Source organism: Salvia miltiorrhiza, chromosome 4 (assembly GCF_028751815.1).
Source record: "Salvia miltiorrhiza cultivar Shanhuang (shh) chromosome 4, IMPLAD_Smil_shh, whole genome shotgun sequence".
NCBI lineage: Eukaryota > Viridiplantae > Streptophyta > Magnoliopsida > Lamiales > Lamiaceae > Salvia > Salvia miltiorrhiza.
Window position 1 is genome coordinate 549,488 of NC_080390.1, and position 132,832 is coordinate 682,319.

At 36.5% G+C, this 132,832-nt stretch overlaps 12 protein-coding genes and 1 long non-coding RNA gene across 35 annotated transcripts in view; 6 read left to right on the top strand and 7 right to left on the bottom strand.

Moving 5' to 3' along the window:
* The window catches only part of LOC131023660 (villin-3-like), a 3,086-nt gene extending 1,020 nt beyond the window's left edge, over nucleotides 1-2,066 (bottom strand). For 2 of the 12 annotated variants that reach the window (XR_009101456.1, XR_009101457.1), the window contains exons 1-2: nucleotides 1,026-2,066; nucleotides 193-325 (exon numbers count right to left, since the gene is read on the bottom strand). Coding sequence is in view for 4 of the 12 variants with exons in the window: in XM_057953204.1 (XP_057809187.1) it covers nucleotides 193-325; nucleotides 1,026-1,122 (230 nt within the window). In the remaining 8 variants the exon portion in view is untranslated. Of the gene's footprint in view, nucleotides 1-192; nucleotides 326-546; nucleotides 757-1,025 lie in introns of all 12 variants that reach the window. The other 10 variants (XR_009101462.1, XR_009101459.1, XR_009101458.1 and 7 more) reach the window with 10 other exon arrangements.
* A 762-nt stretch (nucleotides 2,067-2,828) lies between these two features.
* On the top strand, nucleotides 2,829-4,151 carry LOC131022786 (metalloendoproteinase 4-MMP-like). Its single transcript, XM_057952309.1, has one exon. It carries the CDS (start codon nucleotides 2,974-2,976, stop codon nucleotides 4,072-4,074), a length of 1,101 nt encoding a protein of 366 aa, XP_057808292.1. The 5' UTR covers nucleotides 2,829-2,973; the 3' UTR covers nucleotides 4,075-4,151.
* Nucleotides 4,152-13,584: 9,433 nt separating this feature from the next.
* Nucleotides 13,585-14,685, bottom strand: LOC131023662 (uncharacterized). Its single transcript, XM_057953206.1, has 2 exons — nucleotides 14,396-14,685; nucleotides 13,585-14,134 (listed from the first exon to the last, which is right to left on the bottom strand). Exons 1-2 carry the CDS (start codon nucleotides 14,491-14,493, stop codon nucleotides 13,840-13,842), a joined length of 393 nt encoding a protein of 130 aa, XP_057809189.1. The 5' UTR covers nucleotides 14,494-14,685; the 3' UTR covers nucleotides 13,585-13,839.
* A 7,661-nt stretch (nucleotides 14,686-22,346) lies between these two features.
* LOC131021992 (probable plastid-lipid-associated protein 11, chloroplastic) lies at nucleotides 22,347-26,510 on the bottom strand. 8 transcript variants are annotated; one of them, XR_009101120.1, is made up of 5 exons: nucleotides 25,962-26,495; nucleotides 25,395-25,460; nucleotides 24,375-24,514; nucleotides 23,299-23,397; nucleotides 22,347-22,548 (listed from the first exon to the last, which is right to left on the bottom strand). XR_009101120.1 is itself a non-coding variant. In XM_057951329.1 (4 exons), exons 1-3 carry the CDS (start codon nucleotides 26,438-26,440, stop codon nucleotides 24,415-24,417), a joined length of 645 nt encoding a protein of 214 aa, XP_057807312.1. In that variant the 5' UTR covers nucleotides 26,441-26,495; the 3' UTR covers nucleotides 22,347-23,397; nucleotides 24,375-24,414. The 8 variants fall into 8 exon arrangements, 6 of the variants coding, with proteins under 6 accessions (XP_057807312.1, XP_057807311.1, XP_057807310.1 ...); XR_009101119.1 differs by lacking the exon at nucleotides 22,347-22,548 and adding an exon at nucleotides 23,803-23,907 and having other exon boundaries at nucleotides 23,375-23,726; XM_057951329.1 differs by having other exon boundaries at nucleotides 22,347-23,397.
* A 473-nt stretch (nucleotides 26,511-26,983) lies between these two features.
* On the top strand, nucleotides 26,984-36,535 carry LOC131021991 (T-complex protein 1 subunit alpha). Of its 2 annotated transcripts, XM_057951325.1 has the most exons (17): nucleotides 26,984-27,244; nucleotides 27,373-27,437; nucleotides 29,336-29,425; nucleotides 29,522-29,608; nucleotides 29,686-29,745; nucleotides 29,840-29,890; nucleotides 30,349-30,444; nucleotides 30,779-30,844; nucleotides 31,160-31,377; nucleotides 31,699-31,795; nucleotides 32,134-32,220; nucleotides 33,870-34,004; nucleotides 34,244-34,348; nucleotides 34,708-34,836; nucleotides 34,935-35,038; nucleotides 35,983-36,073; nucleotides 36,197-36,535. In XM_057951325.1, exons 1-17 carry the CDS (start codon nucleotides 27,172-27,174, stop codon nucleotides 36,281-36,283), a joined length of 1,641 nt encoding a protein of 546 aa, XP_057807308.1. In that variant the 5' UTR covers nucleotides 26,984-27,171; the 3' UTR covers nucleotides 36,284-36,535. The 2 variants fall into 2 exon arrangements, with proteins under 2 accessions (XP_057807308.1, XP_057807309.1); XM_057951326.1 differs by lacking the exons at nucleotides 26,984-27,244; nucleotides 27,373-27,437 and adding an exon at nucleotides 28,093-28,761.
* Nucleotides 36,536-39,718: 3,183 nt separating this feature from the next.
* Nucleotides 39,719-41,053, top strand: LOC131021993 (GATA transcription factor 2-like). The gene is made up of 2 exons (XM_057951334.1): nucleotides 39,719-40,309; nucleotides 40,443-41,053. The coding sequence occupies exons 1-2, from the start codon at nucleotides 40,097-40,099 to the stop codon at nucleotides 40,917-40,919; spliced, it is 690 nt and encodes a 229-aa protein (XP_057807317.1). The 5' UTR covers nucleotides 39,719-40,096; the 3' UTR covers nucleotides 40,920-41,053.
* A 4,913-nt stretch (nucleotides 41,054-45,966) lies between these two features.
* Nucleotides 45,967-49,777, bottom strand: LOC131021994 (protein root UVB sensitive 3-like). 2 transcript variants are annotated; one of them, XM_057951336.1, is made up of 7 exons: nucleotides 49,197-49,776; nucleotides 47,070-47,129; nucleotides 46,947-46,985; nucleotides 46,808-46,870; nucleotides 46,647-46,703; nucleotides 46,453-46,516; nucleotides 45,967-46,225 (listed from the first exon to the last, which is right to left on the bottom strand). In XM_057951336.1, the coding sequence occupies exons 3-7, from the start codon at nucleotides 46,959-46,961 to the stop codon at nucleotides 46,194-46,196; spliced, it is 231 nt and encodes a 76-aa protein (XP_057807319.1). In that variant the 5' UTR covers nucleotides 46,962-46,985; nucleotides 47,070-47,129; nucleotides 49,197-49,776; the 3' UTR covers nucleotides 45,967-46,193. The 2 variants fall into 2 exon arrangements, with proteins under 2 accessions (XP_057807319.1, XP_057807318.1); XM_057951335.1 differs by having other exon boundaries at nucleotides 45,970-46,188; nucleotides 49,197-49,777.
* A 1,339-nt stretch (nucleotides 49,778-51,116) lies between these two features.
* LOC131021995 (uncharacterized) lies at nucleotides 51,117-70,382 on the top strand. 2 transcript variants are annotated; one of them, XM_057951337.1, is made up of 51 exons: nucleotides 51,117-51,353; nucleotides 53,326-53,623; nucleotides 53,782-54,010; nucleotides 54,100-54,439; nucleotides 54,535-54,648; nucleotides 54,772-54,900; nucleotides 55,023-55,211; nucleotides 55,295-55,489; nucleotides 55,599-55,736; nucleotides 55,948-56,067; nucleotides 56,146-56,396; nucleotides 56,859-56,962; nucleotides 57,991-58,085; nucleotides 58,162-58,401; nucleotides 58,651-58,860; nucleotides 58,972-59,047; nucleotides 59,195-59,262; nucleotides 60,264-60,409; nucleotides 60,557-60,665; nucleotides 60,741-60,887; nucleotides 61,030-61,077; nucleotides 61,145-61,273; nucleotides 61,370-61,609; nucleotides 61,680-61,811; nucleotides 61,902-61,987; nucleotides 62,079-62,184; nucleotides 62,286-62,384; nucleotides 62,526-62,678; nucleotides 63,387-63,569; nucleotides 63,677-63,915; nucleotides 64,028-64,151; nucleotides 64,225-64,350; nucleotides 64,487-64,531; nucleotides 64,633-64,710; nucleotides 64,785-64,901; nucleotides 64,999-65,125; nucleotides 65,200-65,300; nucleotides 65,374-65,508; nucleotides 65,634-65,729; nucleotides 66,850-66,996; nucleotides 67,080-67,208; nucleotides 67,310-67,357; nucleotides 67,437-67,583; nucleotides 67,779-67,840; nucleotides 68,572-68,725; nucleotides 68,812-69,003; nucleotides 69,083-69,187; nucleotides 69,285-69,419; nucleotides 69,561-69,791; nucleotides 69,868-69,969; nucleotides 70,045-70,382. In XM_057951337.1, the coding sequence occupies exons 1-51, from the start codon at nucleotides 51,255-51,257 to the stop codon at nucleotides 70,195-70,197; spliced, it is 7,266 nt and encodes a 2,421-aa protein (XP_057807320.1). In that variant the 5' UTR covers nucleotides 51,117-51,254; the 3' UTR covers nucleotides 70,198-70,382. The 2 variants fall into 2 exon arrangements, with proteins under 2 accessions (XP_057807320.1, XP_057807321.1); XM_057951338.1 differs by having other exon boundaries at nucleotides 51,130-51,353; nucleotides 62,289-62,384.
* Nucleotides 70,383-70,912: 530 nt separating this feature from the next.
* LOC131021997 (protein transport protein Sec61 subunit beta-like) lies at nucleotides 70,913-72,614 on the bottom strand. The gene is made up of 2 exons (XM_057951340.1): nucleotides 72,456-72,614; nucleotides 70,913-71,303 (listed from the first exon to the last, which is right to left on the bottom strand). The coding sequence occupies exon 2, from the start codon at nucleotides 71,299-71,301 to the stop codon at nucleotides 71,053-71,055; it is 249 nt and encodes an 82-aa protein (XP_057807323.1). The 5' UTR covers nucleotides 71,302-71,303; nucleotides 72,456-72,614; the 3' UTR covers nucleotides 70,913-71,052.
* Nucleotides 72,615-73,247: 633 nt separating this feature from the next.
* On the bottom strand, nucleotides 73,248-75,932 carry LOC131021996 (F-box protein At5g51380-like). Of its 2 annotated transcripts, XR_009101121.1 has the most exons (3): nucleotides 74,417-75,932; nucleotides 73,667-74,018; nucleotides 73,248-73,558 (listed from the first exon to the last, which is right to left on the bottom strand). XR_009101121.1 is itself a non-coding variant. In XM_057951339.1 (2 exons), the coding sequence occupies exons 1-2, from the start codon at nucleotides 75,649-75,651 to the stop codon at nucleotides 73,751-73,753; spliced, it is 1,503 nt and encodes a 500-aa protein (XP_057807322.1). In that variant the 5' UTR covers nucleotides 75,652-75,932; the 3' UTR covers nucleotides 73,248-73,750. The 2 variants fall into 2 exon arrangements, 1 of the variants encoding a protein (XP_057807322.1); XM_057951339.1 differs by having other exon boundaries at nucleotides 73,248-74,018.
* A 9,685-nt stretch (nucleotides 75,933-85,617) lies between these two features.
* On the top strand, nucleotides 85,618-90,818 carry LOC131021998 (transcription factor UNE10). Its single transcript, XM_057951341.1, has 6 exons — nucleotides 85,618-86,049; nucleotides 86,164-86,752; nucleotides 87,591-87,689; nucleotides 87,852-87,917; nucleotides 89,880-90,209; nucleotides 90,480-90,818. The coding sequence occupies exons 1-6, from the start codon at nucleotides 85,970-85,972 to the stop codon at nucleotides 90,564-90,566; spliced, it is 1,251 nt and encodes a 416-aa protein (XP_057807324.1). The 5' UTR covers nucleotides 85,618-85,969; the 3' UTR covers nucleotides 90,567-90,818.
* Nucleotides 90,819-113,235: 22,417 nt separating this feature from the next.
* On the bottom strand, nucleotides 113,236-116,893 carry LOC131021999 (uncharacterized). Its single transcript, XR_009101123.1, has 4 exons — nucleotides 116,663-116,893; nucleotides 116,520-116,575; nucleotides 114,313-114,377; nucleotides 113,236-113,727 (listed from the first exon to the last, which is right to left on the bottom strand). It is a non-coding gene; the product is annotated as an uncharacterized LOC131021999 (long non-coding RNA).
* A 3,671-nt stretch (nucleotides 116,894-120,564) lies between these two features.
* Nucleotides 120,565-121,455, top strand: LOC131021099 (uncharacterized). Its single transcript, XM_057950189.1, has one exon. The coding sequence runs from the start codon at nucleotides 120,565-120,567 to the stop codon at nucleotides 121,453-121,455; it is 891 nt and encodes a 296-aa protein (XP_057806172.1).
* Nucleotides 121,456-132,832: the final 11,377 nt, after the last annotated feature.

Consider the following 132,832-nt stretch of genomic DNA (forward strand, 5'->3'; position numbering starts at 1 on the left):
CATTAATTACAAGTAATTATATTTTCTCCTTCGCATCAGGTGTTAGCAATGCATTACATAACTTTCCTCTTCCATAACCTGTTACCAATTTTCAAAAGTGAAATAATCAACCAGCTTCGCACCTGTGTTACTTAAATGCAGCCAATAGTTCTTACTTGAAAATCACAGAAAATAAGAACTGAAACTAATTACCTAAAAAGCTTAGCAGGGGTCTTCTCTGGTATGATATCATCTTCAGTAGCAACCTTCTTACCAATTGGAGCAAACCCACCAAAGAGTACCCAGAATTCACCAGAAGCTGTCTCAGCTTGCAATTTCCCATCATCTGAAGTTTGTAATGGCATTTGCAAGCTATTAACAATTAAATAAAGAGAAAGCCGTAGAAAAACAACAGACTTACATACAGAGCAACAAGAAACAGAAGATACTAAATATTATGACGATCAAAGGAAACTCATACTAATCAAAATCAAGAACAGATGGAAAGATATATAAAATGAAACAAAGAATATGTAGAGAGAGAGAAAAACAAATTAAATGAATTACCAGTAAGGAGAGAGCGTCATGCATCGAAGTAGCTTCACAAATTAAATGAATTCCAACAGCTAAACTTTTCCCTTTTCTCACTTTTGTGTTTAAACTAGCTTCACTAATTTAATTTCTTTCTTGATTTATATAGAAGTAAGAAGCTGTCACCAAGCTGATTACTCAAAGGGACTGCACTACCTCATCCTCACAGAATTTACAAGTTCAAATCTGAAATATATGAAAAAATATGCCAGTTTTAGCCAAATATATCTGAGGTTGAGCAGTATATTATTAAGATGAATATGTTTAGAAATGAAGAGTCAAAGGAATCTGGACTTAATGACTATTCCAAGGACAGAGATAGTCGTTTCTGAAATAGTGACAAATCACTTAGCACCTCAGTTCCACAAACATAGTAAATAGTAAAAAAACACAAATACACATATAAATATATGCATATAGATAAAGAGATAGCAGATGAGAAATGAAGAATGAACCTTTCAACTGGAACTTGAATTTCAAGTTGCTCACCACCACTAGCAGCCTGAACAGTGCTGAATCCTCGAGCAACAAGTGAGGGTGAACCTCCAGCATCAGCCTAACAATACACGATCAGTTTCAAATTTAGGTCTTAGAGCACAGGAATACAAGACATGATTTCATTGTGAGCATCCACCATGCCTAATATTCAATTAAGTAAAGCTTACCACCTAAGAAAACTGTCATAACAATTTGGACCCGGAGCAATTAAGAATTCAGAATCCCCCCGCGAATTCAATAACTACAGTGCAAGAAGCAATTGAATTAAATCGGACTACAAGAATCAATCAACTGCAACACCCCGTTCTTCGAAGAAACGAACTAGAACTTACTAAGTATGCATAACTTACAAAATTGCTCGAGAATTTCAAAATTCGAACCCAGAGTAGAGAAGTGCAGAGTTCAGGACTTACTGGAGTTGGAGAGTAGAGAGAGATAGGGAGAGAACTGTCGTTACCGGTGCAATTTAGAACCCTAGAAAGATAAAGTTGTGCCCAATTTGTGCATATTATCTGAGAGAGAGAGGGTCGCCGCCATTAAAATCGGAGTATTTCACTGCGACGGAGGTGACTACCGGTGGAAGCGGTGGCGGTGGCGACAAACGACCTAGGGTTCTGGATTTGGGGAAAAAAGAGAGGAGCGCGAGATAGGTCGTGAGGGGAAAGTTGGCTTTCCTGAGAGGCTTCGATGACAGGCCACCTGCGACAACCTAGGGTTCGAAGCTGGGACTTGGTTCAATCCAGGTCGCCGAAGCGTGCGCCGCGCTGGAGTTGGTGAAGGAGGCGTCGATCCCGGTCGCCGAAGTGTGCGCTGCGCTGGAGCATCGGCATGGTTCGAAGTCGGGACTTGGTGAAGAATCGGGGCGAAGAGAGTTGGTATATGGAAGAGGGGTCGATTTGGGGAAGAAGAAGGCGGATGAGGGGGGGGGCGGGGGCGAAGAAGAAGGCGGATGGAGAAGAAGAATTGCAGAGGCACTGTTTTTCTTTTAAGTTTTTGGGGAAAGTGAAGGTGTCGAAGCCAATTTGGGGAAGAAGAAGCCAATTTTTTGATTTTTTTTTTATTTTCTTTTAATTTTTTAAATTCTATATTTTTAAATTTTTTATCTAATTTATGTGAATTTTGTGGAATTTAAAAACAAAAGTGTAAATATGTGAATTTTGAATTATATTTTTAATTTTTCAAAGTCTATATTTACAAATAGATTCAGTTTTTAAAATAATCAATTTCTTTTTTATTTTTAAATATAATATAATATAATATAAATTTAAAATATATATCTATATATATATATGTTTATACATAACAATTTTCAAAACGATGATACATAACGGTTTAATAAACCGTTATAAATGACAGTCATATATAACGTTTTTCGTAACATCGGAATAATCGTTATAAAAAGATGCTCATAGATAACGGTCGGCTTAACGGTTTTGTAATACCGTTATGTATGTATCTAATAGATAACACACAAATATAACGGAATAACTCAAACCGTTATCTAAGCGTATGGACAACACTACATAGATAACAGTTTTTTATCAAAACCGTTATCTATTCTAAAAATGCGCTCATACATAACGGTTTTTTGAAAAAACCGTTATGTATGAGGTGTTATGTATGTGCATTTTTGTAGTAGTGTCCACTAATCAACACCAATTTTCTTGAATTTGATGTGAAATTCGGAGCGTGTTGATTGCATAATCAACCTCTTAATGAAGCTAATTAAGAATCCCGAATTAATTTGATACTATCTTACCAAACTTCATTTCAAAGTCAAGATGAAGCCAATAAATCTTACACAAGAATGTTCTCATGAATCCATGCAAAAACCAATAATAATTTGAAAACTTATGCACCCATTTCTTTATATCAAAGCTTGCAAATACCTCCCTCGATCTCCATATGTTACATGACAAAAAAAAAATGTTATTATCATTTTTTTCTTGTTTTTTCCTTATCACTTTGGTCACTCTACAATCGAAAATCCATGCTAGAACACCAGCAATCGTCACCGTTAACCCCAAAAACACTTCCTCCGCGGGCGAAATCCGCAGCCACAGATGGCACGAATTCGAGAAGTTACGCGACGCGGCCAAGGGCAGCTCCGTCGACGGCATCTCGGAGCTGAAGAGATATTTCCATAGATTTGGATATTTAGAAGCAGAGGATATGAGAAATTCATCAACAGATTTATTTGATTCCAATCTGGAAATGGCGATCACCAAATATCAAGAGAAATTAGGGCTTTCTATCACCGGAGAGCTCGATTCCGCGACGGTTTCCGAGCTCATGTCGCCGCGGTGCGGCGTCCCCGACGTCGCCGGAAAGCTGCATGGCGCCGAGAGCTACGCCTACTTCGCCGGCCGGCCGCGGTGGGGGCGTAAGGCTCCGATGAGGCTGACGTACGCCTTCTCCGCGGCGAATCCGATCCATGCATCGTCGCTGAGCGAGGAGGAGGTGAGGGCGGCGTTCCGGCGGTCGTTCGCGCGCTGGGCGGCGGTGATCCCGGCGGCGTTCGCGGAGTCGGCGGACTACGAGTCCGCCGACATAAAGATAGGGTTCTACAGCGGCGAGCACGGCGACGGGGAGGCGTTCGACGGGGTGCTGGGGGTGCTGGCGCACGCGTTCTCGCCGGAGAGCGGGCGGTTCCACCTGGACGCGGCGGAGACGTGGGCGGTGGACTTCGGGAGGGAGGGGGCGGCGGCGGCGGTGGACCTGGAGTCGGTGGCGACGCACGAGATTGGGCACCTGCTGGGGCTGGGGCACACGGCGGTGAAGGAGGCGGTGATGTATCCGAGCCTGAGGCCGAGGGAGAGGAAGGTGGAGTTGAAGATGGATGATGTGAGAGGGGTGCAGGCGTTGTATGGATCCAACCCTAATTTCAGTTTTGGGGCTTTTTCGGAATCCGACATTTATTCCAATGGGAGTGTTGGAGAAGATGAAGTGATTAGGCTTAGTCTGTGTTTGCTGTTGCTATTCATAATGCTGTGCTTCTGCATATAGATTTTAGATTGTTTTTTTTTTTTTTATGGTGATTCAAATATCTGAGGTAGGTTCATAGTATTTTTATGCTTGTGATTATGATGGATATGTAGATATATGTGTTTGAGTGAATTTTTAAAATGGCCACTTTCATATTGTAAAATTAAAAATTGTCCACTAAGATAAAAATATTAAAAAATGGCCACTGTTACCAAAATACCCTTCCACATTAAAAATTAAAAAAATGTCCACTTTACATCACCCCTTTAAAAAATCCCGCAATTCACAACCAGTGTGAATTCACAACAAAAAATTTTTGGTTGTGAATTCACACTGCCAGAATTTTTTGTTTGTGAATTCACAGCCAAAATTTAATTCACAACCAAAATTTAATTCACTACTAGAATTTTTTGTTTGTGAATTCACAACAAACGAATTCACAACCAAAATTTAATTCACAACCACAATTTATTTTGGTTGTGAATTTGAGTTTTTAAAGTTTGAATTCACAACTAAAACTAGAATTTATTTTGGTTGTGAATTCGAGTTTTAGTTGGGAATTCATAAATCTGGTTGTGAATTCAAGAATATTAAATTGTGAATTTATAGATGTGGTCGTGAATTCAAAAACATTAAATTGTGAATTCATCAAATTAGTTGTGAATTGAAGAACATTAACAACTACTCAAACTCACCTCCATATTCATAGCTTCATAATTTGATATTTCCATGCCAAAAATTTACAAACGAGAAAAATAGAAATACAGAAATTTACAAAATCATTAAATATACAAACTTGATTAAATGCAAATTTTACAAGCTCGAACTTCACTGTGATTTTAAATGATTCAAAATTTAAAACCTCCATACCAGATGTTGCTGGTTTCTAATTCAAAATTCTAAACTCAAAATCAAACATTATACAGCAAATCTCTGAACCAGACGTTACTGATTTTTAATTCAAAATTTTAATCCTCAAAATCAAACATTGTGAAGCACACCTCCAAACCACACGGTGCTGGTTTCTAATTCAAAAGGTTAAACCTTAAAATCAAACATTGTGAAGCAATATGTGGTTTTAAATAGTTCAATATTTACAAGTTTTGTTTGCGGTTGGTGCGGAGCAGCAACAGCTCCGTCGGTGACCTCGCCGCGGGCGGAGGCTGAAGCCACAACGGTGTTGGCTGAAATCGAAGGAAGCTGGCGGCGACTGTTGCAGCGTAGAGGGAGAGAGAGTTCGAGCAGATCTATCGTCGGAGAAGGTGGCGCTACGGCGATTCGAAGTTGGAGGAGGCGGCGCAACAAAGAGAGAGAGAGGATTCGGAACTTGGCGCGGAGCCTGCCAAGACCATTTGCCGATCGTCCGACGCAAAATCGAGCTCCAAAATGTCCAGATCTGTCGATCATTGTCGACGAGATCTGCAGATCTGCACGGCATCTCACTGCCGGCATCATCCATCCTGCGGCGGAGGGGTGACGCGACGACGATCAGCGCCCAACCTGCCTTCCCCTAGATCTCTCTATCTCGTCTCCTTGCCGTAGATGCCACACCATCGCCATCTCCGCCGCCGCTTCCTCCCAGCCAATCGCCTCGCCCTCTCCGGCCGACGGCGGAATCCGCTCCCAATTCTCGGATCTGAAGCACGGGAAATTGCAGCAGCAGCCACCGCCAAGGTCAGCGTCGCCGACGACGCCATCTCCCGCCGAAGCCTGGGACCGCGAGCCGCTGTCAGCTCCGGCGCCGCCACCGCCGCGTAGCTACTCTCGATCGAGAGAGAGAGGGGAGCGTTTCTGATGGAGAGAAGTTTAGGGGTGAGAAGATTATGGGTGGCTAATTTTTTATATTTTAAAGTAAGGGGTAATTTTGTACTTTTACATAAAAACTGGCCAATTTTTATTGTTTTTATTTCATAGGCCAAATTTTAATTTTACTATATGAAAGTGGCCATATTTATATATTAACTCTATGTGTTTTTATTTAGTTTTTGATTGATTTACGTGAATGGGAACATTTTTTTAAAGGCCATATATCATCGATCGTCTATAGGCAAATTCATAACAAAATTTGTCTTGTCAATTTTGGATATGGGTATTGTTTAATGCTACTTTATAATATATGCTCATTTAAAGACAAGGTTGCTAGCATGCATGCATGCTTGATAGCAAAAATTTGACACATGCTTAATTTTATCGAGATATATGTAATTTCCCATGAATAATTGGAGAATCAGAAGTTCAGAAAAAATGTTGTCAATTAATTCTTAAAATTATACCTGTTCTGTCCCGCCTCAGTTGATCTAGTTCTTTTCGACACGATTATTTTAAAATGTAAAATTATAGTGTAAAAGCGTGTGAACCCATATTTATTATAATGAAAATTAATTACAAAAAAGAAAATTAAATGGGACAATTCAAAAGGCAAGCAGATTAAGTCAAATGGAACCATTGAAATAAATTTTTTATTTAAAAAAGAAGAGGATAATTATTTTAAAGATATATATAGGTGATTTCTGCATATTATTACTTCAATGACTTTTATTTGAGTTGGATTATTACTTCAATAAATTAGTGTTATGTTTTCTATACATGGTTATTATTTAGCAAATAATATTAAGATACTATTTTTATAAAATTCAACTTCTTAATCTTCTTCCTTTTGATTTGTCCGCGGGGCATAACTAGCCCCGTACGGACGGTGACTGTCGAAATCGGTTGTTAAGACATCAATTAAAATTATATTGATATTTTCTTATGCTTTGTAATTAAAATCAGCTATTGATAAGTATATGGTCGAACTCACAGAGAGTCAGTGTATCTTGGTACTCGATGTCACAATTGTTGATGTATTGCACTTTGGTCAAAGTATCAGGACTTGGTTTGAACATAATGTAAACTTTGACTGAAGGTAAAATATTGAAATAAAATAAGGAAAAATATCAATAATACAAGAAACCTGGTATGGGCATAGTCTAGCTAGGCATGAGGTGTATTTTTGGTCATTGGTTCAAGTTTATGTGTGTCATTGGTTATGGGTCGTTTGATCAACGAGTTGTGTCTCCATTGTCACGGTGTCAAGAACACAATCTCACCCAACTCTTATTTGCGCCCTTCGTATTGAATGAAAGTGGTTTGTTTCTTCTCTCTGCCCTGGTAGATTTCCACATCAAAATTTAAGTTGTGTGGGTATGCCCATAACCCATTAATGATTAGCAGACCCAAATGGTCACAGGCATGCCCAAAAGCACACTACCACCGTCCGCATCAGTCACACTATACGGAATGAGAGATATCCATACTTTTGCCCGCTTACTATTTGTAACTTAATCTTGCCCAAAATGTTATCGGCCTAATAATATTCCAAGTTTGATTAGGTTGTCTCTTCAAAAAAAAGTTTGATTAAGTTGTTTTGATTTAGACCTAATGTTTCGCGAACAAACATGCATATCTATTATGCCCAACTTAGACCTCACAAATTAATTATACACATACCCAATGTTGACTTAGTCCATACCGAGTATAAAAACTTACCTAAACATTAAAAATTAAATAAAGGCAAAAGAAAGAAAGAAAATAACATAGTTGATAATTAACGTTGAAGGTGTGAGCGGAAAGCAATCTCTGTCTGACACCAACAACGGGCAAAGCAAATGAAAAAATAAAACTGAAAGTAAATGTGTCTTCCAAACTTGTTTCTTCCTTACCACACTCAAAGAAATAGTAAAAAATAACATAATCTTTTTTTGCGGGTCGGTATACCTATTTGATCCTATGATTCTTCTTTTCAAGTTGATTTTCGAACAAGCTTTGAGTAATCCATGAGATTTTTTGGAGAAGTAAGCCTTCGATCTTCTTGGACTTTATGTTCAAACTTTATGACATTGATGCGGATGGTCTTTGTCTCGTTTTTGAATCTAACATTGGACTTGATTTGAGCTTTAGGCTTTACAACTTTGATACAAAGGGCCTTCGCCTTATTTCTTGATTGAACTTTGGCCTTAATTTCAGGTTTGGACTTTAATTATGACATTGATTTGGAAGGCCTTTGCCTTGTGTTTAGATCAAACGTTGGGCTTGATTTGAGCTTTGTGTTTGACTTTATTGTTGGGCTTTATAATGTAAATGCATATGGCTTTCGCCTTGTTTCTGGATCAAACGTTTGATTTAATTTGAGCTTTGGGTTGCTTCCACGAAGAACATCTTGAACCTCGATGGGACACTTGAATATTAAAGAGAAATTTGTTGTAGATAATTCTCATCCAATTATTAAGTTCTTTAATTATGATTTGGTGAGTTTAACTAAAATGGAGACCCATATTTATAATTGTAGGGAAAGTTGTGCTTTGAGCTTGAGCACATGATTATGGCCTAGGAGTGACGTGGCACAATTTAATTAGCTCTTGAAGATTGATACTCCCTCTGTCCCGTAAAAGTGTATCACATAAGGGATGCATGGTGCGAGTTTTAAGAAAAAAATTGGTAGATAAAGTGTTGAGTGGAAATGAATGGTTGTGGTTGAATTGATTGTGGGTTATCTGTTGGGAACCTTGTGGAATATCCTAACCCTTGTTTTGATGATACCAAAATTCATAGGACTTATATGTAATAGACTAGAATCGTTTTGAACTCAAGTGTTAGAGTTCGTTTCTAGTTTAGTTGCGGTGTCGAAGACTGAAGAACGAAGACTGAAGACTGAAGACTGCAGATACCAACTGAAGTATCAGTTGAAGAATCAATTGAAGACTGATTATTTAATGCGCGCAAAGGACTGATACTAAAGTCAAGTATCAGTTGAACATTCCTCCTAGGACTGATCTTCCAACGTTCAGAGGAAGCCACGTACGCATAAGTACAGCCGCATTAAATGCAGAGATCTCAGAATATCTTATCTCTGCAGAGGTCATTCCTATCTGGTGGTTACTTTTCAGAGATGTCACATCTCCTGTCCATCAAAGAGAGTCGTTTCCACACAGACAAGGAACCTCGAAGATTGAAGCCTCAGCCCAAATTCGAATTGCTCTCCAACGGAAGAAATCTTGAGGATGATTTACGCCAACGGATCTATTCAAGAGTTCTCCTACAAATAGCGCTCGAGGATCACTTCAACCTTCACCGATTCAACGACATAAGCTGAAGCTCTGCCAAAGTTGCTACTCAGCCTAAAGCTTAACCGCCCCAAAGCTTGAATCGAAGAAGAGAATTCCAAAGCCAAAATCAGTCACTGCTGATTACATACATTCTCTTAGACCCTAGGCATATATATGTTTAACCAGAAGCCAAAGGTCAAACTTGCTTCAAATAACTTGTTCTTTGTAAGTATAGTTGGCACTCGTTCAAACCTCCTCCCCATAAGAGTGTTTGAGTGGTTCGGAGTTCAGGAAGGTACTCTGAACTCTGAGTGAAAAGTCTGAGCACGAGGTGTGCTTAGCAGGGAAATCCTACGCGAGGTGTGTGGGTGCTGAAGAAGGGTTTTCTTCAGTTTACGGTTGTGTGCACCAGGCAAGCACACGGGTACGGTTTGCAGTGCACCAGTGAAGCACTTGCGGAGTAGATTGTTGGTCTGATCAACCAACCGTGGATGTAGGAAAGGGTTTTTCCGAACCACGTAAAAGTCTCTGTGTTGTTTACAGCTTTCAGTTTTACATTCTTACTTGTGCTATTTCAATTGGTAAAACTGAACACTGAATAACAGCAAAGAGAAACCTTAATCCAACAACCTGCTCCACCGAGGCTATTACGAAACTAAGTTTAATTTCCGCTGCGTATGATATCAATCTGAATGAACTATCCTCTGATAGTAAGGAAGAGTGATATCATCTCTATCTTTGCAAACACGACTGAAGCCCTTACTTGGATCAGCTAAGTTCCAGTAACTTAACTGATAACTCATTACTGAAGAGCTTTCAGTATCAGTCGTCAACCCTGTTGGTCAAAACTGATTTCAATAAAACAGGAGTCCTTGTTTGCGTGCAAAGTTTCGTTTTGATCTCTGACTGAGATCCCTCTGATTGAGGTCAGTAGATTAAGTCAAAAATAGCCTATAGGTGTATTTCCCCCCCCCCCATACACCTATTCGAGACCCTCAGGACCTAACATTATCTAGAAATGGGTGGTTGTGGTTAAAAGGAGAAAAGTAGGGTCATGTCCCAAAATGAAAGTGATACACTCTTATGGGACGAACGAAAATGAAAAATGTGATATACTCTTACGGGACAGATGGAGTATATATCAATATCAAGATTTGACATGTTGTCAAAGAAATTGATCTTTGTCTTTCAGATATGATAGTATCTTCAAAAGTATGACGTCTATAGTGAGAATTACATTTACTGTAAGAACGTGAGAACAATACATTTTCCTACAAAATTAGTGAATACAATATTGAATTTAATGCATCCGAGAAAAAAAATGAAATTTTCACTCCCTCCAAAATTTTAACCTGGATACTGCATTCGTCCATTAAAATGATGCATCGATCGTAGATTTTCACGATCGAAGGGATGAGAATGACTTTTTATTCTTAATTTATTTAAGGGTTCTCATTTGAACCACTCCCTCTATAGAATGTTTCGAATGAGTCCATGTATTTATCGTATAAAATAAAAATTATTCTAAGCTCTTGGATCTTGAAGATTTACACGATGCATTCAGGGTTTTTTTAAATAAAGGGTTAAGTACCACTTCACCGGCCCTCCTCCCCTCCAACCTCAACGTTGACACCACTATCGCCTCTAACACCCTAAGTCCTATCCCTCAACGTGTCAAAATTGAAGCAAATCTCCCCTCGTATTTTAACGGTACCTAACCCCGTTAGAATTTTTTTTAATTATGGTGGGTCCCAGTCCTGGCGATTGACAGCCATCACCACCTCCACCCCATCCATCCACCACCAAACCCCCAAAAAGATCAAATTTTGGAACTGAATCCGTTGTCGGGCTCGGACAAGCAAGCTCTCATCGCCGTCATCGGAAAATTCGAGGATTCCAGCCGAAAAAAGGTGTCTGAAACTCCCCCTTGCGGCGCCGTCATGATGGAGGAGAAGAGGCTGGAGAATTTCTTGAAGATTCTCGACGAGTTCGAGCGATTGTCGAGAAGAAGCAGCCACGCAACGCGAAATCTGATAAAGCCGTCGAAAAGCAGAAGTCATTGTTCGTCAATGAATCCGAGGCAGCAACATGTATTAACAAAAATAATAATAATAGAATTGGTTCGAAAATGGAAAAATCGCAATCTCATCACGAGCAGTCTCTCTCTAGCTATAGGTCGATGAGAAGAGAGAGAGAGTGGAAGAGGACGCTGGCGTGCAAGTTATTTGAGGAGAGGCACAACAACTGCGGCGACGGCGGCGGAGGAGAAGGGATGGACTCGCTGTGTGAGGCGTACGAGGTGGAGTCGAACAAGACAAGTAGGAAGAGAGAGAAGATAGAAGTGGAGATGGAGGAAGATGATGAGATTGGAGGGAACCTGTGCTGCTTGCAGGCGCTGAAGATGTCGGCGGGAAAGATGAATCTCGAAGTGGGGCCCGCCATAATTAAAAACAAAAAAATAAAATAAAAATTCTAATGGAGTTAAGCGCCGTTAAAACGCGGAAGCAATTTAGTTCAATTTTGGACACGTTGAGGTAGTAAACAGCGTCTACCCTGACGTTAGAATGTTAAAAGGAGAACACGTTGAGGTAGAAAACAGCGTCTATCCTGACGTTAGAATGTTAAAAGGAAAGGGGTGTCAACATTAACGGGAAAGTGGTACTTAACCCTTAAACAAGATCATGTCCAGACTTTAAATATGGTAGGTAACGAAATTTTGTTCTTTTGAATTTATAACTTTTTATATTAAAAATTTATAATATTTTATGGTGAATTTTAAAATAACTCATACTAGTATTAAAGAAGTACTGAACATCTGTATCAAGTTAGTACTTAATTCTGATACATGTCAACTTCATGCATTGACTATACATCGATAAGACTAAATTAATTTAATGTGATAGCCTTCATTTGTGACTAAAAGTATACATTAATTAAAATCGTGTTAAAGCTATACGTACGTGTTGCTTTCAACTTGGAAAAAGAAAAAAAAAAGTTGCAAGTGTACTGTAACAAGAAGCAAATTGATAAAAAAGCAATTTTGCATGTGGCCTCAGATCTCTAGCACTTTCGTTTGACAGTGAAATTGAACGAATTATTGTTAAAATTTATGAATTGAAACTTACAACTTAATCTTACTGTCCTCTTCAAACAGCTCCCAAACTGTTCTGTCTCAAGTTTTGACTTAGAATTTCATTTCGTAATAAATGTTAAAAAATATTTAAAAGAAAGTATATATTATTGTACTCTTAATTTCCGTGTGTGTGTTATTATTTATTAGTAACATCCCGACTATATTATTTAGATAAAATTTGAATTCGTTAAAGATACTTTGAATGTCAAATTAAGTAGTAGTAATAGAGTATATTTTTAAATATTAATTTTAACAGTTCTTAAAAATTTGTCCATTGCCAATGTTGTATGACGTAATCATCATAAACACAAAAGAATTGAGACTATACTAAAAAAAGGTAGCATCTACGCAACAATTAATATTAAGGATTGAGTCTAAACTCGAAAAGGTAGCATCTACGCAACAATTAATATTCATATATACTTACACATAAAGGGACTTAATTTACAGCCTTTGATAATTGACACTCCACCTTAGATATTGCAACTATTTCCTAGAAGAAGATTATATACAAATATACAATCACACTAATCTTTCCTTAAGAGTTCATAGTTTGATAGTTAAAATAAGAAATTAAATAAGTGAACGCAGGAATTAATGAATAATTACGGTACGAAACAGGATATATGTTTTTAATAATTTCTCAAAAAGGTAGAACCATAATGGATAGAGTCGAAGATACTTTCAATGAATCTGATAAAGGCAGCAGCTTTAGGTACTATGAATTTTGTTTTTGGGGAAAAAGCAAACGAAACCCAACCGCATTCAATTCCCCCACTCCTTAATATAACTCACAACACCAAAATTTACATCCCCACCTAGCTATGAACCCTACTATTCTCCAATTATTCATCAATATTTTTAAATTCCTTACATTATTTTTTGTTATTGGCATTGTGCATTAATTACTCCATTAGAGAATGGTGCATGAAACATGGAGGCTCCATCCACTACAAGGAAGAAAGAATGAATATTGAGCATATTTTAGTACTCCCTCCATCTACATAATAGAGTTTCGTTTGAGAGTGGACGCGAATTTTAATAAAAATTGTTAAAGTAGTTGTAAATAAAATAAAAGTACAATATGTAGAAGTAGTGCTAATACAAAGTAGAATAAAAATACAATTTATAGTTAAATATAAGAGAAAATGTATGATGTGATGATCCAGAAGGTCAGATGAGACTCTTTTTCGTAGATGGAGGGGATATAATTAAAGTTGTATTATAATTAAATCTGGATTATTGATTATTAATGAATGATTTACCATTATTATAAAAAGATTGAGTTTGCATACTTATAAACAAGAAGAGCACTATAACACAACATTAAGAGTTACATTTCCACATATATATAATAACAAAATATTATTAGAATATGAGAACATGGGCCTAGTAAAACTCATTTAAAGTCAAAAAAACACTGAAAACAACTTCCAACTATCACTACTAATACTAGTTTATAGAAATTATATATTTATATATATAGACAACTACGGCACAAGAGATTTTCTTTTTTCTTTTCTTTTTTCTTTTTCCTTTTTTCCTGTTTGGGTCCACTTGTTTTCACAATCAGCACATTACATCCTTGAGAAGCTTGTACCTGCGTGGGGAGGGGCGGGGCGAGGAGGTTTTTCCGGCGGCTTTCTCCGCGGCGGAGCCGCCTTCCTCGCTCCTTTGCTGCTTGATTTTGTCGCCGGAGTAAGCCGACCTCGCTTCATTTGCATGCTTGTTATTCCTAGCTGCCGTTGGCGTGGAATTCCCATGCCTCGACGATGATGACGACGACGGGTTCCTTTCCTCGCATTGGCACCAATCGCAAATCTCGATTGGCTCCGCGTATTCGCTGTAGTAGTTGCTGCAGTAGCTGCGGATTCCATTTCCCCGATTATTTCTCTAGTTTTTTTTGCGAGATTAATCTCGGCACAAAATCGCCCAAATTTCACGAAAACTAGGCTAAATTACACATGTAATTAAGGAAGAAATCTCGAATCGTGAGGTGTTAGTAGAATAATCACGATCGCCATCGCAAATTATGCATGCTAATGACATGAAGAAACACACACATGTTGAGATTGAGAGAGAGAGAGAGAGAGAGATGTGAATATGAATCTGATAATGAACGTACGAGTGCTGGAAGCGGTTGCGGCACTTGGAGCAGCGGAAGAGCTTGTCCGGGAACCCCACATCGCCGCACATACAACACACAGTCTGGAGATCCACCATTTTTTTTGTCGTTTCGATGGATTTGAACGAGAATCGAGGAAATCTGGGCACCACAGAGGAAATTAAAGAGGAACACACACAGAAAAAGATGCAGAGAGAAGGAGGAGAAGGAGAAGAAGAAAAAGGTACAAGTGGTGTGTGTTCAAGTCGGTTTGCGCATCTCTCATATATATGTGCAGCACACGCACACAAACAAATACATATATAATATTATATATATATATATATGTGTGTGTGTGTGAGAGAGAGAGAGAGAGAGAGATACAGGTAAACCACAGGTTGCTTGCAGTCGTTTTCAGTTAGAGAGAAATTTGTATGAATGTGGAAAATGACAGCTTTATCCCTACCACTGATGCCCAGCTTTCCTTCGTTTCCATCTCTACGGCCATCTTTATTTATTGTTGCCTTTTAGCCTCAGACTCCTCGGCGGCGCGTGAGATGCAATTCCTTGACTTTTTAAGAAAGACAGAGAGATCTTTCGTATTTGCAAAAATATTAGAAAAGGGGAAAAAACAGAAAGAGAGGTACAGATTAGGTGTTGTACTTGTACGCGGCTGCCATTATTTTGTATCGACTTATAGTAAATAAAGTACTTATCCCTCAAACATCTTCATCTTACTCTTTTTTATTTTTAATATACTATATATTTGGACAGAATTTATCCGGATAGAATATAGTTAAATACTTTATAAAATAAATTTATTCAAAATTTTGATTCAAAATAAAATAAGATTTAGCTAATTTTATTATTTTTTTATATTGTAATTTTTTGATAACTTTTTTTTTAATTATTATTTTTAAAGTACACAAACTACAAATAAAATAATATTATTTGGGGCGGGTTCGGGGTGGGGATCTATATACCTGGCCTCACCTCGATTCAAGTTTAATTCTCCATACCCATCCCCACCTCGACCCGCAAAATATTAGCCTTGTCCCCGCCACATTAGAGTTGGGTACTCGCGGGTATATTTGCCATCTCTACTTCCATCTTCAATGTTTGAATCGGCTCAACTACATGATGCGCCTGTTCGTAATTTCATTTATCTGTCTATGATTGATTACGCGACGCATCCTGGTTGGGAAAGCTATCCGATTGAGATTAAAGTTGTCCTTGAAACTATGTTTGAAATTGAGGTTGTCCCTAAATCGGAGCCGTTCCTTAATCGGAATCGCTCCTTGTCCGTGCCTCTTTGCACTGGCGATCACTCCGCACTTCGTCCCCGGGCGTCACAAGTTCGACACAGTAATTGTCGTGCCTGAATCTGTGATGGTGGAGTTCGACACACTTGATTTTGATTTTGCGCATGAATTTGGTGAGGATTCATCTTGTGCTGAGATTCGGCCTTGGTCTTATGGGAATAAATGACTTTTTGAATAAACGACTCTTTCCTCAAAACCCTACAGAGCTATCGGTCCCTAAAGACCATGTGAAATTATTGTGTGCATATGGATTTATGTATCATTTTACATGTGTGCTTTGAAATTTGTTGCTGAGGTGGATCTTTGTGTTCTGATGGAGTCTGTTTCTCATATTTGTGAATCTATATGCTCTGGTTCGTTGTTGTGATGTCGATTTGTTTTTTTTTGTTTTAATTTTGATATTTAGTTCAAATAAAATTATGTTGTATTAAGTGAACAAAAAAGAATCTTGGTGCAGTAGATAAGTAGTGCCTTGTATTTGTTGGAGACTCGTATTCGCATCCTCTAAGCAGTAGCCACGCGCCAGTTTTATTTTTTAAATGTGTGTTTGAATACTTAAATAACCGACTCGATTTGGATAACCACATCTATTTCAATTAGAGAACGGTTATTGAATTTGAGCATATTTCGATTTCGAGTAATCAAACTCGAATCAATCAATAGACATACATATGTTTTGATTACAACCGGCATATACACGATGTGTAGCTAGTTTATACCATATCAATGATAATATGATATTACTTCCGGAATGTTCAATGGTCCTCACTCTAAATAATTATCACCAAATTAAAGTGCAAGATATAAACGTTTATATCGAAATAAATGAACTCATCACTATTCCATTACATAAAATTATCATGCAATATTTGAGTTTTTTTTTTTTACAATAATTTTAACAAATTTATTAAAATTTGTGTTCACTCTCAAACATGACTCTATTTCGTAGACGGATTGAATAAGATCACAAATTCTAAGTTCATCAATATCTTCGTGGATCACAATTTAATTTTTATGAAAATGAATACTCTGCAAAGTCTACCTAATTTTCTTTTTGTCCATCAATTTGTTATTCACATTAAATTAAATATAATTAAAAACGGGCCCAGGCCCTTCGATAACAATAATAACATTGAAATAGGCATTTTGAAATTCTAAATTGGAATGCTAACTGCATTTATTATTATTATTAATTAATATCTAAAAATCACGTTTGTCAAATACGGAAGGTGTGCTAAACGCGCTAAACGTGGCGTTTTGAGAGCTTCGCCGCTAAACTAAGAGGTATGGAGGTAAAAACGTAATAACGATTTATCCTCGAAAGGGAAAAACCGTCAACTTCAGTCTCATCACATAGTTGGGAATCTTGGGATGTTTTTGTCATTTAATCATTTTTTTATGAGTGATTTTATTATATAATTATATCAAAATTTTATGAAAATCTCCTCGTCACTAGAAACCTTTTTAAGTATGGTGGTCGACAAAACCATCATTGTGACAAGAAATTAGGCATTTTTCAGTAACTCCATTAGGGAATTGAGCAGATTTTTTTAATTTAATTTTTTATTTTCGGTTTCATTGAATCAATATTTGTATTTTTCTTGGTTTAGGAGGGTTTCATTGGCATTCCCCCTCTTTTTTCAAAAACTAAAAGATATAAGGAGAGAACAATTCTATCTTCCAAAATATAAGATTAATTCTTTGTTTAGTTTGATGGATTGAAACTTTGAGATATCTCAAAGTCTTTGATTATTTTAATCATTTAAACTAGTTTTGCATGATTTGATTATTATGGGCGGAATTGAAAATTCATATTCTTGAGAATAAAAATATCCAATGATGCAAAATAAATGTCCCATTATAGTACTGTGAATGCTGTAAATGAGCCGTACTGAGCCGAATACTAGAAGGCTCGAACTTAGCTCGTTTAAATATTCAGATGTTCGAGCTCGGCCAGAGCTTGATTCGAGCTTCTATCTTGTTGATCAAGTTCGGCTTGTTACCCACTTACTGAGCTCAAGTTCGGTTCCAACTCGGCTCATGTGATACTGGAAAATATCGAATTCGAGCTTGAGCTCGAGCTCGACTCGTTTAAAGCTCATGCAAATCTCGATTGGAGGTTCGTGAACAGGCTCGAAAATATATTTACAAATAATTGAATCCGAACATGTTCGCGAGCTCAACGAGCCGAGTGCTATCATCTGACTTTGCCCGCGTCGATAAACAATTTGAAATACTCGTCAAGTAAATGATCTTTACATGAAAATGAGACCTAATTGCGATTCAAAGTTCACAATATAAATTCAATTAAAAAAAAGGCAGAGGCCAAATATAAGTTCGTGATATGATATCATCTCAAAATCAGATGTTGCCAACTTATTGAGAGATTTTAGATAATGACATGGATTATGCGCGTTAATAAAATATTTTCAGTCTATAAGTATGGTACTGAAAAAATCATGAAAGATTTGATACGACATATATAGGTGGATACGCATCTTTGGAAGAGCTCCTTATTTACCTTTAGAAAATATGATTTTCCAACTTTGAGATCTTCTTTCTTTCCTTTTTAATTGAATATTTAAAATAAATTTCGTTAGGGGCAAGCCTATATTTCCTCCTCAAATCAATCCATGTTTAGTTGGAAATCTTAATTAATAAGCATTATATATAACTTCACATAAGTTGACTCAACGCACCTAATGTGAATCTCTTGATGGCTACATCATTAGATGGATAATTAACAGTATCTAACTAAAGTGATTACGAATAAAATAATATCCACAATTGAGAGCCCTTAGAGACTAGAGCATTTATGCAGGCTCTAGCAGCCAGATCGATTTGGAGCGTTAGAGCTTGCGCCGCGCTGGGGTGTCGGGCGGTTCGAAGCGGGGTGAGGGGAAGAGCCGGGTGCTGGGGCGAAATGTTTGGCACATGTAGATGCAATGCACGTGTCCATTAAAAAAATCGATATGATCTCGATTTAAAAAAAAAAAAAAAAAAAAAAAAAGCGACGCTCAACAAAAAATTAATTTTTTTTTTTGATCAGTAAAGTAAAAATTTTATTAAAAGAAAAGGGATCAAGGCATCAGGAATGCCAATCAAAACAACAAAACAAGTTTGAAATCTTTGGAACACCAAGAAGTAAAAGTAATTCCTAACTCCACGATTTTGTACGCCTCGTTCCAACTCCAAAGTCTCCCCTTAATCTGTAAAACAAGTCTATCAATATCCCAAGCCTTGTCCCGAAAACGACTACCATTCCTGCTTTCCCAGAGCAACCACACTGTTCCCACCCACAAAGCTTTAAGCAGTCTTCTTTCTCTCTTCTTTTTTCCAGCCGCAATGAAAGAAATGAAGTGTTGAAAAATACCTCTCGGATTTGCCGTTTTGATGTCAAGCCATTGAAAGATCTGGTCCCACACCGCCGCTGCTTTCGGACAAAAGAGGAACAGGTGTTCCGTCGTTTCCTCACTAGAAACACAGGCATTGCACCATCTCTCCTCCACGCTGATCTGGACATTTCTTCTACTCAGATTATCACATGTTGCCAATCTGTTTCTAAGACACCTCCATGCCGTCACCTTGGCTTTATTTGGTGTTGGGGCCTTCCAAACCTTTGCCATCTCCAAAGGTAAAACTTGTTGCTCCTCTCTTATTTTTGCCACAATTTCATATGCCGACTTGATTGTGAAGCATCCATCTGGTGTCGCCTTCCAGTTCCATCCGTCTATTACATCAACACAAGGAACAAAATCAGCTATAACCAACTGGAGATCCTCCGCAAACCCTTTCTCCCTCTCCCTTAACTCCCTCCTCCACTCCACCCTCCACACCCACGACCCTCCCTCCCAAAATCCGCTTTCACCAACCAGCCTTTTCTTGTTCAGACTCAAATTATATAATCTCGGAAACACAAACTTAAGGGGTTTGTCAACCGCCCACACATCCTCCCAAAAGCTGGTATCAAGCCCATCCCCAATTCTTCGCCTCAAATTATTCAACAAAAAATTAATGATAGAGACAAAAGAGAGAGGTTTATTAAAAAATTAATGGTAGGGATAAAATTATTTTTTTATATAAAATTTATATTTTTGCTATATGAAATTGAATAATTTGCTGACTCTATTGATATTATCAACATCATCATTTTGATAAAGGAAAATACAACTCCATTACCATCATATTCATACTAGGAAGTTTTGTGGACAAAAGGCATACACAGGAAAGAGAGATTTTGCCATCGAATCGAGGGAACACTATAATAAATTTGTACTATTTTAATGATATTATCATCCCACGAAGATCCAATTGTGATATATAATAAATGGGCATAATGTTAACCACCTTTCACACTGAGAATCAGATTTTATTCTCATAAATATATTCTATTAATTACTGGAAAAGTCTGCGATAGCTAAGTATTCTTAAATTCTAAAGAATGGCCGACGAACTTCCTATGAAATTTGATTCTTAATTTAAATATAAATCAACATTGCATCTATTCTTAATTATATTTTATACGTGGCTATATAATTTCGTGAAAGTGCACCACCGTAGGACACCTTAAACTATTTAATTATAACGACAATTCATTATTATATATTTTTAAAAGTATCATTGTATCATTTGCTTTTAAGAAAATAAATAATGCATTACAAATTATACTTTTAATGAATCCAAATGACACACAACACACATACACTATTGTAGCTTTATCATGAATAAGGTTACGACAGTCACCGAGATTTATAATTCTTTTTCTTGGGTCAGTTCAGAAGAACACATCCCACTGTGTTCCTCAATATGTAGCAATCTACATGTTGCAACCTAAATAGATAATTCGTCCTCAAATTATCCCTATTATGATATAGTATTATTATTTGATAAAGGTTAACCTAATTGTATAATCTTCTATGATGTACAACATAACATATGATCTACTTATATACTGAGATTTTTCAGTATATAAATTCAACAAAATCCTTTATCAAAAAATTCATCTATATCACATCTTTCAATCCGACTTCAAAATAACACAACTCTATTTATTTATTTTGTATATGATAAACATATATTTCAAATGATCATATGAAGACGGACTCTTCCTAAAAAAATTTGATCACAAACATGAACTATTCTACCACTAAAACACCGTTCGCACACAAAATAATACACCTTTAGGAGTAAGAATTTCTTTTTTTCCCCCCCTCCCCCCTAAAAAAAGAATTTTCTTTCTCCTATAAGGCTGCGTTTACTTTGATGGATAAATTTATTCATGGAAAAGGATGGATAACAAGAATTTATGTCTTGAAATGTCTCATTTCTTTTCCAACATTTGACACAAGAGCATTTTGTCTTCCTTATTTTCACTTCAAGGATGAATAATATTATCACACAAAAAATGGAGGGATAATATTATCCACCCTTGAAGTGAAAATAAGGAAGAAAAAATGCTTTTGTGTCAAATGTTGAAAAAGAAAGGAGACATTTAAAGGCATAAATTTGGAGATTTCAGCAGGAGATTTCAAAGCTTGGCTCCTCAACAACCGCATTTTGGAGTAATCGAGTTTTACAAAACTTGTTAGGAGTGGAGTGAGGTTTCTTTTTTCTTTTGTTCTCCTTCTGTTTCCTTCTCAGTTTTTCAGATGTTCCCTCCTCTTGGTATCTCTGGTACCAAGTCTCTTTTTAATAAATTCCTTTTCCTGATAAAAATAAAATAAAATTAAAGGCATAAATTTTTGTTATTCATCATTTTTCCATGGATAAATTTATCCATCAAAGTAAACGCACCCTAATAGCAACATTAATTTCGGGAGCATTCAAACTGTGGGCCTTCCTAGATAAATATAGAGTCGTGGACATAATCAGCAATTCTTCCCCTCCCAAACTAATACTAATAAAAATACATTCTTGAATCGTAGAGAGGCAAAAAGGGTCGACAGCATCCTTTTATCAGTCAAGCAATTGACTCAAAACAGCTTTAAATTCTAGTAGTAAGCAAGTTGCAACTTGCAAGATAATAGATATTGGGGCCTGGGCAAAATGAATGCATTCAGCAATCAAAATAATGGTCATTTATTGGTAGAAAAAGCAATTCCTATCTCTCACAAGTGACAGCCAGCATTACTTAAATAAGTAGACAGCAGGATTGCACTAGAGAGAGACTGCAGCTGAGAAGAAAACCTCAGAAATCTGCTGCTGCATTAGCTATAGAGCCTTTCTCAGCCATTAACAGAAACATATAGATGGATCACTTCTCACTCTTAATGAGAAGCTTTGTTGGATATGCTGCTCACCTCCTCCACCATCTTATAAAGGATGATGATCAAACCAGAGACAGTGCATATAAAGTTTCATGCAACATCTAGTACTCCCTTCGTCCCACTCCAATAGGCTCATTTTTCTTTTTGGGTAAATAAGTTGTACTTAATTGGTGTGGACCACACCACTTTACTACCACTTTCCTGCTAAAAAATAAGTTTTCTTAATCTTCGTGCCCAAAAGAAGTGAGTTTATTGGAGTGGGACGGAGGGAGTACTATTTTCTATGATGGGTTTTACTTTGAACAATTGGTAAAATGCATGAATGGGTATTTTATACTCAAGAGTAGGATTTCTCTAATCTCACCACTTTAATGATATGAATCAAGCAAAACTATCTCAAATGATAGAAATAATCAAAGGCATTTAAATATCCCAAAGTTACATATATATCAAGCCTAGTTCTTAAAAGTAAAGGCTCCTTGAATGTTATGTCAAAGAGTTAAATCAGGAAATAGATACGCATGACCACATAGCTCTGCAACTGCTTTTGAGCTAGCTGTGTTTTAATTGATGTATATCCACTTTCCTAAAACCAAGGAACAAGAGCTGATGAATTAATGACTTTGTACAAATTAATTAAATGTAGAGTTAAGTATATTTTGTATCTTCAACTTTTAGTGTGTTTCAATAGTCTCAATTTTTATTTTCTCTTCAAAATCCCCAACTTTCACTTATTTTCAGCGTTTTTCAAAATATATCTCCAACTTTCGTTTTTTATCAAAATACCCCCAGTTTTTTTTCGTTTTCGAAAAAATATCTCACTATATAAAATGCGACAGCACACAACAGAATGATGAGTTATTTTGCCAAATTTGTAGGTGAGATATTTTTTTTCCACCTCACCCAATAAATCAATGTCGTTCCAACTAAAAATATGGTGGTGGCTCATCATTCCATCGTCGAATTTTTGTATCATGGGACATTTTTTAAAAACATTGAAAGTTAGGAATTAATGATTTAATATATAGAAAACGAAAAGTTTGGAACATTTTGTGCAAGATGCTGAAAGTTACGAGATTTTGAAGAGAAAATGAAAATTACGGGTATTTTGTAGAAAATGTTAAAAGTTGGGGATACAAAGCATGATTAACCCTGAAAAGTAAAACTACTGAAATGCTAACATTATTTCACAGGGTGGCATGATAGCAACCATGTGAGCCACACAAAATATTTAAATGTTATATGTAGTGGGAGCTTCCTGTAACTGCCTAGATATGCAATCATAGACCATATATAGCAGATAAGATTTTAGAAAGGCAAGTTTCAAAATTCAAACCATGCTTGGGCCTGTGCAACTGAGATGTAGGTCCAGCAATAGAGCGAATCCCAGGAGACCTTCCTTCTTTTCCATCTTAAAATAATTTGTGCATCTTCACTGCATTTTTTCCTTTATCAGAGAAAAGATTGCGCATAATGGTATTACAAAACTGTATTACTAAAAGTTTTGTCCTAACTTTACACAAACAGTAGAAGAAAAGGAAGAGAGAATCATAGGCAAACAGAAAGCAAAGGACTATAAAGATTTACAAGGCATGGCTAGATTCTGAGCCTAGTTCCACATCCAAGGACAATGGATCCATGAGAATCAAGTGGAGACAAATACTTGTCATAATCTATCACAGGGCTGCTTAAGAATAGAAAATCCGCTCTTCAACAATCCCTAACAGCTGTTGCAAACATAAAGCTTCCAAGCCAAGACAAATCCTGCTGCACAAATTAAAAATTTATCCCAGTTTGAATAACAGTTACTATAATTTGGAGGGGGCATCATATTTCCTACCTGATAGGTCCAACACATTGACCTCACCATGCATAAAAATATTCAATTATTTTTTTCTGCCAAACCCTTAGTTCTCACACTTATAGTTAAACTTGCATCACCATGCTGTGAAACCCAGGAGCTCATTAGTCCAAATAACCATAAAAAATGATAACTGTAATTGGGGTTTGTTATATTTTAGCAGCCATTCATGAATTACTTATCCATTCCTGTCCCATTTGGTGCAGGAAAGGTCGGGTCTCTGGGACTCAGTAAGGCTACTGAAGCAGCTTCCTGGTTCTGAAAGGTTAGCTTTCAGAATTTGGAAGTTGACAATGCATGCATGATTCAACAATAAAACATGTTTTTATGAAATCCTGATAAACCAAAATGCAATGTCGACTGGATCAGAAAAATCTCGAGTAGAATAAGTTCAAGAGAGCAGAGAATGAGATATCATGTGGCAGCCGGCAGGTACTGCTTATAATAAAGATATCATACCGAGGATAGAAGCATCCTGAAACATCTAAGAGAATATCATTACATGCTGTAAAATTCGATGTCATGATAATAAAAGAAATAGTAGAACTCACTAAGTTTGGAACTGGACAGAGATGTAGCAGTCTCTCACGATCATTCTTTCCAAGAATAGGGAGCACGCTCAACAACTAAATAATCTTTTCTGATGTCTTTCACCACCCGAATTTCATCATCAATGTATAATGATTCAAACCTACACGTGAAATATATGGTATATCCCAATTAAATACATACAGAGTAGAAAAAGAATATGACCAACATAGCAGGAATAGTATATTATACCCAATTTGGAGAAACTTGAGTATAGAAGATTTAAAACAGAAGATGGTGAGCAAGAACTGAAACAAAGTAACAGGCAGAGAAGTATTTGAGTTGCTTTCATGCCACAGTTAATAATTTTGAGTTTTTTCCATGTAAATCCACATACCATTTACGCCAAGTATACCTGCACTATAGTTAACTAAGGGGACTTCAGTTTCTCATACATTGTAAAATCAGAAGATGTAAAAGCTAAGAGAATCTATACTTAAACAGCATATGTTTTCAGATGCAAACCTCAAAACAAGGTTCAAATCCTCTCATGCTTCATGCAAAAGTAAACGGTTTGAGTGTTTTCTGTGTGGTGTTATCATCTGTGGATGTGTTGAAATTTTGTGTGGAAAATAAAGAATTAAACTAATTTTAAAAAAAAAAATCTCAGGAGCATTTTTTCCATGTAAAATCCAGACCATTTACACCAAGTATACCTGCACTATATAGTAAAGGGACTTGAGTTTCTCATACATCGAAAATCAGTTGTAAAAGCTAAAAGAATCTATACTTAAACAGCATATGTTTTCAAATGCAGAACTCTAAACAATGTTCAAATCCTCTCATGGTTCATGCAAAAGTAAACTGTTAGAGTGATATCTGTAGGTGTTATCATTTGTGGATGTGTTGAAATTTTGTGTGGAAAATGATGGATTAAACTAATTTAATTCTTTTCCCAGGAGCATATCATCTTTTTATGTATGGACATACCAAGTTGAGGTAATTAAACTCTTCCAATTTATCTAGAGGATAGACACACTTACCAACCCTGACCAAACGGAGGCAGAGGAAACTCCCAACCCTTACCCCGCAGAACTGCACTTGTAAATCTACAGAGCATCACAAAACAATAATGGATTCACTGTTCGATTATTGAAGCAATAACCACATCAGTATCTTCAGCAACTCAATGTTTTCCTTAATCTAACTTATGTTCAAAGCTCAACGAATACAAGAAAAAGCTTTTGTGAGCACAGGTAATTATAAATGTCTATAACCAATAGAGACGTTTGAAGCATCTAGTAGTCCATTCACACGATCACATCACAAAACTCATATGTGATCATATTGCTTAGACAAATGAATCTATTGTGTGACAGAAGAGGAAAAAATTCCACAACACAAGTGATCTTACACGATGACAGAAATTGGAAGCTTATAATGACCTCGACCTCGACCTCGGCTCCACTAGCTTAACCGTTTACTAGCTTAACAGTTTTAATTACAATTAAGCAAATATTAAAACACCAAACACGACCACACCATAATTAAGCAATGGAAGACATAATCAACGCGATCGAAACAATCTACGATGTAATGGAATTGCTTACTGGAAATTGACTCTTTGAGCCGAAGCAACCTGAATATCGGACCGAACGAAGAAGACTCCGTCGGGAGGAAACGTGATGACGTTGTTGAGAGTCTTCTTCTCCACATCGATCACCTGCAGCACATCGCCGGCGGCGCTGCCGAAAATCGGTGCGTTTTTAATAATGAAGAGCTGCTCCTTCTCTGTGGTCCAGAGCATGCGCCACGTGGCCGACAACGATTCGTCTGTGGTGACGCTACCGAGCCCGACGGCGGCCAGGGAGTCGATGGCGTCGACTATTTGGGAAAGCATCTGGGGATTGGATTGCGTCTTGAGGCCGCGCTCTTGGCCGGAGATGAGGCTGAGGAGGCGACGCTTGGCCGCGGCGGCGGGGGACTGGGACTGGTCTGTGAGGGACGAGCGGGTCACGGCGGAGGTGCTCCTGCTTGAGGAATGGGAGAAGTTGGGAGTGGAGGGAAGGAAAATGCAGGTGGTCGCCATGCTTCTTAGAAGAAAAAATATCTCAATTATCCAAAATAATAAATACTAGATATATTTTTGCGCATAACCGCAACCATTTAATTTTTGCGAATAAATAGGAGTATGTTTTTTGGATTTCCCCATATCCGAAAATATATATGCATCGCCTCAAAAAGTCATGAAAATAGGCTTCTCATAACTTTTATAGATAATTAGCATTTGCACCTCGTACAATACATAAAAAAATATTTTTATATTTATATAAAATTAATAATAGTAACTTAATTATCATATTCATAGATTTAATAAAAAAATTAAATTTAACTGAATATATTTGAGTTTAATATTGAAAAAATTAAAAATCTCAATAATAAAAATTGATATTATATAAAAAAAAAAAAAGTTAAAAGCGAGATCTGATTTGGGCTTTGTATGGGTCGTTGTATAATGATTATTTAAGCGAGGGGTATCTGATTTGGGCCTTGTATGGGTCGTCAAATAAAAACAAAAGCCCAGCCCAAGTTACCAATTCCCTATAGAACCGCCCAAGAAGCGCACGACGTCGTATTATTTCAAAAATATTCCCTGAAACCCTCCCAAACGAACTGAGGTTTCTCCACATTTGGAGTGTTGAACTCGAACTCTCCAGAGAGGAGCTCGAGCAGCTCAGCCCTACTCTCGCTAATTCAACTATCTCTCCTCTCATCCGATCCGATCTAGGGTTTGCTCATTGTTTATGTTAATTATTTTTCATGGCTATTTCGTCATCGACTCCTGATATTTCCGGTGACCGGCAATCTGGCCAGGATGTTCGCACCCAAAATGGTAGGGAGCCTTCAGTCAAGTATAACTGTGCAAATTGTTTTTGCGTGTAAATTTGCATTTGAACATAGTGTGCGGGGTAGTAGCGCCTTCATTTCTGTTCATTTTTCTTTTGGTTGGAAAACGTGCAGTTATGGCGTGCCAAGCAATTGCGAATATTGTCAAGTCATCGCTTGGTCCTGTTGGCCTCGACAAGGTACGGGGTGTTCCTAATATTTGAAGTGGTTCGTTTTGGTGTGAAATTGGACGTGCTTGTTTGATGAGAATATACGGTTTCACTGTGGAGATTACTTAGGATTATGCTTGAATCTGTACGGATACGACGGATTTGTAGCTTAAATGCTGAACCAAGTGTCAATGATAGTGTACTATATATTCCAATAAATAGATTACGTTTAAAATGGGAAAAAAGCACGCAGTTGAATTCATTTGGGAATGACCCTTTTTTAAATTCAAACTTCAGTTTGTATGTAATTCATACACCAAGTAATTCTTGTAGGTTTGTGAAATAATGTTCTGCATGTTCAAAATTTGGGGATTTTAGCAATTAGTTTCTAGAGTAAAAACCTACCAGTTGATTATTCTGCCATTTTCTAGAGGGCTCTGGTAGTATTGGGCCGAGTCTAAGCTAAATCCACAATTTAACGCGTATTTGCTGGCTGAAAGTTACAGATAATGTCTATGGTTTTGCCTAATGTTATCTGCCTTCACTCTTTATGGTTATTGTAAGCAATGTTCCACTGTAAACAAGTAAAAATTTCATTTATGGAGAGACTAATCAATCCCCATATCTAGACGCAGTATAATAATTACTATAACAGAAGTAACTTCGGCTTGGAGTTTCAGGTCTTGCAGGTTTCCATCACCTTGTCTGTCCAACTAGCTGTCTCATGAGGCATGACCCGTGTTTGAAAACCATGCTACCTAACTTCTCTAAGTGATTGTGATCAATATCCTGTAAAGCTGCTTAAAGTTTATGTTTCAGCTGCTCCCCAGATTAACAGTAGATTAAGAGGATACATCATATATGTATATGGTAATCAACATAATTTTTTGGGATGCAGAAGGTGAAACTCTTTGTAGATATTTTTCTCAATACCTAGGTACTTCCGCCGAGCACATTAGACATTTAATATTCTGTATCTTGGAGTTAACACTATACTTACTTTATTCAGTTACCATAGTTAGTTTATTATTTCTGAATGTCGTGCAGACTAGGGTTGTCAAGAATTTATTTGTTGTGGGCTATTAACAACAAATTTCTTATTGCAAATGTTTGTGCTCAGTTTGACAAGTTTTTTGATTTGTACCAACATTGGTGCTTGTTCTCACACTAAGCATGTTCCTATACCAAGTACGCCTATCCTTGGTTCATCAGAGTGACCACTAAGTTGTGGGATGCAAGATTAATGAGAAATGGTGCATGGAATTGATTATTGATTAGTGATTGCTGGACTGTGGAAACTCTTCAAATGTCATTGAGAATGTGTGCAACTATGTTCCCAGTATTATAAAGAAAAGTAAGTATATTGCTTATATGTAGCTATAGCAATATATTGTAACATACATAGGCTAAAACTGTGCATACATCGTGTGGGAAAATGTCTTACTTCTACAAGATACTTAACCTTGGGTGGAGTTTTAAGTATCTTAGGACCACCCCCAAAAAATAACTTGAACTTTCTAGTACCGGAGACGTGTTTCTATAAGATGTACTTCTCTTACTGCCAAGTTTTTTTTTTCTATTTTTTTTTTCTTTTACTGTGAAATGGGAAATGTGGAGAGTCAGTGGTAGCTTATAAGTAGAGTAACCCCTAAATTTTGAATGCTATTCTTCTTGCTCCAATGCTGTGATTTTGTTTGTGCATGTGACAGAAGTGGGAATGCTGTCGTATACTAACTTATGCTTCTCGTTAGCCCTTTGCTTGATTTTCATTAATTTTATTTGCCTCTTAGTATGGAGGTCATAATGGTGCTTTTACTTTCAGCTCTTGCTTGTTGGACCAAAATCAGGAAGTTATTTGAAAATACTAGTTGAGTTGGGCTTTGGGATCTTATGGGTTTTGTCTCCCCTCCTCTGTATTTGGTTTCCAGATGCTTGTAGATGATATCGGTGACGTAACGATCACTAATGATGGTGCCACAATCCTAAAGATGCTTGAAGTTGAGCATCCTGCTGCCAAGGTGAATGCCAAGCTTTTGTTTGTTTTTATTGTATTTTCATTATTTTTATGTAATCAATTAGGTCTTACATGTCATGTCATGCCTTCAAACTTGTAGGTGCTTGTTGAGTTGGCAGAATTACAAGACAGAGAAGTTGGAGATGGGACAACGTCGGTGGTCATCATAGCTTCAGAATTGCTTAAGGTAGTATTGAAGATATTATTACTTTTTTAGTTTTTTCACTATGACTATTGTACTTATCTAACATTTTTTTTCCACAGAAAGCCAATGATTTAGTGAGAAATAAGATTCATCCAACATCAATAATTAGTGGTTTCAGGGTGCGCTTCTCATTTTTCTTATTTTGTCCCCTGTATTTCTTTTTATAAACTTGTTCTACAGTCTTTTATGCTTCTATGGATTTGATTTTGTCAGCTGGCTATGAGGGAAGCATGCAAATATGTTGATGATAAACTGGCTGTAAAGGTAAAATCTTTAGTCATTTTATTCCTACTGAAGCAAAGCAAGCGCTCTTTTTCTTTTCTATATATCAGTATAACTTCTTATTTTACTTATTTTTATCTATGAATAACTATGAAAAGGTTGTATCTTTCTGGAGTTTACTGTGATATGGTTCTGATGTCATCTTGAGATGGTACACATTTCCTTAGAAATTTTTCTCTAGGATCTTAATTTCCATCCTCTTCAAAAAGAGTGTTTTCAGCTATTATTTTTCACAACTACAAATTAATGCTTTTGAAGGAAATACTCCCAAAAGCTTTTGTGCGTAGATGAATTGATTATACAAATATATAGGTTGAGAATTGAATTATATGCATGTTCGAATCTAGGTTTCTCAATGTTATGAAGTGCTGCTATTCCATGCAGTTGATGGGATGTAATCTGTTGATACTTTAAACTGATACTTTCTTCTAAATGTATAGGTTGAAAAACTTGGTAAAGATTCTCTTGTAAACTGTGCCAAAACCAGCATGTCCTCAAAGTTGATTGGTGGTGATAGCGACTTCTTTGCAAGTCTGGTAAGCTGATGGCTGAATGAAACGTTGCTTCATATCATTGCCCCTGTCAATTGTCATGCTGCATATTATTAGTTGCTAGTTTCTTGTAAAGTAACTTGGTTGTTCTCCCACTGTAACCATCGGGTGCTCCCCTTTCTTTGCTTAATATGTATGTCTCCTTTTGGAAGATGATTTCACCTTAAACCTTACATGATTAGTATGTTGTCTCACCAGGATATTCATTGTATTATCCTGATTGCCATCTATGTTTGATACTTGTGGATGTTTTGAGTTTCTTCTTTCCCTTGTCTCAAGACATAACTTTTTCTTTAACCTTGACACTACTGATGTGTAGGTTGTGGATGCTGTACAATTGGTAAAGATGACAAATGCAAGAGGAGAAGTTAGATACCCAATCAAGGTTGGTTGTGTATAGTTGAGCATTCATTGTTTGTTATTTGTGTGTCATTCTCTCCTATAGATGGCTTATTGATTAACTTATTCCTGTTTCCATTGAGGTTTATCTTGGATGTGCGCTTCTTGCATGAATTTTTTGTTCTGGGAAGTGTTGTCTATCGTTTGTTTTTGTAATGCTATCTTCAGCAAGTCAAAAATTGGGCAGAGACACCTCGTAGACTTCATTTCATTCATTAAGATCCCAAGCTAAAGATTTCGCCAGAAACTTTCCATCTTTCATCTAGAAAATGGGAGTTCTAATGATCTCTATGTCGATCAGGGAATCAATATTCTTAAAGCCCATGGGAAAAGTGCCAGAGATAGTTATCTACTAAAAGGATATGCTCTCAACACAGGGCGTGCTGCACAGGGGATGCCCCTGAGGGTTGCCCCTGCCAAAATTGCTTGCCTTGATCTTAATCTTCAAAAGACAAAAATGCAAATGGGAGTCCAAGTTTTAGTCACTGACCCCCGGGAGTTGGAAAGGATTCGTCAGAGGTGAGTATATTTGTTGTACCTATCAGCTCTCAGAAAAGTCATGTTGGTGGATCGTGTATGCATACTTAATTGCTTATTAAATGTGCATTGGACATCGAAGTAAAACAGCATCAGTTATTCGGCTTAAGTAGATGGTTTTTAAGAGCTCTTTGAAAATATGATTTCTTGAATGGATAGAACAGGCTTGCTCCTATTATTACTTAAATGTTCTACTGATAATTTTAGAGGCTGCATCTCACTTTGATGCGTAATCATCAAAGTAGCAATCTTATTGAGCTTTGCCATGCAATAGTTACAATAAATGCATCTTTTATCTTGCAGAGAAGCTGATATGACAAAAGAACGCATTGAGAAGCTTCTTAAGGCAGGAGCAAATGTTGTTTTGACTACCAAAGGCATCGATGACATGGCACTTAAGGCAAGCTATTCCTCGAAGCTTGACTTAGAATTTTTTAAACCTGCCTGAAGTGATGGAATTACTAATCAGTAGCTTAATTAATTTGTCTCTTTCAATGGTTTGTGTTCCTTTTGCTCATGTTTACTCTCCAATATGCAACATAATGGATATGGATAGTGCATATATTAATTGGTGGTCATTGTCACTTCCTTTTTAGTAACCCAATACAATGACATTTGTTAAGCAGACTGGAAAAATATTGTTACACTTTTGAATTGATCTTTTATGAATGTTTGCTAGTGATGTTATTGTAATTATTGATCCCGTAAGCATTACTGAAATTTTCCCTGCTAATGCAGTACTTTGTGGAGGCTGGTGCCATAGCTGTCAGACGTGTTCGCAAGGAGGACCTGCGCCATGTTGCTAAGGCAACTGGTGCTACTGCGGTACATTCTTTCTCATTCCTACTTGCATTAGGACTTGAAGATGGTTATGAAAATTCAGTCTAGATATGAAATAAGTGTAGCCATGCTTAGATTCCGCCCTGGAAAATTCAGTATTTGGTGCGTTAATGATGGACTAGAGAAAGATAAACCAATCAAGTAATGGTTATTTTTGGGCATCTAGAGAATAATTTAGTTATTTAAAGCAGTTTCACGCACATTGCTCTCCTTTTCCCAAATATAGTCATCTTTGCTTCTTATCGTACTTGTGTGCTCAAGTATGGAATACTTCTCATGGCTTATTGTCTCTAGGTTTGACTGTTGCTTTCTTATGTAAAGCATTTAGTCCAGTAACTTGTTCATGCTGCATATGGCAAGCTTTTTCCAGATACTGAGAACTTTGTTTGCAAATACATTGGGAAGTTTTAAAGTGATGAAATATATGTTTCTTTTTTTAGTTTTCAGCCATCTGCTATTTGAGAATTGTCTGAAAAGACTTGTAATCTGTTTTAGCTGAAAAAAAAAACAAAATGATGTATTTTCATTGCGGACAATAATCTAAAACTTTGTTCTATGGATCCTTTACATGGTGGGGTATATAGATCAATGTTTTAAAGTACGTTTTGTGAGGCGAAACGTTTTTCGTCTGCCTCACGAGGCGTAAGTTTCGAAACGGGGTGAGGCGGAAAAAAAAAAAAACGGAATTCATACACACACATAAATCATACCTAATATCATAAAACACATAAAAACATAGCAAATATTCCAAAACACTTAAAAACATAACAATTATTCCAAAACACAAAAGTTCTTAACTACTAATAAGTTTTTTAAATCTTAAATTAAAGTCGAAAATCTTAACTGCTGCTCTCAGCTTTGTTCTGCTATCTTAACTACTAATAAGTTCTGCTATTAAAGTCGAAAGTCTTTGTTCTGCTATCTTAACTACTAATAAATCTTTAAAATCTTAACTGCTGCTATATGCTTTGTTCTGTTGTTGCCGTCTGTCTGCTCCTCAACTGAGAATCTGAGATGGCGAAGGGCAAGGCCAAGAGATGGAGAGGACAGGAGAGGAGGAGATGGAGAGCTTGGGTGGGTGCATGCGTGCGTGAGCGTAGAGAATCCTAGGTTTTTTTTTATTTTTATAACTTTTTTCTCTGATTAAAATACTAATTACTCCTAAATTGTAAAAGCCCATTCAATTTAGGGCTAAATTTCATGAAGCCCATGAATTTTCGCAGCCCATACATACTCAATTAGGTAAGAAAACTCATAAATTTGACAAAGTGTAGAGGCGCACGCCTCGCGGTGTGAGGCGCCGCCTCACCGCCTCGGACTGCCTCGGCGAGATGGAGGCGCACGTTCAGGGGGGAGGGGGATAAACGGCGCTTGAGGAACGGGATTCTGCCGAACCGCTTTGAAACGGCGTTTAAGCGGCGTTTTTTTTCGTTTTTTAAAACATTGATATAGATTTTATCATTTTCAGTTTTCTGCTAGTTAAAATGTGTGAAAAGATCACTAATCTGTTTTCGGCAGAAAAAAAAAAAAAAATTGAATTGCAGGATTGTCACTACAGTCTGTAGTATGTGACAGAATGATGATCGTCTTAATCGGAGGAGTGTACTCCAGTCCTAACTGCTGCTTCTATTCAGGTCTCAACTTTTGCAGATATGGAAGGGGAAGAAACATTCGATTCATCACTTCTAGGCTATGCAGATGAAGTAGTGGAGGAACGTATTGCTGATGATGATGTAATTATGATAAAAGGGACCAAAACCTCAAGTGCGGTATGTTAGTCAGTTCCATGATGCCTAATGTTTCTTTTATATGCAAGCATTACCAAATTGTTTCACCCTTTTTCTTATTGAAGGAACACTGGCTTTGCTTTTCTTTCCTTCTGATCTTTCGAGTTTCTTTTCTTATTTTAAATGAACAATGCTACTTTTGAAGGATGAAGACTGATTACAACCATTGTAGTCACCAAGGAGTTAACATATAAACTTTCTTCAATATTTACTCTGTTTAGGTTTCTTTGATACTTAGAGGTGCCAACGACTTCATGCTTGATGAGATGGACAGGGCGTTGCATGATGCTATATGCATTGTGAAGAGAACTCTGGAATCTAATACAGTGAGTACCTACTTCATTTTGACAGAAGATTGGGCCTGATTTCTTATCTGAATACTATCAAATTAAATTTTAATTCGTTGTATATCAATGTGCAAGATAATCTTAGTTTTACCTACATTTATTTGGATAGATGTAAGGAACTAGGTAAAAAAAATTAACTTAGATTGGATGTAACATCCTGAAGATGTGAGGCAGGTGCAAGAATCTTGCTCATTTTTATGTGGTTCTTCGGATGAGATCTTGTTAACTTGTCCAGGGTGTATTACTTCTCTACATCTTTGTGCACAAGTTTGGTGGATTGTTATCTTCATTACATCAGAAACCAATTCTGATGGTATTCTTGTGATTGTAATGTGTAGGTGGTTGCTGGTGGAGGTGCTGTTGAGGCCGCTCTATCTGTATATTTAGAGAATCTGGCAACGACCTTAGGATCCAGGGAGCAGTTGGCCATTGCAGAGTTTGCTGAATCGCTATTGATTATACCAAAGGTTCAACTAATATACATGACTTGTCCAGTACTGGACATTTATTGGGGTTTTATCTTTTCACTCCTGAACTGGCTATTGGCTTACTTCTTCCCGTTCAGGTTCTCGCCGTCAATGCTGCTAAAGATGCAACTGAATTGGTTGCTAAACTACGAGCTTACCACCATACAGCACAAACTAAGGCGGATAAAAAACATTTATCAAGGTACTAAAACTTTGTTATTCTACATTACTATATCAAACCCTTTTCAGACACTTCTGAGATAACACAGATTCATTCATATCCTTTTCTCTTCTCTCGCCAGAGAGAGCAATGTTTCTGCAGTACTGAGTCTTGATCATAGTAACTGGTGTGCGTTTTGACTTTTAGTAGTGCGCACATGTATACTTTACTCTGTTTCTGGTGAAGCTGCATGTTGGGTATCGTTAGGAATGCCAATCAAGCTTTTTGGTCCGTGCTAGTTTGGGCAAAGAATCTTGGGCTAGGCTGTCTTGATGGAAAAAAAGTTTATTTCTTTTTTTACATGTATACATTGTCTATTGATAACTTCCTCCCTTTAAACTTCTAATTATGTTCAAAGTCTCTAAATTAAACTACATCAAACATGATTTTTCAGCCACAAGTGTTGTAGCTTCGTGTTATTCCTCCCCTTTGTAAGGGTGAGAGACCTAGAACGAATCCCAATAGTTCCATCTCCCAAGACACCAACAAATTATATTTTAAATAAGATCTACTAGTAAGCTCAATAAGCATCTGATAAGTACGAGTAATTCACTTAATAAGCAATTAACCAAATACCCTTATAGTCTGACTTGGGTCCTGCTCCCAAAGCCTGGTCTGATGTATTTGCTATTCTGTACTATATTATATTATTTCCATCTTTGTAAATCCTATTTGCTTTAGGGTTCTCTAACTTTTAATGCTTTTAGTAAGCTGTGTATAGTTATTTACTGTTTCAGCTTGTTGGGTGTGGGAGCTACATGTACCCAACCTTTCTCTGTTCTTTTTTTCTTTTTTTTGAGGCAAAACCTGTCTCTGTTGAGACCATTAGAAAGTGTTGGCTTAAAAATAACTTTTTGCACTGGCACTTTATTTATACGTTAATAGTTATGAATATCTCTGATTGGTTTTGTATTCTGATTGCTCAGCATGGGTCTAGACTTGGTGAAGGGTGCCGTCCGCAACAATTTTGATGCAGGAGTCATTGAACCTGCCATGAGCAAAGTAAAAATAATTCAGGTACAGTCAAATGCGATGCTTGAATCAACCTTTTAAGACATTGATGTTAACTCAAACTATAATTAGTGTCATTAGCTTGTTACTGCAATAAATTGTTACTGAAACTACTCCACTTTTGGTCAGTTTGCTACTGAAGCTGCTATTACTATCCTTCGGATTGATGACATGATCAAGCTTTTCAAAGACGAAAGTCAGAATGGGGAGGATTGAATTGGGTTCTAGGTGATGTTTGTATGGCGTTTCAGTCGACCACCTATCATCTCTTCACAGGGAGGTTGTGTTTTTTCATTACCTATTGAGATGATTTTGAACCTCCCCCTCACATAAAGTTGGGGGAAAAGTTTTGTGGCTTGTGGAACAATTGAGACATCACATTTTGAACTAGTGAAACTAGGGTCAGTTGGCAACTTTTTTTATTTTGTTTTCTTCTACTATTTTGATATGTTATTAATCTTTTCCTTAGGATGTGTTCTTTTTATGGAAAATGGTGGGAAACATATATTTTCATCATTTTTCAATTATTTTGACATTTTAAGTTGGGGGAGTATTGTTTTTTGGTAGTCTACCTACTTCCCCTCTTTTTCATTTTAATTTATGATAATATTTTTTTTGATCTAAAACGTGAGGGAGATAGTGGGACAATTTTTTTCACACTAAAAAATATGAGATAAAATCGCAATAAAAAATAACGTGCCCTTATGGTAAAACTTGTATTTTATGTGAATATAATCCAAATTTGTATCGGTGGTATCAAGATTTGATGTGCTACATATAAGATGGAATAACTAAAAACGTCATTATTTTTATATAATAACAGTAGATTTCATCTTTTTTCACTTTTTTTTTTTTGACTTGGGGGAGTTGGGGAGGGGGGCAGTGGGGTTTGAACGCGGGACCTCACTGTTCACACACAAGAGGTCGCACCACTTGGTGTCCCCTTGGGGACAAAATAATTTTCATCTTTTTTCACTTCAGAAGTATAATTGCTGTTTTCGGTGGGTATCAGACATCAGAAAAACTCGTCGTAGGTGTGAAAAATACACGAAAATATTGATTTGTCTACAACTAAAAAAGCTTAAAATAAAGTGGAGAAGTTATTAAAGCTTAAAATAACAATCCCCATGAAACCGGTAGAGTGGCTTAGTATGTAATTAATGAGGAGCACGTGAAGACGCACATGCACGTGCTGGTGTATTGTGTTTGGGGATCAGAAACCCCACTCTCCCCTCACATGCTTCAATAAATACTTGTTCACTTTTTCCACTCCCACTTCACTCACTCCCATCTCTCTCTCGGCCTACTTATTAATCTCTATATATTTCTTTTTCCTTTTTACTCACTCCGTTCCCGCGAAGCTTCTGCAGTATTCCTTTCCGAGTTATCCCATGAAGCTTGAGCATTTTTTTATATATTTTTTTACTTACTACATTTAACACACAAAATACTACTTCCGCCGTCTCATTACAAATGTCTCATTACTTTTGAGCACGAAGATTAAGAAATACTATGTAGAAAATAGATAAAGTGAGTCAGTGTAATTTTTTTAAATATTAGATACAGAGAGAGAATATATTGCCAAAAAAAGAATATACATTTATAATGGGACGGAGATAGTAACTCCTTAACATCTGTGTAAAAGGGAGTATGATCCAACTTCAAGGGCATAAAAGAAAATGACGTGTAGATCTTTAAGCTGGAATTAAAAGCTAGTATTCTTATAAGAATGCATCTATCTAAATTAGTGGTTTATGGAAAATAATGATGAAGAAAGTAGGGTAGAAAAATCTAAAGTTGGGTCATTTGATTTGAGGTTTGATCAACGTTGGTGGAAGAAAATGGAAAGGAAGCGAGCGATCCAAGCAGCAACTGTACGGACCGTACCATTTCCTACTTGACTGAAAATGCTTGTGCATTTCTCCCTAACCCCCGGCGCCACATCTCCATCCATGTGCATCACCCTCGCACCACGCACGCACATAAACAAACAAAACAAGTGTGTGTGTGTGTGTGCGGAAGGTACGGTGTGGGCGGTTAGCCCCCCCTTCTTTAATGCATGGCTTCTTCCACGGAATTACAGCCCGTTCCAGCTGTCGCCACGTGACCCCTTGCATCCATCCTTGTGATTTTCCTATCCTTCATTTTTCTATTATTGGCTCATCTACGTCTCTATATCTACGATGCGTTTACTATGATGGAAATTTTTTCTTCGAGCATGGTGGAATATTTTCTCGGATAACTTTTTTTTCATTTTTTTTTAATTTAATGGTGGATAATATTATCCTAGAATAGGAGTGTAAAAATATTTTTTCAATATTTTTCAATATTTTCTCATTTTTCCGTCTCTAGTAAGCATATGATTAAAAAAATGAGGAAAAGATAATGTTTTCTCATCTTTTCTTATCCATGATTTTTCCAATGAAAATTTTACAATCAGGTGCGTTTACTTTGATGGATAAATTTATCATGGGAAAAATGATAGATAACAAAAATTTATGCCTTTAAGGGTGCGTTCTCTTTGGTTGTAAAATTATCATGGGGAAATGAGGGATAACCAAAATTTCACCATTTAAATCCTTCATTTCTTTTCATTTCCTACTTAATCCTTACTCATTCATCATTTACCCATGATAATATTATCCCTCTTTTGTAGTGAAAATGATGAATGAGTAAGGGTCAAGTAGGAAATGAGGGAGGATTTAAAGGGTAAAATTTTGTTTATTCTTTATTTTCTCATGATAAATTTACAACCAAGGAGAATGCACCCTAAATGTTTCCTTTCTTTTTCAATAATAAGGAAGGAAAAATGACGAATTTCTATTTTGTGACAAATATTGAAAAGGAAATAAGATATTTAAAGACATAAATTTTGTTATTCTTTTTTTTTTCATTGATAAATTTATTCATCAAAGTAAATGCATTACGAGAGTAAAACGATATGAATTATTATTTGCATTAGCATGTAGCACTTGTTACATGATGAGGTAAAGTGCCACTTTTGCGAAATCCAAATGTCGAGATTGTCTACACTTGGTTTTATGAAAGTGTAAGATCCAATAAAGTGCTACATATATGTATTTTGAGAGATGTAGAAAAATATTCATTTTTTTTTTGTAAACATTCAATGTGAGGCTTAACGCATATATTGAATATAGGCCAACAAGTTCAAATTATTCAGTACGTCAAAATATTAGATTAGCACACATATATTATTTTTATTTAATCATTCACCCAAGAATGACATACCGAATTGTGATATTTCGTGATAATCACACACATATGATTACTGATTCTTATTTCATTCGCATGTATAACCATTAATTACAAATATTTCTCTAATCACATTGAGTGTGATTTTAAAATGATCTCACATTTTGTCAATTATGGCTGGTAACTAAAGTAGGATTCTCAGTTTTAATTACTTTATCTATATATACAATTCGAATATTGGGAGTTTGCACGTGATAGCATATGCTAAGAATATAGCTCTTAATTAATTGAAATTCCTTCTCAAATGTCACCTTGATTTTATACTCTCATCCTCTGATGATTATGATTCAATTTACTTTATACATTATTTTATCTATGTACAAATAAATCATAAATGCTACTATATATGTTAGGGTACAATTTTGATGAATATGTAGCACGCAGAATTCTCACATTTATTGGCTAACACCAATTAAATGTTTCACTTAACTAGAAACATTAAGAAGAAAATACGAATCCTAGCAATGCCAAATAAATACACACACCATAGGTTAATCGGTCACAAAGAGAGAGGAAATTTCACCGCTTTAAATAGTAGTACTATATTATAGATATAGATATAGAGAGAGAATTATAGAGAGAGAAAGTGCATGGTGAGATTGAGTCTGCCCACGTTCCGTTGCCCCCTTACTTGGCATCATTTATACCTTGCTTTCTGCTTCTTCACATATCTCTCACCCTTTCTCTCTCTACACACCATTACTGGTCACGACAAAAATCACACCAGCTCTAGCTGGGAGGGAAAGGCTAGGGAGCATGGATGCATACGGTGCTCTCTCCGTAGATGATCTCTTAGACTTACCAAACGATGACTTTCTCTCTTCCTCCTCATCCTCCTCCGCCGCCGCCGCCGCCGCCAATGCCGACTTCCTCCTCCACCACCCTTCCTCCGCCGCCAACGCGCACTTCGAGGATTCGCCGCTTCCTACTAATTACTCCACCGATTTCACCGACATTTTTCGCGTGCCTGTAAGATCTCCACCTCACGCCGCATTAATTTGATGTTTTAGGGTTTAATCATGTACAATATTATACTGCATGCTGCGAGAGGTGTAGCTTCGATAATTGGGATTTAGGTTTCTGATTTCACTTTTCCGTGTAGACGGAGGACGCGGCGGAGCTGGAGTGGTTATCGAACTACATGGACGATTCGTTCACCGATTTTCCGGCGAGTGAGCTCGCGAGCGCATCCGTCAATTTCCACGGGATGAGCGGCAAGGGATTCCACGGCCGCGCTCGGAGCAAGCGATCGCGGCCGGTGACGTCGGCCGGCGAGAATCAGGCGCCCGGCGGCGGCGGCGCGGAGGTGGCGCGTCGGTGCACGCACTGCGCGTCGGAGAAGACGCCGCAGTGGAGGACGGGGCCGCTGGGGCCGAAGACGCTGTGCAACGCCTGCGGCGTGAGGTACAAGTCGGGGCGGCTGGTGCCGGAGTACAGGCCGGCGGCGAGCCCGACGTTCGTGCTGACTCAGCACTCGAACTCTCACCGGAAAGTTATGGAGCTGCGGCGGCAGAAGGACCTGCTCCGCCAGCAGCAGCAGCAGCAGGAGGCGTATGGGCGCCATTTCCGGGTGTGCTGACGTCTCCAATCTCATTTATTGATGCCTAATTTTCCATGATGAATGAATTTAAGAGAAATTGTGAAAAAATTTTGGGACTTTTCGCGTTTCATTCTATGATTAATCAATCAATGAATCTTTCTTAACAGCAATAATTTTGTTTTATTTCATATGCAGAGATTATTTAAAAGATGAAACCTCACAAATCACACACTTTCTAGTTCTAGATATGGATGGATAATTATATATTTCCGCAGAAAATGTTGAAGATGGGATGTGGAGTGAGGAGTAGTTCGCATCTCTATTTAATTTTATTTTATAGTATTATTTTATATTGTAATACAGTTTTTTTTTTTAGATTCGTAATACAGTATTTTTTTTTATATTTTCTTCTTTTCAGTTCGTATCTTATACTAATACACTGTATTATGTATGCCGTAAATAACATGCATAATATTGATAAAAGTAAATGTGTGGGGTTGTTACAGATGGTCCAGTTATAAGTACGTCATTTGTCTCAATCACTATATTGGTAGGACACTAATAACAACATATATCCTTTTTAATAAAAAACGAACTATTTAAAATATTTTTAGTCTCGATTACTATATTGGTATGTCACTAAGAGCATCCGCATCGCTTCCACGATGGCGGCCTACTCGTGTAGAGCTCGCATCGTGTAAGGCGATGCAGCCCTCCCTTACACGAGGGCTACACGTTCTAACGTGTAGCCCGCTCGACCCTTTAATTTAGGCGCATGTTTTACACGCGCCATAAAAAAAATCGAATTTGAATATGCAGCTTTGACTGCCTCGATTTCCGTGGACTTATCTAGACTACGATTTTAATTTATGTAATTTTAATTATGTTTTTAATTTTTTTTATGTAATTTTTAGGTTTTTTTATTTTAATGGAATTTTAATTATTAGTAAAATGTGTTATTTAAATTTGAGCATTTAAGTTTAAGTGAAAAGCATAAAAATCAAAACTAAAAAAATCATGTAGGCTATCATGTAATTTCAATGCAGCCTCTTTACACAATGTGGTCTTCTCTCATGTAGGCTATCATGTAACCCCAATGTGGATGTTCTAATAACTACAGACCCTTTTTCATAAAAAATTAATTATTTAAAATATTTTTAATTGGTGAATTCAATTCACTTTATACATCAACTCATTTAAAATAATTTTTAAATATCTTTCATCAAGTCAATTTATATACTAACCGCACCTTTTCTTAGTTTTTGTGATTAAAATAATCGAACATTATCAACGGGGGACGAAGAGAATATAATTCTTGGAGTGGATGTGGGATCTTCACATAGTCTCGATCCAAAGAAAATTTAGTAGATTTATCATTTCCCTCTACACACAATAGATGATCTCGTTAGTAAAATTTATGATTTCACACCTTTCTAAAATTAGAGACATTGCATACACTCGAAGACTAAGGATAAAACAAAAAGGCATTATTAATTAAAGCAATAGGAATATAAGAGAAGTACAACATGCAATGAATATCACTGCGGAGTGTTGCATTGAGATTCATTTGGATTACTTATATTAAAAATGTTCTGATTTTCATATCAGAAACCAATTGCATGCCTTAAATGACGTCGCTACCTCCAAAATGCCAATGAAATACGAAGTGAGACAAGTGTGAAATCATGGTTTATTTTGCAGATAAGAGCCAAGAGATACAGTCCAAAGCTGATTCTGTCAGATATATATATATATATATGCATATAAAAGAAGTAAACAGAAAAGAAGAGAAAATGCTCATAATTATGGCTCTGCGAAATTTAAATTTATCTAGTCAGACATATATAAAGAGTTCTCAGTCTGAATAACCCAGATTTGAGGCTCTTGGACACATATGTTGAGAGAGAGAGAGAGAGAGAGTATTCAACGTGCAACTTATATACATCGTCGGCAATGTCACCAATGTCCGATGGTTAAATTTGGGGAAGATGCATTTCAACATATATTTTGGGAAGGGAGGAAATATGAAATGAGCATGTTGATAGTGTGAACATTCAAAATGTTCATCTTTATTGTTAGTGTGATCGACAAAATTGAAAATAACAAGAAACGAAACAACGATTTACGTGGTTCGGGAAAAACCCTACATCCACGGGAGGGTCAACAAGAGTAATTTCACTAATCAAGAAGATTACAAAATACAACACATCAAGAATTGATCGGAGCATAATATAGAAGCAATTCTACCCCTATCTCAATCATCTCTCCAATTCTTATCTCTCTCTCGTGCTATATCACCTTTTACAATGAGACCATCTCTCAAACTAATCTCCCTTATCCAGATAATGGCCAATTGAAAACAGATCTGGAAACTGAAAACTAATTAGCTTCATTCCGCTAATTGGCTTCAGTATTCAGTCGACTAATTTGGTTTCAGTCTTCAGTTGGCTTAAGACTTCAGTCCTCCGACATTTCAGTATCCAGTTTCAGTTTATAAGCCATAAATCAACAAATTAAAACGAATTTTATCTTATCTCCTAATTATTTAAATTAATCTTAATGTCGACATCAAATTTGTATTTAGAAGATAAAATTCTTAGGTAACCTTACACATTTGTGCTTATTCACCAAAATCAATAGAAAATGGTTATGTTTTTTTTTCTATTTCATGAATTAATAACTAAGGTTGCACAGGGATATTTTAAATCAAACATTGATTTTTTATTTACATTTTTTCGAAAGAGCCGTAGAACGACACATTAATTTCCTTTGTTTTGTTAGGATTATTGTAATTACCAAATATAAATTTTATTTAGAATTTAATTTCTATAAATGTGATGAAAAATATATAGAGCCCCCTACTCTATAGGCCACCTCCATAATGAGGGGTTCTATAGATTTTTCATTCCAATTTTAAATATCGAATTCTAAATAAAATAATATCGATTTTTCAGTGAAATTTTTTCATTAAATTTAGGAGATAATATATGGAGTTGGCCACTTTCGTATAGTAAATTTAAATTTTAGTCTATCAAATAAAAAAATAAAAATTGACCAATTTTTATGTAAAAATATAAAATTACCCCTAACATAAAATAAAAAATAAAAAATGGCTACTCTCTTCTCTCCCTTATTCACGGTTGAATATAGTCTCATCATCTGTCTCTCATTCGATTCTTTCAACTCTCTATCTCTCATACACATAATGTATATATACATAGAGCATAAGTGATGATCTTAGACGCCAACTTCTCTTCACTTTCAACTATGCCGCCATCTTTCTTTTCACTATAGTCTCCAAATTTTGAGCAACTGAATTGATTCTGAGCATCGTTTGAAAATTTAAACGTAACTTTGAAAGGCAAATTTGCCGACAACTTAATAGTAAATGCTCTCGTACATCTCAAATTCGATTTGAGGCAAAAAAAAAAAAATATAAGCAACTAGCAGTTCGAAGAAGAAGAGGATCGAAGGCGGAGACCGCCGTGCCTAGTCAAAGGAATATCACTTGACTGTCGCCGATAACTCTAAAATTTTAAGTGAGGAAGTAACTGCGTTGTTGACGCTGAGCTAGGGTTTGCAGAAGATTCTTTCCTTATGCGTCAAACCCTATAGTATATGCGGATCTTCCCTTGGTTTCGCAGGAATCTCCCCCAGAAGGTAAGTGGATATCCTTCATTTTCCAGATTCGCGTCAGAATCCACGTTGCTATGCCCTTGTTTCGCCCAATGTATGCATCTTTTTTGGCCTCCACTCCTTTGTCTTCTGTCCCCTTGCTCCGGTCTAGTCCTTGATTCATGGGCGCCATGCCCTGAACACGACATGATCCCACACGTTACTCAGCCTCGGCAGAGTGCAATGACGCCTTGCCCTTATATGACTTCGAGTGATTGCCTCTCTTGTGAAATGGAGCCTGTTATGCCTTGGTACATGCCTGCAAATCTTTGTGAAATATAACATGTCCTCCCAAACACAAACGACACAAAACAAACTCGATCTATACCATAAATGTACTCAAAAGAGCACAAAAACGGGCTTGTCAGTTATATCATTGTAACATTCATTATTAATTGTTAATTCAAAATTATCAATAGATAAGTATATATTTTTTTGATGCAAAATTATCAATACATAAGTATGACATGCCATTTATAAATATCATTTTTAGAAACTATATATGAAAAATAATTGAAAACAAAAGTTATTCCCCATGTCCAACAAAACATGAGTCGTTTCTTTTTTGCACGAGATTTAAGAAAGTAGTACTTTAGTGTGTTAAGTGTGGTATGTGAAAAAATGAATAATGAGAAATTCTTTTGCCATATAAGGAAACGTAACAAGTTTTGTGAAACGACCTAAAAATGAATACGACTCATGTTTCACTACTAGAAAAACGCTCATAGATAACGGATTTTATCCGTTATCTATGAGCAAAAAAACCGTTGTGTATAGTGGTGTTATCTATTCTATACGTCATAGACAACGGTTTCAAAACCGTTATGTATAGTAGCATAGATAACGGTACGATGTGTCATACATAACGGTTCGCATCCGTTATCTATAACGGTTATACATAACGGTTTTTCACCGTTATGTATTAACATTTTTCCGTTATGTATTAATTTTTTTTTTTATCATAGTTAACAGTTTTTTGCACTTTTTATAACGGTTTTAACCGTTATCTTTGATAGAATACATAACGGTTTTTCACCGTTATGTATTAAGATTTTTCCGTTATGTATTAATTTTTTTTTTATTTTTTTTATCATAGTTAACAGTTTTTTGCACTTTTTATAACGGTTTTAACCGTTATCTTTGATAGAATACATAACGGTTTTTTGCACTTTTTATAACGATTTTTGCACTTTTTATAACGATTTTAACCGTTATCTTTAATTAGAATACATAACGATTTTTTGCACATTTTATAACAGTTTTTTGCACTTTATATAATTGTAGTATATTTTTAAATTTTGCTATTTTTATAAAACGACAAAATGATAAAATCAACGATAACAATATTATATATCATCCAAAAAATTCATACATTATTATACAAATGAACCAAATATCAAGTATACATCATTATGGCATATTCCGATTCAAAATTGAAAATACCAACTACCTTATAGCTAAAACAAAAATCTATCATACAATGTTTCTAGCACCAAGTCCTCAAGAACTAGTTAATCAACCTGCTATGATTCTCTGGTCGTCTTTTGACCTCAAGCCATCCCAAGCTACCATAGCCCATGTACTTTACTGAGATTCTCGCAGTCCCCACAGCCCATGTACTTTACTGGTTCTCCTGCATCACTTTTCTTCTTCTTTATCTGGAATAAAGGCTGAATAGGTTTTTGAGAAAAAACTAAACCGTAAACCCTAGAATAAAGCTGCAAAATCTTGTTCAAAATCGATAAAGATGAAATCTAAATCAGAGAGAAATACTCAAAAAGAACACTACTATAATATATAAACAATATTATGCCGTCCAATCAAATATTCAAATAATAGTAGCAACAATAACAGAAATGATAATGGCAAATAGAACTATAGAAGTGGACAGTTTTACCGAGGTCATTCATGAGATCTGCAACAAGACGCCACATTTTGGCATTGCTATCCAGGTCTGCCCCCTAATGAAAAGAGAATGTAGTGTTAGGGGTCTTAATCACGTCACCAGACAACAATTCATGGAAAGACATTTTTCTTTTTGTTATTTCCCATGTATAATATTTATAACTTAAAAAACCAGTGAAATGTTACCTGGTAAAATGTAAACAAAACACCTCCAAGCATTCCAGTTAAATCTCTTAGAAACCACTGGCATAGTTTTCAGAATGGAAATTAGAAACAGATAGCTTTCAAATGATTATCATCTTGCACCATGTAAAAATAAATAAATAAAATCATAGACAAATGTATACCTGAAATGTGGCCCCAATAACTGTGGCCGATTTCTCACCAACCCCAATAGCACTTAGAAGAGCCTAAAGCAACTAATATGTGCATATTAGTGCTACAAATGACAGATCAAAAGGCTAAAGATTGTAACAATATAATTACATGGGTGGAAAGCATTGTTCTCACATAAGTCGAAAGGCCCTGCAAGAAACCGGACCAATCAATTTCAAGGGCAAAAGAGCTCCAGCTTTAATGAAAAAACCAGAAAAACAAAGGATAGGCAACCTGCAATGAATCCCATATTTGAAAAGGGACATAATCAGGAGTGACGCTGCCCGGAAACCCCTGCATTTTTTAGCCAATTTCAGATCAAATGGAATTTCTTCTAACACCAATCAAGTTTATTCATAAAAAAATGATGAAGTTCTTGCAACTGTCACAGAATGTATCGACCATTAATTGATGCAACTGTCAAAGATTGGGCACGAAAATCACCTTAGCAACTGTCAAAGTTCTTTAAATGCTTTATTCAACTTAACAAAAGCTTGACAGCAATACAGTTTCTGTTGAAACTCAACATATAACTCATATTTTGGCCAAATAAAAGCTATAAGATCTCAAATACATCATCTTACTACACATTAGCATGCTTTAGCTTGAAATTTAAATCATATTTAACTCATCAACACCAAGAAAGCAAGTTATAACACAACCAATCACCACAAGTTATAACACACCACACTCACATACATAATTCTAGTTTGACCCAGTTTGTGATAAAGTTCATAGCACATTCATCCTGAATAAAGTAAAGCAAATGAGAACATAGGATAAAGAGACAAATAGTAGAAGTACAAAGATCATAGGAAAACAAGGAGAATGATATCAAATAGAAAAATGCTACACGTACGGCCACAGGGACACTATTTAAATCTCAAACTTGACAACAAATACAAAAACACCATATACTTCAAACAATAAATATATCATTCCTGCTCACGGAATCAACGACATTGTAACTATGAGTATATACCAAAAACCACATGCATCAATAGAAAGATGAGTTAATAGTTTTACCCACAAATGTCCAATAGAATGTCATCTAAACTAACCCACAAATGTAAAGGATAACTTAACAAAAATAGAATGTCAAATGCTAAAGTATCTTAACATTCAAACTAATTGTCACAGAGGATACTGGTTATTCACTAAATATTAGACCATTATTAGAGATATCTAGCTATATTCAGAGGTTATATACGGCATTAGCTATTGGCAACATATAGGCTAGATGTTGATGCAGATATTGATTACAAATGAATTGTACTCGTATAAGCTAGACAATAGATCAGTAAACCCTTCTTCCCACTCTTCACAAGTATCTTAGCGACAAGTTAAAACATATCTTCGAATAATAAAACAAGAAAATAGAGCAAGAAGCTACAGAACAAAACAAAGGCACACACCAAGCCTATAACTTTAGAAAAGATAAAAAAACCCTAAATATCAGCCCCAACCACAAATGCAGATAATACAAATGGATGTCAAAGAGGACAAAGCCCGAGCTCAGGAAACGATGTAATCAGCAGGCGGCCACAAAACGTGAAAGAACTTAACCAGCCTATGGTCATATTTAAACAAGAAAACACACTTAGATATTACAAGTGTTGGAAATTGAGGCCCATATATAACAAGCACTATGATATATGGTGAAAATTAGCAGACACCTAAAATTCAGGTAGAACAGTGTTAATCTCTAACTACGAAAAACAGTAAGCAACACACAAACAAGCCACAAAGGGGTAAGTAAGAAGAAGTCATACAAACATTTAAACTAACCAGTTACGAGATGAAAATCCCACTAAAATCCGAAAACCGTGCACCAAATAAACTAGCAACAGGTAAAACTTATCAATCATAACCAAAAACAGCAGGAAATCAACAGATGTATTTCCACCGAGATCTTCCAAATCATGTTCAACTTAAAAGGCAAACACCCAAATCCTAAAAATAGACGAATTTCACCAACAGCAACAAAATTAAATTCACCGAATACCAATAAAGCTACCACCTTTAACTCACATCAACAAACCAGCACCGCATATCTCTCCCACACAAGCCTAGAAAGATATCAAAATATCAACTTCAACAATCGAACCCCCCAACAAAATCAAGAAAAAGCAACAAAGAAAAACGAAAAGCTGGAAATAAAGCAAAAGGGGGAAACAATGAATAGCTACAACAGTTAATAATTATATCTGCCCTTGCCTTTTATCTCGAAAGTCAAATCGATTTTTCTGCAGAATCTGAGGCGAAAATCTGAAAATTAGGGCTTTCTTAAAAAAAATTAGGGCATTTGTTTTCCTGTGGGAATTGGGAAAATTAGAGACGACATAGAGAGGGAAAGCTTACCAGCGGCGGCCTCACCGGAAGCTCACGGCCGAAACGACAGATAGAGGATGAGAGGAGAATTAGGGCTTTCCCCCTTTCCTGCCTCGATTATGTGGAGTTGAGAAGAGAACCGGCCGTAGAACACCATCGGCTCGCCGATCCTCGGACCACCAGTAACGATGGGCGGAGATTTTTTATGGAAGACATACATTCAATAACTAGGGCTGCGCAGATTTTGGTTGGAGGAGATAGGGGCTGCTGATTTTGATTTAGGGCTTGGGTTAAAAATGGTTTGAATAGAATATAAAGGGTATTGTCTGCTGCTTAGCATGTGAGGCTGTGTAACCACGGGAGATCGGAGGAGGCAGGAGTGACGGCAGAGAGGCCGACAACGAGGGTAAGAGAGGTAGAGAGATGAGACTGAGAGTTGCTGGCCGTTAGCACGACGAGAGGTAGAGGAGGCGGGTCTCAGGAATCGGCTGGGCAGCGAGTGCCAGGCGGCGGTGGTCGTGGCGGCGTGTCGCGACGGCGGTGGCAGGGCAGGACGATGGTGAAGACTGAAGAGAGAAAGAGTCTAGGTTCGATTTGGGGAAATTTGGTGGGGTGGGTTAGAGTTTTGATTTTCTATAATAATATTAAATTTAAAAATAAATACAAAAATAATACATAACAGTATTCGGGCCTCATATATAACGGTTCCATAATACCGTTATGTATGCAACTAATAGATAACGGTCATACATAACGGATTACATCATATCGTTATCTATGCCTATGGATAACATTACATAGATAACGGAAATATGCAAAACCGTTATCTATTGTAGAAAATGCGCTCACACATAACGGTTTTTTAAAAAAACCGTTATGTATGGAGTGTTATGTATGTGAAATTTTGTAGTAGTGTTTCGTGGGTCGGAGGGAGTACTAATTACGAGATTTTGTAATCGTTATTATATATTTCTTAAATGTTCAAAATTTATTTATATTTGTTGACTAAATGTTCATGAAAGAAGTCATAAATAAATACATGTGTTAAAAGTTCATATATGTCATAAATCTTATCTATATTAATATTTTGATCATTTTATTTTTGTTTATTAATTATTTTATATACATTTACTGAACATTTTAGATAAAAATATGCCATTACATACTCACTCTTATTCAAATTATAAATCATCCTAAATTTTGACACACATATTCTAATTTAACTTTAATTAATGACAATTAATTAAAACAAAATGATGAATTAAAAAATGGATCAACTTATTATTTAGTTGTATCTTCTTACATCCAATTAATGTCTCTTTAATAAATGAGATTAATTGTAGACGACTTATAATATAAAATTAATGCAAATCACTAAAATGACATACAATTAGGATATGATGGAGTATTTAATATTGTCATAGGGGAGAGTAGAAAAATTATAACAAAAAAAATATTTGTATGACTTATAATAGACGAAATGAACAAATAAAACTAAAAAAAAGTTATTTTTAAAAATAGTAATGTTATTTTGGCGGGAAACACAACATACTATTTTTGCAAATCACTAAACCGACATAATATTAAAAGAGGAGGGAGTATTTAATATGATTATATAGGATACAGTTAGGCTACAAACTCATTTTATAATAAAAACTACGAACCATGAAACTATGAGTAGAAAAAATTATTTAAAAAAGATATTTGTATGATTTAGAATAGACGAAATGAATAAATAAATAAAGTTAAAAAAATATTTATTTCTAAAAAGAATAAAGTGTTTGGGCGAAAACACGACTTATTATTTTTGTAAGCGGTTTTCCTTTTATATATGTAGAAAAATATATAGAAATATAAATATAGATATAGATATGGATATAGATTATCCAAGTAATACCGGGTCGGGCGGCCCAACACCCGGGTCATCCATATAAAATCCAATGCGCAAATCACTCGACTCATTCGCTAGCATTTTAGACTCTCGTCTCTTTTAATTTCATTTCATAAATCTCTTCCATTTGCAAACCCTAGCAATTTCTGTTCGTTGAATCTCATAAAATTTAAGAGTAATCTGCAATTCACCCAACCATGGTTCCGTTCTCCTCCAAGCTTTCCGGTCAGATTAGGTTTCTGCTGCAGAATTTGAACGATTCCAACTCCGATTCGGTTTTCCAAGAACTATGCAAGGTACGCACATTGAATTTAGATGTTTCTTGCATTATCGAACTTAATTCAAATGCGTGCCTTTCATTTTGTCTTGTTTCTTTGCTTTTCTTGGTTTGACTGATGATCTTGTGTTTGTACTGTAAAACCCTTGGCCTTTAACTACGATGAATGGGCTTTGTGCGCGAACTAAGTTTATATTCACTGTTTTACAATTGTTTGCTTTGCGGTATTGTTTTAATCATCACATAGTATTATTATTGGACAAAGGTAAACTATAGTTTATTCTCATGTATGGTTTAGAACCTTCTAAACATTGATCTCTGCTCAATTTTGAAACCGAATTAGAAAGTTCACGAAGTCACTACTGTTTTTGGACGAGCTCCGCCACCTAGTTGAGATGATAGTTGTTTCTGTAATGTTGTATTCCTGTGATAGTTACAGCTGCTGTCCATTTGATATTATGTGCAGTTTTAGTCTTCAGCCAGTTCATATTTGATGGTCATATATATATATACATTTTTCGTGAGAACGCGAGAACCATTACAATTAATGCATCCCCATTAAAAATTAATGCATTCGTTGTTAAAATTAATGCACTCGAAAAAAAAAAAATTTTACTCTCTCTGGGATTCAAACCAAGTGATGCATTCATCCAGCAAGATGAAGCGTCCACCGTAGATCTTGGTAATGGAAGGGCTGAGAATGGTTCTCTGTTCTTATTTTATGTAGTAGTTCTTACTTGAACCTCTCCATACACACACACTCTCTCTCTCTCTCTCTCTTTAGAGGCCAATATATGTATGTTGTTTAAAACCATAAGAATCTACTTTTTTATATCCCAATGTAAACTTTTTTGTGGTATTTACACTTTAATAATCTGACTTCGTTTGGAACATTTTTACTGCAGAGGGGCTTCTGTAGTTTTTGTTTCTTTAATATGTAGTCAGACTTCATTCTCTCTGCTTTTGGCATCAGTTAATAATGAATGGTTTCTTTCTATTTTCTTTTTCGGTGGAGTTGTGATGTATTTTATGCACATGGTTTATCTTTTCGAGTTGGGCCTGATTTAGGATTTCTTTACTATGTAAAGTAAGAGAACTCCTAAACTTGCAGAATATTGATAAGGTTGTTTTTATTCTCATGAAGTCATCTTGATGTGGCAACTGGCAAGGCAACAATCAATTGCATTTCTGTTGCATTTGAGTGGCATTGTAGTTAATCTTAATGCTTTTAATTGCAATGATGCTCACATTTTTTAGTTACAACATAATCCTAGCTGGTTGATTTATATGCACTTTCTGATTTTTATCCTGTGTTAACCAAGCTTAATTCTAAAAGCAATTTGACGTAGAAGTAGAATACAGCAATGAAGAATTTATCCTGACATAGGTGGGTGTCTTTTCCTTTACGAGTTGGGTTGATAACTTCATAGAATGTCAAAGCACAAAGCTTGCTCGTTTTTAATAGAAATGTTACTGAGTTGACAAATGCTCAAAATAACATAAATTCTTCATGTAAATGCAAAAAATGAGGATTAATTTTGTATTTTTATGGTGAAGAAGCTTCGTCCTCAATTAATTGTTCCCTTGTGTAAGTTTTTTGCTTTTCTCATGAATGAAATATGGGACGTTCTCTGCTTTGACATTTATTTTGTTTGTATTTTGGTCTTGAAGTAGCCATAGGCTGAATTATAATTGGGTTATATTTTTGTAAAAACTTTTGAACCAGCTTCACCTTGTCAGCTACAAAACTAAGAGCATCAATTCCTTTGAATTTCTAATCTTGCAAGAAAAGAGGTCAACATAATATTTTATGAAAAACGAGTGAGAAGAATGCCTAGGTCATGCAATCTGGTTAAACTGAGGTGTATTTTGGAAATTAATCAGTGATTAGACTTTGCACCAATATGCGAATTTTTTTGCATTGTGTTTGTTAATTCTTGTTTCTGACATTGGCGATAATATATTTTGTTGCTACTATGCTCCTCTGACAGTGTACAATGCATGGAATGGTGGGTAGCATATCACTGCTCCAAGCCTGTTTCGACCACCTCAATATTTATTCCAGGGATTTGAAGGATATGAAGCTGCAACCGATATTTGCTTCAATATTCAAACATTTCTTGGATAAACCTAACTTTAGTTCAATATTAAGTGAGTCACTGCAGACTAAAGCCATCAATGAAGAACTACTGCAGAATCTTTCTGATGCTTTACACTTGTCGGTACCTGAGAAAATTGGAGTTGGCCTTGCTTTGTCTGATGCTGAAGATCATGATACCAGGATGTGCGGTTAGTCATTCTCTTCCTTATACATACATGTACACATGTATATTATATATTTGTTTGATTGTAAGAGTTTGAAAACATTCAGCAGTTTATTGTTTTATCTTCGTGGAGTTCTTCTAGATGTTCCACTAAACCTGCAAACTTATTCTTGGTTTATGCAGGAACAAATTTCTGCATGAGTCAGATTACAGAGTTGTGTGCCAATCCTGTTGCATTGGAGTCTACTGAGCTAATTCAGCATATTCTTGTGCTGCTTAGTCGATCTGAAGGCCTCTCCAAGCATGTAGATTCGTTCATGCAAATGTTATCTCTTGTGCAACTGAAGGATGGGGCACAATTTGTCATCACACCTTTTCTTCACGATGAACTACATGGAGATAACTTCTTCAGGTGCTTTCCCTTGCAGTTCCTAGTGCATAAATAGACTATAATTTATTTTGGAAACCATTGTTACCTTTATGCTTGTTTATATGCTGCAGACACTTAGAGTTGTTGAATGAGGGGGGTGAAGATGATTTTGATGCCATTCTAGCAGAAATGGAGAAAGAAATTAGCATGGCTGATGTGATGTGTGAGCTAGGATATGGATGCACTGCCAATGTGGCTCAATGCAAAGAAATGTTGTCTCTTTTCTTACCGCTTACCGATGCCACAGTTGCAAAGATACTTGGTACGATTGCCAGAACTTATGCAGGTCTCGATGACAGCCAAAATGTCTTTGCTACATTTCGCTCTGCCCTTGGTGGTAATGGTGTCCCGGATGTGCCATCTTTGAATTCTTGGAATGTTGATGTCCTTGTAGATTCACTCAAGCAGCTTGTATGTTCCATGCTTCTAGTTTATTGATTAATTTTTAACATATTTTCCCAATTATGAAAGTGTCCCATTATTTTGGTTTGATTATTTTGTTTCAGGCTCTGGGAACTAACTGGATTAATGTCATGGAGAAGCTGGATCATGAGGGATTTTATATCCCTAATGAAGCAGCATTCTTATTTTTCATGTCTGTCTACAAGCATGCCTGCCAGGTAGAACTTGACATTCAATTTCAACCTTATCATCCTTCATCTATTACTTTAGGAATGTAAAGAATCAAGCATGATACGCAATCTGTTATTCTCAATTTCTCTTTCGCTGGTCTAATTTTTCAGGAACCATTCCCTCTCCATGCTATTTGTGGATCTGTCTGGAAGAATGTTGAGGGTCAGCTATCTTTTCTAAAATATGCAGTCTCTGCGTCTCCTGAAGTGTTTACATTTGCTCATTCTGAAAGGCAGCTGGTATGCTTGCTACAAATGTTAAGTTGTTGCTTAATGACGCAGTGACTACTTGTCGCAATTTTATCTTTTCCAATAAAGCCATGCCATCTGAAGTGAGTTTATAATGTTTTTTTGTTGTGCAGTCCTATGATGACACCGTGCTTGGACATACATTGCAGTCTGGACCAAATCGTGCTTGGTCATGTCATGACCTGCTGGTGGTTCTGTGTCAGCTATCAGAGATGGGCCATGCAAGTTTCGTGAGATCTGTCCTTGAATTTCCTCTTAATAACTTCCCAGAACTGTTGCTTCTTGGGATGGCCAATGTTAATGTAGGCGACCTCAGATATGATCTTTGTTTTTTATTCTGATTTTTACATGGTTTCTTGTTTATTAACCCAATTACAACTGGCAGACTGCGTATAATCTCATTCAGAACGAGGTGGCATCTGCTGTGCTCCCAATGGCTCTTAAAAGTTCTTCTGCAAGTGGTTTATTGTACACTCTGTGGCATGTTAATCCAAACATGTTGCTACGTGGACTTATAGATACTGTGAATCTTGATCCAGACAGTATCTCTAGGATTGTGGATGCTTGCCAGGAAATAAAGGTCTCGACTTCTTACCACTCGTAAATGTGCTATATTAGTGCTTTTTGATATATACCCCATTAATTGTCAAACTTGGCATCTTAATATATCTGCTTAAATGTTTTCACAGGTTTTTTCCCAAGTACTAGATATGTTTCCTTTTTACTTTGGCATTCGCTTGGCTGTACTTGCATCTAAGAAAGGCATCATGGACCTTGACAGCTGGTTGACCACTCAATTAGTGTCAAGTAAAGATGCTTTCTATGAGGTAAGTGTTTTCTCTTTTTTAAATCCCTCCCTATTAAGATTCCCTGGGATGAAAGAAATAAAATTCATCATCTATTGTGAAAAGTAATCATTCCCTACGAGAATATTTGCGAAGACTAATTTTAGAATTGGAATCTGCCATCTTGCCACGAGGCCCATTGTGATCTCTAATTATTGTAATTCCAATATCTGGTTTATGTGTATGCCTCCAGGAATGCATCAAGTTTCTGAAGGATGTTCAGATTGGAGATCAGGACATTTCTCCTAATCACTTCCAACCTTCTGTTCCTCTTTTGAATATTTATTTAGAAGCTTGTTCCACGATCTTAAAGGTAAAATTGCGACATAGATTTTTATCTCAGCCAGCTTGAGATCACTAGTATGTGACCTTTCATAAAATTGTTATACAGGTACTTCAGTCTCATGCTGGTGTGCTTTCTTCTAATCACTTATCTGAGGAAATTGAGAAATTGGATCTCTCTCATATGCGTGCTACTTCAAGAATGAGAAGTGCTGGGGGTTCTGATGCCGCTGCTGATAGTTATGCTGATGACATTGAAACAGAAGCAAACTCATACTTCCATCAAATGTTTTCTGGTCATCTGTCTATTGATGCTATGATTCAAATGCTCACTCGATTCAAGGAATCTTCAGACAAAAGGTACTAGCCCCCCCCCCCACCCCTCGCTAAATTATAAGATCATCAATCTAGTATGTTGCTTGGAAAGGTTCACACAAATTTGGATTATCGACTCCAAACTGTGGTTATTTGTTATGAATATGATGATGACACTAAACCAGGCCTTCACACCGCTACTCATGTTGTTTCTCTTGAGCTATTAAGCCTATTATTCCAAGTATTTTAATGGACTCTATTGCTCTACATCACCAAGTTCCTGTTTTGATGGAATTCATATATCAAAAACTTAGTATCTTATTAGAATTAGTAAAATTTAAATTAGCACATCCTTGAAAAATTCTTGTTTGTAAGTGGTCAATATTTCAATTGAATAGCATGACTTCTATGTGGTGAATTTATGGTCACATAGACTTTGCTGCTTCATTTACTGAGGCTGTGATGGAGAATACTGCTGGCTCTGAAGGGTTGTGGGCATTTTGACAGGGAACAGTCTATATATGAGTGCATGATCGCTAACTTATTTGAGGAATACAAATTTTTCTCAAAGTACCCTGAAAGGCAGCTGAGGGTGGCAGCAGTTCTTTTTGGTGAGATCTTATTTACTGATTGTTCTTATATACTGAAACTATTTTTGCTGCTCAAAATAGTTGTATGAATTTTCCGGTATGATCTGTGCATGAGATTATTGAATCCATAGTCTGGTTTTGTTGTTGGATTTGTCATGATGTTTCACCAAAAATTCTTGACATCTCATACCTCTTAGCTTGTCATTTTTCTTTATTCTTATTCATGTTGGATTGATTTTAAGCATCAAGTAGCTGGTTCCTAATTTTGAAGGCAATTTAAATTTATTTATATGAAAATGATAACCAATGAGTTATAATATTATAGAAGAAGTGTTATATGCGACCACTTCCAGAAAACTAAAAAATCATCTCTCACCGTTGTTTCTTAATTTATTGCATTATTTTAGCAACAGGTTTAGTATTTGACAAAACTGTTAAATAAGGCAGTTACTTCTTTCCAGAAGACCCATTAAATTCTACCTCCCTCCCTTGTTTTCCACTTCCTGTGATCTTTCTCATGATCTTAATATTTTTGCAAAGCTGAAATGTAGCTGCAGTGTGTTTCCACTTCTATGTCCGGGTGACTTCAAGAATCATGTAGGTTCATATGGGAAGATCTAATTAATGGTTGGACATGCAATAAAAAATCTAATTAAAATGCCTGGAATAACCATAACCAGGGGAGTATCTATACTATTCAGATTTCTACATATTTGATGGAAAGAGTTATTTTGTTGAATTGATCTGTTAGGTCAAGTTCTTCAACAATTTTATTTCATTCTGAACATCTCTTATATGTCATTAAGGTAGTCTTATACATAATCTACTGTTTTTGAGTTTGTTTATCTTTACCAGTCCATTTGATGATTATGTTTGATATAACTAATTCTTGTTGCTTGCATGCATGTAAGAGTCACTGAGTCAACATGAACCCAGATAATTAGGCTGTTAAATATTCTGCAACCTTCCTATGCTAGATGTGATGTTCTCCCATTCTAAATTTTCCAGCTTGCTGATAATGTTATCCTTTGTGAATGCTTATGTTTCAGGGTCACTCATTAAACATCAACTCGTGACTCACCTTACACTTGGTATCGCTTTACGAGCTGTTTTAGATGCTTTGAGGAAGCCTACAGATTCAAAAGTTTGTTCCTTTCACATGTTATCAATTGATGTCATTATTTTGAATCTCAGTGTGACCTTGGCTTTATGACATGCAGATGTTCTCCTTTGGGACTAAGGCATTGGAGCAGTTTGTGGACCGTATGATTGAGTGGCCACAGTACTGCAATCATATCCTGCAAATATCTCATTTGCGTGCAGCTCATTCAGAACTTGTAGCATTTATAGAGAGGGCACTTAACAGGATCTCAGCTGCTCATAGTGAACCTGATGTTGTCCATAGTGCCATTACTGATCACCATCATGGTCTTATTCAATCTTCTGCTCCAAATCTGGAGGTATTAAACATTGTAAAGTCATCTTCCTGTTAAGTAGTTGAACCTGCATATCAGAAACAGATGAATGTTTTCCTAGAAAACATGACAATGTGAAAGTGCTTTTTGGGTTGTCATAATTCAAATGGGTCTTCCCACATGCCTATATGTGTTTTTTGGTATTGCCCTGTCTATGTGGTTGTGGATAGTACTTCTAGTCCAAGTGATTTACGTGAACTCGTGTTCACTGCAATTGTGTCCTTTTGTTTTCAGATTGCAGGCTCGCCATTTTCTCTCATTGGACCAGTCAGCACACAGTCTGGATTACCAGTTTCCTCTTCGATCCCACTACCACAGAGACCACCAAGTTCTCTAGATGAGAGGAGGCCCCCTGTGACTCTTTCTAATTACATGAAACCAGCGCAATCATCTGCTGTGCAGCCTGTTATTGCTCCTTCGAGTGATACACCTATGCTTCAGAAGGCAAGTAACACAGTCTTTGTCTACTATGATGTAGTTCAATTGATGTTTGTTCCATTTGTACCTTGTTTTGTCTGTATTTCGTGAGCTAATCTACTCAAACTCCCAATGCAGTCACACAGTGGAGCTGTGCTGTCAATACAATCTGCGTCACCAGGTTTTCCACGATCATCTAGATCAACCTCAGCAAGTAATTCTCACTTTTAGCTGTTTTGTAACTGCTCTCTGTTTTTTCTTAGCTCCCCTCCCCCCAGCAAAATAATTGAACCCTGTGCTACTTTCTCCCCTAGTGCGCTTGTGGGTTGTGGTTGCATTAACAGTGGGACTGATGTTACAGGGTTTGGCTCTGCCTTAAACATTGAGACCTTGGTTGCTGCAGCTGAGAGAAGAGAAACTCCCATAGAGGTGATTGGTTGTAACTTTCTTATACATTTTTTCTGTCTCTGTTTATACTTGATCCCTTTGGTTTCCGTGTGCTTTTACTTTGGGGATTTTTCTTCCTTGTTTATCGACTCCTTTTTGAGTGACTTGTAGTTTTGATTGGTCTCTTTGGCTACCTCTATGCTAACTTAGCGTACTCTCAAAAGTAATATAAAAACGGTTGTATTCTCAAATCAATTTCTGTTTCTTGAATTGTCAATAACTACTCATGTTTATCTAGATACTTGTACAGTTATGATGATATAGAGATGACACACATGTACATGGAAGCTTATTATTTGGAACTGCCTGGAAATGAGTATATCAGAAATATAGTTCCTACATACATTCTTAAAATGATGATGGCTTGCTCTCTTAGATAGAAGTTACTTTCCGAAAGTGTGCTCTCACTTGTAATGATGTACTTCATAAATTCTCAACTAGTCAAGGGTTAAGTGTGTACTTGAGACATTCCTTAAAACTCATTTGAAGACTGTGCCAATTGAATATTATCAGGATCTGCAGAGTATCAAAATCAAGTTAGACCAATTTTCCTGACTTCATATCTTTGGTGCTACCTTCAGAAGTGAAAAATCATTATTATGTACTGATATGAATTGCGATCCGATCTAGAAAACAATGTTCTGTTTTTAACTGGCTTCCTATTCAACCGTTCTTACTACCATCCCTAGCTTGTACTGGTAGTCAATATTTAGCACAGCGTGACACCTCCATTCATAGATGTTGGTTCATGGTCGAATAGAATCCTGTTTCCAGCCCTCTGTGCTTTGTGGTATCAAATGGTTATTGTTCCTAATCCTGGCTGGGACTGTGAAGGTGTGTTTCATAGTATATTCGAAGGCTATGTTGTCTATGCGTCCTATCTGTGTTTTATAGACTAGTCCATTACCTATGATGTTAATCTAATCTGCTGTTATTGTTTGTTCCCTATCAGTATCTGACTGTTTCGTCCATCTCTGGAACAGGCTCCAGCATCAGAAGCTCAGGACAAGATTTCTTTTATTATAAATAACTTGTCTGCTGCAAATGTTGATGCTAAAGCGAAAGAATTCAGCGAAATTCTAAATCCACAATACTATCCCTGGTTTGCACAGTATATGGTTATGAAGAGGTATAGATTTGGTTGGCCAATACATACCTTATCTGAAACATTTCTCTGGATATAACTTACTTTGGAGTTATTCTTCCTGTCTGGCATTTTGAAATAAAATAGAATGATTTCTTGACCTTTTCAATTCCTTATGTCTTTTCTTGGCAGGGCAAGCATTGAAACAAATTTTCATGATTTGTACTTGAAGTTTCTTGATAAAGTAAATTTGAAACCTTTGAACAGAGAGATTATACAAGCCACTTATGAAAACTGCAAGGTTTGATTTTGTTTACTTACTTTATTTCCTTTGGAAAAGCTGGTGTTTATTCTATGTTATTTGTACTATGTTCAGGTTCTCTTGGGATCCGATCTTATAAAGTCTAGTGTGGAAGAACGATCACTGCTGAAAAATTTAGGAAGCTGGCTTGGGAAGATTACAATCGGCAAAAATCAAGTTCTAAGGGCGCGGGAGATAGATCCAAAATCTCTGATTATAGAGGTTTCTTTTCTTCTATTTTGTTTTTGGGTTCACTTCATAATGTCGGAGTTGGATTTTCTGATACTTCCATGTAGCCACGATTATCTTCTTGATTTGAATTTTTTGACATGTCAAAATACATTATTTCTGTATTCTTTTGTAGGCATATGTAAAGGGACTCATGATAGCTGTCATTCCTTTTACCTCAAAGGTATGATCTATGGTTTTTTTTAATGCACTTGCAAATCTGACTTTATTGACTTAATATGTCGTTTTAGATTCTGGAACCCTGTTCGAACAGTATTGCATATCAGCCTCCTAACCCGTGGACAATGGGAATTCTTGGGTTGCTTGCTGAGATTTATGCAATGCCAAATTTGAAGATGAATCTCAAATTTGAGATTGAGGTAATTCTGTATACACAGATCTGGTTATTCTTTGCTCGAGGGGCTCATTTTCTAAATTTGAGACTATTTTTTTAATTGAGATCTCTTTGGTTTCAGGTCCTGTTTAAGCATTTAAGTGTTGACCTTAAGGATGTCACACCTACTTCTCTTCTGAAGGACAGAGTCCGAGAAGTTGAAGGTAATCCTGATTTCTCGAATAAGGATGTTGGATCTTCACAACCACCAATAATGAATGAAGTGAAATCTGGAATAATACCAACACTGAACCAAGTTGAGATGCCCCTTGATGTTGCTACCTCTCCCCATCCTGGTGGCCACTCTCGTATAATGTCTCAGGTTAGTGCTTCAGTTGTTTTATTTTGATTTAGTAGTATGATTGGAGGTGATTTTGTAATTACGATAACAGTATGCTGCACCTCTCCATCATTCATCTGGAACTTTGACGGAGGATGAGAAGCTAGTTAGCTTGGGCTTTTCTGACCAGCTTCCTTCTGCTCAAGGCCTTCTACAAGGACAGACACAATATGCAGTTAACCAGGCCTGTCTAGAGTTCCACTTGTATTTATAATTCGAATGATTTTCTATTTAAATATTGACTGCTAATCTATTCTCTTTCATAATGTTGCAGGTTCCTGTACCGGCAGCTAATATTGAACAACAAGTTGTTGTTAATAAAAAGCTTCAGGCTTATGGCTTACACTTGCATTTCCAGAGGTCTGAATCAATAACTGAAATTGTTCAATTCTATTTAACAATTGAACTCATCAACCGATTTTCAGTTGTCTGTATGTTTTATTTCCTTCAGTGTACTTCCAATTGCCATGGATAGAGCTGTTAAAGAAATAGTGTCCAGTATTGTGCAACGTAGTGTTTCTATTGCGACTCAGACAACTAAGGAACTTGTCTTGAAGGTTTATTTCTTTCCAATTTGTTGATTCTGAAGGGTCCTTGTTTCAGTAGTGCATATTAAAATGCAAATTGTTTTCTTAAGAGGTTATGTGTTTTTAAATAGCAGGACTATGCCATGGAGCCCGATGAGACCCTTATACGAAATGCAGCACATTTGATGGTAGCAAGGTTGGCGGGAAGTCTTGCTCACGTAACCTGCAAGGTATAGCGCTTTGCCTGCTTTATAGGACGACCTTTCTTTAATTACTTGCTGGTGTTAAAAGTTAATGATCTTCTGAATTGTCAGAATATCACTTTTATATTCATTGTGTGCTGATTTAAGAGGCGTTTTCTTGATTTTTAGGAACCTTTACGTGGTTCAATATCAAGCCAGCTTAGAAGCTCTCTTCAGGGATTGACCATAACAAGTGATCTTCTAGAACAAGCAGTTCAACTGGTGACTAATGATAATCTGGACCTAGGCTGTGTTTTAATTGAACAAGCTGCAACTGAGAAGGTAAGCCTCTCTCTCTCTCTCTCTGGTCTGTTTGTGGACGAAAAGTTACATTAAATTTTCTTGTGAGCTTTGTTTCACTGGTATTGTTCACGTCTTATTTTAAAATGAATTTGTAAGTTTTTATTATGATCAAAGAAATACTGTGTCATGCTCATGCAAGCGTGACGGTGGACTTTTGTTTTGGGTTGATGAGACAAAAAATATTAATGAATGCGTGACGGTGGACTTATGCTTTCTTGAACAGCTTAAATGTTACACCACTAGACCAACACACACACACAGTGCGTGCTTTTTTTAACAGCTTAAATGTTATACATAAGTCATGCATGTTTCCATGTCGTGTAAAGCATCGATGCATATCATGTCTGACCAACTTACTTGCTTTAACTCAAGTGGATGATGAAGGTCCTTCCGATGTATATGAAATGGGTCCTAAATCCTAATGGTTGGATCCTATGAGGTAGTGTGTGTGGATGTGTAGAGATACAGTTTGTGAAGTTGGTGGTCTGCTGATATTTTCTCTCTTGTGAATCTGGAGTATGTTGATGTTTTCTCTGTTGAAGGGGCTTTGCTTAATAGAGCAATAATATTAGCAAATAACCGAAATCACTTTCGGTACAGTCCTGTGTTATTTTAGTATATATTATTTGGGTATATAACTCATATTGTTTATATTATGTCCTTGTTGCATTATAACCTCGTTTACAGGCAGTTCAAACCATTGATGGGGACATAGCTCAACAGCTTTCTATTAGGAGAAAGCATAGAGAAAGTGTTGGTGCCACATTTTTTGATGCTAGCCTTTATGCACAAGGTCAAATGGGCGTTTTACCGGAGGCCCTTCGTCCTAAACCAGGCCACCTATCCCATTCACAGCAGCGAGTTTATGAGGTGATTATTTGACAAATTCTCATACATCTAACTAAGTTGATTCACACGATCAGATATCTTATCAAGTTCATCTGTGCTCATTTCATTTTCTGTCATTTTGTTTGCAGGATTTTGCTCGGTTTCCAGGGCAGAATCGATCCACCCAAAGCTCTAATGCAGTTCCAGTTGGCCCCTCTGCTTCATCAGGAGGTGGTGGATTGTCACGGCAATTTGCATCTACATCTGGCCAAATCAGTGGTAGCATTTACTCGTCTGGCCTTGTTAGCACTGGAATTGGTGCTGTGCCCCAGACATTGGAAATTGGCTCTGACGAGATAGAACCTGTTGGATCCCATATTCCTCCAAGGTTTGTTAGTTCAGGTTTTCTTTTGATTGTCATGTCATTTATTAGTTCTCCTTTTCCCCATAACAAAATAAAATAAAGATTCAAATTAATAAATTATGGTGATCATATTCAGTGTTCCGTCAACTCACATTTCAATTGGTGATGGTCCACAAACTCCTGAAAATGACACCAGTCCTTCATTCCCTCCTACTTCGACCACTGATCTGCAATTGATGGAACCTTCTAGCTCTGCAAAAGTGAGTACATTTTGTCTAAATACTATATTTGTTTGCATGTGCACTTTTTGACCTTAGAAATCTGCTAATGCAGGAACCCGGAAATGCTGCACAGCCTACTAATGCAACTCTGTCTTCCGAGCGTCCTGGAACTAATGTCTCAGAGCCTTTGATAACCACTGGTGATGCACTGGATAAGTACCAGACTATCTCAGAGAAGGTATATCTACTATCTGCCTTTTATGGTATATGGATGGATTTATCTCATATGCTGAGAGTTTAGTCCTTGGAATCAGCGTGTGGTGATCGGTATACTTTATTTTGGCTTTTAACATACTTGTCAAAACACCTTTCAGCTTGAAAATCAGTTGGCTAATGAAGCGAGAGAGGTTGAGATTCAGGTAAAAAGGCCATATCACGTTCATCTCATTATATGCTCTCCATTGCTACACATATCCTAGATTTCAGTTAAGTGATCTGACTGTCAATATGATCTTTACAGGCAGTTATTGCCGAGGTTCCTGCAGTCATCCTTAGGTGCATCAGCCGAGATGAGGCAGCCTTGGCTGTGGCTCAGAAGGTGATCATTGCTCTGGTTCACATTTGACTGCCGTCCTGAAAATCATCTTACTTAGGATGCCTTTGTTGCTGCAGGCTTTTAAGGGTTTGTACGAAAATGCATCAAACAGTGCACATGTCGATGCTCACCTGGCAATCCTGTCTGCTATACGTGATGTCAGCAAGCTTGTGGTTAAGGAGCTCACTAGTTGGGTATGTCCAATTCAAATTTATTGTCTTTTTTGGTCCAGCAGGGAGTGTCTTCATTGCATTTTATTAACACATAATTGATTATTGTCTCAATTAACAGGTGATATACTCTGAGGAGGATAGGAAATTCAATAGAGATATCACGATAGGTCTTATTCGCAGCGAGTTATTGAACCTTGGGGAGTATAATGTTCACATGGCGAAGCTTCTTGATGCTGGGAGAAACAGTACGTATAGCAATTTTTTTGTTTAGTATGATGAATTGAAGATATTAACAGAGTTCACTCTGTCTGTTGTGCAGAGGCCGCAACTGAATTTGCCATTTCTCTCATACAAACTTTGGTTATGAATGATTCTAAAGTGATATCGGAGCTTCACAATCTTGTTGATGCTCTGGCAAAGGCATGTCTGCTTTCAGTTATGTCTGGGATATTATGTATTATTTGGAGTTGCTAACTATTTCCCTAATTTTCAGCTTGCTGCAAGACCTGGATCCCCAGAGTCATTACAACAGCTGATTGAAATAGCTAAGAACCCTGCTAATGCTGGCAATTTGTCTCCTTTGGCTGTTGGTAAAGAAGAAATTGCACGAACCCCTAGGGACAAAAAGGTCCTCAAAGTATTTTATTTTCTTTTTATATCCCCGTCTCTCACACACTTGCCACATGCGTACACATGTTCACCACTCTCTGGCCTCTTGAATTTTTTCAGTAATCTCTGAAATCTTTTTTTCAGTCGGTGGAACAGGCCACTGGGCTTCCTGGAACAAGCAGGGAAGAGTTCAATGTGACGGACTTGGTGGATTTTGATCCTGCAGGTTTCTCTGAACAGGTGCTAAATATTGGCTCTACCTATCATTTTGTAAATCTGTATGTAGTACAATGATGGTTTTGAAAGATATTTGATGGACTTATGAGCTTTTCCCAATTAATGCTTTAGGAAATTTTCTCTACGTTGACTTGCATAGTATTCCCAGCAATTTGTCGTCTTGTCTTTAGATTAATTTCTGAGCTTGAAAATTGAACGGCTTTAGTAGCATTTGCATACTCATCATAGTTATGAATAGCGCACATCGCGCGCGCTATTCGCGCATCGCGCTGATAGCGCTGGTCGCGCATCGCGCTGATCGCGTGCGCTATTGAGAAGTCTGCATGCAATGTTTTAAAAAATGATTTGAAACAGCGCTTGAACGCCGCCTTGAAGCGGTGCGGTAGGAATAGGATCCCGTTTGGCAAGCGGCGTTCACATAGGTGCTGCGAAAATTCATGGGCTGAATGAATTTTAGCCTTAATTTAAATGGGCTTTAATAATTTAGGAGTAATTAGAGTTTTAATTGAAGTAAAAGACTCCAGATTATAAAAATTAAGAAAAAAACCTAGCAGCAGCACAACGCACCGACCCAACTTCTCTCTCCTCTCCTATTCTCTCCAACTCACAGCAGCAGTCTCGAGGAGCAGCTGCCAGATTATAAAAATTAAGAAAAAACCCCCTGTTTTTATATTAACTAGACATATTATGCATGTTTTTTTTATGATTATGATATATATTATGTCTTTATATATTTCTGCGCGATATATTCAAATAGCGCGCGATTCGCGATGCGCGATCACCCTAGGACAGGTTTGCGCGATCGTGCGCGATGCGCGATTAATAACTATGATACTCATTACAACATTTAGCTGATTTCCCTGGACCTCTTTTAACTGAGTATTTCAGAACAAGTTTTAGAGAATTAATTGCTCTGAGGTTATATTTTTAGTATATTTATTTTAATCAATATAAATCCAACTTCAAATCGATTTAGGTTTTTCACATGTGCACTTTATTACTTTATGCATGCTTATTTATCATGTATAGTTCTCTGATGGTTCTTTGTTAATGGAAGTCAGAGCTTTTCTCTTATTTATCATATGTACTGACCTTTGGTTTTCAAAATTGATACCTGACTCAGGTATCTGTGTTGTTTGCTGAATGGTACCAAATATGTGAACTTCCCGGACCAAATGATGTGGCTTGTGCTCGCCATGTCTCACTCTTGCAACAGAGAGGGCTGCTTAAAGGTGATGAGACGACGGACCGGTTTTTCCGCAGGATTATGGTGAGGGTCCTATTCCACCCTTTCAATAATTAACAATATAGTTCAATTTCAATGGATTTTTATGTATTACGGTCCGAATTCAGGAACTCTCTGTATCACATTGTCTATCATCGGAGGTTATTAATTCTAGCTCTTCCCCTTCAACCCAAGGGCAGCCACTTTCATTCCTTGCTATTGATATATATGCAAAGTTAGTTTTCTCAGTTCTGAAGGTAAGCATCTCATTTTGGTACTTTTGGGAACAAAATGTATTTAAAATCTCTATAATCTTGGTTCTACATACCATCTGCACTAAATCTTTCAAACCTTCCAGTTTTGCCCTGTGGATCAGGGTTCCAGTAAACTTTCGCTTCTGCCCAAGGTATGCGCCAGAATTAGAAACTTGATTGTTTCATGTAGTGTGTCTGTATTTATAATGTACTGTAACATGGTTTCTTAAGGTTCTTGCTGTTACGGTGAAATTTATTCTAAAAGATGCTGAGGAGAGAAAGGCTTCATTTAATCCGAGGCCGTACTTTAGATTGTTTGTTAATTGGCTGCTTGATTTGTGTTCGTTGGACCCAGTATTTGAAGGTGCAAATTTTCAGGTACTGCATTTGTGCATTTAGTTCAGCAATGTGGTCATAAGTTTGTTAGTTCATGCTTTCTTTCTTTTTTACCATTTTTTTAAACAATGCTATAATTCCCAGATTTAATTTCTCATCCAGGTTTCTATTTAACTATAACATTTTGGATTGTACTGCTACTGTTTCTAACTCTGAATTGTCTTTAAACCTTCTCAGGTATTGACTGCTTTGGCAAATGCCTTCCATGCAATTCAGCCTCTCAAGGTCCCAGGGTTCAGGTTTGTGCTTATATTTGGCTAGTTGCTCGTATTAATCTAGGTAGAATATATGATTTGAAGTGTCTCTGGCATATTGTGCTCACATATATTAGTGTACATCCACAAGTTGATAAGATATATTTAAATTTTTGTGTGGTGTATTTGTAAGTGGGATTTTTCTCTCTTTGGGGGGGGGGGGGGGGGAGGAGATGTTCATGAACGAAATAGTCTGCGTATTTATTTTGAGTCGGACTTCTTACTTTCAAATTAATTTGATTTTTGCTTTAGTCAGGATTGTTGCAGTATTACATTATTGCCACAAAGTCACATCCATAGCACTCAATTTATTACATTCTGCTTTCTAGAATAAATTATATATAAATCTTAGGTCTTTGATATCTATGAATAACGGGTGATTAGTTCTGTTCCTATTTCTCTTTTTTTTTTTTAGCCCTGAAAACCGCCTGGCGAATCAATACCTCATTTGCTCTATTTTCAACCCCAGCCAAGCATTGTCTTGACTCTTGAGGTTTAGAATTGTGGATATGGGTTCGGATGATATGCTTGGCTTTTTTTGTCTGTTCTTTCTATTTACTTATTATTTTGGGAACACTGCCCGTAATTCATTTCATATAAAAATTACGATCAGCTGCATATTTTGAGGGATGATAATAATATTCCTTCCAGTACCATATTGTGTTGCCACTGAAGCTGCTCAATTTTGTATGACTGACTTGTCTAGCTGCTTTCAGCTTTGCATGGCTGGAGTTGGTTAGTCATAGAAGTTTTATGCCAAAGTTGCTCACTGCAAATGCACAAAAAGGGTGGCCGTATTTTCAGAGATTACTGGTGGACTTGTTCCAGTTCATGGAACCATTCCTGAGGAATGCTGAACTTGGGGAACCGGTTTGTATACAATTCCTGGACAATTTCCATGTTCCCAAGCATTATTGTGTTGATGTTGATGCAACATGAATCTTCTATATCTCTAGGTGCAATTTCTATACAAAGGGACACTCCGAGTGTTGTTGGTGCTTCTTCATGATTTCCCGGAGTTCCTTTGTGATTATCATTTCAGCTTTTGTGATGTCATCCCCCCGAGCTGCATACAAATGCGAAATATAATCCTTAGTGCATTTCCTCGCAATATGAGGCTTCCGGATCCTTCTACTCCCAACTTAAAGGTCAATAACCGAACTTAATATTATATGTTTGCTTGGACTGTATGATAGTTGCTGAGTGCCACATTATGTGATGATGCAGATTGACCTTCTGGCGGAGATTAGTCAATCGCCTAGAATTCTTTCAGAGGTTGATGCTGCTCTTAAAGCAAAGCAGATCAAGAACGATGTTGATGAGTATCTGAAGGTAAACATGAGGGAAAAAAAAAAAAGTTTTAACGATTAAGCTGTGGTTTCAAAACTTTCTTCTGTGGTTCTCATGTTATAAGCAAATTCTGCTGCAGACTAGGCAACAAGGATCCCCGTTTCTCACTGATTTAAAGCAGAAGCTTCTACTCTCTCCAAGTGATGCTGCACGTGCTGGGACTCGTTACAATGTTCCTTTAGTTAACTCTCTTGTTCTTTATGTTGGGATGCAGGTGCGTCATTCCGAGTTTCAGTTACCTATTAAACTTAATCCGCTCCTCTTTCTTCAATCATTTTGCGTTTTACCTCGCATATTTGTGGTCTTTTAACTTCTATCTAAATTTAAAAAAAAATCATTTGGAAATTCTGTTTAGGCTATTCAGCAACTGCAAGCAAGAACTCCTCCTCACGCCCAATCCATGACTAATATGAGTGCATTCTTGGTGAGTGCTGCTCTTGATATTTTCCAAACCTTGATAATGGATCTCGATACAGAGGGCCGCTATCTGTTCCTGAACGCCGTTGCCAACCAATTGCGTTATCCAAACAACCACACCCATTACTTCTCCTTTATTCTTCTTTATCTGTTCGCTGAATCGAACCAGGTGCGTATGGGCTTGGAGAAATTTCCCTTGATTGAATCTCAACGTATGTTGTATTTATATCATCTACTTGATGCAGGAAATGATTCAGGAGCAGATCACTAGAGTCTTATTGGAACGTCTGATTGTGAATAGGCCTCACCCATGGGGGCTTCTGATTACATTCATCGAGCTAATCAAGGTAAACATGATTAAATCTTTATTAGTTATTTCCAAAGGGCTTTATTTTCTAAGACGCTTGTTTATGGCACGACAGAATCCGCGGTACAACTTCTGGAGTCGGTCGTTTACGAGGTGCGCACCGGAGATCGAGAAGCTATTTGAATCTGTGTCGAGGTCTTGTGGAGGCCCCAAACCTGTTGACGACAGTGTAGTATCTGGTGGTGGGATACCGGACAACCTTCATTGAACATCTTGTACATTCTCCATTTTCCCTTTTATGTTATGTAGAATATCTCTAATTTCTTGTCTTACTAGTACCCGTTCCCGTGCGATATACGGGTTACGATATGTTTTATTATTTTTAAATGTTAAATTATGTAAAAATGTTAAATGTCTTTATATATGGTAGCAAAAAAAATTATGTTAATTTAAGTATTTGTATTTGACTTAAAATAGTGTGTAGTAATTTTTAAATTATTGATTGTGGTAACTTTTAACATGAAGTTTATTCACTCTCATGGATATAATTCAAGATGAACTATATTAAATATCTTATAATTTAATATAATTCAGTAATTTGAATTTTTGTTAAAATTATTACAATATTTGTCTACATCAACATTTTTGGCATGCTAGGTAGCTTTAATTTAGTCAAAAATAAAAATTACTACAATCGATAAATTAGTATTTTTGTTAAAATTCTTACAATCTGATTTGTCGACATCAACATTTTTGGCATTGCTAAGTAAGCTTTAATCTTTAATTTAATTAAAAATAAAAATTACTACAATCGATAAATTAGTGCATCTTTTTTATATATTTTAAAATTCATGTTAAAAATTAAAATTGGTCCTTGATGTGTTTATTTAGAAATTCATGTTAGAAATTAAAATTCATGTTAAAAATTTAGCCAATAACTCTTTTTTTAGAATGGTGAATATTTTAAATTTCACACTACTACAAATAAAAAAAGTAGCTCCTCCTTCCAACTTCAATGAACAAAATTATCCCAAAAACATTTCTAGCAGAATACATACTACATGAGCATTCAAGTGTTTTGATTTGTCTTGAAACAAAAATTCACCACAGCCCTTACTAGAATCTACTCCTTGCGAACAAAGTATAGTTTGCCCATGACGTGAAGGACCGCCACAAAAGCTATAAAACCGATGCTCATTACAAGCACAACATTGGGGGAAATCTTAAGTCCAGGAGCATCATCGGTGTAGAATTGAAGCATGGTTCCACTCGCTCCACCAGCAGCCCCACCCCCGGCTGTTCTCCTCCGACGAAGGTTAGCAGCTGCCGCTGCTGCAGTTCCCCTCTGAGGAGCAGCTCCACCCGTTGCCATCTCTGCACCAACAACTTCAAGCGTTCAGTCAAGAAAACAATGAACGTTAACTACGCCAATTTAAAGATATACATTACTTCTAGAACACACACCCATTGAGACATCTAACACAATGTAAACTTACAAACCAATGTCACAAGAAAGTTGTTCATGATTGAAAGATAACACGCATGATTGATAAAACAATCCAACTTAGTCAAGTGTTTGGTTTGCCCCATGATGGATAACTCGACTCATACTCTAATCATCCATTTGAATGACCCCGAAGTTGGATGGATTATTTAATCATCCTCAACTTCTAACAATCTTATCCATCTCATACACCAAATCAAATGCCCCTGGGAGACTAATCTCTCCAGCGTCAAAACAGTAAGCAAGTAAAACAGAAGCAGGGAAACAAGCACAAATGATATTGGTCCAGTTGGGGTGCTAAGATTCAAGAATTATATATTCTCATCACCCTTGATTGAGAAATTCTTCTCCTAAAATCCACCTCAATAACTCAAAGCATAACTATGACATATAGGAAGACTCGGAGTTTCATAATCAATCAATCTAGAGTTTCCGAGATGTGCATGCTTAAGTTAGCTAACTTAATTCGACATAAAATTGGAAAAAATAAATGCCAATGAATTTAGAACAGAGATCAAACCATAGCAGGAAAAAAAAATATGAATCTGATTACGGCAGAAGCCGCGCCTTCTTCACAATATTTTCACTGCGCAAGCGCAGTTTTTTCTTGTTCACTGACGCTTTTCTTCTTCACAATATATCTCTCTGCACTTTTTTTTTCTCTTCATAATATTTCTCAAATCCATAGAAATGAGCAAATTTGAGTGTTGAACGTAGTATTTCAAACATCAAAAAGCGGTACGCGTTTTGTACAGTAGAAACGCAAAATGTGCATAAATCCAGTTGAAAAACTCAAAATGCAGTACGATTGGAGAAAAATTTGTCTACGAGGTTAATCGTCGCCGGATCTCAAGCGTCCGATCAGATGAATATTATTTTGAGAGCAAATGCAAAAGAAACAATTCAACAAAATAACGCAATAATCAGAAACACTAGAGCCATAAATATTCACAGATTGAAATCTCATTCCGCGAAGAAATACGGAGAAAATGAGTAAACCATGAGAGAGATTATGGGCTGACCTTATCAGTGGAGGATTAAACTTGATTTTGTGTCTCTAAAGTCTCGGGAAATTCAGATCGATCGGAAAGTGAGGAGATACTAATTTGCCGCATGTTATATTGTATAATGTGTGTGAGTTGAACACATATGCAAACCAATCACATCCTGCCACGTATACCAAGGTGGACACATATTTGGCCAAGTCATAGAGGTGCTTTTCGCGAACCCAACGCAATTATTTAACCATTTTTGTAATTTGATTTGATGATTGTTGTATTTAAGTAACATCCATTTTCAATTTGCGAGTAATTATGTATTAAGTATTCTCTATCACATATAATTAGTGTATTATCCATCGAAATTGGACGAAATTTTATTTCACATTGTAATTTATAATTACTTTATGTTATTCTTCATCGTCATAAAGTAAAACAGTGCAGAATAAATATTATATACATTGTTAATATAAATTAAGAAATAATAATTTTACAAAATCTCGTTCTAAATTGTGTCGATCATTTAGAACTCATCACATTGTGTATCCAGTTTCAGTGCTACACCATAAAAATATCTATAATTAGTGAAGATAAGCAGTTTCAGTTCCAATTTCAGTGATTACATATTTCATTAAATAAAAATGTAACTGAATATTGTATATACGCTCTGAAAATATTTTATGATCATTTTAGACAAAAAAATATGTGATTACATGTTTCATTAAACATACAGAAATTAAATATTGTATATACATTAACAGAACATTTTATGATCAGTATAGACAAAAATATATAATTAAATATTTCATTAAATAAACATACAATATTGGTCATATAAGATAGTGTTAAGCAACAATTCTATTTTAAATAAGAACTACACGTTTGCATCAATAGAAAAGATTATAACAAAAAAAATATCTGTACAATTGAATAAAAAAAATTATTATTTCCAAAAATAGTAAGGTGATATTTGATCGAAAAATATAACTTACTATTTTTGAAAGTGGTCGTGCTCTTATATACTACTCCCTCCGTCCCACGAATCTTGACACGTATTCTTTTTTGGGCCGTCCCACGAATCTTGACACATTTCCAAATAAGGTAATAATTATTACCTAACATTATTCCTGTGGGCAAAACCAAACGTGCCGAAACCAAACGTGTCAAGATTCATGGGACGGAGAGAGTATAACCTAAAATTATTCCTGTGGCCATTCCCGGGCAAAATTTAGTACCTTGTTACTCTTTGACAGCATCTGCTACAAGAATGATGTATGGAGACTGCTTCATACAAATATCAATTCTGCAACATCCCTGCCTCACTTGCTCTTCAAAGATTTACCACCTTTTTCTCCCATTCCTGTCCCTGTCAGGCTTGATGACAATAGCAGCCGAGAATCAGGCCTCCATTTCAATTCTTTGAGATCAGAAAACAAGGTTGCTAATTCTGGAGTTATCTCACTGTCCTTCACATTGCTACATGAAATTACTTTAAGCCTATCAATTTCAGTCCAAGAAAGAATTACTGATTCTAATCCTTCAGTTGTCAGTAGTGAGCAACCTTCCAGTGAGAGAGATCTTATGGCCCTACAAACAAAATAATCAACCCAAATAACTCTTCTTTTAACAAGAGAGACTCTGCAGAAACCATGGAGATTTGCCTAAGAAGGTACACTTCAGGCAGACTCAGCAAAATAGTGTTGTTCAGTTTAACTGAGCAAAGTAAGTTCTACATAGAGATATTGACTACAAAAGTTCACAACTGAAGTATGCATTAGAATTATAGATTACACCTCCAAACAGTTAATTGCACTATCTCCTTATTTGATGCATCTGAAATATAGAAATGCCAGCAATATGAACATACATAAGCCCAACACTCATTAACACTTCACCTTGCAAATGAAGCAATACTATATCATGCATTAGGCCCTACAAGATTGCATAACCTTATGATGGAAGGAATAAGGAACTAGAGTTCATACCTAAAAATCGTTGCAACAGCAAATATGCTGTCATCCAATCCCCAACAGTCCTCTATCTCTAGGACCCTGATATTCCGACACACCACAAACAACGCCCTAACACCACGTTTGCCCCGCATATGACACCGTCTCAAATGCAACTCCTCAAGCATCGGGCACAACCCCAAGTGCTCATCCGGTCCTGGATTGTCATCAATATACTTACATGACTGGATACTCAAGGTTTTCAAGTTCCCACAATACGACAAGGCCGCTAACCACCCTCCTTCCATCCTATGATTGCAGAGAGTCAGCTCCTCTAGCATCTGACAACACATCCCGATAGCCTTGATCCCGTCATAACTCCCCTCACATCCTACCAATTCGAGCTTCACCAATCGTCCGCACCCCTGTGCCAAGATGGTCATTCCAATATCTGAAACCACTGTATCATAAACCCCACCTATTCTCCCAATCAGTTTCAATATCTGCAAATTTCTGAACTTACAAACCCCCTTCAGTGATAAATCACCACAACAATGCAACTCCATTTCCTGAAGTAATTCACACTCATTGGCCAAGCAGCCTAACCCCTCCTCACTAACATTCATCATAACTACTCTTCTCAAGTTTCTACATCCCTTAGCCAACATCTTCACACCTCTATCAATCCCCTCACTATCCAAAATATCATCTTTCCTAACAAAAAAACCATTATTTCCCAACACATCCGAATTCAGGTAAACCTCCAACAATCTACTACTCAACAAAATCCCCGAATTCCTCTCGGAATTAATACTAGCAGGCACAATATTAACATCTACCAAATTCGGAAACCGTAAATTTAACCTCCCCGACTCCAAAAACTCCCAGTCCAATACCTTAATCGACCGGATCAACCTTCCAGAAATCACGCACCACGTCCTGCACACCAGCGAATTCGACAAGTGCTGTTTCCTGTCCGAAATTCTGCTGAGAATATTCAGCAACAACTCATCAGACAAAGCTCTGGAGTAATCCGGCGCGGCGGAGAGCGGGCTCGAATTCAGGGATTCGGAGTCGGCCTCCGACTCGGATTGAGGAGTGGTGGAACCTGAGTGGGAGATAGAGCGGAGGTGCAGCTTGAGGATCACGTGCTTCAATACCTCGTTCTGGTCGAACCTCTCGCCGGATAATTGTTCGGGCCAGGTGAAATGCCGCTTCCTTCCCGGATTGTTGGGGTCGAAAACAGCGTTCTGATCGGGCGGAGACGACATTTTCGAGAGTTAGGGTTAGAATGCTTAGGCGCATCGCAGGCTGCTGCGCTCTTCCCTCCGCGTTGATCAGATGGAATTAAGCATCTCCGACGGCGTCTCAATACTGTGTCGTGTGCGACACACAGTGGAGGTGAGTTGTGCGGAGAAAAATGGAGGGGACGAAGCGATTACAGTTTCTGTTTGGAAAATTGGGAAATTATTTTTTATTATTATTTGTGAAAAAATTGGAAAGCCAACCGCAAGCTCTTCTCCCGCTCTCCGGCATTCAAGATCCTATACAATTGTTTGGTATACCATCATTAAAGAAAACTTTTAATAAGCATTAATATAAATAATTATATCCCTTTCAAAAAAAAAAAGTAATTATATACATAATCTTCACTTATTTATTCTAATCCTTATTTAAAACAATATTAGTATAATTAAAACCCATGAACTTTGATATGATCTCTACATTTTCATGAACTTTAAATTTTGTTTGGAATACCATGAATTTGATGAAACATTCAATTTTTTCACAATTTTCATAAATCTGAATTAGAAGCTGATATGGCAATGCCAATTTTTAACTCGCGTGAAAAATGACTTGTACATGTCGGACGTCGAATAAAATGACGTTGTTACACTTACACACTTAAAAGGACGTTGTTTTGCACGTTTATGAATATATAATCTATTTCATAGCATTAGTACTAGGGCTGTAAAGAACTCGAGTCGCTCGAAAATTATTTGGAGCTCGGCTTGAAAAACGCTCGTTCAAATTCATTTAGAGAAGTTCAATAAATAGACAAACTAAACTTCATGAGCTTGGTAGTATTCAGCTCATTAGCTTGTGAACAAGTTCTTTAAGTCATCTAGCTTCAAAAAAATAAATTTATGAATAGGTACAACTTATATTTATCTACTAAAAGTAATAATAATTGTATTAAGTTTCTAATTAATTCTGTTTATTATAAGAAAATACTTAATATATTTATTATTTTGAATAAAATAATTTATTTTCAAATAATAATTTATATTTTGAATATAAATATATATTTTTAAAAATTGTATAGATTCAATTAAACTCGTAAGCCTCAAAGTATTCGATACATAGATTTCAAAATTTAATTCAATACTAAATAAATCAAATTTCAGCACATCACTATTTGGTTCGACTACGCCCCCGATCAGAACCAATTATAAAACCCATTGTCTGGGTGTAACCATACACACACATATAGGTACGTATCTTTATGCAAATGGATGAATATCAGCAAATGGCCAATCAATGCTTGAACGCCTCACTCGATCCCAACCAAATTTCGCAGAGACTTCACTTGACTCCAGCAGGCATTGTTCAGACAGCTCCATTCAGACAATTTATTTCATAATTGAGTATTCGAAGATACTGTTTCCTAACTTGAATAAATTAACTTTTCTTACTCTTGAGATATATAGAGAGAAAATTACATGAGAAATGGACAAATGTGATGAGAAATGATAATGAATTCGTAAATTTAAATTTTTTAAATATTAAAATTTTTTAAATTAATTAATTGATTGAATGATGGGTGTAAATGACAATATTGACAGAAAAAATAATTTATATATTAAGTGGCGTTTTGTGGGTGAAATAATGATACCACTTTTATTGTAGTTTTCTTTTTATGTTAATAAGTAAAAATGTCATATTTCTTAAGTTGTATGTTAAGAATGTCCTATTTTATAAACTTTAGGATTTTATGCTCAAATTTTAAGTGAAAAGCCTATTTTATCCTTTGATGTTGATGGGTTTGCTTGGTTTTATGCGAAAATTTTACACATTTGATCAATTTAACAACTACCAGTCTGAAAAAGTCAACGATTGATAATTGATAAGTACTATCAATTAAGAGTACATCTAACTCATGGGTGACTAGGTAATCGAGCAATCAAATGATTTCACCGACCGATCAGATGATCCGAGTGGCATGCGCATGAAGGGCGCATATAATATACTCCATTATAGATATAAATAGATAGATAGATGATTGCATGAAGGGCACATTTAATTTTAGTATAAACTATGTCTAATTTTAGTATAACTATTGCCTATTCCCATAACTTAACCTAACCGTCACATTCAATCGCGCCAGATTTTCTGCAAGTTCTCACGGATGAATGAATCATTTTATGGAAAGAAATGTCAGAAAAGAAACGGTGGAAATTGCTGCAAAATACTCCCTCCGTCCCACTTCAATAGGCTCACTTCTTTTGAGCACGGAGATTAATAAAATTTACTTTTTAGTAGAAAAAGGGTAGTAAAGTAGTGTGGTCCACACCAATTAAGTACAACTTTTTTATCCAAAAAGGAAGGGAAAAGGTGCAGATTGGCCCCCGAAGTAGTATCCCCTATAGCGTATAACCCCTCTTACTCACTGTGTGTGCAACTAAACCCCTGAACTCCGAGAAAAGGGTGCAAATTCCCCCCTCTGACTAACGGCTGTTAACGACGTTAGGTCAGAGGGGGGAATTTGCACCATTTTCTGGGAGTTCAGGGGTTTAGTTGCACACACAATGACTAAGGGGGGTTTTACGCTACAGGGGCTACTACTTCAAGGGCTAATCTGCACATTTTCCTTTTTTAAAAAAATTATCTCTCATCACTTTTTTCTCTCAAAAAGTCATGCACAAAAAAATAGGGAGCCCTCATCCTCCAAAATCTGATCGCCACCGCCGCTGATTTAAGCTCCGGCAAGGCTGGCCGAGGGCGCTGCCCCTTTTCCTCTCTCCTGGGCCCTAAACCCCGGAGCTCTCTCGGCTGCACACACTCAACGTCAAAGGCGAGACTTAATTCCCCCCATCCGTCCGAAATCGCCGCCGCGATATCCGGCAAACCGGCCGCCTACTGCCAATGACACCCACCACATGCTCTCTATCTCAATCTGTGACAGATCGCGAACCCTAGCATTTCTCGGTGAGGAGTCGCCTCTTTCTCTCAAATACGGCGAAATCGCCGCCACCACTGCTAAAAGGCCGGCAAGCAGCCAATCCATGGCTCCAGTGCAGCCGCACCCAGCCGGAGAGCCGTGTCCTGCTCGATTCTCCTCTGAAGATGATGAAGGATTGAACCTTAGCACCGGCCTGCCTCCACCGCTCGAATTTCGAACGAAGAGCGCCGCGCACGCTCTCCATCACCACTGGCTGCTCTCTAGCAAACTTGCGGTCGTCCTCTGTGCTTTGCTTCAACAAAATATAGCGCGAAGGTCGCCCCCAAATCACGCCGCAGAAGTAAGCTTGCCGCCTCGAAGCTTCGCGAGTTTGTGATGTTTGGCAAGGCGTCGGCGCCATCGCCAAATTTGACGCCTCTCACAATGTAACGATCATAACCTCCTCATTTTCGCTATTTTTATATAATGTCGATTTGATGTATCAATCGTTTGTGTTGCTGATAAAAGATGATCCTACAACTTGGTGATTCAACCACCGTTAGCGGCGGTGCAGTGGCCGAGAGAGAAAGAGGGCTGAGTAAGAGAGATGAGAGTTAATTAAAAAAGGGAAAAGGTGCAGATTAGCCCCTGAAGTAGTAGCCCCTATAGCGTAAAACCCCCTTTAGTCACTGTGTGTGCAACTAAACCCCTGAACTCCGAGAAAAGGGTGCAAATTCCTCCCTCTGACCTAACGTCGTTAACAGCCGTTAGTCAGAGGGGGGAATTTGCACCCTTTTCTCGGAGTTCAGGGGTTTAGTTGCACACACAGTGAGTAAGAGGGGTTATACGCTATAGGGGCTACTACTTCGGGGGCCAATTTGCACCTTTTCCCAAAAAGGAAAATGAGTCTTTTGGATTGAGACATCTCAAAAAGGAAAATAAGCCTATTGGAGTGAGACGGTAGTAGTAATATATTTGTCCATAATTCCAAACAAATTTTTAAGTCACAGCTCTATCGCAATAATGAAGAATCCCGGAGCTTAATTATGCATGTGGTCTTTAATTATATATATCAGCACAATATTAATCGTTTTCCAACGAGAATATGATCAAATTAGCCAATGCATCTATTCAATTTTCAGATTATCACACATGGCATAAGTGAAATAATATTTGGAATATTGTTCATGGGCCAAAAGCTCAAAAGTGTTTTGCTGCAAACGAAAGTATATTATATACATATTTTTTCTTTTCTCTTTTGATACACAAGTAAATTAAAAAAAAAAAGTAAAAACCCTACCATGATGATGATGAACTCAAGTCTACTACCTCAGATTTTGGGCATTAATCACCTACCGCTTGACCAATATACACACACGGTATATTACAAATTTTGTTTCGTAGTTTTGTTGAGTGGGAAAGAAGACAATTCAAATTTTTTTAATTACAAATTTATAATTTGTACTTTGAAAATGAATGATTAAAAAATTATATAAACACTAAAAATAATGAAATATTATACATTTAACATAACAACATAATATAAATGAGTTAGAATTAGAATTCACAATTAGAGTGTCAATTCGAGTAGGTTGGTTGTAAATTAAAGTTTTAAAATTATAATACACAAGTAGAAATAGTTTGGGTTGTAAACTCGAGTTTTAAAACTAAAATTCACAATTCAGAATAGTCTTGATGATGAATTCAAATTTTGAAGCTTAATTCACAACTAGAAATAATTTTAATTGTGAATTCGACTTTTGAAGATAGAATTCCGAATTAGGAACAATTTTGGTTGTGAATTCGATAAACTCGAATTCACAAATAAAATATTAGTCAATAATTTTAATTTTTATTTATCTTAATAAATAAATTCTATTTTTTATTTAAATTTAGATATTCTTAAAGTTTACTTTTTAATGCTCCTTACGTCAACAAAAAAATATAACACTTTTGTCATTTTTTATGTCCACAAAAAATATAACACTTTTAATTTTAGAACATAACCTCGTATATTTTTCTTATATTTTATTTCTATTATAAATATTATTTATTTATAAAAATTAATTTTAATTCCTCATTTTATATAATAGTGAAATCATTTTTCTACTATATAAAAGTTATTATTTATTTTACTAAAATCTGTATTCATACTTTTATTGAAGGGAGAGTGTAAATAACAAAATGTCAAAACGAAGTTTCGCTTCAGCTACATGCAGTCAGTACATTAATCGTATCAACCTCGATAAGATAAGTTCAAGATTTCTTAATAGCAATTCAAAGTGTAAGATAACAAATTCCAATGTATATTATTATATTGAGATAAGACGAAACACTTATGCCATCATACTATACGTACATATGAATATGAATATGATATTAATAGAGATTCAAATCCAAGAAATTGCTCCACAAAATCCTGAGCGTGACTTGGCAGCTCACGTGGAGCGCGTGGAGGCAGCAGATCTCCGACCATCTCCGTGTCTAGAGCGGCTTGAATATACGCAGCACTGCGACGCGTGTCACTTGCTCATGTCCAAAGTTTGGATTCCCGACGCGCAATTCGATTCACCGTCTTGACACGCGCTTCCAAAATCTCCAATTTCACGTGTCTCCCTCCCAAACTGCAACAGACGCACGGTGGTTGTTTCTATCAAAATTTTATACTATCATCATTAGTTAATAATAATAATAATTAATTTAATTATATTTTATTAGTATATAGATATATAATTATATGTATATATAACTAACTTGCTTAAAGAATTGTCATATTTAAACTAACCAATTCAATCAACTTAATTTTATTCTTTATACTACTCCCTCGGTCCTATATAGACCACACTGTGATCACTCATAACTTGGTTAAACAATATTTTTTTTATTTAACTTATTTTCAAAATAAAAATAAAACTTAGTTATTTTACTCCATGGTCGTAACTTTTTTATTTTTATTAAAAATTAAAATAAAATAAAATAAAAATGCAAAAAATGTACAATATAGACAATATAGGAGTACAATAATTAAATATTATTTTTATTTAAAAAATAAACTAATTAAATCGAAAAAAAAAATTGAACTAATTTGTGGGCGGCCACAATGTGACTGCATAGATTTATGAAACAATACATCCGCGTGGCCATTTTGAAGAATGAAACACAAATTTTGGCCATTAATTTAAGAAACACAAAATCTGGTCATTTTTACATTTTAGAATTGTTTTGCCCTCAATTATGGCGAACCGGATTCGCGTTTGCACGTGGGTTAGGTACATTTGGCACTATTAGTGCCGGAAGCACCAGCTGCCAGCGACCACGCCTGAATGGCACATTTGGCACTATTAATGCAATTTGTACCAACTGTCAGCGACTGCGGGAAAGTCAACGACCTCGCCTGAATGACATAATTGGCGCTATTAGTGCCATTACCAACTGCCAACGATCGTGAAAAAGTCAGCAGTCGCGCCTGAATGGCACAATTGGCACTTATTTAATGTCATTTGTACTATCATGACCCGCGAGTTCAACATGACCCGCGAGTTCAACCCTACCCGAAGCACAACCCGCACGCGTAACTCTAGCTCAGTCCGCCTAATTAAGGGCAAAAAATAGTGCTAAAACGTAAAAAAAAAATGGTCAAAATTGTTTTATAGATGAGTGGTCAAATATTGTGTTTCATTGTTCAATATGACTATATATCTCACAAATTGACTCTAGATTTATTGTTAATAAAGTAGGAGAGAAATTAACATTTTTTTAAAGATATATTTGTCCAAAAAGTATAAGAGATAAATAAATATATTATTATTTAAATGGACAGGAGATAATTATGTGTTGACCATGCACAATGACATTTGGTATAAATAATAGTATGAGTTATGTGGTGATATTTGTTATGTATTGATTTTCCATTTTAGAAAATGACTCATTGGAATAGAACATCCAAATAAGGAAAAATTGCCTATTAAATTGGGATGGAGGGAGTATTATAAAGTTTAAAATATATTTTTATATATAAAATATAAAATATATACCTATATATTATTTGAATAGATTTTAGTGAAATACACGTCCACACATATATGTAATTGTATGAGTATATATTAATATTTTTTTATGCATGTTATAAACTTTGAAACATAGTATTACATTTTCCTTAATGAAATAATTATTATTTTACTATAATACTTTAACTATTTAAGAATTATAAATTTAAAATCCATTTATATTTATATAAAATTTGATGAAGTAGTTCTAAAATAATTTTCCAACTTAAAGATAATGAAATACATATTGGTTAATATAAGTACAATTAAAATAATATTGTAATAATTAAATCAATACAACATTATTAATAATTTGTTAAAAATCATAAATTCGATCGAAAGCTATTGACATATATTTTTATATAATTTGAAAATTTAAAAAATAGTTATAAAATATTTCTCATGAATCGAAACGGATGACAATATAGTCACTCCAAAAATAAGTGTGTGATTCTTTGGTTTTGTTAATCTCTTGCGAATTACGTCATGCATGAGATATTTGCATGTAATTAAATGTTATTAAATTTCATGTTAAAATTAATTGAAAACAACATTAAAAATAAAGATAATAAAAAAATTAAAAGATCAAGTGAAGAAAGCTCCCTCCGTCCCAACTTAAATCTCAGAAAAATATCTCCTTATGTTAAATAAAAAAGATACTCCCTCCGTCCCAAATTAAATGGTGCGTATTCCTTTTTAAGCCGTCCCAATTAAAATGATGTATTTGTATTTTTGATAATAATTGTACATTATAAATAATATGGTCTCAAACATCTTTACACATTTTTACATTACAATCTTATTCTTCTTAAATTTCGTGTCGAAAAAAAGTGCACCATTTAAATTGGAACGGACGAGTATAATGATTTATTGGGATCAACGTCAATATTATGAAACTATCTTGAATAACATGGTAAAAAAATTACTGTTACGTTATGTTACATATATTATGACTTTTGGAAACAACCTAGACCAGCTAGTCTGTTTTTCGTCAATGAAATGACAACTTTATCTAATAATAATAATAATAATAAAAAAAAAACCTTATAAATTGTTCCGAGGTCAATCAAACAAATGTTCCTATTCTGACAATACACATTATATATGATTATATATGACAACATTTCAAATGTATTTGTACAACTAAAATAAAATACATAAAATACAAACCAAGCTGAAAGAAATTGAAAAATGCAAGTTTTCTTTTCACTAGGCAGCAGAATGATTACTCTCTCCGTCCACAGAAATTATTACTATAATACTTTTTCCGTACCACTTCAATGGGCTCACTTCTTTTGGACACAGAGATTAAAAAAACTTACTTTTTATTAAGAAAGTGGTAGTAAAATGGTGTGGTCCACATCTAGAGCTGTCAAAATGGGCCGAAAGTGGCCCGGCCCGATGGGCCGACCGGGCCACTTTCGGCTCGCCTGTAGTTTTGGCTGGACTGGACTATGATTTTTTAGGCAAAAAAAAACCGGGCCTATCTGGCCCGACCCATGCAGCCCATCGGGCCACGCGGCACACAGGCCAAAAAGTCCGCCGGAATTTTGGGTCAAATTGGCCCGGTCGGTTAGTTTATAGAAAATAGGCATTTTTTCCAATATAATAACTAAAATAAGTCTAATAAGTAATAATTAGCCAATTAGAATTTTTAAATCATCATTTAATTATATTTTCCTAATCTGCTAGTCTTAGACTCTTAGTCTACTAATCATTATAAAAATATATTCTTTTTCTAATTCAGTATCTTACAAACGTGATTAAGCTTTCAAACATTTTGGTGGTCCTTTTACTTTATTTCGACTTGAAATGGAGTAATATTTTTGTATTATTATTTTGGTGGTTGTTATTTGTTTCATCGAATTTATCTTCAAATTTGATTTAATTTATTAATTTCTGGAAGTATATATATATATATATATATATATATATTAATTTATCAATTTTTCGCCCGTTTTGGCCCAACCCGCCCGGCAGCCCATATAGGGTTGGGCTGAGTTTCATTTTTCGAGGCCCGCTGAAATTTTGGGCCGACCCGACCCGACCCAAAAAATTACCTAGGACCGCTGGGTTGGGCCGGGCTGGCCCGGCCCGCAAGGTTTGACAGTCCTATCCACACCAATTAACTACAACTTTTTTACCCAAAAATAAAAATGAGCCTATTAGAGTAGGACATCCCAAAATGGAAAATGAAATGAGCCTATTGGAGTGGGACGGAGGTAGTATAATTTATAGAGAGCGTAAAACAATTATTAAAATTAATATGTTAAATGAATAATTTTTTTTATCAAGTTTAAAATATAAATGTTACTTCGCCCGTCCACAAAATATAATCACATTAAAAATGAACATGAATTTTAATAAAATTGTTATAAAATTATTGTAAGCAGAATAAAAATACTCCCTTCATCCCGGCCAAGACGCTACATTTGCTTTTCGGCACGGGATTTAAGGAGTTGTAGATTAATGTTTTAAGTGTGTAATAATAAAGTGATAAAGTAGGAGAGAGAAAGTAATAAAGTGATAAAGTAAGAAAAAGAAGGTAATAAAATGATAAAGTATGAGAGAGAATGTAATAAATAAATACTTAATTAGTGTTAATTAAGTGTTTAAAATTCTTTATTTTTGCCAAATATAGAAATGTAGCATCTTCGTTGGGACGGCCCAAAAAGGAATATGTAGCATCTTGGGCGGGACGGAGGGAGTATGATTTATAGGGATAGTGTTAGTATAAAATTATCAAATAAAAATATAATATCAATTAAAAAGAAAATAAAAATATAATTTACAATTAACTATTTAAAGAAAAATATACTAACTCTTTTTCTTCGTGGATAGGGCGAGTATAATTTCTAAAAGATAAAATGCTATACAATTATTTTTGTGGCGGACGAAAGCTATAATACTATAATAGTAATAATGAGACGGATAAATTATTATTTTTATTCTCGGTGATGTATACTTGTTGTTAATCCGTAGATATCTATCTTCCTCTTTTCTTGTGCATGTAGATTGCAAATGATTGCTTATTTATTCAACCCACCCTTATTTTTTTCTCTCCTCATTCACTCACCGGCAGTTTGAAGCACCCCCTTTTTCCTCACAAAAGATCTCTTTCACAATTCAAATGATACAATAATTTTTCCTCCTATGGATCATGGACCATTCACTCTCTCTCAAATTATGCTTTGTTCTTATCTTTATGAATAGTTATTAGATCCCTTCTCAAAGAGCCCACACCCACATATATTGAACCCCAAAAAGAAAAGTGTTGCCTTTTCCAATAGTATCACTCACCTTCTTGCCCTTATATTTTCCCCATTTCATCTCACCAAATGCTCCAACACTATTCAAATTCTTGTTTTTGAAGTCATAGAAATGAATCAATGTGTGCCGAGTTGGGATCTCGACGATAATAATTCCAAGATCAAGTCCAATTCACCTCAAGACGTCCCCTCGTAAGCATTTTTCCCTATTTTTATCGTCTAAATTGTAATAATAGTAGTAATAATAATCATATTTTTGGATTACAAGAATATATATATCAAATGTTAGAATCAAAATTATTGCAGGTTGGATTATGAAGTGGCGGAGCTAACATGGGAGAATGGTCAGCTCGCCATGCATGGCCTCGGCGTCCCGCGCGTGGTGAACAAACCCAGCGCGTCGTCGCCGCCCTCGACGTGGGACAAGCCACGCGCCAGCGGCACGCTCGAGTCCATCGTCAACCAAGCCACCTCCCTCGGCGAGAAGGAGTCCGAGCTCGGCGGCCACCGCGCGAAGGCGAACCCCGCCGCCGTCGCCATGGATGCGCTCGTGCCGTGCGGCGGCGGGGGGCACGAGCAGCAGCATCCGGCGGCGGCGCAGGCGCACGTGCGGGGGGCGAGCAGGGCCGGGTGCTCCACGCGCGTGAGCAAGTGCAGCGGCGCGCGCGCGGGGAGCCGGAGCGTGGGCGAGAGCGCCACGTGCGGCGGCGGGAGCGACAGCCGTCAGACGATATCGATCGATACATGGGGGGAGAGGGAATTCGGTGGGCCCGGGTTCACGTCGACGGCGTCGCTGATCTCGCCGGAAAACACTATCTCCGGCCAAGACTACACGAAGACCTCCGCCGACGACCGCGACTCCGTTACTCTTCACAGCGGGTCTCAGGCCTCTCATGTACGGTCGAAATCTCTCTTCTTTTTTTTTTTTGGAAATTTAAATGCTTTTCTTTTTTTAAACTTCATTCACGATCGTATCTGCATATGGAAACCATCCTTGTGGAGCAACGATATCATAAATTTTATAAATATTTTCTAACCGGAAATTGTTTCTTTGTGTATAATCACATGGTAACAATTGCACTATTAAAAGAAAGAAAAATAAGTTTTCTTTTAGCTGCGTTCTCTTTAATGAAAAAGGTTGAAAAAATACATACATATTTTTTCCTCTTTTTTCACTTTTTCACGTACGCTTTCGGTTGAAATCTTTTTCTCGAATAGGAAGAACATTTCACTGATAATATTATCACATGTTACAAATGTGATAATATTTTTCTATATTGTATGTTTTTATGATATTTCAATTTTAACCTCAAAGTATATACAATTTAATTCATCTATCTATATTTCTCCTTCTTTATAATATTTTCATAATTTTTTCTACCAAAAAGAACATGAAACAAAAAAAAGTGAGAACCAGTAAAATATCATAGTAATTTTTTTTCATCTTTTTTTTTTATTCCTTTTCTAACGATAAACTTACAATCCCAACCAAAACACACCCTCAAAGTTAATGATCATTTCCCTTTGTTCTCGATAAAGAAAATGGAAATATACGAGATAATATTTTGTTGCATGAATTATAAAACTATAATTTTGTAGTCATGTCTTAACAAAAAAGATTTTGATATTCACGATATTATTTTGTTCACATATGCAACTATATCAATCAATTAGAAAGTAGTACTAATATATTTAATATATAATATAAGAATTGGCACTTTATATATATGTAGAGAAAAGGAGATGAGGAGGGCAGAAGAAGAGACAACGGAAAATCCTCAGTTTGTACAAAAAGAAGTAGGGCGGCCGCAATTCATAACCAATCAGAACGTGTACGTTTCCTTTCTCTCTCAACATCATTTTTTAAAAGAAAAAAAAAAGATAAATGCATTTATTCTTTATTATTTTGAAACATGTATGATCATACAAAATTTTGTGCATAGAATTTATAATTTCTTTGTACGATTTATTTATCAATATTTTTGGTACCTCAGAAACGAAGAGACAAAATCAACCAGAGAATGAAGACATTGCAGAAATTGGTTCCAAATTCCAGTAAGGTATGTTTGTGAAGACTTTTCAATATTCATTCATTAATGTGTAAAGAATAAGCCTATTCACTTCATCCACATCTATTTTTAACTCACAAATTAAAATGGGCCATAAATAATTTACTATCGTCTAAAATTCATATTTAAAACTTGTGCAATATAAAATTTAAATTTTATTGAGTGTGCGATATTACTATTATTATTATTATTATTGAGGAAAATCGGAAGATGAAAAATAGACTTTTTTCTATTTGAAAATAATGTGCATTTAATTGAATATGCGTAGCAATAAAGCATTAAAGCAGCTTTAAAACATAAAGGCCCCCCATCATTATAGGATGGTATAAAAGAATTATTCAATGAGGACCAAACTACATTAAATGCTTTTGACCCCATCAGCTCGCACCACTTATTTATTGCACACGTACATGCATACATAGGAGTATATACTATAGGCAAAATACATTCATATATACTTTTCTTGCAATTTTAATATTCGCTCCGGCCACGATATCGTTTCCATTCTGTGAAAATAAAAATAATATTATGAACGGATCAAAATGGAAAAAATGGAAACGGTATCATGGATGGATGAAATATTTTGTTTGTTTTTTACAATTATTTTTATGAATTTGTGTGTTTTGATATTCCTTTTCATGATATATTTTTCCAAGCAAATATACATAATCAGTGCAGTTAGAGGAGGGTGTTTGACTAAGCTTATTTTAAAGAGCTTATAAGGTCTTAAAACTTATAAGATGTAGTGTTTTAAAAGCTTATAAGTTGTCAAAGTGTTTGGATAACTGGGCTTATAAGGTATAGAGAGAATTTTAGTTAGATAGATAATTTTTATTAGAGAGAGAAAATCGAAAATAAATAAAATTAGAATGATATACTCCCTCCGTCTCATATGTGCTTAGACTTGTTTTCCTTTTTTGAATGTCCCATTTATATAGACTTGTTTCCATAAAAAGTAATGATTTTTTACTCATTTACTATTATATCCCTATTTAATTCTTTAATTTACTCCAATTTTAATACATAATTAAATAATAAATATGGGCATACTAGGAAATTTACTTATATATTTTCATTTCCAATGATTTTTCTTAACCTTTGTGAAAATCTCAATCAGCCTATTCATATGGGATGAGGGAGTATAATGAAAAAAAAAATCATAGTTAAATTATTTTTGTAAAGTTGAGTGTTGTTTATAAGATAATGAAAAAATAAATTGGGACATATAAACTTATTTTTTGAAAACCTTATAAGCTCTAAAACTTAATTTTACAGCTTATAAACTCTTTTAAAAACTTATTCTACTAAATATTTTAAAAGAGATTATAAATTTTTAAACAGTTTATAAACAGTCTTAAAGAATTTATAACCTTAGCCACACACCTTTTAGTATAGTTCACCAGAAATAATACCTCATATAATACATGTGTCTCTATATATAAATATATATACTCACACATTCTCAATCTCTGACATACTAAAAGTAAATCTTAAAAAGATAAGTGTCTGAAGAAATCAATTAATGATTAGATGAGACTGCTAAATATTGTAGAGCAGACAATTGTGTCCTGTAAAAGTGGTCCAATAATTTGACATGAATGAATGTGAATCTATATAATTACCATAATTATGGGAGGAATATAGTCCACACACAAATCTTCATCCTCAGACAACTCGACATAGACTTGCTTCTTGTCAACACAATCTCACATAATATTACTCTATCTATGTGTAGGGACTTGCAAAAATAAAAATAAAAATACAACTTCGTACACATGTATCTACTTGCATACATATGCTTGTCTGCTGCTGTGATTAATCATTCACGTGCATGCCTATCCCCACACCAATAATACAAAATTGCCTCTGCCACCATGTCCATAATTTAATTAATTAATTTATACAATATATAGATTCTCCTATTTATTTACTTGGTTGGATTTATTGTTTTAGAGCGACAAAGCATCGATGTTGGATGAGGTGATAGAATACTTGAAGCAATTGCAAGCTCAAGTGCACATGATGAGTAGGATGAACATGCCATCGATGATGTTGCCACTAGCCATGCAGCAACAACAGTTTCAGATGTCGATGATGGGATGCATGGGCATGGGCATGGGGATGGGGATGGGTGTCATGGACGTCCCCCGCCCGCCCTTCATGCCCGTGCCCGCCGCCGCCGCCGCCGCCGCCTGGGACAACGGAGGGGACTGTTTGCCCCCGCCGCCGCCCCCCGTCGCCATGCCCGACCCCTTGGCGGCACTTCTTGCATGCCAGTCTCAGGTCGGTGCCGTTTCGTTTCTTGGTTATCGCATCGTATTTCGTGCAGTATAAGTCAAGATTATTAAATAATATTGGCTTATATGACGCGTCCGATAGTTCATATTATTTAACAAGTCGGCTCGTGATAGTTAAAATGTTACCGATTTTATTTTATTATTTCACCTTGATAACTAATTTCATTTTTTTTTTGTATTATTTATTTTGATTTTATTGACGCACATAATTTCTATATTAGTGTGTGAATAATGTTTTAAATTTTATTCGATGCAGCCGATGACGATGGATGCTTATAGCAGGGTGGCAGCTATGTACCAGCAATTGCAACAGCAGCAGCAATTGCCTGCTTCAAAAAATTAAATTTGTTCAACTCGGATTTTATGCAAGAGAACTATTATATATATAGTATGCAAAATGCAAATTTTATATATATATAGGCACATGAGGGATTTATTTATATATATATCCTTTCATTTCTGCATGAATTTATTTTCTCCTATTAATTGAAACTTTGAGCAGGGTACACGTATGTAAGAGTTCGTGTTGTTTATACTTTTTTTTGGCAAAGTGTTGTTTATATTTTCAATGACGAATTATTATTTAGTTTTTTTATTCTTTTCCCGGTCCTGAAATTCAGTGACGGTGATCACACTACATCTTTCTGTTTCAACGTTCATTTAATATAATTTTGGATTTATGTACAGATATATGACAACTTTCTTGATGTTATATTTTTTAGAAATTAATAATTAAATAAACAAAATAAATTTAAAGATCACGTAATATTGGACTCGAACTTAAGATATTTGTCACAATACATTAATCACTTTATCGCTTGATCAATGTACACACATTTCTTGATTTCATTTTATCCAAATTTTTGTTACCCTTATGTATTAAAAAGAAAAGTACACCATAAATTTTATAAAAAATAAAATTACAATGTTTTATATTGTTCAAACAATATTTTACGCGTTTGTATTACATTGTTCAAAGATAAAATACAAATAAAAATAAAAATTCACGGGCTCCCCTTACCCCACCCACCTCCCTGTCGATGTTTAATTTGAGTGATACATTTAATTTAATTTCATAAAAAAAATTACTGCATATATTTTCATGAATATAAATAATAAAATTATAGGAAAAATAAATAAATAAAGAAAAGAGGTCTTGGGTTCAATTTCGCCTTCTCATGCACTTTAGGTGGTGTTTAATAAAAGTTATTAATAGATAATTTTATTTTATAAAAGTGGAAATGTATCTTAATATAAAGAATTCACCTAATAATTATTTGCACCGTAGGAAGAAAAAAGACTCGTATATTTATTTATTTATTTTGTAAGAATTAAAAAGAGTAATATGTTTACATATTTGTTATAATTAATTGACATGAATTATATATATGTTTTAAGAATAACTAATTTAATTATTTATATATTGCTTTAAAAATAAAATGTAGAATAAAAGAAAATAAAATAAAGAATTTAGAAAAATAAAAATTCTAAATCTTCAAAAAGTCATTTAAGATAGAGACTTTGTGGGGTGGCTAAAATATGTATTTCAAGTTTTCAACATATAATAGGTAAGATTTCGTCATCATAATTATCATGAATCACGCATAACTTTTTAATGTATATTCCAACAACTCTCACATGTTCTTGAATTTCAATTATTCACTATATATATGTGCATCCAAGTAGGAAAGCAATATAATTATTCTCGCACGCACCAATCTTACGAAGCAATGACAAAATCCAAGAAAAAAAATAGAATAATTGGCAAAAGTGATAAATCAAATCGATGCCTCCTCCATTCTGCAAAAGGCAATCTCATATATTGTTGTTACTATTAGAATTCCAATAATTTACTACTAATTTAACCGAGAGGAGGGAGATTTCATCATGCCATATTGCGATCGGGTAAAATTCGTTCTCGTATATATGATTTGATTTGAATAATTATTTAATTTTTGTTTCGTTCAGATTTTTTTACATCTAGTTATTATATATATATAAATAATATTTTTACTAATAATAAATTATATTTTTATTTAAAATAAATAATACTTTTATCAATAAAATGAAATCATACATATAAAATATGATATAAAATGATATTTTTCTTAATAACAATTGATGCTTTTCTGTAATAAAAATGATACTTCGCAAATAATATTATTTTATAAAAATAAATCATAATTTGTATAAAAATAAATGATACACTTTAATATATGTGAATAATACTTTGAATAACAAAAAATGATACTCCATCAATCCCCAAAAAGTTTGCCCCAATCTTCTTATTTTCTACTCCCTCCGTCCACCAATTAAAGGCCTATATGAAAAAACACGGGTTTTAAGAAAAAAGTGTATTTTTATTAGTTGAGTGGAGAAAGGGTCCCACTTTTTTGTAAAGAATCTTTGACTTTTTTGATTAAATAATGAATAAAGACTTACCAAAAATAGGTAGGCCTTGTTTTTGTGGACGGACGAAAAAGGCAAGTAGGCCTTGAATTGGTGGACGAAGGGAGTATTTTTTTACATGACCTCTCAATCTACTTTACAATTACAATTATTTTTATACATGAGTCCACCATCAAATAACTTTTTACAAGCTTTTATTAAAATCCGTGTCATTTCTCTTGGGACAAACTTTTAAGGGATGGAGGGAGTAATTTATAGAATGAACCAACTAAAACAAATGAATACAAAATAATAATAAAAAAAGACATTAAATTGTTTAAGGGTTCAAGTCAACTCGGACCGCACCGTGAGGTCTCCCTAACATGAGAATTTGCTTTTAACTTATGGGGTGTATTCAATTAAGATTTTAAAAGATTTTGACAGATTTTTTATAATCTGTAGATTCTATTAATTTCATGGATTATTTTAATTTTATGTAGAGTTTAGCAGATTTTATTAAATTATTTTATTTTTATTTTCATGGATTTTATAAATCTATGGATTGTATGGAATTCATTTGCTATTACTAATAATAAACTGTAATTCATTAATTATAGTTTGGTGTAAAACGAGGTCATCATAGTTTTCTGCAATATTTGTGGTTACATTTCTGCAATGTCGATTTAAAAGCTTTAAAAATGGCTCCTTCAAAATTACTTGGCTACCTTAAATACTTATACAACATAAGACATAGGCTACTATTTTTGGTTCAAATTTCTCTACATTTTAAAAATCTTAATTGAATACACTCCTTAGATTAATTGTCAAGAATAACACAATGCTCACTTGAACTCGAAAAATTAACACGATTTTTTTTAGGAAATTAACGAGATTCACTTTAAAACGCTTTAATTATAACATCACCATTTACCTTTTCCGTTTTACAATTACAATATCCTCTAAATTTTCCATCAAACATAGTAGTGCTGTTTTTGGCATTATAACATTAAAAAAAATCATATATGTAAAATTGCAAACAAGAATGAACAAATTTATTTTCTTAATTTTCCCATTTTGCTTTTTTTGTGGGGTCGATACCATAATAGTTATTGTATATACCCAAAAAATGGAGGATATCAATTTTGATGGTACAAGTTGCAACAGCAGACAACTAAATGATTGGATATAAAGGAAACGCTTGGTTTGTTACATAACCACATATTTTTGTTGGAAATCTGAGCTCTATGCTGTTTGTTTTCAGATTTTTCTTTTTATTAGTGAATTTTTTTCTTCCCTGAGAATCTTTATTAAGGTAATATTTACCATCTCCGATCCAACTTAAATGGTGCGTATTTCTTTTTGAGTTGTCCCAACTAAAATAGTGCGTTTTTATTTTTAGTAATTAATTTTTATACTATAAATAATATAGTTTCACATAACTTAATGTACATTTTTACATTATAATCTTATTTTTCTTAAATTATGTGCTAAAAAAAATGCAGCATTTAAGTTAGGACGAATGGGGTATTACAATTTGACATTAAATTCAATCAAATCAAATCAAATCATATCAAATCAAAATCAAAATCAAATCGGTCGGTGCTCGTTGTAAAATGACATAAGCAGAACCAAAATCATACACTCCAAAATGAATTTATTGGATTAAAGTTTTCTTGAAAGCTGGAGCCCAAAATTTATTGGATTATATATATTTCATGGAATCAAACTAAATTTGTAAATGTCGAATTAAAAAGGAAAAGGAAAAGAAAAATGAAAGATGATAACAGGGCATGTGCATGAAGATTGCAGAGTAACTGATTCAATCCATCTACCTCTCTCTGTTAGTGTTTGTGAGATAGCTAAATACTCCCTCCCTCCCAATTTAAATGGTGCGTATTTTTTTTTTAGTCGTCCGAATTAAATGATGCATTTTTTTTGTAATAATTTTACACTACAAATAATGTGACCTCACATAATTTTACATTATAATCTTATTTTTCTTAAATTTTGTGCTAAAAAGAAGTGCACCACCATTTAAGTTGGGATGGAGGGAGTAGCTCTCTTTCTATCCACTTTCAAACATTTTAATTCATATTTTGCGGAACAAAAATTAGACAAACAAACAAATAAATGAAACACCATCACAGTATTTTGGGGAAGAAAAATAAACCAACCAACAAATATATAAAAAAACACCATCACAATAAAATATAATATGTGGGAATTATCACATATAGCCATTTTTGTTAAAAACATAAGTTTTATAGCCCTAGTTTATAATAGATAAGTTATATAGGCGGGTAATTTTCTTTGGGGAGGAGGTACGCTTCAGAGGAAGATCCACTGGTTTAAATGGGAGAACCTCTGTGCAGAGAAGGATACAGGCGGGTTGGGAATCAAAGACATGGAGAAATTCAATAAGGCCTTGATGGCTAAGTGGATTTGGCGTTTCCTCACCGAAAAAGAGTCCCTTTGGGCTCGGGTGGTCAGGGCAGTTGATGTGTGTATTTTAGCTACCTAGTTTAGTGTGCGTTTCGCCGTGGTTTCATGTGATATTACATGATTTGCTATGTTTCGGCGCAGGAATGAGAAGAATTGGAGATGGAGCTGCTAATTGGAAGAAATTGGAGAAAGATGAGCTTTCGATGGAGATTTGACGTGAAGATGGAAGATAGTTAGAGATTGGGCTTTTAAATTACTTGTTATATTTTTATGAAGCCCAAAACCCTTGTTTTATTTTATTTTGGATTTAATTAGGTGAAAGGGCCGAAGCCCATAGTTTTGGATTAGGCGGCATCTTATAGGGTTTAATTCCCTAAGCTTGGGCCGCATGCATGCATGGGAAGTTAGGTTTAGTTTTTTTATGAAACCCACTTAGCCGCAATTTAGAGGAGAGAATTAGGTTGCTTTGAGATTTACTTTTCATACCTTTTTGATTCCTTAAATTTTTAGTACTTGACGTATTTATGGGAGATTAGTTCAAGTTATTTGCTGGCTTTAATTTTTGGAATTGCGGCTGGATCATATTGGTGGCAGAAGACTTTTGGTTACATTTGATTTAATTTCAATTCAGCGATTTAGTTTAACTCTTCGTAGTCATTTAATTTCAATTATTTGTTTATTGTGTTTGATTATTTTTTTCATGTTTACTTTTGTTTATTTGATAGTTTCTATTTCAATTATGAGCAGCTAAACTTTTAATTCGGCGAGAATAATGAAACACTAATTTATTAATCTGTGAGACCTAATTGATTTTAAAATTGGTTCCTATTGATTTCGATTTATTCCTTGTGTTTAAAGATAATTCTGATTTTATTTAAGTCTGATCAACTTAGGTTTAATTGGATTATAGTCAATTAGCACTTCCAATCCGTAATTGTTGGAATAGGGCTGATTAGTGGCAAAACTACCATGTTCGTAGTAGGAATTAATTGGTATATTAATTATTACTAGCGTATCTAGGATAATTGGTATAAATTGGGTTCCTTCACCTTAATGCTATTAGAATATTAAATCTAAGACTGGCGTATCCAGCTAGGTTATATTTTAATAAGGGAAATAGACAAGACTAGCGTATCTAGCTGTCTATCGACACAGTAAGTAGGAATTGGGGTATGTCAGTGCGTATCACGGTATCCTATAACTAATTGGTTAATAGGGATAAATTAATCTTTGCGTCGATGATCAGAGCTGTGAATTAGTGTGGATTTATTCGAGCCGAGTTACCTTTTTATTGATTTATTTCGAGAGTTATTTTATTTGATTTAATTTGCTTTTTAGTTGATAATTATTTTCTCAAAATTAAGGCGTGGTGGCATCACCAAAATTATAGATTTTAGGGGATTGAATGATTTTACCTGCTCTCTGTGGGATCGACCCTGCTTACCATTATACTAATTTATTTTGGTAATTCCGCAGGAATTATTTGGTGGTATACGACGTCCACCAAATTGGCGCCGTTGCCGGGGAGCGGTGTTAATTATTTATTTTCCCTTTGTCTATTTTTTTTTTTCTTATTTATGAGCAGATTGTCCAAGCCAAACCTCCTCTTCGATAGTGAAATTGAGAAGACCGCGAAGAAGCTAAGGAAGGAGGCGAAGGCAAGGAAGCTACTGGATCTGCTGGATTCGCAGGCTGACCCTCTCATTCGACCAGAACAGTTCGTCGAGGAGAAACCCAGTTCTGTAGCTGCGGAAGAGGCTCTGTTTGCCCAAACAGACCACGACTCGGAGACAGAATCAGACTGTGAAGAAGAAACCGACTCAATTTCGGTTGCAAGTACTGAGAGTGACATGGCTGACGATCCGAGACTGTGTGATCTCTCCAGCCACGAAGCTGATGACCCCCCCAACTCCGATCCGGATGCCGGCGGCTGCTACTGCTATAGAAATTAAGCTGGGATTGCTTAATGTTCTTCCTAAGTACTACGGGAAGAAAGGAGAAGATCCATATAATTTCCTGAGCGAATTCATCAAGATCTGCAAGGTACAGAAGCGCCCTACTGGAGTAACGGAGGAACACTTCAGATTAGCTGCTTTTCCCTTCACCATGACAGCAGAGGCGAACTCTTGGTTCGCGAGTCTCCCACCGTATTCTATCACTACATGGGCGGAGATGAAAAGGCTATTCCTGGAGCACTTTTTCCCTCCCACCAAGACGAACGCGCTAAAGAAGGAGATCAGTGGTGCAAAGCAGGAGTATGATGAATCGTTAAGCGCCTACTGGACCAGATTTAGGAGATTGGTGGATAGTTGCCCAAACCACAAGTTTTCTGAGGGTGACTTGTTGCAGTATTTCTACCAAGGGATGACCGTTGACACTAAGAATTTGGTGAACTCAGCAAGTGGAGGGGGATTTTCCCAAAACACGGTGAGTGAAGCCAAAAGATTAATTCAACACTTGGTGGAAGCTACGAGGGAATATGAGGAGCCGCGCATCCAACTGCTCAAGAAGGCTGCTCAAGCTAGTTCATCAGATTTTGAGGAGAAGTTCGAAGCAAGGATGGGGAAATTGGAGAGAATATTGAGTACTGTGGTGGAAAAGGTTGCAACCGCTGGACAACCGACAGAAAAGCCATGTGGAGCATGCGGTAATTCAGGCCACACGAGTTTGCAATGCACAGGGGAGGAGGAAGAGTATCAAGCCCATGCAAATTCTTCCCACAATTTTTACAGCTGTGACGCGCCACTGCCCCATTTTCCCAAACGGGACCAGTACGCGAACAACCACAATGCTCCATGGAGAAACCATCCCAATTTCCGATGGAGAGATCCCGAACCGAAGCAACCACCAACGATGCAGCAGCCACAACAAAACTACCGTCCTCCACATCAAAGGACGGGGTATCAAGCTCCACAAGCTCAGCAACATCCTCCCGAGAAGCAAGGCAAGTCACTTGAGGAGATGATGGCGGATTTGATCGGCAACCAGCAATTTTTGCAAAATAATGTGCAACAGCTTCAACAATCTCAAGCCGAGCAGAAGGTGCAAATCGAGGGACTATCTCGTCAGATGTCTCAGCTCGCCACATCCATGAATCAGCTTAAGGGAAATAATGGAGCTTTGCCATCTCAAGTTCATGTGAATCCCAAGGAGAATGTCAACAAGATCACCTTAAGGAGCGGTACAGAGTTGGACGGACCGACACCCCAGAACTCTCAAGATGGACCGCGGGCAGATTCTGGAGTCGAATTTCGTGTGGAGGAATTCGAGCGTTCTGTTGGCGCAAAGGATTTGGTCATTCAGCAGGCAGAACAGCCCCGTTTGGCCAAACAGAACCTGAGTCCGACAGCTGAGCAGAAGGGAAAAAGAGCAGCCCTTGAATCCAACGAAGAGGAGCAGACCAAGGTCTCTACCCCCTTGAACTTACATGATCCCAAGGTTGCAACATCAGTCCCCTATCCAAGAAGATTGGCGAGAAAGAAGCCGGAAGAGGAACTCATTGATTTTGTGAAGATCTTTGGCAAACTTGAAGTGAATTTGCCATTCTTGCAAGCACTGAAAATTCCTCCCTTTGGGAAATTTGTGAAGGACTTCATAGCTGGAAAGTCCAAGGCAACTGGAAAGATTGTGATGGGAGAGAATGTTTCAGCAGCAATCAAGAAGGAATTACCGGCTAAGTGCAAGGATCCAGGTATGTTTTCTCTTCCTATTTACATTGGTGATACTAGGATCGAGCATGCTATGTGTGACTTAGGAGCGTCTATCAATGTTATGCCTCTCACTATTTATAATAGATTGTCGGGTGTAGAATTGGTAGACACTAGAGTAGTCATTCAGTTAGCCGATAGGTCATGTGTTTATCCCGAGGGTTTGCTTGAGAATGTGCTTGTGAGTGTGAATAATTTTGTTTATCCTGCCGATTTCTATGTGGTAAAGATGAGTGGAGTGCAATCTAAGGGTTCAACGGGAGTCCTTTTAGGTCGTCCGTTCTTAAGAACTGCAAAGTCGATCATAGATGTTAGTAATGGCACGATTTGTTTGGATTATCATGGGGAGAAATACACTTTTAGTATGGATGATGCCATGAAAACTCCTAATGATGCTGAAAATGCTTATTCTATTGATGTGATTGACCCTCTCGTCCAAGAATTTCTTGAGACCGAATTCATGCAGGATAAGTTGGAGCTTACTATGATCAAGAGTTGGACAGATTTTGATGCTCAAGGGATGAACGATGCAGAGGTCAAGGAGGCCATCATGTCTCTTTATGCACAACCGGAGGTGGTCAGTTCGGGAAGCCAGTTCTGTTTGCCCAAACAGACACCATACGACAGACCATTGAGATCCGATGAGAAGCCGCCTGAACTGGAGCTCAAGCCTTTTCCTTTGAATCTGAAGTATGTCTACTTGGGGGACGCTGATACTCTTCCAGTCATCATTAGTAGCGACCTGACCGCGAGCCAAGAGCAGCAGTTGATCACCGTGCTTAAGTGGCACAAGAATGCTATTGGGTGGACATTGGCGGACATCACTGGTATCAGTCCTGACGTGTGTCAACATTACATCTTGATGGAGCCGGATGCTAAACCTGTTAGAGACCCGCAGAGGAAGTTGAATCCGAACATGAGGGAGATCGTGCTTAAGGAGATTCTAAAGCTTCTCGCTTTGGGAATCATTTATCCTATCTCTGACAGCAAGTGGGTGAGCCCGATTCACATGGTTCCAAAGAAGTCGGGATTGCAAGTGGTTGAGAACGAGAAGAATGAGTTGGTGCCGATGCGTCTTGTTACTGGATGGAGGATGTGCATCGATTACCGGAAGTTAAATGCAGCCACTCGCAAGGACCATTTTCCTCTACCGTTCATTGATCAGATGTTGGAGCGCCTAGCTGGAAAATCATTCTTTTGCTTCTTGGATGGGTATAGTGGCTATTTTCAAATTCATGTCAACCAAGAAGATCAAGAGAAGACTACCTTCACATGCCCATTTGGAACATATGCTTGCAAGAGGATGCCGTTTGGATTGTGCAATGCACCTGGCACTTTCCAAAGATGTATGATGAGCATTTTTTCTGATTTGATCGAGAAGAGCATCGAGATCTTTATGGACGATTTTACAGTTTATGGAGCATCGTTTGAAGGCTGCCTTGACAACTTGGAAAAGGTTTTGGCACGTTGTGTGGAGAAAAATCTGATCTTGAATTTTGAAAAGTGTCATTTTATGGTCAAGGAGGGCATCGTTTTAGGCCATGTTGTTTCAGAAAGAGGGATTCAAGTGGACAAGGCAAAGGTGGATTTGATAGCAAAGCTGCCGTACCCTACAAATGTGAAGGAGATTCGAGGTTTTCTTGGCCACGCTGGATTCTACAGACGATTCATCAAGGATTTCGCAAAGATCGCGCAACCATTGACACATCTGCTGCAGAATGATGTTCCGTTTGCCCTAACAGATGACTGCAAACAGGCGTTTGACTTGTTGAAAACCAAGTTAACCACGGCTCCGATTATGCAACCACCTGACTGGAACCTTCCTTTTGAGCTCATGTGCGACGCTAGTGACTACGCTGTGGGCGCGGTGCTTGGACAAAAGATGGGGAAAGAGAGCCATGTAATTTATTACGCTTCAAAGACGTTGAATCCTGCCCAATGCAACTATGCAACAACAGAAAAGGAGATGTTGGCGATTATTTTTGCCTTTGAAAAGTTCCGTTCATATCTTTTGGGGGCGAAAATAATTGTCTACACGGACCATGCCGCATTGAAGTTTCTACTATCAAAGAAGGAGTCTAAACCACGTTTGATTAGATGGATTCTTTTGTTGCAGGAGTTTGATTGGGAGATTCGGGATAAGAAGGGAGCGGAAAATCATGTTGCTGATCATTTGAGTCGGTTGGTCCAGAACGATGAGGATGTTACTCCGATCAACGAAGCCTTCCCAGAAGAGCATCTTTATGCTATCCAGACCTGTTTGGCCGTCTGTTTGCCCAAACAGAACCATTTCTCCGAGTCAGCAGCATATTCCGTCGTGGAAAAAGGTGGGTCTGAGCCATGGTTCGCCGACATCGTCAATTATTTGACTTCTGGAATATTCCCACCTTTGTTCAAAAAGGCACAGCGGATGAAACTTCAAAGTGAGTGCAAGTATTATCTTTGGGATGAACCTCATTTGTGGAAGGTTGGAGCTGATCAGATTATTCGACGTTGCGTTCCTGAAGCAGAGCAACGAGCAGTTCTTGTACACTGCCATGCTCTAGCTTGTGGCGGTCATTTTGGTCCAAAACGAACAGCAAGGAAGGTACTTGATTCCGGTTTCTTTTGGACCACATTGCATAAAGATGCTTACCTATTTTGCAAAAGTTGTGATCGTTGTCAACTGACCGGAAATATCTCCAAGCGAGATGAGATGCCCCAAGTCCCTATGATTTTTTGTGAGATATTTGATGTGTGGGGGATGGATTTCATGGGACCGTTCCCAAGCTCATACGGCAATCTCTACATCTTGCTCGCCGTTGACTACGTGTCGAAATGGGTAGAGGTAAAGGCCACGAAGACGAATGATGCCAAGGTGGTTGCTGCATTTTTGAAGTCCCACATATTTACTAGGTATGGAGTACCTCGAGCCGTGATTAGTGATCAGGGGACTCACTTTTGCAACCGCACCATCGAAGCCTTGATGAAGAAGTATGGTGTTCACCATCGATTGGCCACTCCCTACCATCCTCAAACAAATGGGCAAGCCGAAGTTTCAAACCGGGAGGTTAAGCAGATTTTGGAGAAAACGGTGAATCCGTCTCGAAAGGATTGGAGCTTGAGGCTAGATGACGCACTATGGGCGTACCGAACTGCCTATAAAACCCTAATTGGTATGTCACCATATCGTTTAATCTTTGGGAAGATGTGCCACTTGCCGGTTGAGTTAGAGCACCGCGCCTATTGGGCCGTGAAGGAGGTGAATAAGAATTTACCTAAGTGTGAGGAGGAACGAAAATTCCAACTTCAAGAATTGGAGGAACTTCGTCTTGAAGCATATGATGCAGCCATGTGGTACAAAGAGCGCACCAAGATGTGGCATGACAAGAATCTGCGTCGGAAGACATTGAAGGTCGGGCAAAAGGTACTCTTGTTCCAATCGAAGCTGCGTTTAATGCCCAGCAAGTTGAAGACCAAATGGGTTGGTCCGTTCGTGATCCAGTCTGTTTGCCCAAACGGGGCATTTGAGATTCGCAGTTTAGACACGGCTAAGACATTCACCGTGAATGGACAACGTTTGAAGCCGTACTATGATGCCTCTTCTTTAGTTCCAGCGGAGTCTGTTTCGCTGTTTGTTCCGGGCATCTTTTGAGCATTCGAGAATCGAGCCAACGACGTTAAATAATGGCGCTTATCGGGAGGCAACCCGACTTTCTTTCCCTTTTAATTTTTCGCTTTGTTCTTCTTTCCTTTCATTCTCGTTTTCGTTAAAGTTGTTTTTTTTTTTTAGTTGTTAGTTCTTTTCCTTAATTTTAATTTTTGTTAAGTTTCAGTAAAAAAAAAAAAAAAAAAGAGATCGGTGGGAACGTGGCAGCCCTACAAGAGAGCATTGCGAACTTGAGCGCCACCATTCGACAGGAGATGAGGCGGCAGCGCACACGGTGATTTCCTTCCTTTTCTTGTTTTGTTTCGCTTGTTTCTTGTGTTGTCTTTGTGTTTTGTGTTTCGTTGGGTGTCTTCGTCGTCCCTTACTTATGCTTTATTTTGTTTGCTTGAGGGCAAGCAAAATCTAAGTGTGAGGGGGGCGTCTTTGAGTTCTTGTTTCGTTGAGTCAGTTTTATGTTGAGTCTGTGGACTGTTAGCCTTTGGATTGTTGAAATGTTAGTGATGAACATGCTGCCGAATTAGATTGTGTGATGAACTTGAGATTTGATGCTTGAGACTTAAGAATTGGTGATTGAAAATTCTGTGTTTTGTTGGATGATATTCGGAATGACAAATAAGAGCAACAATGAATAAAAAGCCACATACAAGTGAGATTTGAGCCTATTAGAGTAGAGCACCCTCTACTATTTTATTCTTGAGTGGTTTGTTATTCATGAGGTTATGATATGTTGTGTGTCATTGGTAATGCATGATAGAAGGCACTAGGGTAGCCCTTTTGGCTTGCTTTCCATTTCCTACCTATGCATTCACCCCTAGTGAGCCCATTGCAGCCTTGACCATGTTCTTTGTTGTTAGTCACTAAAATAATTAGCCAAGGCCTGTTTTGGACTCTCTCTTTGACCCTATTGTGCATGTTTGAATTGAATTACATCCTATTTGAATTCTGGAGGAAGTTGTATCTGTCTGCCCAAACAGAATCCATGCTGAAAACTGTTCTGAACCGTGGAGGGACGATCTGTTTGGCCAAACAGGGACTGTTCTTGATGGCTGGGCTAAGTTTTTCTGTACCGAGCTGAATTGTGAAATGATTCTCTGTATGTTGTTTGAAAGATGTGAATGAAAGGTTGTCACAGCCCACTATCCCAATGACGGGTTAACCGGGGTTATGACTTGGGTGAACAATAAGAAATGGAAATTTAAAAGGGATTTACTAAATAACCAACATTAATAACAACAAACTAGTGGTATATATATATATAACCACTTGGGTAATTAACAAATGAGTCAGCCATAACGACTAAACCCCAAATGAAAGTTAAACAAAATGAAGAAGTAATAAGTTCCACAATACGATAACAAATTCAGAGTGTTTGCAGCGGAAAAAACGTGTGAGTTATGCATATGGAGATGCATACTCAAGGTTTCATTACATAAACATCAAAAGAGAAATCCACTCAACACCAATCCATTCCATCGCCTGCTCAACCTGCACATTTAGAAATACATGCAGGGCTGAGTATAAAAATACTCAGTGACATAAGCCGAAATACAACATGCATACATATATAAATTGAACTGCCATAACAGTAACACACAGGGGTTTTCATAAATGACCTGCGCTTACTAAAACATTTCGTTCATTTTCATAAAGGTGGATGCATCCCATTTTCAGTCTATATGATCCATATCTGTCCTTTCTGTCACGCGCCGGGAAGGAGGCCTCCTTACCACGGACGCCAAGACCGGTCGCAAGCGACTCGCGGTCTCCATGAGTGTACACGTTAACCCTAGCTAGCGACCTTTGTCTAGCATAGGATCCCAATTGGATTTCCTTTAAAGTTGGCGAACCAACACAGATAGGATACATATAAAAACATAAACATTTTGGCAGTCAATCATTTCATAAACATTTCATTTTCATAACATTTTCATTTTCATAAAGGGCTTTAAACATATAAGCATTTCATAAGAACTGAATAAATAGTCAAAACATATCATGCATATATATTCGCATATGAGGCCTACGTCACGCAGGGGATCTCTATATACGTAATAATAAAATAATGCCCACCTCAATTGTTCTTAAAGCTGGCGTGGAGTCGTTTCTTCTTCTGCTTCACTTTCTGTCGCCCGGACCTTCATTGATGAAGAGTCGATAAGTTCGTGAAGAAATTGTCATAAGACAAAGTCTAATTCTACGTGCCTAAGGTATCTTTTAATGTTTTAGGGTTCTAGCATCCATATTAATCTTGTTTCATTCAATCAATAAAATGTAACCAATTATCATGTAACTATCATATAGGTTCGAACCCATTTGTTCGAACATCAACATGTACATAATCCATAACCTCCCTCTATACCCGTCATTTAGTCAAGTACTCCATCAATTAAGAACAAGTCATATATTATCACCTTGAAAATTTAATCATTATAAATCATGCTTTCTCATACTTCGCACATTTTCATCACTTAAATAAATAAATCATTTATAAACACATGCTTAGTAATTTAATATCTCAATTAAATCCCAAGCTCATTTGATAAAGTAAATCATATACTTAATCATTCTATAACACAATTCCACATAAATAGTTTCAATATATATTTTTTTTTTTTAAAACATGAAGCCATTCTAATAGGACATTTTAATTCCATTATAATGGAATTACTCATAAAATAATTTAATCCTTTTTCTTTAAAAAGAAACCATATTTATAATATTCTATACATTTTTTTTTTTTATAAATAAGAAATTCCATTATTCATTTATAAATAATAAAACATTTTAAAATCCATTGAGATGAAATAAAACATTTTAACCATTTAAAAAAATCCATACTCGTAAGCTTTGAAAAAAATTTTATCATGTAATAAATGGGGCTTAATCCCAAAATATTTGCTTTTAAAGTCCATTAATAATTTAAATAATAGAATGGACTTCATTTAGAATAAATAATCCCAACTTCCAATATTAAAATTTAAATCAAGAGATTTAAATTCACTAAGTAATTTAGTGAAAATTTAAACATTTTTTTTTTTTTTTTTTTAAGAAATAAGGCCAAAATTCGTAGGCCTATATTTAAAACAATAGCCCAAGCATTTAAATAAAATTAGCCTACACAACTAAAATAAAAACCCATCAATTTTAAAACAAAAAGAGCCCAGCAGAAGTAAAATAAAATCGGCCCAAACAAATTAAAACATGATTCGGCCCAATGGAAAGAGAATGGGCTTGAGCCCCAATTAAACCTAACCCTAATACATACATAACACACACGCACAACACACACAACACACACCAGCCCCATTTGCTCTCTCTTTCTCTCGGCTCTCTCGCCTCTCTCTCTCTGCTCGGTCGAGTGCGGCGCCGCCTCCGGCGCGCCGCCTCGCCGTGCATCTCCCCTCCCCCTCTCATACTCTCGGTCTCTCCTCTTCTCTCTCTATCGCGCCGGAAAAACAGAGCCACGGCTCCTTGCTCGGAATAGGGCAGCAGAGGCTACCCCCACCGTCGCATCCATCTTCGCCGTCCACAACCACCGCCGGACTCACGGGGAAGAGCCGAGCGTCGCCGCTCCCGTCGTTCGTCTTGCTGGAATCGCGGTGGAGGCCGAGCCTTGCCTCGCCGGGAAGGTAGGCTCCAGATCTGAGCTCCCCCTCTTTTTCTCTTTTCCGGCCGACCAGGAACAGCTCGGTGCTCCCGCTGCCGTGTCGCCGCTGCCGATGCCGCCGCATCGTCGTCACCGGAGAAGATAAGTTCTCCCTCCTATCTCTCTCTCTCTTTTTTTTTTATTTTTACAGAAGCCCTAACCATCTCTCTCTCTACCCTCTTCTCTCTCGTTTTGGCAGGACAAGGGCTAGCGGCTGTGACGCCGCCGCCGTCGCCGACCGTGAGCAGCCGTCGGCTGCTCTCACCCCCAACTCTCCATTCCCGGACATACACAGAAGGCAAAGACACAAGAACCCCCAATTTTTTTTCAGTCCAGATTCAAAATATAGAACAAGTTAGGGTTTAAAAAAAAAAAAAAATCTGTTCTTTCAATCATTCATTTCCTTTTTATTAAAACTGATTGTACATGTAATAGATTAGAGAATATAGTAAAATGTGTGCGTGTGTATTATTCTGTTGGTGGTTCTCTGATGGTGATAAGCTGATGTAATTGAAACAATAATAGTCTAAAAGAAGTGGTAATGGATGCGTGTGTTCGATCTGTTTTCATTTGAATCATAGTTTTGTAATTTAACAAATGAATGTATGGAGAAAGTAAAGTAGGAGGTAACCTTGATATGAGTAGGAAATGAGGAAAATCTTCTTTCTGAATTCACCAAAATTGGATCTGCGAATTTATTCAGCCAAGCTTAACAATGAAATTTTGGATCTGAAAACTATGAAAGAATTGGAAGAATTATTGGACGTTTATTACCTCTTTCTTGTTTTGGGAAATCTTGGAAACTGATTTGGAAAGCTGGAATCAGTGAATTATAATTCAAGCATAAGAACGTATAGCTTGGATCAAAATGTTAGGAGGAATGGGAGGAATGTTGGCTGCTGATTTTGATTAAATAAAAGCTAATTGCATGTTGAGATGTTAAAGTGTAGAAGATGGCTGGCAAAAGAAGGTGTAAAGAGTGTTTAGTGGAATGATGAGTGTGGAATAATGAGTGTTTAGTGGAATGATGAGTGTTTAGTGGGATAATGAGTGTTCAGTGGGATAGTTGGCATATGATGAGTGTTTCCAACACCATCAATTTATTTAAGAGTAAGATGGATGTGGAAATGTGTAGGTGCTAGATGAATGTGATGAATAAAATCCTTATTCTGTATTTGTAATACTAATTTCGGGTTCTCATATAACGAAGCTTCGTTATAACTCTCTATAAATACATATTTTATAACTCGTTTTATAAGTCGAAAATTAATTACGACTTCAAGTAAATAATAGAAATACTATTTCTATCGTATATAAATTAAATAACATGACTCTGCTAAGTCAGTTATAATCCGAAATAATAATTATTGACTACTCAATAATCCTTTAAATCTCAAACGAATTCAAATAATAATAAGAATTTAGCACATCAAAACACATATATAACAATTAAATCATATCAGATAAATCAAATCAGTTTTATTATTAATGGATGCCGAACCCTAATTATTAAGTCTTTAATCAGTGATTAAAAATTGGGATATGACATACTATCCCCCTTAAAATAAATTTCGTCCCGAAATTTGTACCTCAGGAAATAATTCTGGGTATTTCTCCTTCATGCTAGACTCGAGTTCCCATGTCGCCTCTTCTTGATCATGGTGCTTCCAAAGGACTTTTACTAAGGGTATCGATTTATTCCTTAGTACTTGAATCTTCCGATCTAAAATAGATTCGGGTCTCTCCTCATAGCTCATATCTGGGCTAAGGATAACGTCGTCTCTTTGGATCACGTGTTTTGGATCATAAACATATTTTCTCAACTGCGACACATGAAACACATTATGCACATTCCCAAGGCTTGGCGGCAACGCCAGCCTGTAAGCTACCGGGCCCACCCTTTCTAGGATCTCATAGGGTCCTATAAAACGGGGTCTAAGCTTACCCTTTACGCCAAATCTTGTAATCCCTTTAGAAGGAGAAATCTTCAAAAAGACTTTATCCCCACACTCAAACTGCAAGTCGGTTCGACGTTTGTCGGCATAAGACTTCTGTCTATCTTGGGCCTCTTTAATACGCTGTCGAATCTGACGGACGATCTCAATCATCTCGCCTACTGTATCTGGCCCCAAGATTCTTCTTTCGCCGACTTCATCCCAGTAAAGCGGCGATCTACATTTCTTCCCGTATAACGCCTCATAAGGTGCCATGGCGATAGTTGCTTGATAGCTGTTGTTGTAAGCAAATTCGATTAGTGGCAACACACGCTCCCAATCTTCTCCTCTATCTAGCACAACAGTCCTTAACATATCTTCTAGCGTTTGAATTGTCCTTTCGGACTGACCGTCGGTCTGCGGGTGGAAAGCTGTGCTGAAATTCAACCTTGTTCCCAATTCCTTCTGCAAGCTTATCCAGAATCTGGAGGTAAACTTAGAATCTCTGTCGGACGTGATTGTCTTCGGCACCCCATGTAAACGCACGATCTCCTTGATGTAGAGTTGGGCTAACTTATCTGATCTATACGTGATAGGGATAGGCAGAAAGTGTGCGCTCTTCGTGAGTCTGTCAACAATGACCCATATTACCGTGTTACCTCGTCTTGTTTTTGGCAATCCTGTAACAAAGTCCATTGCAATATCGTCCCATTTCCATTCTGGAATCTCCAAAGGCTGTAGCTCGCCGTAAGGTCGTTGGTGTAAAGCCTTTACTTGCTGGCAAACTAGACACTTTTCGACGAATAAAGCCACGTCTCGTTTCATTCCTTCCCACCAGAAATTTTCTTTTAGATCTTGATACATCTTAGTGCTTCCCGGGTGGGCGACATAAGGAGTGTCATGGGCTTCGCTCATGATCTTGTTCTTGAGTTCATCGTCATGAGGGATGCATATTCTCTTCTCAAAGAAAATAGCATTGTCGGCTTCTTCGTGATAGTTCTTGAGATTTCCTTCTCTTATCTTAGCTCGTAATTTCTCCAATTTATCATCCTTCCTTTGAGCTTCTACCACCAATTTCCTCAAATTCGGTATAATCGCGACCACCCCCGCTATTGTAGCAGGTGGGTTTATCACCTCTAATTTCATCCTATCAAAATCTCGTATGAGCTCTTCTTCCTTTGTAAGGATGTATCCCAGTTTCAATGGAACCTTGCGGCTCAATGCGTCGGCTACTACATTGGCCTTCCCCGGGTGATAATTTATACCACAGTCATAATCTTTTACTAATTCGAGCCACCTTCGCTGTCTCATGTTGAGATCCTTTTGCTCGAAAAAGTATTTTAGACTTTTGTGATCGGTGTAAATCTCACACCTGACACCATATAGATGATGTCTCCAAATTTTTAGTGCGTGCACTACCGCCGCTAGTTCAAGATCATGGGTCGGATAATTCAATTCGTGTGGCCTAAGTTGCCGCGATGCATATGCAATCACTTTGCCTTCCTGCATCAAAACGCATCCTAGTCCGTTCTTTGATGCATCCGTGTAGACCACATACTCCTTGTCTGGTTCCGGAATTGTTAGCACTGGCGCTGTAGTTAGCTTTTCCTTGAGCAGCTGAAAACTTTCTTCACACTCGTTAGTCCATGTGTATTTAATTCCCTTTCGAAGCAATTGCGTCATCGGCCTTGCTATCTTGGAAAATCCCTCAATGAATCTTCGATAGTAGCCAGCCAATCCCAAGAAACTTCTGATCTCGTTTGGGGTAGTTGGCGACTTCCATCCTTGTACTGCTTCCACTTTGGCGGGGTCCACCTTAATACCTTCTGAAGATACAATATGTCCCAGAAATGTAACTTCTTTGAGCCAAAACTCACATTTGTTGAATTTGGCAAAAAGGCGTTCATCCCTAAGAGTTTGCAAAACAGTTCTCAGATGTTCCCTGTGTTCTTCTTCATTCTTGGAGTAAATGAGGATATCATCAATAAACACCAAGACGAATTTATCCAAATAAGGATGAAATACTCTGTTCATGAGGTCCATGAACACAGCTGGTGCATTTGTTAGTCCGAACGGTACAACTACGAACTCGTAGTGACCATATCTTGTTCGGAAAGCCGTTTTGGGTATATCTTCATGTCTAACCTTTAACTGATGATACCCAGACTTCAAATCGATTTTGGAGAAAACACCCGCGCCCTTGAGTTGGTCGAATAAATCATCAATTCTGGGCAATGGATACTTGTTCTTAAGCGTTAGCTTGTTCAGCTCTCGATAATCGATGCACAATCTCAAGGTTCCATCTTTCTTCTTGACAAACAGCACCGGCGCTCCCCATGGGGACACACTAGGCCTGATGAAGCCTAGGTCCAGCAACTCTTGTAACTGGATTTTCAACTCTTCCAATTCCTTCGGGCCCATTCTGTACGGTGCTTTTGATACCGGCGCCGCTCCTGGCTCTAGATCGATGGTGAATTCTACTTGTCTGTCAGGTGGTAATCCTGGCAAATTTTCTGGAAAAACATCTTGAAAATTCCGCACGATCTCTACATCTTCCATTGTCTTTTCGGTCTCAATTCTCCCGTTCAGGTATACGAGGAAGGCTTGGCAGTCTTTCTTGTTCATCATCTTCCTTGCCTGTAAAGCTGAAATAGTCGGCACTCTGTTCCTCCTGCATATTCCGTGGAAACTCAAAGCGTCCCTTCCTGGAAAGTTGAAACCGATTTTCCGCTCTTGGCACAATATCGTGGCATAGTTCTCCGCTAGCCAGTCCATTCCCAGGATTATATCAACGTCCTCCATCGATATAACATGCAAGTTGTTTGCTATAACCTTAAACGATCCTATGGTCAGTTCTAGGTTCGAGCAAGCATGTGTTACTACTGCTATTCCTCCTATTGGTGAAGAAATTCTCAAGTCCTGATTAGTCTTTTCAGGTTGGAGCTTTAAAGTTTTTACACATACACTTGCAATAAAAGAATGCGAGGCACCCGTGTCGAACAGAAGTATAACAGGTGTGTCAAGTAATGTGCCCATACCTGCCAAATTCCCTTGGTTGTTTCCTTGTTTATTCTTGTGCAAGGCATAGGCTCTTGCCTGTGGAATTTGCGGTGGACGTGCCGCAGGTCGATACTGCTGCTGTGGTGGTGGGTAGAGTAACTGTTGGCCTTGGATAGCCCTGAGTGGTTGTACTTGGCCCGGCTGATTCGGCCCTTTCATTCCTCCTTGTGGTTTTCCTTGGCAGTCTCTGGCAAAATGGCCCTTCTGGCCACACTTAAAGCAGGTATTGCTGCCAGCCAAGCATATGCCGTGATGTGACTTGGAGCATTTGGGACACAAAGGTGCCCTGAGCTGGCCCTGATTGTTTCCAGCTGATCCTGGATTGACTGGTCGTCCTTGCCATTGCCTTTGTGGCATCATGTTTCCTTGCCATGGCCTCTTGTTATCTTGGTTGTTGTAGTAACCCCTATTATTGTTGTTGTTGCCTTCCCATTTTCTCTTCCCACGATCGTTGTTTCCCGGAGCTTGAGTCTGGGTTGGGCGGTCTTCAGGCATTGCTGCTTCAACATCCAGGGCTCTGCTAAGTGCTTCAGAGTGGGTGAGATCACCATGACTAGCAAGCGCCATCTTGATCTCATGCCTAAGGCCTGAACGAAACTTCTCGGCCATCTTTTCATCAGTGTCGATCAGATGAGGGGCATAGCGAGACATGTCGCAGAAAGCGCGATCGTATTCCGTCACGGACATCTTGTTTTGTTTCAGATTGAAAAACTCCGTCTCTTTCTTCTTTCTGTAGCTCTTGGGAATGTATTTATCGTAGATCTCCGTCTTGAAGTCTTCCCAAGTCAGGTTTTCCAATTGTTCGAGGGTCATTGCCCTCTTCTTGGTTTCCCACCAAAAATCTGCCGACCCAGTTAGTTGGAATGCAACACAAGAGAGTCTCTCTTGATCAGTACAGTGAAGAAAGTCGAAAATCCTTTCCATTGCTCTAATCCAGATTTCGGCATCAGTCGGGTTGCCGGTCCCGTTGAATGTTGGCGGGCTCTGTTTAAGAAAAAGTTCCTCAACCCTTCGTGGAGGTTCGTTTGCGGTTCCCACATTGTTTCTTGGGGCTCTTCTGGGAGGCATTCTGTGCTTCAAAAATAAAAGATCCTCAGTATATTCCTTACCTCAATTCATAACATATTCCTCTTGATTTAATCATGAAAGCATCATAACAAAACATCTAAATCCTTATTGATCACAAGAGGGTGCTAGGACAACTAAACAATTGTAAGGCTCAATTCTTGAACGATATCAAACAAAGTGGTGCAGAAAAATTTGTTGAGAAACTCAAACGAATAACCAGATGGTAGAAAGGAGTAACTAATAGGTCGAACAAAATGATCTAGAGTAAAAACTCATCTGGCTTTTCAACCGAAAGTTGAAACACATGGGTCTTCAACCCAAAAGACGTCGACTGATATTTGGATCATGTGGACTGGCTAGGTCCAATCATCATCACCTCCCAATCACACGGAAAACATCATCCCAAACTTAAAAAGCCGTGGACAACTATTCATAATAATAAAACTTAAGCTCGTACTGACAACCAAAAGCTTAATTTAAAGTTCTATGTCCTATTGGACCCAAACCCCCGCTATAACATGTACACAAATATATACATATATATATAGGCAAAGCATACTGTTCTTAAAATCTATCGTGTACTAAAAGTCGATTCGGTGTTCCATCGCGTGTGAACATTTGAACGTAGAGACTATGCTCAAACCCTTGATGCAGCGTTTGCCTTGAATTCGTCTTGTATCATCATCCCGTGTTTTTCCTTCAACGTGTACATGTCTTTTCATTCCTCTTTGTAGTTCAAAAGAACCATTGTTTTCTTGTGGAAGCTGAAATGCTCTAAGTTCTCTTTCATTATTCTACATCATCACTTTAAGAATCTAGATTGTAGAGATATCCTACTAATCCAGCAGTCTATGTTCTTTTAGAATAGTGATCATGCAACTTATAGCAATCTATGTTTTCTGGGGAAAGCTTGCATGTGTCAATTCTCTATCATTCTTCTCTTATCATAACATCATAACTGCAATGATATGCCATGAAAGGCAAAACATTCAACATTTCAATGAAATGCAAAACATTCAACATTTCATCATAGCATGCTCTTTACATAAACATTTTCATGAAACAGTTTAGAATAATAACATCTTTAAAACATTGTAACTGCAGTTACCTTTTTCCTTGATTGAGCACGATGCAATGGAGTGTTGAGCGGTGTCGTATGATCCCACATATGTCAAGTGAATCAATCTAGACATGACTTTTTAGAATAAGGTTTCTAGGGCCAGAGCAAATGAACTGCTCTGATACCACTCTGTCACAGCCCACTATCCCAATGACGGGTTAACCGGGGTTATGACTTGGGTGAACAATAAGAAATGGAAATTTAAAAGGGATTTACTAAATAACCAACATTAATAACAACAAACTAGTGGTATATATATATATAACCACTTGGGTAATTAACAAATGAGTCAGCCATAACGACTAAACCCCAAATGAAAGTTAAACAAAATGAAGAAGTAATAAGTTCCACAATACGATAACAAATTCAGAGTGTTTGCAGCGGAAAAACGTGTGAGTTATGCATATGGAGATGCATACTCAAGGTTTCATTACATAAACATCAAAAGAGAAATCCACTCAACACCAATCCATTCCATCGCCTGCTCAACCTGCACATTTAGAAATACATGCAGGGCTGAGTATAAAAATACTCAGTGACATAAGCCGAAATACAACATGCATACATATATAAATTGAACTGCCATAACAGTAACACACAGGGGTTTTCATAAATGACCTGCGCTTACTAAAACATTTCGTTCATTTTCATAAAGGTGGATGCATCCCATTTTCAGTCTATATGATCCATATCTGTCCTTTCTGTCACGCGCCGGGAAGGAGGCCTCCTTACCACGGACGCCAAGACCGGTCGCAAGCGACTCGCGGTCTCCATGAGTGTACACGTTAACCCTAGCTAGCGACCTTTGTCTAGCATAGGATCCCAATTGGATTTCCTTTAAAGTTGGCGAACCAACACAGATAGGATACATATAAAAACATAAACATTTTGGCAGTCAATCATTTCATAAACATTTCATTTTCATAACATTTTCATTTTCATAAAGGGCTTTAAACATATAAGCATTTCATAAGAACTGAATAAATAGTCAAAACATATCATGCATATATATTCGCATATGAGGCCTACGTCACGCAGGGGATCTCTATATACGTAATAATAAAATAATGCCCACCTCAATTGTTCTTAAAGCTGGCGTGGAGTCGTTTCTTCTTCTGCTTCACTTTCTGTCGCCCGGACCTTCATTGATGAAGAGTCGATAAGTTCGTGAAGAAATTGTCATAAGACAAAGTCTAATTCTACGTGCCTAAGGTATCTTTTAATGTTTTAGGGTTCTAGCATCCATATTAATCTTGTTTCATTCAATCAATAAAATGTAACCAATTATCATGTAACTATCATATAGGTTCGAACCCATTTGTTCGAACATCAACATGTACATAATCCATAACCTCCCTCTATACCCGTCATTTAGTCAAGTACTCCATCAATTAAGAACAAGTCATATATTATCACCTTGAAAATTTAATCATTATAAATCATGCTTTCTCATACTTCGCACATTTTCATCACTTAAATAAATAAATCATTTATAAACACATGCTTAGTAATTTAATATCTCAATTAAATCCCAAGCTCATTTGATAAAGTAAATCATATACTTAATCATTCTATAACACAATTCCACATAAATAGTTTCAATATATTTTTTTTTTTTAAAACATGAAGCCATTCTAATAGGACATTTTAATTCCATTATAATGGAATTACTCATAAAATAATTTAATCCTTTTTCTTTAAAAAGAAACCATATTTATAATATTCTATACATTTTTTTTTTTTTATAAATAAGAAATTCCATTATTCATTTATAAATAATAAAACATTTTAAAATCCATTGAGATGAAATAAAACATTTTAACCATTTAAAAAAATCCATACTCGTGAGCTTTGAAAAAAATTTTATCATGTAATAAATGGGGCTTAATCCCAAAATATTTGCTTTTAAAGTCCATTAATAATTTAAATAATAGAATGGACTTCATTTAGAATAAATAATCCCAACTTCCAATATTAAAATTTAAATCAAGAGATTTAAATTCACTAAGTAATTTAGTGAAAATTTAAACATTTTTTTTTTTTTTTTTTTAAGAAATAAGGCCAAAATTCGTAGGCCTATATTTAAAACAATAGCCCAAGCATTTAAATAAAATTAGCCTACACAACTAAAATAAAAACCCATCAATTTTAAAACAAAAAGAGCCCAGCAGAAGTAAAATAAAATCGGCCCAAACAAATTAAAACATGATTCGGCCCAATGGAAAGAGAATGGGCTTGAGCCCCAATTAAACCTAACCCTAATACATACATAACACACACGCACAACACACACAACACACACCAGCCCCATTTGCTCTCTCTTTCTCTCGGCTCTCTCGCCTCTCTCTCTCTGCTCGGTCGAGTGCGGCGCCGCCTCCGGCGCGCCGCCTCGCCGTGCATCTCCCCTCCCCCTCTCATACTCTCGGTCTCTCCTCTTCTCTCTCTATCGCGCCGGAAAAACAGAGCCACGGCTCCTTGCTCGGAATAGGGCAGCAGAGGCTACCCCCACCGTCGCATCCATCTTCGCCGTCCACAACCACCGCCGGACTCACGGGGAAGAGCCGAGCGTCGCCGCTCCCGTCGTTCGTCTTGCTGGAATCGCGGTGGAGGCCGAGCCTTGCCTCGCCGGGAAGGTAGGCTCCAGATCTGAGCTCCCCCTCTTTTTCTCTTTTCCGGCCGACCAGGAACAGCTCGGTGCTCCCGCTGCCGTGTCGCCGCTGCCGATGCCGCCGCATCGTCGTCACCGGAGAAGATAAGTTCTCCCTCCTATCTCTCTCTCTCTTTTTTTTTTATTTTTACAGAAGCCCTAACCATCTCTCTCTCTACCCTCTTCTCTCTCGTTTTGGCAGGACAAGGGCTAGCGGCTGTGACGCCGCCGCCGTCGCCGACCGTGAGCAGCCGTCGGCTGCTCTCACCCCCAACTCTCCATTCCCGGACATACACAGAAGGCAAAGACACAAGAACCCCCAATTTTTTTTCAGTCCAGATTCAAAATATAGAACAAGTTAGGGTTTAAAAAAAAAAAAAAAATCTGTTCTTTCAATCATTCATTTCCTTTTTATTAAAACTGATTGTACATGTAATAGATTAGAGAATATAGTAAAATGTGTGCGTGTGTATTATTCTGTTGGTGGTTCTCTGATGGTGATAAGCTGATGTAATTGAAACAATAATAGTCTAAAAGAAGTGGTAATGGATGCGTGTGTTCGATCTGTTTTCATTTGAATCATAGTTTTGTAATTTAACAAATGAATGTATGGAGAAAGTAAAGTAGGAGGTAACCTTGATATGAGTAGGAAATGAGGAAAATCTTCTTTCTGAATTCACCAAAATTGGATCTGCGAATTTATTCAGCCAAGCTTAACAATGAAATTTTGGATCTGAAAACTATGAAAGAATTGGAAGAATTATTGGACGTTTATTACCTCTTTCTTGTTTTGGGAAATCTTGGAAACTGATTTGGAAAGCTGGAATCAGTGAATTATAATTCAAGCATAAGAACGTATAGCTTGGATCAAAATGTTAGGAGGAATGGGAGGAATGTTGGCTGCTGATTTTGATTAAATAAAAGCTAATTGCATGTTGAGATGTTAAAGTGTAGAAGATGGCTGGCAAAAGAAGGTGTAAAGAGTGTTTAGTGGAATGATGAGTGTGGAATAATGAGTGTTTAGTGGAATGATGAGTGTTTAGTGGGATAATGAGTGTTCAGTGGGATAGTTGGCATATGATGAGTGTTTCCAACACCATCAATTTATTTAAGAGTAAGATGGATGTGGAAATGTGTAGGTGCTAGATGAATGTGATGAATAAAATCCTTATTCTGTATTTGTAATACTAATTTCGGGTTCTCATATAACGAAGCTTCGTTATAACTCTCTATAAATACATATTTTATAACTCGTTTTATAAGTCGAAAATTAATTACGACTTCAAGTAAATAATAGAAATACTATTTCTATCGTATATAAATTAAATAACATGACTCTGCTAAGTCAGTTATAATCCGAAATAATAATTATTGACTACTCAATAATCCTTTAAATCTCAAACGAATTCAAATAATAATAAGAATTTAGCACATCAAAACACATATATAACAATTAAATCATATCAGATAAATCAAATCAGTTTTATTATTAATGGATGCCGAACCCTAATTATTAAGTCTTTAATCAGTGATTAAAAATTGGGATATGACAAAGGTGCTGAAAAAAAAAAAAAAAAAAAAGAAGAAAAAAAATGCACCAAGTTGAATTAATTGAGCATGCAGTTGATTGTGATGATCTTGTTGCCTAAGGATGAGTTAGTGTTGGTTCCTCATATGCTTAGTATTTTTGGATGTGATTCAGTTTAATATGCACAATGCTTGATCTTCAATGTTTGAGCTTAGGACCCCTAGGATCTTGCCTACATCATTGATAGTCCTTAGCCCCATTACAACCAAAGAAGAAAGACCTTTTTGAGTTACTATGTGACCACGACATATCACGACCGATTGGATCTTCCTTCTTGAGTGTGAATTTCCAAATACATCTTTGAGAGATTTGATGATCCCTGAAGTCGTGATATCAAGTGTGTCATATGTGGTGAATGATAAGAGGCACTAGGGTAGCCAATTGGCCTGCTTTTAAATTCCTACCGTACACTAACCCCTAGTGAGCCATGTTTGAGCCTTGCCGTGATTGTTCATATTAGTCACTATATATATATAGCCGAGGCCTGTTTTTTGTGAACTTTCTCTTTGGTCCCATTGTGCATGTTAGAATTGAATTACATCCTAATTGAATTTTTGAGGAATGTGCATAAGGATACTTGTTTGCCCAAACAGAACCGAGCCGAGTTTACATTCTGAATCTAGGACAGATGGTCTGTTTGGCCGAACAGGGGAGATGTTGACAGTTGGGCAAATTGTTTTTTGATGTACTCTTTGCATGATTGTGTTGTTTTAATAAAGTGGTGCAGAAAAAAAGAAAAAAAGAAAAAAAAAAGAAAAAAAAGAAAAAAAAAGAAGAGAAAAACAGAAAAAAGAAAAAAAAGAAAAAAAAAAAGAGAGAGAAAATAAAGGTTGCACCAAGTTGAATTAGTATACATGCATTGAGTTGTTTGATGGTTGTTGCCCATGGTTGAGTTGGAAGTTGCTCTTCATATGTTTAGAATTCTTTGGGTGTGATTTGATTCGAACATGCACGATATTTGATCTTCAATGTTTGAGCTTAGGACCCCTAGGATCTTGCCTACATCATTGATAGTCCTTAGCCCCATTACAACCAAAGAAGAAAGACCTTTTTGAGCCATAATGTGACTGCGAAATATCATGACTAATTGGAGTTTCTTCTTGTGTGAGAATTACCTTATCTTATGGAGAGATTGAATGAGCGTGAGAGTTGCACTCATTGTTGCCTAATTTGGACTAGATTGATGATGAAAACACACTTTGGAGGTTCATGTTCTTAGTTCGAGAGTTGGGAAGTGATGGTGAATTGCATGATTCGATTTGATAGACTGTTGCGTTCCTGATGCTTTGATGTTGCTTGGCTAGTCGTTTGGTTTGTTCGTGTCTTATCTCGTTTCCCTTTTTACTTTCATGTTCTTTGCGTGTGTTTGTTGTGTGTTTGTTGTGTCTGTTTTCCGCTCTTTCGTTTCTAGAGTCTTCGTGTCTAGGAAGAGAGTTGCTTCTAGGGGCTGAATTTCACCATTAATTCTTCTCTTATTTCATACTTGAGGACAAGTATGATCTAAGTGTGAGGGGATTTGATGTGTGTATTTTAGCTACCTAGTTTAGTGTGCGTTTCGCCGTGGTTTCATGTGATATTACATGGTTTGCTATGTTTCGGCGCAGGAATGAGAAGAATTGGAGATGGAGCTGCTAATTGGAAGAAATTGGAGAAAGATGAGCTTTCGATGGAGATTTGACGTGAAGATGGAAGATAGTTAGAGATTGGGCTTTTAAATTACTTGTTATATTTTTATGAAGCCCAAAACCCTTGTTTTATTTTATTTTGGATTTAATTAGGTGAAAGGGCCGAAGCCCATAGTTTTGGATTAGGCGGCATCTTATAGGGTTTAATTCCCTAAGCTTGGGCCGCATGCATGCATGGGAAGTTAGGTTTAGTTTTTTTATGAAACCCACTTAGCCGCAATTTAGAGGAGAGAATTAGGTTGCTTTGAGATTTACTTTTCATACCTTTTTTATTCCTTAAATTTTTAGTACTTGACGTATTTATGGGAGATTAGTTCAAGTTATTTGCTGGCTTTAATTTTTGGAATTGCGGCTGGATCATATTGGTGGCAGAAGACTTTTGGTTACATTTGATTTAATTTCAATTCAGCGATTTAGTTTAACTCTTCGTAGTCATTTAATTTCAATTATTTGTTTATTGTGTTTGATTATTTTTTTCATGTTTACTTTTGTTTATTTGATAGTTTCTATTTCAATTATGAGCAGCTAAACTTTTAATTCGGCGAGAATAATGAAACACTAATTTATTAATCTGTGAGACCTAATTGATTTTAAAATTGGTTCCTATTGATTTCGATTTATTCCTTGTGTTTAAAGATAATTCTGATTTTATTTAAGTCTGATCAACTTAGGTTTAATTGGATTATAGTCAATTAGCACTTCCAATCCGTAATTGTTGGAATAGGGCTGATTAGTGGCAAAACTACCATGTTCGTAGTAGGAATTAATTGGTATATTAATTATTACTAGCGTATCTAGGATAATTGGTATAAATTGGGTTCCTTCACCTTAATGCTATTAGAATATTAAATCTAAGACTGGCGTATCCAGCTAGGTTATATTTTAATAAGGGAAATAGACAAGACTAGCGTATCTAGCTGTCTATCGACACAGTAAGTAGGAATTGGGGTATGTCAGTGCGTATCACGGTATCCTATAACTAATTGGTTAATAGGGATAAATTAATCTTTGCGTCGATGATCAGAGCTGTGAATTAGTGTGGATTTATTCGAGCCGAGTTACCTTTTTATTGATTTATTTCGAGAGTTATTTTATTTGATTTAATTTGCTTTTTAGTTGATAATTATTTTCTCAAAATTAAGGCGTGGTGGCATCACCAAAATTATAGATTTTAGGGGATTGAATGATTTTACCTGCTCTCTGTGGGATCGACCCTGCTTACCATTATACTAATTTATTTTGGTAATTCCGCAGGAATTATTTGGTGGTATACGACGTCCACCAGCAGTCAAGGGTGATATTGAATGGGACAAAGATGGGATTACCTTGAAAGGGGGGAGGGAATCGGCTTCTTGCTGGTGGAATAAAGTGTTGAGTCTGAGCAAGGGGGAAAGTGGCAGATGGTTCATGGAAAATCTGGAATTTCAGTTAGGAGAGGGTGAGTCAACATCTTTTTGGAATCACCACTGGACAGGGAGTTTGACACTTGCTGACCAATTTCCAAGACTTTTTCGCCTCAGTAACAACCCTGGGGGCAGCATTAAAAGTATGGGAACATGGAACGATGGAGTCTGGGAATGGAATCTTGAGTGGAGAAGAATCCTGCTTGATAGAGAGAAAGACCAAGTTTCTGCTCTCCTGTCCTCTATCAACAATTTTAAGTTGGTGAAGGGGAAACCGGATGGTTGGAAATGGAAACTTTTGCCGGATGGTTGTTTCACTGTTAAGTCGGCATACAAGGCAATCTGCGACGGGGTTTGTGCTCCTCAACAGAAGAATCATGCCTTATCTGTCATTTGGAATGCACCGGCTACACACAACGCTAAAGTGACTGCTTGGAGGATGATGTGTGGAAGAATGGCGACGATCGACAATCTCTTGAAGAGGCAGGTTCCTATCCCGAACTCGGAGATTGTTTGTAAACTCTGTTACCTAGAGGATGAAGACACAGAGCATCTTTTTTTCTCTTGCCAAAAGTCCACTGAAATCTGGTATGTGATCCTCTCCTGGCTCGGTGTTCAGTCGGCTCTTCCTTCTTCTAAAACTGCCCATTTTCTCGCCTTTATTAATCTGGGGCGTAAGAAGGATGTTAGATTCCTTTCTGGGGCCTGGATCTGTGTGGTTTGGTGTATTTGGAAACAAAGGAATAGATGCATTTTTGACCAGGGGAGTTGGATCAAAGAAAAAATTGTTGCAGAAATCAAATCTCGTCTGTGGGGATGGCAGAAGACTTTCCAAATGGGCTCTCTTCCTTCTGATTTCAGATCTTGGTTTGAAGCAGTTAGCTTAGTGGACTGATCTCGTTTCTCTTCTTCTTTTGTTTTTCTCCTTCGTCTTGTGACGATTGCTCTTCTTCCCTCCCATTCTGATGTTCTTCTTTTGGTACCTCTGGTACCTTTCGATCTTTCAATTAATTTTTCCTTATAAAAAAAAAAGATAAGTTATATAGCCATTTTAGGCTTAAAAGACTATAACATCATTTGACTTTTTTGAAACTTCGAGTACTCGATGGCACCATCGTGTACACCATCGAGTAATGAAAAAAATGAAGATTTTCTACAACACTTATCGAGTAATCGAAGTACTCGATGGTGTACACGATAGCACCACAAGTACTCGATGGTGTACACGATGGTGTCATCGAGTACACCATCGAGTACAAAAAAGTCAAAAAGTGTTATAATCTTTTAAACTTAAAATGACTATATAACTTATCTATTAACTAGGGCTATAAAACTTATATTTTTATGAAAGAGGGCTATAATAAAATTTTCCTCATATAATATCGTCCTGCAAGCTCTCATCTACTCAGTACTCAGTTTGTAAATAGATTTATATTCATTTTTTATTAGTTGAGTTTTACATTCATTGTCATCCTGATATCTTACTCAGTTTGTAATTTTAATCATTTTAATTCTAAATTCATCATAAGCTTTAGAATTTATCTTATACTTCTCTTTTATAGATAGATTCAATAAAAATAATTCATATTCATATTCAATATTAATTCACTATTGAAAATCAAAATTTAGATTATAAATATTGAAAATCAAAATTTTTGACAAAGGACATCCACGACATCTTACTCGACTTTTATTTGATAATTAAATTTATAAATAAAACATATTTACTCATAAACACTTTTATTTGCAATATGCACAAAATTCGTTTCATGCTTTAAATCAAACTAGCTTTTTGCATGCCATGCAATGCAAGGGAAAATATTCTAAATTTTTTATATTTATGCAATATAATGATAAAAATAATTTTAACTGAATTTATTTGAATTGAATATTGAAAAAAATAAAGAAAAATTCATAATTATAAATTGATATTATGAAAAGTAAAAAAAAAAGAGTTAAAAATTAAAAATACTAATACAAATAATTAAAAATAGATTTATTGAAAAAAGATGATAAAGGAGTGATAATTTTTTTAAAATATTAATATTTAAACAAATATATTTTTTAATATTTTCAATCAAATATTTACATAAAATATATCAAATTAAAGCTCTTGGCTTGATCTTTAATTTGATATACATATCAAATATTTTGTAGTTAGTCGAATTTCACAAATTTGAAAAGAAATAAAACAAAAAACAAGAAGTTAAAGAAAAATAAATAAAAAGAGAAAATATAGTTCACAAATAAACCTTCAGTTTTGTTATAACTACAAAATTGCTACTCACTTTTCAAATTGAAAATTGCCTTTTTAATATATTATAGGTAATAAGTATTACACTTAATATATTCACATAATAATATTATGCATTCATTTTTTTAAAAATAATTAATTAACTCAAATTAGAGTCTAATTAGATAAACTGGAAAATTTAAATAAATTAAGCTTAAGTCTTTAGCCATATTAATAAATAAATAAGCTCAATTTTTTTTTCACCGCCCAAATTAATGAACTAAATAGACAGCCCAAGTTTAATAAAACAGTACCAAAGGCCCATTCTATCTAAAATAAATAAAGCAGGCCCACAGAAATAAGGCCCAAAAAACCAGTTCCTTCGTATCTTCTTCATAAACACACTCCCACAAAGGAACCCAAGCCCAACATCACAAACTCGATTGTTATAGTCCATAGATACATACTTTTTTTTTTTTGGCAAAAAAGATAACTGTAAATTAAAAATCGGAATGTACAATATCTAGTAGTCAGGAAAAAAATCCGTCCCGATTGACTAAAACATGATGAGCTAACGCATGAGCTGCTCTGTTCGCTTCGCGACGAATCCATAGATACATACTTATCTACTTTATTTCATTCAATCTTAGATTTTTGTTTGAATAATGGATGTGTGTGTTGGTCTGCAAAGCCTTCTTTCATACTGTGATAATGAACATAAAGAAACAAGTAGAGGAATTAAAAGGTAAAATCATTAAGAATGTGTTATGTGATGTTGCTGTTTATGTAAAGAAATCTGCCGAAAATATTTGTTGCAAAAAGAATGAGTTGAGAAAAGAGAAGAAAACAAATTGAGAATTAGTCATTTACCAAAAGAGATCTGCAAACGAAGGTGGACTCGAACTCAATACCTCAAATCTTGAGCATTAACCATCTATCACTAGACCTACACACGAATTTTTGTATGGTAGTAATGTTTTGATGTAATTTTATTTATATTCAATTCCTTTTTGTGAAGTTATTTACTGGTTTAGAATGACGCGATTGGTTTGAAATTTCTATCAAATTTGGAGTATGTTAGATAATTACAAATTTCAATGAGGATATTCAGTAAATTAAAGATAACTACACCTCTCCAACAAGAGGAGCAAGGCTGTTAGAAGTAGAAACAAATAAAAATTTGAAGTATATATATAAAAAAAATTAAAATGAGCTAAGCAAAGCAATAACAGTAGCAGTAGCAGATAAGTATATAAATAATGTGTGTAGTGTGGTTGATTATCCTCTTAGACCAGATGATCTTCTTGGTAAACTAAACTATTGCCTCACCAACTAGTAATCAAATCAAGCCCATCCTTGAGACTAAGGGATATTGGCTATACAAATGACATCTCATTATGTATATATTGTAACAATCTCTCTCTCTCTTGGGATGAGTTATACAACTTATACTCCCTCTGTCCCTCAAAATTGTGACCTTATTACTATATCGGGACGTCGCTGAAAATTGTGTCATTTTCGTATTTGGAAATGACCCCATTGTTATTTCTAATTCGTGTAAAAGCGTTTTATTCGAAGGGAAAGCTCGTGTTTTGTTTTCACCGAGGACTGGTCTGCAATTACCAAAAGGCGGAGGGGTTTAGTTGTGCAAATATCTGTTATATCGCATCCGTTAGATCTGATCGAGCGGCTGAGATTGAAGGAAGGTTTCAAAGTTAGTTATAACTAACTTGTGCAGCTCATCTTCTTCGTCGAGAGAGCTGTTTTTGCAGAACACGCAGAGTGAAGAAAAACAGAGAGAAAAAACCACTTGTTGTTCAAAGTTTGTGTGAGACGAGTGATTTCTGTAATCGAGAGTTGTATCTCTTGTATTCGAAGTTCGATCGATCAATAAAAGTGAATCTAGTTTCTTGGCCCGTGGATGTAGGTTGAATAAACCGAACCACGTAAATCTTTGAGTTCTTGTGTTTACTTCGCATTTCTCGTCTTTAAACCTTACAAGTGGCGCCGTCTGTGGGAAGGGGAGACCACGTTCGGCGAGAAATGTCAATGCCAAGAATCGAATCGGAGAAATTCACGGGGAAGAACGATTTCGGATTATGGCGGATAAAGATGCGCGCACTTCTCACGCAGCAGGGTTTGGCATCGGCCTTGAAAGAAAATGATGCAAAGGCTTCATCATTTTTAACAGATACTGATTCGAAGGAAAGGATAGCAGCAGCAGCTGATGCAGATCTGAAATGGGCAGAAATTCGTGAGAAGGCACATAGCCTAATCATATTATGCCTTGGAGATAAAGTGCTACGGGAGGTGGCAAGGGAGCAATCTGCAGCAGCTGTATGGGCGAAATTGGAGTCGATCTACATGACAAAATCTTTGGCAAATCGACTCTACCTGAAACAAAGGTTGTATTCTTTCAAGGTTCTTGATAACAAACCCTTAGAAGATCAACTTGAAATCTTTAATAAGATCATTGATGATCTTGAGAATGTGGATGTAAAGATTGTGGATGAGGATCAAGCAATCATACTGTTGAACGCTTTACCTCCTTCATATGATCATCTCAAGGATGCTATGTTGTTCGGTAGGGAGAATGACATATCTGTGGAAGAAGTGCAAGCAGCTTTGAAAGCGAAGGAGCTCCAGAAAGCATCTGTTTCATCATCATCGAAGGGAAAGGAAGCCGTAGGTGAAGGCTTATCCATAAAGCAGAAAGGTGGAAAGTTCAAAAAGAACAAGAAGGATTTCAAGAAAGGAAAAACTGACAAGGAAAAGAAACCATCAGATGATGATACTCAAAATTGCTATCACTGTAAAAAGCCTGGACATTGGAAGAGAGATTGCTTGATATGGAAAAGAAGCCAAAAGCAATCGAATTGCAGTGAGAAGAAGGAACCCAAGGAAGATGAAATTTGTGATGCTGCAGAGGCCCTGAACATAATTGATGATCACATAGATCATCAATGGGTACTAGACTCAGGATGTTCATTTCACATGTGTCCAAATGAGCAATGGTTTTCTGAGCTCAACCATCAGGAAGCTGGTTCAGTCTTATTAGGCAATGATCAATCTTGTTCTGTAGAAGGAGTTGGATGTATAAAACTCAAGCTACACAATGGCACTGTCAGAACATTGCAAGAAGTTAGGCATGTTCCAAACTTAAAGAGAAATCTGATTTCACTTGGGATTCTTGAAAGAAAGGGATATCAGTGGAGATCCATAAATGGAGGACTTGAAGTTATCAAAGATAATAAGGTTGTCCTAAAGGGAGAAAGGAGAAATGGATTATACTACTTATTGGCAAATACTGTGGTTGGAAGCAACAATTTGGCAAAGCAAGACTCAACAATATTGTGGCACAAAAGGCTGGGGCACCTGGGAGAAAAAGGGCTCAACCACCTGCTCAAACAAGGAAAGATCAATAATCCTTCAAACTTCAAGCTAGATAAATGTGAACAGTGTGTATTGGGAAAAAGTAAGAAGCTCAGTTTTGAAACTGGGAAACATACATCAAAAGGAGTCCTAGAATACATCTATTCAGATTTATGGGGGCCAACAAAATCTGAAAGTCTGGGCAAGGGGAGGTACTTCATGTCCATCATGGATGATTACTCAAGAAAATTATGGGTAATCATCCTGAAAGATAAGACAGAAGCTCTAGACAAATTCAGAATATGGTGCAAGGAAGTTGAAGTGGAGAAGGGTGTGAAGGTAAAATGTTTGAGGACAGACAACAGGCTGGAATTTGTGTCTAAAGATTTTGATGAATTCTGCTCTGAAAAGGGTATAAAGAGGCACAAAACTGTACCAGGGAACCCACAGCAAAATGGGGTTATAGAAAGAATGAACCGCACAATACTTGAAAGAGTGAGGTGCATGCTGTTTGAAGCTGGATTACCTAGAAGGTTTTGGGCAGAGGCAGCTGTCACTGCAGCTTATTTGATAAACAAATCACCATCAGCTGCTATTCAGTTCAAATGCCCAGATGAAATGTGGTATGGCTCAAATCAAACATACTCACATTTGAAAGTGTTTGGATGTAGAGCATATGCTCACATCAAACAAGACAAGTTGGAGCCAAGAGCCATAAAATGTATCATGCTTGGTTATCCAAAGGGAGTGAAAGGATATAAGCTATGGTGCACTGAGGCAGGATCTGGGAAGGTTATAATCAGTAGGGATGTTGTGTTTGATGAAGCACAAATGCCATATCTCGTAAATGCTGAAAGTTCAAACTCAAATCAAAATCCACAGAATGAGATTGAAACAGTTCAGCTGGATTATTTGGGAAGGCATTGGCCAGAATCTGCTGATTCAGGTGGAGGCACTGAACACCAACAATTGTCTGAAGAAGAAGAAGAATCTCCTGCTGACACCAATGATAATTTGAGAGACTATCAGTTGGCAAGAGATAGGACCAGGAGGAACATCACACCACCTCACAGATTTGGGCATGCAGAGATGGTCTATTATGCTCTCAGTGTGGCAGAAGAATTGGAATATCAGGAACCTAGAAACTATCATGAAGCTATGAAAAGTGCAGAAAGGGAACAATGGCTGCTAGCAATGAAAGAAGAGATGAACTCTCTTGAAAGAAATGGTACATGGATTTTAGTTACAAAGCCATTGAACAAGAAGCTAGTGAGTTGTAAATGGATTTTCAAGAGGAAAATTGAACACATTGGGAAGGAACAGATCAGATACAAAGCCAGACTTGTGGCAAGGGGATTTACACAGAAAGAGGGAATAGATTATAATGAAATATTCTCTCCAGTTGTAAAGCATACTCCCATAAGGATTCTGTTGGCAATAGTGGCTAAATTTGATTTGGAGCTTGAGCAAATGGATGTTAAAACGGCCTTCCTACATGGAGAACTGGAGGAGAAGATTCACATGACTCAACCAGAAGGTTTTGTTCAACCTGGGTCAGAGAATAAGGTATGTCTACTGCAAAGAAGCTTATATGGTTTAAAACAAAGTTCTAGGCAATGGTATAAACGGTTTGATGAGCATATGAAAGTATTGGGCTTCACTAAATCAAAATATGATAGTTGTGTGTTTATCCAAAGAAAGGGGGGTTCTGCAGTTGTATATTTACTCTTATATGTTGATGATATGCTAATAGCTAGCAAAGAGAAAGCTGAAATAAGGATTGTGAAGGAAGGTTTGAGTAAAGTTTTTGAAATGAAGGATCTTGGTGAAGCCAAGAGAATTCTTGGGATGGATATTGTTAGAAATAGAAAATCTGGGGAGCTCTGGTTACACCAACAGGATTATATATACAAGGTGTTAAAGAAATTTAACATGCATGAGTCAAAGGTTTTGACAGTACCTCTAGCAGTGGATATGCAATTATCTGATGATGATAAACCACAATCAGAAAGGGAAAGGATGCAAATGAGGAATGTTCCATACTCAAATCTTGTAGGCTCTCTGATGTACACTATGGTTTGTACTAGGCCAGACATTGCTCATGCAATTAGTGTGGCAAGTAGGTATATGGTGGATCCAGGATATGCACATTGGGAGGCACTGAAAAAGATACTTAGATACTTGAAAGGTAGCTCTAGTAAGGGTATTCTATTCAGGAGGGAATCCACATCAGAGGGATCAGAGTTGATGGGATACACTGATTCAGACTATGCAGCAAATGTTGATAACAGAAGGTCACAATCAGGCTATATATTTACTTTGTTTGGTGCAGCCATTAGCTGGAAATCTTCTCTTCAGTCTGTGGTTGCACTCTCCACTACAGAGGCTGAATATATGGCAGCAACCGAAGCAGTAAAAGAAGTCGTTTGGTTGCGAGGTATAGTCTCAGAATTTGGTGTTAAGCAAAAGTCTGTATGTTTGCTATGTGATAGTCAAAGTGCTTTGTACCTCATGAAACATCAAACTTTTCATGAGCGCTCAAAGCACATTGAAGTAAGGATGCATTTTATTCGTGACATCATTGAAAAAGGGACTGTAAGCATGCAGAAGGTGCACACTAAAGAGAATGCAGCTGATGCTCTAACAAAGGCTTTGCCTTCTGAAAAGTTTGAGCATTGCTGGGATTTAGTGAATTTGTTACCAAGAATCTAAGGAGCTTTGTTAAGCTCAGTTTAGTTAAGTTTGAGTTTATCTTTTGGAGTTTGGGAATCGGAGTTTTGAAGCTAGTTTGCTGCTGTTTTTGGGATTGAATGTTTTTGCACGAATTAGGTGGAGGATTGTTATTTCTAATTCGTGTAAAAGCGTTTTATTCGAAGGGAAAGCTCGTGTTTTGTTTTCACCGAGGACTGGTCTGCAATTACCAAAAGGCGGAGGGGTTTAGTTGTGCAAATATCTGTTATATCGCATCCGTTAGATCTGATCGAGCGGCTGAGATTGAAGGAAGGTTTCAAAGTTAGTTATAACTAACTTGTGCAGCTCATCTTCTTCGTCGAGAGAGCTGTTTTTGCAGAACACGCAGAGTGAAGAAAAACAGAGAGAAAAACCACTTGTTGTTCAAAGTTTGTGTGAGACGAGTGATTTCTGTAATCGAGAGTTGTATCTCTTGTATTCGAAGTTCGATCGATCAATAAAAGTGAATCTAGTTTCTTGGCCCGTGGATGTAGGTTGAATAAACCGAACCACGTAAATCTTTGAGTTCTTGTGTTTACTTCGCATTTCTCGTCTTTAAACCTTACACCCATAAACTTTCCCTCTAACTATTTACAAAAAAGTGTGAGACTCAATCTCCACTCAAACACAACTACCACACTTTTTTCTTAAAACCCGTGCCCTCCCCATTGGGTCACAATTTTTAGGGACGGAGGGAGTACTAAAATATTATTTTTCGTAATAAATAAAAATGATGCATAAATCAGTATAAAATGTTGCACAAGCTACTTATAATGACTGTATAACGAAATTCAATTAATTGATAAAATTTTCACTTTCTCTAAGATTCGAATCAAGGTAAAAATCCGCTTCCTCTATATAAATATCAACTATAGGATATGAAAATCTAATATTACAGATTTATTCATATTTGTCGATTTTCGTTTGATCTGAAGCTCTTGTATATTCTATGATCGTTACCAAAAAAATACTATTGAATGTATAAATAAGAAAAATCATAAAATAAGCATCTAATGCACACACATAAACAGTATTGTCGTTCTTAGATTTCTACAGGATAAATGATTCCAAAAAAAAAAAACTCAACCCACGGTGAATATATATAATTTTATCATTTTGGGAAGAATATAGGCTATATAGCCCATAACCGACACTCAAGAGTGTGCGTACGTGCAATGAATGTTGAAGAAAAAATAATAAAACTGTTTGTTGCATATATATTACTAATATATATATCTCTCAATTATTGGTTTTTTTGGGGGTTCCCAATGTTGATAATTAATTCATATGAAACAAAAGGTGTTGACTGATAAATAAAATTAAATGTAGGGGCCAAAATTAAAAGTATAATTGGGGCCATACACAAACACAGGCTGTGTGGGGAAGATTATATATTTATATGCATGGGACCTATGCTTTTCACGTCTACATTGTGTTGGTGTTCATGATATTGTACAAAATCGTACTTCATTTCATACCAGATCTTTACTTATTCAATTTTTTTATTTTATTTAACCATGTAGTTTCTCATGTACCATCACCATCTTTCAATTGATTCAAATCTTAATACTCCCTCCGTCGCACGAGTCTTGACACGTTTTCCTTTTTGGGCCGTCCCACGAGTCTTGACACGTTTCCTTTTTGGGTAATAATTATTACATTCTCTCTCCTACTTTATCACATTTATTATATTCTCTCTCCTACTTTATCACTTTTATTACATTCTTTCTCCTACTTTATCAATTTTATACTTTATTAATTACACACTTAAAACACTAATCTACAACTCCTTAATTCCCGTATCAAACCCAAACGTGTCAAGACTCGCGGGACGGAGGGAGTATATAATATTATTTAACTGCTGCATATGTTAGCATGTTATCAAATTCAAGAGCATTTAGTTTGAACTTAATTCAACTCAAATAGTACATATGTTAAATTAATGGGGTATGGGCTTGTAAATATTCAAAATTTTCTCATTTTTTGGTTTTACATCTCAATTTTAAAATATATCTATAAATATATGAACTTTGTAACTTTTCTGAGTTTGCACCCGGTGAATTTTAAAACTCAAATTGTTGCTGACATGATAATCGGATTGAGAGGGAAGTTTGAAGTGCATATATACTGGAGCAGATAAGTTTGTTGTCAACGTGCGATTTATAACATGTAATTGTAAGGTTCTGGGATGTCAATTTGGCTGCCATATCAGCAACGATTTGAGGATAAAACTTCGTCAGGTGCAAAATAAAAAAGAATACAAAAATTTAAATATTTATAGATAAATTTTAAAATTGAGGTGCAAAATCAGAAAATAAAAAAAAATTCTAAATATTTACAAACCAATACCCATGAATTAATTAAGGCTACGACCAAATTTCTTGATGAGTGAAGTTATCATTTCTCTTTATTCTCATCATTCTTATGAGTTTTATATGTACTCCCTCATAGGTTTGGTTATTTTAATTGAACCGAAACATCTAGCATCTAGTATTATTCTCATCTATCATCATGTTTTGTAATAATATTATTTTCTCATATTTAACAAGTTAATTACTTGTTATATAGGTTTCACGATTCATTGTTATTATTATTATTTTTTTGATTTAAAATTTTGTCATATAAAAAAGTAAATTGTTGATGTTTTAAATTTTATTGAAGAACAAAACCAATAATAAAACAAATATAAATATATGTTAATAAAAAAAATTGAAATGAATATCCATTTGAAACTCACTCTGGCCTTGAAACCAATTCTAACAGTATGTCTTTTGAGGGAATGTTGGGTTGTCAAGATTAAATTGGCCCGAAATTAATTTTGTCATAAGAGATAAATCAAAGTTCATAATTCAAGATTATTTTTATATTAACATTATTTCTAGATTAAATATTAGATTGTATTTATTTACTCGAACAAGATGTCATAAAATTAATCTACTTTAATTTAATTTAATCTTTCAAACCGAACAAACCAAGTTGATTAACCTGTATGAAAATTCATGTCATTAAAGTTAGGAAGTGAGAGAAAATAGAATGAATTGTTAAATTTTATATTAATTAAGTATTTCTTATAATTGTAGTACAAGAGGCGAGTTCAGAAAGTAATTAACGTGTCACAGCGTTAATGATCATTCATACTAGTTAGTATTAATTAATTAATTTATAATTAGAGTTGAAATATATTACATATATGTAATATATTTTGATAAAATCCCGTTTCACGTACTCAATAATATTTTTGTAGACGAATATTATGTACAAATAAATACCTTCAACATATATTCCTCAATATAATGATACTTCGTCTTGTTCCAAACATTTGAACAAAAAAAAAATCATGACAATATTCAGGTGAAAAGTATTCACATGCATAGGTAAAATTGCAAGTTAGAACTTGTTTTCTCTCTATATATATATAAAAGTGATCCTAAACAGACACATTGTGGCCACCGATGAATTATTTAAATAGAAAAAAAATATTTATTTAATTTATTTTTTAAAATAAAAATAAGATTTAGTTATTTTATTATGTTTTCTACATTATAGTTATTTTTTGTAACTTTTTTTTTATTTTTAATATAGAGAATATAATAAAATTTTAAATTCTATTTTTATTTTAGAAAATAAATTAATTTTTTTTCTTCTTAGATTATTTTGTGGGTTGCATAGATTTATTGAAAAAAAAAATTGATGGGTTAAATTTGGGTAAGCCATTGCACGTGCAATATTGTACTGCATCTGTTGAAATTAAATTTGACACAAATCTCAAGACACAAGTCTAGTCTTTAAATGTTGCGTGGACCCAATCTCTGACCTAACTCTCTCACTTATTTTAATTATCATTTTCCCCTAATTCTTACCTTCGACCCACTGTCGGCGGCCCTTAACTACACTTTCTTTTTAATATTAATGGGTAATTAATAATTATACAACCCTA

Coding starts and splice junctions, on each gene's coding strand:
- LOC131021998 (XM_057951341.1), top strand. CDS start 85,970: ATGAATCAATGTGTGCCGAGTTGGGATCTCGACGATAATAATTCCAAG. Junction 86,050..86,163: donor TCACCTCAAGACGTCCCCTC/GTAAGCATTTTT, acceptor AAATTATTGCAG/GTTGGATTATGAAGTGGCGG. Junction 86,753..87,590: donor GCGGGTCTCAGGCCTCTCAT/GTACGGTCGAAA, acceptor ATATATATGTAG/AGAAAAGGAGATGAGGAGGG.
- LOC131023662 (XM_057953206.1), bottom strand. CDS start 14,493: ATGGTGGATCTCCAGACTGTGTGTTGTATGTGCGGCGATGTGGGGTTC. Junction 14,135..14,395: donor CGCAACCGCTTCCAGCACTC/GTACGTTCATTA, acceptor TGGAATCCGCAG/CTACTGCAGCAACTACTACA.
- LOC131021993 (XM_057951334.1), top strand. CDS start 40,097: ATGGATGCATACGGTGCTCTCTCCGTAGATGATCTCTTAGACTTACCA. Junction 40,310..40,442: donor CCGACATTTTTCGCGTGCCT/GTAAGATCTCCA, acceptor TTTTCCGTGTAG/ACGGAGGACGCGGCGGAGCT.
- LOC131021991 (XM_057951325.1), top strand. CDS start 27,172: ATGGCTATTTCGTCATCGACTCCTGATATTTCCGGTGACCGGCAATCT. Junction 29,609..29,685: donor TAGCTTCAGAATTGCTTAAG/GTAGTATTGAAG, acceptor TTTTTTCCACAG/AAAGCCAATGATTTAGTGAG. Junction 36,074..36,196: donor GCAAAGTAAAAATAATTCAG/GTACAGTCAAAT, acceptor ACTTTTGGTCAG/TTTGCTACTGAAGCTGCTAT.
- LOC131021996 (XM_057951339.1), bottom strand. CDS start 75,651: ATGTCGTCTCCGCCCGATCAGAACGCTGTTTTCGACCCCAACAATCCG. Junction 74,019..74,416: donor GCTGTTGCAACGATTTTTAG/GTATGAACTCTA, acceptor TTTTGTTTGTAG/GGCCATAAGATCTCTCTCAC.
- LOC131021995 (XM_057951337.1), top strand. CDS start 51,255: ATGGTTCCGTTCTCCTCCAAGCTTTCCGGTCAGATTAGGTTTCTGCTG. Junction 54,901..55,022: donor CTCATTCTGAAAGGCAGCTG/GTATGCTTGCTA, acceptor TTTGTTGTGCAG/TCCTATGATGACACCGTGCT. Junction 65,509..65,633: donor GAACCCCTAGGGACAAAAAG/GTCCTCAAAGTA, acceptor TCTTTTTTTCAG/TCGGTGGAACAGGCCACTGG.
- LOC131022786 (XM_057952309.1), top strand. CDS start 2,974: ATGTTACATGACAAAAAAAAAATGTTATTATCATTTTTTTCTTGTTTT.
- LOC131021099 (XM_057950189.1), top strand. CDS start 120,565: ATGGAAAATCTGGAATTTCAGTTAGGAGAGGGTGAGTCAACATCTTTT.
- LOC131021997 (XM_057951340.1), bottom strand. CDS start 71,301: ATGGCAACGGGTGGAGCTGCTCCTCAGAGGGGAACTGCAGCAGCGGCA.
- LOC131021994 (XM_057951335.1), bottom strand. Junction 46,517..46,646: donor TTTTGTTTACATTTTACCAG/GTAACATTTCAC, acceptor TCTTTTCATTAG/GGGGCAGACCTGGATAGCAA. Junction 46,189..46,452: donor AGATCTCATGAATGACCTCG/GTAAAACTGTCC, acceptor AAAGTGATGCAG/GAGAACCAGTAAAGTACATG.
- LOC131021992 (XM_057951329.1), bottom strand. CDS start 26,440: ATGGCGACCACCTGCATTTTCCTTCCCTCCACTCCCAACTTCTCCCAT. Junction 25,461..25,961: donor GCTCAAAGAGTCAATTTCCA/GTAAGCAATTCC, acceptor GATGCTCTGTAG/ATTTACAAGTGCAGTTCTGC. Junction 24,515..25,394: donor CCTCCGTTTGGTCAGGGTTG/GTAAGTGTGTCT, acceptor TTTCACGTGTAG/GTTTGAATCATTATACATTG.